This window comes from Oncorhynchus nerka, linkage group LG2 (assembly GCF_034236695.1).
Source record: "Oncorhynchus nerka isolate Pitt River linkage group LG2, Oner_Uvic_2.0, whole genome shotgun sequence".
Classification (NCBI taxonomy): domain Eukaryota; kingdom Metazoa; phylum Chordata; class Actinopteri; order Salmoniformes; family Salmonidae; genus Oncorhynchus; species Oncorhynchus nerka.
The window spans coordinates 75,465,560-75,609,738 of NC_088397.1; the positions used below are offsets into that span (position 1 = coordinate 75,465,560).

Sequence of the window (144,179 nt, forward strand, 5' to 3'; positions counted from 1 at the left end):
CAAAGCCTTGCTGTATCAAGGGGTTCAAAAGCAGGTAGGAGTCATAGGCTCTAGAATTGTGCACTATAAACGTGAAGTTTCTGTACTGGGGTTTTCTAAAGTGTTTTAGAAAGAGGAGAGCACAATTGGGCCCCTCTGCCGACCACATATCACCCTTGAAAGTCATGGTAGATACAAAAATAAACAAATGAACCTCTGCTTGCTGGTTAGTCTCAAAATCATAGAACACATATTTCTCTGAATGTTCATCTTCAGCCAAGGGCTGAATATAACACTCGTGTGGCACTTCCTGAACCAATTCAGCGTCTCTGCTTTTCAAAGGCCCTTTACAGATTGGGCAATGTATGATTCCACACACATGAGGTTTAGGGCTGTCTATTTTAAGGTTGTAATTGCAATGGCATTTTGGACATTTCTTGTTAATGTCACAACTGCTTACAGATGTACAGGCCTTGGGGTGCCATGTTTCAATTTTGTGTTTTTCGTAACAGTAGGCCGAACGACATGTGCGGTGACAGTCTGCATATTGTGTCAGGTTTAAGGGATGCATTGGACAATTTTCATCAAGACATACTGAACAGTTATAACGGCACCAGTGCCCCCCCCTTTCGGGTGTAGCCGGTATGACAGTGCTCATAAAAAAGCTGTGATGTTGGTAATAGCATAATAATGGTCGTTTTGCACATAAAAGTACAGAATCTGAGGATGAGGTTGTGGGTTGTTTTGGAATTTCAAGAGAGCTGCATTAGCTCTACTGTGGTACAAAACCACAATCTTGATGTTCAGAAAGTTTTCAACAGAACTGAGTTGACAGGCAAAAACCTGAGAAAAATCCATTCAGGAAGTAGGATTTTTTAGTTGTTGTTGTAGTTTCTAATTCAAGGCCATTACACTATCCATTGACTTAGGACACAAATTGCAATTCCTATACCTTCCACTAGATGTCAACAGTCTTTAGAAATGGTTTCAGGCTTGTATTCTGAAAAATGAGTGAGTAAGAGCAGTCTGAATGAGTGTACCCTGCCGTGTCACAGAGCTTTTTCATGCGTATGACCAGAGAGAGTGCCTTTGTTGTTTACCTTTTATATTGACGACGTTATTGTCCGGTTGAAATATTATAGATTTTTTTAGGCTAAAAACAACCTGAGGATTGAATATAAACATCGTTTGACATGTTTCTATGAACTTTACGGATACAATTTAGATTTTTTTGTCTGCCTGTTGTGACTGCGTTTGTGCCTGTGGATTACTGAAGAAAACACACGAACAAAACGGAGGTTTTCGGATATAAAGAGAGACTTTTATTGAATAAATGAATGTCTTCTGAGTGCAACCATATGAAGATCATCAAAGGTAAGGGATTAATTTTATCTCTATTTCTGACTTGTGTAATTCTTCTACTTGGCTGGTGTCACGAACCTCGCTGAAGAGGGTGCCTCTTCCTGTTCGGGCGGGGCTCGGCGGTCGTCGTCACCGGCCTATTAGCTGCCATCGATTCTTTTTCCGTTTGTGTTTGTTATTGGTTAATTGGGTACACCTGTTTTGTATTAGGGTTTGTTTGTAGGGTATTTAACCTCTTAAGTCGACCCTCTACTTTTTTGAACATTCTGTTAAAAATCGCGCAACATTTCAGCGCCCTGCTACTCATGCCAGGAATATAGTATATGCATTTGCTTAGTCTGTGTGGATAGAAAACACTCAGATGTTTAAAAAACTGGTTAAATCACTGCTGTGGCTTTACCAGAACGGCATTTACATCGAAAAGCACAGGAAAAACTGATCACTGAAAATTTGAAAATATATCCATGCGCTACTTGAACCCATTGATAAACGTGAACCACAATTAATTGACTGAGGTTGCAGTACCTACAGCTTCCACACGGTGTCTAGAGTCTTGTCATTTCCCTTCGAGTTTTTTCTTGGTCAAACACATGCAGGACACCGTATCTCCTCCGGTCTAGGACCGGATATTTTCGTTGAGTTTCTAGCCGGACATTTTTCCAGACGGACAGCTAATGATCTTTACATCGCCTCCTGGTGAATTTTATCGCTTATTAACGTTTACTAATACCTAAAGTTGCATTACAAACGTATTTCGAAGTGTTTTGTGAAAGTTTATCGTCGACTTTTTGAATTTTAAAAAATGACGTTACGTTTTGAAACAATGTTTTTTTCGTTTATCACACAGTCTACATATAACGATATCTAGGCTTTATATGGACCGATTTAATCGAAATAAAGACCCAAATAGTGTTTATGGGACATCTAGGAGTGCCAACAAAGAAGATGGTGAAAGGTAATGAATGTTTTCTATTTTATTGTGCGGTTTGTGTAACGCCGAAATGCTAATTATTTTGTTTACGTCCCCTGTGGGTCTTTTGGGGTGTTGCATGCTATCAGATAATAGCTTCTCATGCTTTCGCCGAAAAGCATTTTAAAAATCTGACTTGTTGCCATGATTCACAACGAGTGTAGCTTTAATTCGATACCCTGCATGTGTATTTTAATGAATTTTTGAGTTTTAACTAATACTATTAGCATTTAGCGTAGCGCATTTGCATTTCCAGAGCTCTAGCTGGGACGCAAGCGTCCCGAGTAGAAGCAACAGGTTAAGGGCACTAGGCCTGCTGGGTTTTTGTGCGGGCTTGTTTATTGTTACTCTGTGTTTGATGGTGTATTGCTTTTCGTGTTCTTTATTTATCCGGTCTATTTTTGTCCTGTTGTTTTTGGACTGGCAACTATTTACGCCTTGTGTGTTGGCGTCATTCATTTTTGGTTGCACCGGTGAATAAATTTGTGATAAACGACGGAACCCTGCTCTCTGCGCCTGATTCTACCCACCACTCATGGTTTATCGTAACAGAAGCCCGCACCGAAGAAATGGAATCAGCAGGAGCAGCGACCACCCCTCTCCCCACTATTGAGGAGCGCGTCCTTCACCACACAGCTGTCCTCCATCGGATTGGTACGGCGATGGATCAGATGATGGAGAGGATGGAACGATGGGAAAGGAGTGGTTTATCCCACTACCGACACCATCTACACCACCTACATCGTCCTCCCCGAGGGAGTACGAGGGAGCAGCGGCTGGGTGCCAGGGATTTTTGCTCCAGCTAGAGCTCTACCTGGCTACCGTGCGTCCGGCTCCCTCGGGTGAGGAGAGTGTGAGCCTCCTCGTCTCCTGTTTAACGGGCAGGGCCCTGGACTGGGCTAACGCGGTCTGGAACAGTCCAGACTCGGCTCGGGACAACTACCTGGAGTTCACCCGCCGTTTCAGAGCTGTGTTCGATCATCCACCAGAGGGGAAAGTGGCGGGTGAGCAACTGTTCCACCTCAGACAGGAGATGAGGAGTGCGCAGGACTTCGCGTTGGAGTTTAGGACCCTAGCTGCTGGTGCTGGGTGGAATGACAGGGCCCTGATGGATCATTACCGGTGTAGTCTTCGGGAGGACGTCCGCCGGGAGCTAGCTTGCAGAGACACAACTCTCTCCCTGGATGAACTTATAGACATGTCTATTCGATTGGACAACCTGCTGGCTGCCCGCGGGCGTTCGGAAGGGGTCCTGTTAATTCCACCCTCCAGCTCTCCCACTCCCACTCTGATGGAGTTGGGAGGAGCTGCATCTAGGGGAACCAGAGGGGGCTCCTCCTGCTCCTATTGTGGACGTAGAGGACACACTTCGGACCGGTGTTGGAGGAGTCCCTCTGGGAGTCGAGATGGTCGGCGGAACACTCCTCGGCCACCCCAGGTGAGTAAGCACCAAACTCACTCAGAGCTCCTTGTTGGTCACATGTTTTTGTTCATTTTTTCCCCCGCGTTTTTCCCCTCTCTTCAGCATAAGGCGCTAGTCGATTCAGGCGCAGCTGGGAGTTTTATGGATCATGGACTCGCCCGTAAATTGGGTATTCCATTAGTGCCGATAGACCCACCTGTCCCCGTGCACTCCTTAGATAGCCGACCGTTAGGGTCAGGGCTGGTCAGGGAGGCCACGATTACGCTGGACATGGTAACGCAGGGGAATCATAGGGAGAGGATCAGTTTCTACCTTATTGATTCACCTGGGTTCCCGGTGGTATTGGGGGTTCCCTGGCTGGCTATTCACAATCCCGTTATTTCCTGGAAACAGGGGGCTCTTAAGGGGTGGTCAGACGAGTGTTCGGAGAGGTGTATAGGAGTTTCCATCGGTGCCACGACGGTGGAGAGTCCAGACCAGGTTTCCACCGTGCGCATTCCCCCAGAATATGCCGATTTGGCTATCGCTTTTAGTAAGAAGAGAGCGACCAAATTACCACCTCATCGACGGTGGGATTGCGTGATAAACCTCCTGGAGAACGCTGCACTTCCCCGGAGTCATGTGTACCCACTGTCACAGGAGGAGACGTTGGCTATGGAAACATATGTCACGGAAGCTCTGAGACAGGGGTACATTCGGTCCTCCATGTCACCCGTCTCCTCGAGTTTCTTTTTTGTGAGGAAAAAGGAGGGAGGTCTGCGTCCGTGCATTGATTATCGAGGTCTCAATTCGATCACAGTGGGTTTTAGTTATCCGCTACCTCTCATCGCTACGGCGGTGGAATCATTCCACGGAGCGCGTTTCTTCACAAAACTGGACCTCAGGAGCGCGTATAATCTGGTGCGTATTCGGAAGAGAGACGAGTGGAAAACAGCGTTTAGTACCACATCAGGCCACTATGAGTACCGCGTCATGCCGTATGGGTTGAAGAATGCTCCAGCCGTCTTCCAATCCTTTGTAGATGAGATTCTCAGGGACTTGCACGGGCAGGGTGTGGTAGTCTATATTGATGACATCTTGATTTATTCTGCCACACGCGCCGCGCATGTTTCCTTGGTGCGCAAGGTTCTTGGGCGACTGCTGGAGCATGACCTATACGTCAAGGCTGAGAAATGTGTGTTCTCCAAACCAGCCGTTTCCTTCCTGGGTTATCGCATTTCCAGCTCAGGGATGATGATGGAGTGTGATCGCGTTAATGCCGTGCGTAATTGGCCGACTCCGACCACGGTAAAGGAGGTGCAGCGGTTTTTAGGGTTTGCCAATTACTACCGGAGGTTTATCCGGGGTTTTGGCCAAGTAGCGGCGCCCATTACCTCACTGCTGAAGGGGGGACCGGTGCGTCTGCGGTGGTCAGCTGAGGCTGATGGAGCCTTCAACCAGTTGAAGGTACTGTTCACTGGAGCTCCCGTGTTGGCGCATCCGGACCCTTCGTTAGCATTCATAGTGGAGGTGGATGCGTCCGAGGCTGGGGTTGGGGCCGTGCTGTCTCAGCGTTCGGGCAAGCCACCGAAGCTCCGTCCCTGCGCTTTCTTTTCTAAGAAGCTGGATCCGGCGGAGCGGCACTATGATGTGGGGGATCGGGAGTTACTAGCTATGGTAAAAGCCCTGAAGGTGTGGAGACACTGGCTAGAGGGGGCTAAACACCCTTTTCTCATCTGGACTGACCACCGTAATCTGGAGTATATTCGAGAAGCGAGGAGACTGAATCCGCGTCAGGCTAGGTGGGCCATGTTTTTTACACGTTTTAGATTTACAATCTCTTACAGACCAGGTTCCCTCAACACTAAGGCCGACGCACTGTCCCGTCTCTATGACACCGAGGACCGGTCCATCGAACCCACTCCCATCCTTCCAGCCTCTCGGCTGGTGGCCCCAGTGGTATGGGAGGTGGACGCGGACATCGAGCGGGCGTTGAGGGTTGAACCTGCGCCTATACAGTGTCCGACTGGTAAAAGTTACGTACCGCTTGGTGTCCGTGATAAATTGATTCGGTGGGCTCACACACTACCGTCTGCGGGTCATCCGGGGATTGATAGGACGGTGCGAGGTCTTAGGGGGAAATACTGGTGGCCTACTTTAGCTAGGGATGTGAGGATCTATGTCTCCTCCTGTTCGGTATGCGCCCAGAGTAAGGCTCCTAGGCACCTTCCTAGAGGGAAGTTACAGCCCCTCCCGGTTCCACAACGGCCATGGTCCCATCTCTCGGTGGATTTTCTTACTGATCTTCCTCCATCTCAGGGAAACACTACCGTTCTGGTCGTTGTGGATCGGTTCTCTAAGTCCTGCCGTCTCCTCCCATTGCCTGGTCTTCCCACGGCCCTACAGACTGCAGAGGCTCTATTTACCCACGTCTTCCGGCACTATGGGGTTCCAGAGGATATAGTCTCCGATCGGGGTCCCCAGTTCACGTCCCGGGTTTGGAAGGCGTTTATGGAGCGTCTGGGGATCTCGGTCAGCCTTACCTCTGGTTATCACCCCGAAAGTAATGGGCAGGTGGAGAGATTAAACCAGGAAGTGGGTAGGTTTCTGAGGTCGTATTGCCAGGATCGGCCAGGAGAATGGGCGAGGTACGTCCCGTGGGCAGAATTGGCCCAGAACTCTCTTCGGCATTCGTCCACAAATATGTCGCCATTTGAATGCGTACTGGGCTACCAGCCGGTCCTGGCTCCGTGGCATCAGAGTCAGACCGAGGCTCCTGCGGTGGAGGAGTGGGTACAGCGCTCTAGAGAGACCTGGCAGGCAGTCCAGGCTTCTCTCAGGCAGGCCAGTGAACGGCAGAAGAGTGTCGCTGACCGCCACCGCAGTGAGGCACCGGTGTTCGCACCAGGGGACAGGGTCTGGCTCTCGACCCGAAACCTGCCCCTCCGCCTGCCCTGCCGGAAGCTGGGGCCGCAGTGTGTGGGGCCATTTAAAGTCCTGAGGAGGATAAACGAGGTTTGTTATAGATTGCAACTTCCCTCTTATTATCGCATTAACCCCTCGTTTCATGTGTCTCTCCTCAGGCCGGTGGTAGCTGGTCCCCTACAAGACAATGAGGTGCCGGAGGTCCCTCCACTCCCTCTGGACATCGAGGGGTCCCCGGCGTACACAGTACGAGCTATTCTGGGCTCGAGACGCCGGGTGGGGGGCCTGCAGTACCTCGTGGACTGGGAGGGGTACGGTCCGGAGGAGAGGTGCTGGGTACCGGGGAGGGACATTTTAGATCCTTCCCTCTTGAGGGATTTCCACCGCCTTCACCCGGATCGCCCCGCGCCTCGTCCTCCGGGTCGTCCTCGAGGCCGGGGTCGGCGCGCTGCGGGTGCCGCGCGTCAGGGGGGGGGGTACTGTCACGAACCTCGCTGAAGAGGGTGCCTCTTCCTGTTCGTGCCATCGATTCTTTTTCCGTTTGTGTTTGTTATTGGTTAATTGGGTACACCTGTTTTGTATTAGGGTTTGTTTGTAGGGTATTTAAGGGCACTAGGCCTGCTGGGTTTTTGTGCGGGCTTGTTTATTGTTACTCTGTGTTTGATGGTGTATTGCTTTTCGTGTTCTTTATTTATCCGGTCTATTTTTGTCCTGTTGTTTTTGGACTGGCAACTATTTACGCCTTGTGTGTTGGCGTCATTCATTTTTGGTTGCACCGGTGAATAAATTTGTGATAAACGACGGAACCCTGCTCTCTGCGCCTGATTCTACCCACCACTCATGGTTTATCGTAACAGCTGGTTACTGTTTGTAATGATTTGTCTGCTGGGCTATGTTCTCAATAATCGTTACGGCGAAAGTTATGCTTTCGCCGTAAAGCATTTTTGAAATCTGACACCGTGGTTGGATTCACAAGAAGTTCATCTTTAAACTAATGCAAAATAGTTAGTGAGTATAGTGAGTTTTTATAATGAGTATTTCTGTATTTTAATTTGGCGCACTGCAATCTCACTGGATGTTGGCCAGGTGGGACGCTAGCGTCCCACATACCCTAGAGAGGTTAATGCAACCACTGTGTCAGATTTCAAAAAAAGCTTTACCGAAAAAGCACACCATGCAATAATCTGAGTACAGCGCCCAGGCAACAAAATAGCCAAACAGATATCTGCCATGTTGTGTAGTCAACAGAAGTCAGAAATAGCATTATAAATATTAACTTACCTTTGATGATCATCATCTGAATGCATTCCCAGGAATCCCAGTTCCACAATAAATGTTTTATTTGTTCGATAAAGTCCATAATTTATGTCCAAATACCTCCTTTTTATTTGTGCGTTTAGTACACAATCCAAACTCACGACGCACAGGCAAGTCCATGTGAAAGGTCAGACGAAAAGTTATATTACAGTTCGTAGAAACATGTCAAACGAAGTATAGAATCAATCTTTAGGATATTTTATCATAAATCTTCAATAATGTTCCAACCAGAGAATTCCTTTGTCTGTAGAATTGCAATGGAACTCAAGCTAACTCTCACGTGTACGCGCGTGGTCAGCTCAGGGCATTCTGCCAGAGCCCTGACTTAATCCCCTCTCATTCGCCCCCACTTCACAGTAGAATCCTCAAACAAGGTTCTAAAGACTGGTGACATCTATTGGAAGCCTTAGGAAGTGCAATATGAACCCATAGACACTGTATATTCGATAGGCAATGAGTTGAAAAACTACAATTCCCACTTCCTGGTGGATTTTTTTCTCAGGTTTTCGCCTGCCATATGAGTTCTGTTATACTCACAGACATCATTCAAACAGTTTTAGAAACTTCAGAGTGTTTCATGTCCAAATATACTAATAATATACATATATTAGCAACTGGGCCTGAGTAGCAAGCAGTTTATTTCGGGGCACCTTATTCATCCAAGCTAGTCAATACTGCCCCCCAGTCCCAAAGAAGTTAACAAACGTGGCATTGTTCAATGCCAGAAGGATAGATCCTGACTGTATTGCCGCTCGAGTAAAGCCACCATTCGTTTGTGTAGCAAAACCTTTCTGTATTTTAGAGCCCTGGAAAAGGCTGTGAGAAACCTAGCTTGTTCTATTTCAGGTTCGGGTGTTTCTACAAAATAATTGGAGGAATCAAGAAGGTTGGCCGCTTCACATAACATCACGTCGTCTACCTCTGAAATGTAATTTAAAACTTTGAAATCATCCGGTTTCTGTGTTTTATTCGGGATGTCCTGTGCGCCGAAATCCTCCGCGTGCTCTCGTTGTGTATGGTCTTCTATGCCGTTATACGCCGGGGAGGAGTCTGAAAGAAAATAATACATACAATATAATATAGATTATATATAGATATAGTACTATATATTAACAATACGTAATTAAATTACCTCAGCTTTTTTGAGAGGGCTGTTCTGACAAATCGCGGAAACCGGGGGCTCTAGACTTTTTTCACCAAGCATTCCAGATTCTGCCGGGCATGTCTCATTATTTGTCATTGTTTTAACATATTCAATCATAAAAATGTATAAATAATAATAAAATATGTATAACTAATAAAATATATATATAATGGCTTCCTTGTAGCGCTGTTTTTTCAAGCAGTAAGTTGCCGTCCCAGTAACACTTTTCGGGCTGGGGTAATTCTGCGCAATGCACTTGCGCCTGAGTTATGCGTTGCTTGTTTGGGTCTGGAATATGGAGCGAGCGGTTGGAGGTTCCTGGGGGAGTTGATGTGACAGTTAAAGCCTCGGTTCTTGGTGTGTTTGAATAAACATTCCTACAGGAGGAATAGCATATATGTCATCGTCTCCGCCGTAGTCGTTCAGTCCATAATGCAGCCGTGATCCTTCTTTGCGGTCTGTCAGCTGTTAACACAAAAATAGCTTTTAATATAGGGTGCATACTTTTTGTTTTTAAATGTATAAATATTCTTATGGATTTTATTATTGGACTTACGTCGAAAATAGTGTGATGGGGACTGGCTGCACTCGTTTTGCTCCGCTGAATCCACTTCTAATGAACGCTGTTCCAAATCATTTATTCCCCGGAGCAACTGGGTAAAGGATTGATATCCTGTGAAAACTTCACAGTTGAATCCTCAGGTTGGAATATGTAAGCCATATGTCCATCACTCGAATCCAAAACTCCTTTAAAACATTCAGGGGCCTCATATAAAATGTCCTCGATGCTTTTATCATTGGGTTTGTGACAAGAGACGCATAGCACCCCGTGAATTTAGGTGACATAATTTTCTGTTTAATGTTCTGGGTTTTATTTTTAAAATCTTGTTTAGTGTTCTGGGGCCGCATGTGTTGTTCTGGGCCTTATTTATAATGTGTCTGCCGCCAACACAATTCCCCCCCACCCCCCCGGACATTCCTGCTTCATAGACAACAACCCTAAGGGCAATAAAATAGGGTGGGTGTGGGGCCATCCTCTTTGAAATGTTCAAACACATCCCCCCCAGTTCAACCAGGTCCCTACACATCAATCATCATGACAACTTCAAAGGAATAGATGCAATATAGCCATAAAATAGCACACACTCTAACACATGACAACAGGAACAGGATGCACTTATATTGGCATAACCACGTGACACCTTCCTGCCAGGATGTCCTGACTTGATGCCCATATTTGGGCATGTACGCGTCATCCGGACAAAGGGTCATAAATCAGACATTTGACGCGCGCCGTCTACTTTATTCTCTCTCACACTGTCGTGCACATCGATCAAGAGTATCCCAAACATGCTCAATGGGTAACATGTCTGGTGAGTATGTAGACCATGGCGGAACTGGGACATTTTCAGCTTCCAGTAATTGGGTACAGATCCTGGTAACATGGGGCAGTACATTATCATGCTGAAACATGAGGTCATGACGGTGGATGAAAGGCATGATAATGGGCCTCAGGATCTCATCATGGTATCTCTTTGCAATCAAATTGCCATCGATAAAATGCAATTGTGTTCATTGTCCGTAGATTATGTCTGCCCATAACATAACCCTACTGACTACATGGGGCACTCTGTTCACAATGTTGACATCATCAAACCGCTCAACGCCATGATGTCTGCCATCTGCCTGGTACAGTTTAAACCAGGATTTATCCGTGAAAAGCACACTTCTCCAGGATGCCAGTGGCGTCGGTTACGACGCCAAACTGCAATGAGGTCAAGGCTCTGGTGAGGATTTCGAGCACACACATGAGCTTCCTTGAGACGGTGTCTGACAGTTTGTGCAGAAATTCTTCACTTCTGCAAACTCACAGTTTCATCAGCTGTCTGGGTGGCTGGTCTCAGACAATCCCACAGGTTAAGAAGCCAGATGAGGAGGTCCTGGGCTGGACATTCCTGCAGTCAGCATGCCAATTGCACGCTCCCTTAAAACTTGAGACAGTTGTGGCATTGTGCTGTGTGACAAAACTGCATATTTTAGTGGCCTTCTATTGTGCCCAGAACAAAGGTGCACCTGTGTAATGATCATACTGTTTAATATGCCACACCTGTCAGGTAGGCGGATTATCTTGGCAAAGGAGTAATGCTTACTAACAGGGATGTAAACAAATTTGTGGCCAAAATAAATAGGCTTTAAGTGTGTATGGAAAATGTTTGGGATATTTTACTTCAGCTCATTAAACCAACACTTTACATGTTGTATATCTATTTTAGTTCAGTATAAGTTTTAGACTGAAAATTAACGGCAAGATTTGCAGACTGAAAATTGACGGCAATAAGCCCAATACAGTGCATTCCAAACACTTGACTTTTTCCACATTTTGTTATGTTACAGCCTTATTTTAAAATTGATTAAATAAAATGTTTTACTCATTGATCTACACACATTAACCCATAATGACACAGCAAAAATAGGTTTTAGAATTTTTAGCAAATTTATGAAAAATTAAAACAGAAATACCTTACATGAGTATTCACACCCTTTGCTTTGAGACTCAAAATTGAGCTCAAGTGCATCCTGTTTCCATTGCTCATCGTTGAGATGTTTCTACAACTTGATTGGAGTCCACCCGTGGTAAATTCAATTGATTGACTGCGTGGCCATGCACGCTTCCAAAAATATTATTAAGGACAACAACCACCCGAGCAAATGCCTGTTTACCCCGCTATCATCCAGAAGGCGAGGTTGCAACAAAGCTGGGTACAGGTGCAACAAAGCTGGGACCGAGAGACTGAAAACAGCTTCTATGTCAAGGCCCCAGACTGTTAAACAGCCATCACTAATATAGAGAGGCTGCTGCCAACATACAGACTCAAATCTCTGGCCACTTTAATAAATGGACTTAATAAAGATATCACTAGTCACTTTAATAAATGGACTTAATAAAGATATCACTAGTCACTTTAATAAATGGACATAATAAAGATATCACTAGTCACTTTAATAAATGGACATAATAAAGATATCACTAGTCACTTTAATAAATGGACATAATAAAGATATCACTAGTCACTTTAATAAATGGACATAATAAAGATATCACTAGTCACTTTAATAAATGGACTTAATAAAGATATCACTAGTCACTTTAAATAACGCCAAGTGACAAAATGTTTTTTTTTGCACTGTAAACTGCCTAGTGGTTAGAGCGTTGGGCCAGTAACCGAAAGGTTGCTGGATTGAATCCCCGAGCTGACATAGTAAAAATCTGTTGTTCTGTCCCTGACCAAGGCAGTTAACCCACTGTTCATTGGGTAGGCAGTCATTATAAATAAGAATGTGTTCTTAACTGACTTGCCCCCACAAAAAATGCTTCAGCCTTCTATATTCCAGTTGAAACAGGTCTGTAAAACACTAACCATTAGTTAGCTACCATAAATTGTTTCTAGGACCACTTGAATCCTGTAAACAGGAATGGTGCTATATGTGTGGAGACAACAGAGAATTCTCAGCCCAGAGCTAAGTCTAATAATAATGCAACACTTTGGACAACAGCATGGAGTTTATTACTCTCCTGATAGCCATTATCTGAGGTTAAGTGTTGCCAGTCTAACCCATACACTATGGTGGGACTGCTAGACCTGGATGTTTACCAGAAAACATGATAAACTACTCCTGTAATGGTTGTCTTGGGTGGAAGAAGGATCGGACCAAATCGCAGCGTGGTAAGTGTTCATGATGATTTATTCCAAACGAACTGAACACTGAATAACAAAACAATAAACGATGTGAACAAAACGAAAACCGAAACAGTACCGTGTGGCCCAAACACTCAAATGGAAACAAACACCCACAATCCAAAAGTGAAACCCAGGCTACCTAAGTATGATTCTCAATCAGAGACAACTAACGACACCTGCCTCTGATTGAGAACAGGGAACAAAACAAAAATAGAGAACAAAAACCCAACATAGAAAAACAAACAGACTGCCAACCCCAACTCACGCCCTCACCATACTAAAACAAAGAATAAAATAACAAAACTATGGTCAGAACGTGACAACTCCCATGGTTATAGACTGCTCTACCTGGATGTTTACCAGAAAACATGATAAAGCACTCCCATGGTTATAGACTGCTCTACCTGGATGTTTACCAGAAAACATGATAAACCACTCCCATGGTTATAGACTGCTCTACCTGGATGTTTACCAGAAGACATGATAAACCACTCCCATGGTTGTAGACTGCTCTACCTGGATGTTTACTAGAAGACATGATAAACCACTCCCATGGTTGTAGACTGCTCTACCTGGATGTTTACCAGAAGACATGATAAACCACTTCCATGGTTATAGACTGCTCTACCTGGATGTTTACCAGAAAACATGATAAACCACTCCCATGGTTATAGACTGCTCTACCTGGATGTTTACCAGAAAACATGATAAACCACTCCCATGGTTGTAGACTGCTCTACCTGGATGTTTACCAGAAGACATGATAAACCACTCCCATGGTTATAGACTGCTCTACCTGGATGTTTACCAGAAAACATGATAAACCACTCCCATGGTTATAGACTGCTCTACCTGGATGTTTACCAGAAAACATGATAAACCACTCCCATGGTTATAGACTGCTCTACCTGGATGTTTACCAGAAAACATGATAAACCACCATGGGAGTGGTTTATCATGTTTTCTGGTAAACATCCAGGTTTGTAGGAAGGAAAATATAAAATGTTGCTTTATTTTTCAGTCCCCGATATTAACTTAGAAATGACTTGGTAAACTGGTAATAATATAACATTGGCTGTTATGTATAATATTGTGTGAGATGACACAAGGTAACCCCCTAACTTTGGGAAGTTCTTTGAGACCAAGAGAAAATTGCTAAACTATAGTAATGTTATTGATTATGACGCATTCTTATATGTTTGTGGTTATATTTGCAGAGAGGAGAGAGACCATTGACTAAATGCTTGATATATGCATTGTAGCTCTTTCCTGCAGTCAAACGAATCCAGGCTATATCACAACCGGCCGTGATTGGGAGTCCCATAGTGCGGCGCAAAATTGGACCAGCATCGTCCGGGTTTGGCTTGTGTAGGCGGTCATTGTAAATAAGAATTTGTTCATAAGCGACTTGCCTAGTTAAATAAAGGTTACATTTAAACAAATGTTAAAACATTTAAAATGACCAGATTGCCTTCTAGTGGCCTCATGGGTGGAACGTTGTTAATATTTTTCATAATTTCATAATCAATATACAGGATTGGAAAAAAACTCAGAAAATCCTGTGATTCTATGTCAAAAAAATTATACATTCACATTATATGTTTATTTTTTTATTGAGGAAGATTGTAGCCAGGCAAACAAGAAAGGACAAAATTAATTAATAATATATTTATTTTCATGACTAAGTTGCTAAGGTAGGTTATTGCCGTAACAGCATGTTGTCATTGAAGGTTGTTATGGCATTCTAACTAATTAGTCCTACAGTACATAGCTAGCAGTAATTCAGGGCCAGTTGCAGCACTTGCAGGCATCAACATAGACCAGGCCGGGCTGGCATTTGTGCAGGTAGGTGTTGCCACGGAAACACTGGAAGTAGGTGGTGTTGTCGAAGATGTTGACGTACAGGCCGTCTGGGCGTCCAGAGCAGAAGCTGAGGATGGGGTCTGGGGTGGTGGTGGGTGCCTGAGTGGTGGTGGGCTTGGGGGCGAAGCCTGGGAGAGGGTGGGAGAAAGGGAAGGAGGTATGGAGAAAGGGAGGAGAGTTTGAGATGATATATAGACCTACATACTGTATAGCTTTACTGTACTTGACATAGAGGTTTGTAAAGTCAACTGAATTCAATTGAACTGAATGTAAGTTCATTTACCCAGAGAGTTGCGGAGGTGGTTGACGAGAGGGAAGGGGCCATCAGCACAGAAAGCACCACTGAAGTCATCCATGTCCAGGGTCCACACAGAGGCTCCTCCCAGGTTCTTGGTCTTCAGCCACTGGACCTGATGAAGCAAAGAAGACACAGACAGATGTGCTAACATGGACATGGCTTTAGAGATAAATCAGTTGATTGCATGATTGATTGATATTGACTCAGATGTTCCTGGCATGTACCTTGGCAGCGTAGCTCTCCTTGCTGTCGTAGCCCACCCAGGAACTGCCTTTAACGGCGTAGGGGACCTTCTGCTCATCAATCCATTCGATAGTGGCACCGGAGGTGAAGGAGCAGACCTGGGAGGAGTGAAACATTCAGTTAGATAATGACAAACAAACAGATAAACAAACAAACTACACAAAATGGCGTATAGTGTTTTGAGATTCGTGGCCTGTGTGCTTTGAGTAAAAAAAAGAATATATATATATATATATTATATAGATCAGATGTATGATCATGAACATAGTTATTAAAGTTTTAGCGCACCTCGTAGTAGGACCAGTATCCTGCGTCCCGGGTGTAAGGGCCAGCGTCAGCCGGGCCGTTTGTGGGGGCTCCCAGGCCAGTGTTGGAGGTGGTGAGACGGTAGGTACGGCCGTAGGTGGGGAAACCCATCAGCAGCTTCTCAGCGGGAGCACCGTTGTCCAGCCAGTAGGTGATGGCAGAGTCCTAACACATAGGGACAGGTGGTTAAGACAAGGGAGCTACAATGGAGGACATCTATACCAATATTTCCTATATTTACATAATTTCTTCACAAGTTTCCTGGTGAAAAACTTGGTGTAGATGTTAAAAAAGAAAGTGTGTCTTACGACATTGAAGTGGTAGTGTGTCCCCGAGTCATGGCTGCTGCGGAACAGTGGGCTATTGTGTCCTGTGGCTCTCTCCCAGTGTCCGTGGAAGTCATAGGTCATCACGTTGATGAAGTCCAGAGAGCTGCAGAGACATGAATAGACAGGGGAATGAAGTATATAAAGTGTGTTTGTTTGAAAAGGAGAGCGAGGGAGAGAGATAAAAAAGAGAAAGAGAGAAAACAGAGACTTCAATTTATATCAAAGACTTATATCAGCTGAGTGGGTTTCTCCCAGACCCATGCTGTCTACAGTACCTGGCGATCTGGGCCACCTCGTAGCTGGAGTTGATAGTGGGCTGAAGAGCAGCCACGTTGGCAGACAGGAGCAACTGGGTCAGCCTGGTGTCTTTAGCGTCATTCTCAAAGGCCTTCTGCAGCTCCTGTTAAGCCATACATAGACATTAGGTACAGAAAATAGTCAAAACTATATGGCCCTTCAGGCTGAGCTGGATAGACAGAGCTACAACGATAACAAGCCACAGAAAATGACAGAAACACATTGAAAAATAAAGCTGCAAATAACCGTCAGTAAAAAAGTTTATGTGCAAGCTTACTCTGACGAGCTTGGTGAATCTCTCCCTGTCTCCATCGGGGCTGCCGTTTTGAGTGGGGAACTCCCAGGCCAGGTTGAGACCGTCAAAGCCATGGGAACGCAGGTAGCTGATTGCAGACTTGATGAAGGCCTGGCGGCCCTCAGGCTTGGACACCATGCCGATGAATCTAGAGGGGTGGAGGGAGACAATGTAAACCGTTTCTCTGGTCCTGAGTCTATTGATGTGCAGAAGTAGGGAAATTGAAAACACTATGATAAAACACTATGATAAAACACTATGATTAAACACTATGATAAAACACAATGATTAAACCTGATAAAAAAAAGGAGTGGAATGGGAAACAATAAAAACCTGCACCATTGAAATGGACTTTTTTAGATGCTGGGTACAAAAACACAAATCTGTTTAATGTGGTGTAGTGGAAAGAAGTGAAAGTTAAATTTTATCTTATCAAAAACCATGCTTTTGGAGAGCTGTGAAATCGCAATAAAATACTGTGAAGAACCAATAAGAGACTTACGGGCTAAGTCCATTGACTGTGCCTCCGACAGACAGCAGAGTCTTCATCATTGGGTTACTGCAGATCAGAGAGGTAAGATGAGGAGTCAAACCTAGTGTTCACCATGGAATTATTAACTAAGGCCCAACTCTCACTGATGTCAACCCAGAGTCACTCACACATTCTTCAGGTGGTTGAGGCTCGTGTAGAGGGTCTCGTCATTCCACTCGATAGGGGCGACCTGGTTGAAGCTGTTGATGGTGGCCAGGGCGTAGATCACGTGGGTGCAGAGAAATGGGTCGATGTTCTCGGGGGTGAACTTTCCAGTGGTTGGGCGATACTGGGACCAGTTGGTCATGTGACACACCAGTTTGGTGGAGGCAGCTGAAGGTAGAAGAGGAAATCTATCCAGAGACTGAATTTCACATTGACCCTTTGGGGTGCTCTAAAATAATGGGTTGGATTATTTTACTTTATGGGATTCCTAATTTTAAATGCTTATGTAGGATGCATGAATTTGAGTAGGATTACCGAGCCTCAGAGGTGTAATTGGGGCTCAGATAAGGAGATTTAAACCACAGAATTAGATTGAACACAATCTTAATCTCTATGGTTTAAAAATGTCAATTGAGAAATGTAAAAAAGTTGATGAGGGAAACACTTACCAATCTGCAACATCAGCAGAAGGCCCAGACCTGAGGAAAGATTACTGAGTTAACAGAGTAGACACTAGGGACTCGTTTGCCAGTGGGTCATGTTGAAGAATAAGATGAGGATGATGATAATGATAAGGAGGATGATGATAACGACAAGGACGATGGGGATGATGATAGTGATGGTAATGACTGAAGACGGCATAGGCATGTACCTGCAAGCACAGTAAGTCTGGCCATTGTGTTGTAAAACTAAAGTATGTTTTCCTTAGAAACAATGTACCTGAAAGAAAGGATAGATTATTAAAATAAATGAATACATACAAATAAACAAACAAATGTCTTAATAAATACATTCTTAAATATAAATATATAACGAAATCGTATAATCATGCAATTATAACATTTTATACATGAAATACTTTTTAAAAGCAGAGTGCAATTCTGTTGTTATGTTGTTCATTCAGGTCAACCAAGTTTGTAAATATTAGATATCACAAAGTATTGGATAGTGTTTGTATTTCACAATCTCTAACATTTAGTAACCCATGTAACTATTGTTCTTGATTAGCTGGATATTAAACAAAATCACATTCATGTATACCCAGACCTAGGTGAAACGTATAAACACTTTCAAATACTTGAAGTGCACTTCACATACTGTAACTTGACTGGTATAATGGAACCAATTAAAAAGTCCCCAAAAATGTAGTTTTGAAAAACATTTTGAAACGTTTGAAATGTAACCTTTATTTACGCCCTGGCCACCATAACCAAAAGGGTCAACTCCACCCACCCTGCAGTGTATTCAATCATGTATTTGAACCAAGTCTGATCTAAGCATACACACACTTATATCCATTGTTAACAAAACTAAATCTTTTCAAATGCTATTCACACGTTAATTAATAAACACACTGTTATCACCATGTCATGCATGATAAGTAAGTTGCAACATAGCGGTGATATTACATATGAAATTACAAGCTATGTTACATACATTAATATAACATTACATATTACATACAACACATGAATATGGATGTGATCGTATTACCTTTCTCCACCAGTGACAGAGGGCGAGTTTCTAGCTGTGCTTTGTTCTTGCTTATTTATACTTTTCACTTTCCTTAATAATAATTGGTATCAAAGTGCAAGTGATAAGTTTCCCGGCTATTCTGGGTAGTGGGAGATTGACTGATTAGGGGAGACCGGAGTTGGCTGTCACACTTTTTACTCTTGTGTATTTCTCAGCGCTAGTATATCTTACAAGACTCTTTTAAGCCTTAATAGAAATACCAAGGCCTTGGGTTGACATACAGTAGGGACCCTTTCTATCCTCATATCGTATTCCAACGTTGAGCTAAAAGCCATCCAACACATGCTCCATTCTGGGGTTGGTTGTCACAGTTTTTGCTAGTTGCTTATTCCTTTTGTAACAGGAACTACAGTCTTAGAAATAGCCAAGCCTTTCTTTGATCGAAAAATATTCCCAACAAAATTCTGCATTTTATGCCGTGAGAGCAACATATGACATTTTGAGTAAATTTGTTTGTGTATGCATGTCTTTGCATACACATGTGTACGTGTGTGTATTTCACAGTGTATGGATGGTGTATACCATGTGTATATTCTGTACATACGACTAATAAAAACGTGAAACATGTCATGCTGACATGAATTGACCAGATGGATGAGATCTTTCAAATAATTGACATATTTGAATATTACACAGCAATCTCTAGATTGGTAATAATAAGGACTGTGACAACCAACCCTTGAGACAATCAACCCAGGTCCCACCTCCCTAATAGATGAAATGACGCACACTAGGTAAAATGGCAAGTATTTAGGGGCTATTCATCCTGATATGTCACAACTGACATTATAAAGCAATCTTTGATCATGCTACATCATCCATGCAAATTCAACAGTGATAAGGGAATAAAAAACACAGTGGAACAGGAACGTTTTAAATACAACCCCAAGGTGTTTATTTAGTCACATTTACAAGTGCCATCCCCCCTTCACATTTCCATTCAATCACAGATTTAGATTGGCCAAACGGTATCCTAACATGTCAACATTTCAGCCCGACCAGCTGACAGGCAAGCACATCCTAGCAGAGAGGTTGCCCTTTTTAACCACTGATACAGGGACAGTGTTTTCACCCCCCTAATGCTTCAGGTTAGTATTAGGGGGAGAGTAACTGATCCTAGATCTGTGGTTACAGGCAACATCTACTTTGAGCACCATCATAGCTTCCACCATGAAGTGAGAGATGAACCGACCAATCAGACTTCCTGAAGTTGACACAACATTCCAACAGTTTTTGGACATGATGTCACCTTAGTATTACAGAGATATCTGATGGTAGTTTTAAATATGAAAAGCGTTGCGTTAACAAAAACATTTACACACACACACACAAATGAATATGCTAGCATTACGTACATAACCAAAAGGGCAACAACAGTCCATGGCTGAGGCAACCTTCCCGATTGGGGTGGAATAAGTAAGGGCAGATCACGTGTACTTGTGCATCTTCTCAGACCTATACCAGTGCTGGGTGAGGAAGGAACAACACTACCCACCAAACAGTAGGCTCTGAGTTGTGAGCTAAGTGTGTGCTAACAACTGTACTCTACCAGCACAGTACAGTACAGTATAGTATCTACAGACCGATGATAAGTGAGATCCAGTGTACAAATACATTGAGTGTATAAAACATTAGGAATATCTGCTCTTTCCAGACTGACCGGGTGAATCCATGTGAAAGCTATGATACCTTATTGATGTCACTTGTTAAATCAACTCCAATCAGTGTAGATGAAGGGGAGGAGACAGGTTAAAGAAGGATGTTTAAGCCTTGAGACAATGGATTGTGTATGTGTGCCATTCAAATGGTGAATGGGAAAGACCAAAGATTGAAGTACCTTTGAACGGGGTATGGTAGTAGGTGCCAGGCGCACAGGTTTAAGTGTGTCAAGAACTGCAGCACTGCTGGGTTTTACACACTCAACAGTTTCCCGTGTGTATCAAGAATGGTCAACCACCTAAAGGGTATCCAGCCAACTTGACACAACTGTGGGAAGCATTGGAATCAACATGGGCCAGCATCCCTGTGGAACGCTTTCAACACCTTGTAGAGTCCAGCCCCGTCGACTTGAGGCTATTCTGAGGGCAAAAAAAGGGTACAACTCAATATTAGGAAGGTGTTCCTTATGTTTTGTATGCTCAGTCTTTACCATAGTAACTCCTATCCTGTGCTTACGGGAACACAGGCTGCTTTCCCAGTTGGTGGCTGTATCAGTTTATCTTAAACATTATTGAACAGCTAGATGTGATACAGTGTACAGAGCTGAGTGGTCCAGTGGCTTTCAGCATGTCAGGCCTTAGTAACTGTTTGACCCTGCAGAAGCTGCTGAATGAGATATATGTTTGACTATAGTTTGACCGGCATGTTGAAAGAGAGTCAAATTGATGCCCTTGTTCTGCAGTTGTAACGACAGTATTACCATGCATTCATTGTCTTCAACTTCAAAGTGAGAGTTTGTGTTTGTAGTAACTCGTTACTATATTACTATAAGACGTAACAGACAGTCACGTCGTTTCTTTTTTAGCTGCCCTCTTTATTTTAAGGTACAGTGATCAACATACCAAAACAGTTTATAAAACGCAACACTCCCGATCCAATAGAAAATGACCTGAACACTGTCAGGCACAGGATTGGGTGGCTTCACACACTGGAATCAAAACACTACGGGTCTGAAACATCAAAACTGACAGGTGTTGAATACATCAATTTATTATGAAAACAAAATGACTGTCAACACTGGGAACTCTGGGTATAGTGGCGTTGTTGCTGTACTAACAGATTGTCATCAAAATGTCTCATGTCCAGAGTGTGTTTGTATCTCGCTCATTCTGATGTTGACAATCAGTCGATGTCTGTTTAAAACAAACAATAACTTCTATACAGCTTTGGCCCTAAAATGTGAGATGTAGCTTAGCAAACAGCACTGGAAAAAACAAGTGATCCATCATCCAACCATTTGCTCAACAAACCATTTTCAACTCCCAGAACTTTTACAAATAACAAAAAAAGACCCCTTGCAAACCATCAAAGGTATTGTTTGATTCCTACACTCCTGAGATGTTTTGAAATCATAGAATTTACAATTAGTGATGACTAAGAAACCCTGGAATGCCACAGGGCATCTTGGTTAATAGAACTGTTCTACTGCATAGAACAACATGTAGAAGCACAAACGTACTGCTACTGGCCAACCTGCCTTTATATGGTTCAGACCAACAGAAATTGAATAAAATGAGACAACATACAGTAGTTGCCATCTTGTTTCACGTTAAGATGTATCTAACAGTAGTTATATTGAGAACAGACACACTGTGTTGAAAGAGCAGTTTACCATTGAACTTCTTGGCTACGCCCAAAATCAATAGTTCAAGGTATTGTACTGAACATACGTTCCACAGACTTTCTAGGTGCAGGAGTTATCAGATGGGAAAATATAGGAGAAGACCCACTGTTCAAAAGCTGCCACGTACAGTGGCATAACACTTGACAAAGACAGTGGTTGTGTAAAGCTTGTCATCGGTGGAAGGAAGAGTGAACCAAAGTGCAGCGTGGAAAGTGTTCATGATGTTTATTTTCAAGAAACACTCAAACAAAAATAATAAATTCAAAAACGAAAGCCAAAGCGAACAGTTCCGTCAGGCACAGACACTAAACAGAAAACAACACCCCACAAAACCCAAACGGAAAATCACAACTTATATATGATCCCCAATCAGAAACAACGATAGACAGCTGCCTCTGATTGGGAACCACACGCGGCAAAAACAACAAAGAAATGGAAAACATAGATTTTCCCACCCGAGTCACACCCTGACCTAACCAAACATAGAGAATAAATAAGGATCTCTAAGGTCAGGGTGTGACAGTAACCCCCACAAAGGTGTGGACTCTGGCCGCAAACCTGAACCTATAGGGGAGGGTCCGGGTGGGCATCTACTCTCGGTGGGGGCTCTGGTCAGGGATCGTCGCCGGGACCTCCGGATCGTAGATCGTCGCTGCAAGCTCTTGACTGGGGACCGTCGCTGGAGGCTCCGGACTGGGGACCTTTACTGGAGACTCAGGACCGTCGCTGGAGGCTCCGGACTGGGGACCGTCACTGGAGGCTCCATGCCCTGGATTTTCACAGCAGGCTCCGGGCCATGGATCATACCTGGAGGCTCCGGGCCATGGATCATCACTGGAGGCTTTGTGCCATGGATCATCACTATAGGCTCCGGGCCATGGATCATCACTGGAGGCTCCGGGTCATGGATCATCACTGGAGGCTTCGTGCCATGGATCATCACTACAGGCTCCGGGCCATGGATTATCACTGGAGGCTCCGGGCCATGGATTATCACTGGAGGCTCCGGGCCATGGATTATCACTGGAGGCTTCGTGCCATGGATCATCACTACTGGCACCGGGCCATGGATCATCACTGGAGGCTTCATACGTGGAGCCGGAACAGGTCTCACCGGACTGAGGAGACGTACTGGAAACCTGGTGCGTGGAGCTGCCACAGGGCTTACCAGGCTGGGGAGACATACTGGAGGCCTGGTAAATGGAACCGGAACAGGTCTCACCGGACTGGGGAGATGCACTTGAAGCCTGGTGTGTGGAGCTGGCACCGGATACACTGGGGCGTGGAGGCGCACTGGAGGTCCCGAGCATAGAGCTGGCACAACGCTCGTCGTCGGTGGAAGGAAGAGTGGACCAAAGTGCAGCGTGGAAAGTGTTCATGATGTTTATTTTTGAAGAAAAAAATAAATAACAAATTCAAAAGCGAAAGCGAACCGTTCCGTCAGGCACAGACACTAAATATAAAATAACACCCCACAAAACCCAAACGGAAAATCACAACTTATACAGTATATGATCCCCAATCAGAGACAACGATAGACAGCTGCCTCTGATTGGGAACCACACATGGCAAAAACAACAAAGAAATAGAAAACATAGATTTTCCCACCCGAGTCACACCCTGACCTAACCAAACATAGAGAATAAATAAGGATCTCTAAGGTCAGGGCGTGACATGTTGACATGTTGCTTTTGTAACTCTGGAAACATCGGGAACATCTAAACAGCTTGCGGGAATTCTCTTTGCTTTACACCCAAATCAATATCACAGGGGCTTCATGATTAACTAGCATATGCAGTATGTTCCTTAGATGTCGTATCCTTGCCGTGAACCCTTCTCAGACAGACAGTATTTATGGCAGGTGTGTTGCATGATTAACAGTTAATGAACCACAGGACATGTTACATAAAAGTTCATGGATAAAGGGTGACAGAATAATGGTGGCATTAATAATAATACTAACGATAACTCTGTACTTTGGTGATCACACTTTCATCGTATTTTTGCTGTTGAAAGGACTGATGAAGCTCTTTATCAAGTTGAGTTCTCTCATCTAAACATAAACAATAAAAAAGGTAAACATTCATTTGGACCATTAAAGTTATTCATCCGGATGCTGCCATGGCAAACAAATAATAAAGCAACCAAACAAACACACAGGCAGACAATCCAAAGAGAAAAAGGGCCATTTTAAACAGAGACTGTGTCATAAGAAAGACCAGTAGGCTAAGATAGCGTTCTATTTACAGTGAGTTCCACTTGAAGTAGACTTTCTCAAAAATCATGACATTTATGACATCACTGTTTTATCCCCCTTCATCTTATTCTAGATACAAACGTTTGAGTTGGTCAGTGTCTGAGGGAACCAGAGATGTTGTCTACTGTTCTGTATGTGTGTACCATAGATAATTATAGAGGACTCATCATTTTACCTGTCCCATTATGGCGTCTGTGAGCGCACGGGCAGCGCCATTGAGACCATCTCCATTTTGAAGTAGTACATTTTCTTCTACTACTACTAGTATGAGTTGGTTAAAAACATGAAAGGGTGCATACTGCCACCTGGTAGTGTGTTGCTTAAACAGGTATAAAGTGAAGGTTGGCGATTTACTGCCACCTGCAGTTACGGAATGTTTGATCACAAGTATAATTCAGTGGCTGATCCCTCCTGAGGACCTGGATGGAATTATGTGATCCTTCCTTAACCCATAGGATGTCCCACCCATTTGACAACTTCAGAATGGTGAAAGTCCTCAATTGCGCAGCCATTGCTAAAACGTGCTTTTGGGCACTAGAGTCCTCATTCATTCTCAATGGTATGTACACATGATGCTCTACATACACAGGCTGATTTGGGTGACATACGCCAGTGAGCCTTGGGTTTATAGCAGAGTAGGGAAAGCCAGGAGACATGGAGAGAGTGACCTATTGCTGTGAAGCACAAAGGCCTCTCTTATCCCCATAAGGCATGGTTCTAACGACACCAATGTAACTGACAATCAGGTAGTCTTGACCCACTTGAAACCCCACAGACCCACACATAAAAAACTGACCCTCTTTGATTTTCTTATAAAAAGAATAAAATAACCATTAGTCATTTTGACAACTCCCACAATCCCCCTCGCTTCAAAATATTACCTCACACATCCCTCCCCATCTATTCAAATTCATCCCTTAACCCCACCCCAACAAAACTCCAGATAGGTGAATTTGACCAATCGGCTTAGACCATGAAACATAATGTCCAGGGATTGTTGTAGATCACAGGTCCAGTAAGCCAATGAGAGTGATGGAGAGTGTGGCTGTGAGCAGGAGAGGAGCATGATTGGACCATGGGGATCCCGCCTGGTTCTGCACCATCATTCCAGTTCCTGTTTGAGAAAGAGAGCGAGATAGAAAGCGAGAGAGAGAGAGAGAGAGAGAGAGAGAGAGAGAGAGAGAGAGAGAGAGAGAGAGAGAGAGAGAGAGAGAGAGAGAGAACATTGGGGACATGCTCTGGTACAGTATTATCATAACAGTTGCCTTCTTGTCTCCTTTGCTCATTGGAGGAGTCACAGTTCTAATACTGAGCTCAGTAAGCAAAAGCTAATTGACAGACACTGACTAACAACCACTGTCTCTCTGACTGGCTCACACAGCCCTCCCGGCTCTAGAGACTGGGACTGGAACACAGCTAGTCTTAAGCATACTCCAAATAGCAATGTGTGTGTGTGTGTGTATGTGTGTGTGTGTGTATGTGTGTGTGTGTGTGTGTGTGTGTGTGTGTGTGTGTGTGTGTCTGTGTGTGTGTGTGTCTGTGTGTGTGTGTGCGCGCGAGCGCATATGTGTTCAGTATGTGTGCATTCCTGCATGTGTGTGATAGACAGGCACTAATACAGAATCCAGTGAGGTAAACCCCCATTAACCCTCTCTACCTCTCATTAAACCCTGTCACTCACTGACGAACCTCAACTTCCCACAGCAGCCTAGCAACCTCACAGGCAGCAACGGGACTCCAGAAAGCTACCCAGATCCAATATTCCAATTCCCACTTGAGAAATTATAGGCTATCAGAAACAGGAAGGCCAAAAGGGTCAACAAGGACAACAATCACCCGAGCCACTGCCTGTTCACCCCCCTATCATCCAGAAGGCGAGGTTAGTACAGGTGCATCAAAGCAGGGACAGAGAGACTGAAAAACAACTTCTATCTCAAGGCCATCAGACTGTTAAACAGCCATCACTAACATTAGGTGGCTGCTGCCAACACACTGACTCAAATCTCTAGCCACTTTAATAATAGAAAATGGTATGTAATAAATGTATCACTAGTCACTTTAAACAATGCCACTTTATATAATGTTTACATACCCTACATTACTGATCTCATATGTATATACTGTACTCTATACCATCTACTGCATCTTGCCTATGCTGTTCGGCCATCGCTCATCCATATTTTTATATGTACATATTCTTATTCATTCCTTTACACTAGTGTGTATAAGGTAGTTGTGAAATTGTTAGGAATTGTTAGATTACTTGTTAGATATTACTGCACGGTCAGAACTAGAAACACAAGCATTTCGCTACACTCGCATTAACATCTGCTAACCATGTGTATGTGTAACCGATGTGAAATGGCTAGCTAGTTAGCGGTGGTGCACTCTAATAGCATTTCAATTGGTGACGTCACTTGCTCTGAGACCTTGAAGTAGTGGTTCCCCTTGCTCTGCAAAGGTCGTGGCTTTTGTGGCGTGATGGGTAACGATGCTTCGTGAGTGACTGTGGTTGATGTGTGCAGAGGGTCCATGGTTCGAGCCCAGGTTGGGGCGAGGAGAGGGACGGAAGCTATACTGTTACATATGTGACCAATAAAACTTGACTTGACATAGATTGCACAGAACAGTTTGACCTCATCCTCCCAGCTAATTATGACTGGGCTGCCGTGTATAGCCGCGTGGTTCCAATTACCACTTAAGCTCTTGTAACCTTCTTTGTGTGAAAGCTAGCTTATCCTGTTAGCCATGGGCTAGACTAGCTGTTGGGGCAGACTCATGCAGGTATTTTATATAGAGTAGTCCTAGGTGGGGTTGTGATTTAAACTTGGCACAAAACCTTGCCTGAAGAAGCTCTGGGGCTATGTGGTGTGTATAGAGTTGCAAAGCTATTGGTAATTTACCAAGGTTACTGGAATGTTGGTCATGAACAGGTCATCTATGGCAACGTTGGTAATTTATACTTGTATAACTTTTAAATGTATTCATATTTAACATGATTATTTTTTGTCCATGGGTTTCTAGTGGATAGACCATATGTGATTATGTGCGTCTAGGTGAGAGGTGTAGGAGTCAGGCGCAGGAGAGCAGGGATGTCTGAGAAGCGTGTTAAATCAGACAGTCTACCAACACAAAAATGGCGCAGTCGAAAATACAAACTACGCTCTCGATACTGAAAACTCGTGCAAACGCACAGAGGAACAAACACAGTTCCGACACTCAAACGCACAGAGGAACAAACACAGTTCGACACTCAAACGCACGGAGGAACAAACACAGTTCGACACTCAAACGCACAGAGGAACAAACACAGTTCGACACTCAAACGCACGGAGGAACAAACACAGTTCGACACTCAAACGCACAGAGGAACAAACACAGTTCCGACACTCAAACGCACAGAGGAACAAACACAGTTCCGACACTCAAACGCACAGAGGAACAAACACAGTTCCGACACTCAAACGCACAGAGGAACAAACACAGTTCCGACACTCAAACGCACGGAGGAACAAACACAGTTCCGACACTCAAATGCACGGAGGAACAAACACAGTTCCGACACTCAAACGCACAGAGGAACAAACACAGTTCCGACACTCAAATGCACGGAGGAACAAACACAGTTCCGACACTCAAACGCACGGAGGAACAAACACAGTTCCGACACTCAAACGCACGGAGGAACAAACACAGTTCGACACTCAAATACACGGAGGAACAAACACAGTTCCGACACTCAAACGCACGGAGGAACAAACACAGTTCCGACACTCAAATGCACGGAGGAACAAACACAGTTCCGACACTCAAATGCACGGAGGAACAAACACAGTTCCGACACTCAAACGCACGGAGGAACAAACACAGTTCCGACACTCAAACGCACGGAGGAACAAACACAGTTCCGACACTCAAATGCACGGAGGAACAAACACAGTTCCGACACTCAAACGCACGGAGGAACAAACACAGTTCCGACACTCAAATGCACGGAGGAACAAACACAGTTCCGACACGCAAATGCACGTGCGTAACCGTGAAAACAACAAACTTTAAATACAATCGAGCACAATACACAAAAGTCTAATCCCGCACAAACTAAGGCAGGCAACAGGTTACCCTTATACACACAGAAATAAACGCAAATGAAACCAGGTGTGAAAAAGAGTCACAGACAAAACAAACAGAAAAGGAAAAAGTGATCGGTGGTGGCTTGTAAACCGCCGACGCCGAGCGCCGCCCGAACAGGGAGAGGAGTTACCTTCGGTAGAAGTCGTGACACCATAAGAGTTCAAGATAATATAGACTAATTCATGAAAAAAGTATCTAATCAACAATGGCAACTCTGCAAATCTTCCAACAATTGTCTTTTATCACAACTGCCACCAGTTTGGCCCTAAAACATATACAACAAAGACATATTGACATCGTAAAATAAATTAAAATGGGTAAAAAAAAGACAAAGGCTATTTCATGCTGAAACCCTCAGTAGAAAAACCAATGGTATTATTTGATTATTTAACATGGTATACATGTGATAAGGCCACACGGAGGGACAGAGATAATTAGACACCTGTGATAATGTGAACTAGCCAAAAAGGCCCTAGATGCAATCTGATAGAATTCCACAAAATCCTTGAAAGTTACAAAAATTATGTTAGTGTGCACTTGTTCACTTCCCTTCACTGATATGAAAGGAAATGACTGGTATAAGAAATATGGTAGAAACAATCTATAGCCCATCCTTTCACCAATCCAATGCTTATAGATTTAGGGGAAGTAGTGAACGAGTGTACACTTTATGAGAAAAAATATATTATTGGGACACACACAGTCAGTCCAAGTCTCACCTGAGTCTCGGGAGACGATGGTCTCTTGTGCGGCTCCGTCGCCCCCCTCCCCCCAAGAGCGTATCTCCAGGACCACGTAGCCATTGTCTTTGGGTAGGGGCAGGGTCACAGACGTCTTCCCCTTGTCCAGAACCTTCAGAGCAGACTGGCCCTCGTGCTTGTACAGGACCTGAGCGAAGACAGAGGGAGGGAACCTATTCACACAACTTCTACAGAGGAAATACATTTGTTGGGTTATTGAATGTGTGTCCTTTCCCACTTGATGAACTATTATTTGTTTTATTAAGATAATGTTTTCAATACTTTTGTGTTTTCTCTCTGCACAGCATCACACTATAAAACCAGAATAGGATGGTTCATGTTCATCTACTGATGATATGTCATATCTTGAATGTTTTTCTATTGCCAGGCTGAGCCTTATCAAATGCTCTTTGATTCCTTTACATGACCTTTTTATTGCACTACATATCTGATTATTAACAGAAGGGTTTACAAGTAGCTTATGAGAACAACTTTATTCATTTTGACCACATATCCACTTTCACTTCACACATGTTAACATGATTTAATATATTTTGACAGTGCATTCGCAATATGACAATAACATACCTACCTGCACACACCTCTCCTACAAACAGACACCACTCACCTTGTAACCCAGTACGGCTGATTCATTGTCTAGGGTCTTGACATGATCCCACCTAACAGTTACCCATGAGCCATCAGTCTTCCAGGACACGTTGCCAGGGGGACGATTAGGAGCTTTAAAGGTAAACGAAGGAAAACAACTAGAGACACCAACTTATTGACCTGCCTCACCTTCCGGGAGTCACATGACCAAGACATTAATTAAACTTAGATACATGTACTTGATAATACAATGGTCTCACACACATTTTACGGACACAGAAACATTACGATCCAAACTGTTGCCAAAATGCAAACCAAAAGGCATGATATCATATAGAATATATTAATATAGGCATATTTTTGCCTAATGTTGACAGTGGATTAAGGTATCAGTATCAGTAGCTTAAGGAGAGGAGATCCTCTGTATCAGGATCAGCACAGACATGATTCCCTCTCACTCGAAATCCTCCACAAGAATCCCTTTACATCCTTAAGCCCAGTAGATACTGGTAGCCAGGTGCATATCCACCCTCCCAAAAACACTGGGGCCATACTTACGAACTTCAGACAAAGTTTAAATTCAAGTTTAAGCATCAGCCAATAAAAATGGATGGTGTATTGTCACGCGATAGAATGCTGCATTGCAGCTGGTCCCGTCAGATAACATGGCACACGTTAGCCCTATGCTAAGTTCACCAGGTGGCAGTGATTATTTCCTTTAACAACTTCCTCATCAGCCTATCAAAGATGTTAAACTTGTGGGCGACAAAAGTCAAGCGGCACAATCTGCTTTTGAAGTTACTAAAAAGCTTCTGATTTAAACTGGATGTTTAGACCACAGTGTAGTGATCCTGGCACCTGGTACTTTTCACGGTGTGCGGCAAGTTGGAATCCCAGGTAAGATAGATTTTCTTTCCTTTAAAATATAGAATGACATTTGTAGTGTTAGTGTGTTGCAGGGAATTGCAGACAAAACCTTGGAAATGAAGATTACCAATTGACTACTGCTACTACGCAGGCGTATAACATTAGTGCTGCTGGAGCGACGCTCCACCACTCCTCAGAATGGTGCATGTTTAATACAGTTTATATCAAAGCTGAATCAATGTCTTGCAAGACCACTTAATGATGAATTTGTATTCTACATAGGCCAAGCATACTGAATATAATAGCACAGTATAACAGTAGTGTTAGACCAAAAACGTCCTTTAATTTCTGATGTAGGCTACACTTACATGTACAACGTTTTGTATGCATTGTTAGAATCATCCACTTCATCATTTAAGCCTTATTTGATTTGAGCATTGAGGACCAGCAGTGAACAGTTTTGTTCTCAACAAAAAAGCTTGACTTCACAGGGACTCAAACCCACAATTACTGTGCCCCAGAGATGACATGTTAAACCCCTTAGTGCTATATGCCATCTGGCAGGGATATCAATTGTGGTAAATGACAGCTTTTTGACAAGGCCACAAGGCTCTTCGTCTTTTTTTTTTATACAAAAGACTTTGTCTGACTTTAGTAGCTAGTAGCCAAGGCAAGGATGCATCATGCTACATATTGATCTTTGTGACAGACCAAGTGGAACAAAAGTAAACCTTGACTTTGGATGTTTACCAACTCCATCTGGAGGCCAAGTTGACCTATTTCATAGAAATACCGTTGGTTTGTGGAGAAAAAGTTGAACATCTTTGATACACTGATGACGAAGTTGTCACAGGAAATAGTCAGTGCCACCTGGTAAAGTTAGCATAGGGCTAACGTGTGCCAGGTTATCTGATGGGACAGCTACAATGTAGTGTTTTATCACGTGACACTACGTCAGCGATTTAAACGGTCTGATGCTTAACTTCTTGGTGGGGGCAGTATTTTCACGTCCGGATGAAATGCATGCCCAAATTCAACTGCCTGCTATACTCATCCCCAGAAGATAAGATATGCATATTATTATTAGATTTGGATAGAAAACAGTCTGAAGTTTCTAAAACTGTTTGAAACATGTCTGTGAGTATAACAGAACTTCAGATTCTATTTTTTAGAGGTCACTCTCTTTTCAATGAGTTTTGATTGGGAATCCAGATTTCTAATGGACCTTCTTGCAGTTCCTATCACTTCCACTGGATGTCAACAGACTTTAGAAAATGGTTGAGGTTATTCCTTTGTGTAATGAAGAAGTACGGCCATCTTGAACGAGGGTAACTTGAAGTGTACTGTTAGATAGAGGCGCGAGACCAGAAAGCTAGCTACAGTTTGTTTTCCTCCTGTATTGAAAACAGATCATCCCATTTTAAATTTTTATCGATTATTTACCTAAAAAAATACCTAAAGTTGTATTACAAAAGTAGTTTGAAATGTTTTGGCAAAGTTTACAGGTAACTTTTGAGATATTTTGTAGTCACGTTGCGCAAGTTGGAACCAGTGTTTTTCTGGAACAAACGCGCCAAATAAATGGACATTTTGTAAATATATTGACAGAATTAATCGAACAAAAGGACGATTTGTGATGTTTATGGGACTTATTGGAGTGCCAACAAAAGAAACTCGGTGAAGGTATGGTATGATTTATATTTTTATTTCAGGGTTTTGTGTCGCGCCTGCAGGGTTGTTATCCTCAGATCATATCATCGTTTGCTTTCGCTGAAAAGCCTTTTTTGAAATCTGACACAATCTGGATTCACAACAAGTGTTTCTTTAATTTGCTATCTTGCATGTGTGATTTAATGATAGTTTGATTTTTATAGTAATTTATTTGAATTTGGCGCTCTGCATTTTCCCTGGCTTTTGGCCAGGTGGGACGCGTCCCACATATCCCAGAGAGGTTAAACTTAACCTTGAACTTAAACTTGTGTGTGTGTGTGTGTGTGTGTGTGTGTGTGTGTGTGTACACATGTTAGGTATCCTACATACGTGGTCTCTTGGTAGTAACAGTGGTTCTGGGCGAGGCTGGTCCTGTGCCAGCGCTGTTGTAGGCCATTACGGTAACATGGTACCGGGTGCTGGGTCTCAATCCCACCACGCGAGCTGTGGTCTCAAGCCCAGCTGTTCGCACACGGTCTGCAGATGCCTCCCGCTCATGCTGACGCCAGTACCGGATCTGTAAACACACACATACACAGCATTGTCAAACAATTAGTTACGTGACCGTGGGTACATCTCTTAAAGGAATGAGATGCCTAATACTGGAATTGTTTCTTCTACTGAAAAAACACACAAACTTTGTCAAATCATTAGGAATGTTAGATACCTGTACTCTTCCTCACAATATACTGTGTGGTTCTATCAATTTGAGCATATTTTCTGGTGAGCCTTGTATCTAAGCCCTTTGCTGTTTTATGCTTCACCTGAAGGCACTGTGTATTCTGTATTTTTTATTCTCTTAAACTCTGTTTCCTTTCAAATATGTACAATAAAAAATATGAAAGTGTGACACCTGTTGAACCATGATAATATGAATGACTCTGCCATTGTTTCCCCACAGGGCCATCGTGATAACCAACCATCAGACCTAATCTGCCTGTCGACAGGCTGAACATGCTGATCCCAACCACACACAGCCCATCTAATAAATTAGTACCATCTTTATTGGTGTGAGAAGATAAGATGAGGTGAGGTCAACTCCAGGACGGTCTCTCACTGGCGTCAGGGGACTGATGGCACCATAGATGGTACTGACTGGTTTTGAGCAAAAGTCCAGAGATGGGTCCCAAATGGCACCCTATTCCATTCATAGTGCACTACTTTTGACCAGGGCTCATAGAATAGCTTGTCACATATGTTATATGCTGGTGTTGTGCAGGTCCTGACCTCATATCCTTGGAGGATACCGTTGGTGCTGAGATGTTGGATGGGGTCCCACAACACCTGCATCTCGAATGCTGTCAGAGCCGTGGCATTGATCCTCGAGGGCGCCACCGTGGGCTCTGCATGGAGGGTCATGGGTAAAATAAGGGTTGGGGAGTCGGATCATATCTAACACACATAAGTACGATAAACACAATGAATTTACATAATGTGGTTGTTTGGTAAATATCTGCATTTTTGTGTTTTTGTTCGCCCTCTTGTGGCAAACAAGCATAATGCTCCTAATCCTTCCTGCATGCCCCAGACCTGTTCTGACTCAGCCTCCTCTGCAGAGTGCACCAGGGTGATCTGACTGAAGGGTTAAGGCTAGGGTTAGAGTTAGAGTTTGGGTTGCTCAACCTCTTCTGCAGAGTGCACCAGGGTGATCTGACTGAAGGGTTGAGGTTAGGGTTAGAGTTAGGGTTGCTCACCCTCTTCTGCAGAGTGCACCAGGGTGATCTGACTGAAGGGTTAAGGCTAGGGTTGAGGTTAGGGTTAGAGTTAGAGTTTGGGTTGCTCACCCTCTTCTGCAGAGTGCACCAGGGTGATCTGACTGAAGGGTTAAGGCTAGGGTTGAGGTTAGGGTTAGAGTTAGAGTTTGGGTTGCTCACCCTCTTCTGCAGAGTGCACCAGGGTGATCTGACTGAAGGGTTAAGGCTAGGGTTGAGGTTAGGGTTAGAGTTAGAGTTTGGGTTGCTCACCCTCTTCTGCAGAGTGCACCAGGGTGATCTGACTGAAGGGTTAAGGCTAGGGTTGAGGTTAGGGTTAGAGTTAGAGTTTGGGTTGCTCACCCTCTTCTGCAGAGTGCACCACAGCGATCTGGCTGAAGGGTTAAGGCTAGGGTTGGGTTTAGGGTTGGGTTAGGGTTGAGGTTAGGGTTAGAGTTTGGGTTGCTCACCCTCTTCTGCAGAGTGCACCAGGGTGATCTGACTGAAGGGTTAAGGCTAGGATTGAGGTTAGGGTTAGAGTTAGAGTTTGGGTTGCTCACCATCTTCTGCAGAGTGCACCACAGCGATCTGGCTGAAGGGTTAAGGCTAGGGTTGAGGTTAGGGTTGGGTTAGGGTTGAGGTTAGGGTTAGAGTTTGGGTTGCTCACCCTCTTCTGCAGAGTGCACCAGGGTGATCTGACTGAAGGGTTAAGGCTAGGGTTGAGGTTAGGGTTAGAGTTAGAGTTTGGGTTGCTCACCCTCTTCTGCAGAGTGCACCACAGCGATCTGGCTGAAGGGACCCTCTCCTTTACGGTTGTAGGCTTTGATCTTCACCTCAAAGAGGCAATAGGGAGACAGGCTCTGGTTGGAATAAACGTAGCGAGACGACTCCACGTTGGAAACACGCTCCACCACCCACGTTGGAGAGTTTTGCTTCCGGAATGCCAGGATGTAGCCGAAGCCATCTCCGTTCTGGTACTCTCTGGCCATGGGCTGGGATCAGATTCAAACAAAACTTTATGGACTTTTTCACAACTTTATGGACCCCCCCCCACACACACACACACACGCACACACTGACCGTCCAGGTGATGATGAGTTCGTTGCGGTCTCCTCCTCCTCCACCTAGTCCACTAGGGGCCACTGTGGGAGCTGCTTGCTGGGTGCGTATAGTGTGAGAGGACATACTAGGCTCTCCACTGCCCAGGATGTTACTGGCAATGACCTGGAATTCATAGTCCATCCATGGCAACAGGCCAACCACACGAATCGACTCAGCATTGCCTTCAATATTAGATGGGTCTGTGGGAGAAGAGCGGAGGAGAATGCGGAGGAAGGAAAGAAGGAGAAGTCAGGGACTAATTGATTGACACAAAAACACACAGGTACACAGATAAGCACACACACAGACAGTGGTGGTCCTCTTACCTGTCCTCATCCTCTTCCAACCAGGAGACAGTGGAGAATGACCCATGATAACATACTTCCCGATGGGGCTGTGGTTGTCATAGCCACGACTCCAACGCAACTCCACCGACGTCGCGGCAACGTTCTTCACCACCAAACCACCTGGAGGTCCCGGGGGACCTGAGGAGAGACAGTTGGAGAATGCCTAGTCAGGTCTTTTAGCTAACTTCCTTCATGTACATGCAAGTACAAATTCTCACCCAGAAAGTAGTGGACGTAGCTCATTGTGTCCTGGGGATAAGGATGATTATGTAAGTAATTAACTCAAAAATCCTCATAAAATGTTACAATTAAGTTCTGCAATGCTGTAAAACAAACATTTTATAATGATGACCATCATAGAAAAGGTCAGGTGAGTTGTTGTGATATGATCGGGGTCTTACCTCTGACCACCAGTTTAGCGGAGGCTGAGGCGCTGTCCACCACAGTCTGAGCTGTACAGCTGTATGTACCTGCCTGACTCAGATGACCACTCACTATCAACAGGTCACCTACGGTCTCCTTCTGTTAGAGAGAGATAGATGGGTGGAGAGGGAGAGAGAATGGGAGGGTGGAGAGAGAGAATGAGAGAGAGTGAGAGATTAAAAAGAAAGAGGGCGAGAGATTAGAGATTAAAGAGATTAAAGAGAAAGAGAGCAAGAGATGAAAGAGATGAGGGATTAAAGAGATTAAAGAGAAAGAGGGCAAGAGATGAGATGAAAGAGATTAAAGAGAAAGAGGGCAAGAGATAAAAGAGATGAAGGAGATTAAAGAGATTAAAGAGAAAGAGGGCATGAGAGAAATTAAAGATAAAGAGTGCGAGAGATTAAAGAGAACGGGGGCAAGAGATTAAATGGAAAGGGGGCAGAGATTAAAGAGAGAGTGCGAGAGAGATTAAAGAGAAAGAGGGCGAGAGAAAGACAGAGAGAAAGGGAGGCAGATATATATAGAGAGAGAGACCGAGACAGAGAGGAAAGAGAGAACAAGTGACAGTGGAGAGAGAAAGAGAGAAAGAACTTGTTTAGTAATTGGAGACATGGTCTGTCTGCTACAGAGAAACAAGTCAGATATTCAGTATTCATATCATCACCATTTCACAGCAGTATTGAAGGTAACTTTAATTAAAATTCAATTCAATTATATCCAACACTCGGATTTAAAAGTATATACCATTATAAAGATGACTCCAGTGACAGTGAAATCTCGGTGCTGACCGAAACTTGTTTGGGTCAACATTCTAAACTCTAATCCCCAGTACACCCAGAGGCATGGAAAATGGCAGTCACATCATCAACCTAGAAGTGTTAGGTCAGCAAGACGTGAACGGTAGGGAGGGAGACACATTACACGGATGGTCTCCTTGATATGGTCTGCAGCATAGATCTTTAGTGATTCAATTAAGTGTATAATAGCTGTCTCTAATAAAATGTTTGTTGTTTAAATAAACCCTGCTGAATGGTTCTTATTTCCATTAATCACACTGGGAATCATATTCATTTCAAGCTGTTTGATTCCAAAATCAGTTAAGCAGTTTCATTAAATTTCGAACTCTTTGATTCAAAATAACCCCAAGAGAACCCGTGGAGTTTTTTTGTGTGTCATTCATCATGACGCACCCCCATTCCTGCAATGGTTTGCTCTGCTGTGGCCTGACTAACTCACCCCCTCCACGCGATGGTACGGTCCGGCGGGGTCCTCCAGGTCCAGCAGAGCTCCGTTGAGAGCCCAGGTGAAGGTGAGGTCCATGGTGGGGTCATGTGAAGCGTGACACTGCAGCGTGACGTTCTCCCCCTGGTTGATGTCAGCGTTAGAGGGAGCCAAGGTGATCTTAGTAGCATCTGGAGGGAAGGAGGGAAAGGACAAAGGGGAGAGTAGGAGGGGAGGATAGTGAGGGAGTTCAGTTACCTCTGACAGATTCAGTGTGTGTGTGTGTGTGTGTGTGTGTGTGTGTGTGTGTGTGTGTGTGTGTGTGTGTGTGTGTGTGTGTGTATGTACCTCTAACAGACAGGTGTCCAGTGCTGTTGGCCTTGCCCAGGTAGTTCTCAGCAAAGCAGGTATACTTCCCCTCATCGGCCCTGCTGATGTTGTGGATCCGCAGCATCCCGTCTGGAGTCACTGTCACCCTGGAAGAAGAAGCAGGAAGCTCAAGTTACCTTCATTCATCTTCTTGGGCTTTTTAAATGTTTGGGCCTTTTAAGTGTTTGCAGTTTGTTGCTAGACGGGAGTTAAGGACGAAATCAAATCTAAAACATGACAAGACTTTCCTTCAGATCACGTTTCTCTTCTAATCTCCATTTGACCTTAACTTCTACCTTTTATGTTTAATTCCCTCTGGAGATGTATCAAGTGAACATTCATACACGTACACACATGCGCATAGACACACAGGTTAATTAATTATGTTTTTCATCTAGACACACAGACCTAACAAAGCACCCAAATGTGATGAAATCCGAAGAAATAGGTTCCTTTGATACACACATAACAGGGGAATGCTATTTTGATCTTACCTTCTACTACATTCCTATTGCACATTTTGGTTTCTCAATCAAGCCTCAGGGTTGAGACGTGTGTGTGTGTGTGTGTGTGTGTGTGTGTGTGTGTGTGTGTGTGTGTGTGTGTGTGTGTGTGTGAGTGTGTGAAAGGGGAAAGGAAAAGGGGGATACCTAGACAGTTGTCCAACTGAATGTATTCAACTGAAATGTGTCTTCCGCATGAATGAGTGTTTGTGTGTGAGTTAGTGTGTGTGTTTACCTGCTGCTGTTGGTAAGGAGCTCAGTACCGCGGCTCCAGAACAGGGTGGGTTTGGGGGCGGCTCGCGGCCGACACTCCATCATCACCTGCCCCCCTCGGGCTGCTGGGACAAGCCTCCTCACCGGGTTGGAGCGGAAGTCTGGGACTTGGACTGGAGACCACAACATAGGGTGGAGGAGAGGGGGAGAGAAGTTACAACAGAGTTCCAGTTCTCTTGGACTGCAGTGTTTACAGGGTTTGATTTTAACCCTTGAACCCTGACCTCTCACCTTGCACCCTCAGCTCGGCGTTGGAGTAAATGGTGCCGTGTTTGTTCTCAGCCACACACTGATACATCCCAGAATCCTCCAGGGCCAGGTTGATGACCTTCAGACGACCCCCATTGACCTCCACCCGGTCCTGAGAGAGAGCAAGGGATGGATTGAGAGATAAAGGGAGGGAGAGATAGTGGGAGAGATAGAGAGAGGGATGGATTGAGCGTTAAAGGGAGGGAGAGATGATGGGAGAGATAGAGAGAGGGATGGATTGAGAGATAATGGGAGGGAGACATGATGGGAGAGATAGAGAGAGGGATGTATTGAGAGATAAAGGAAGGGAGAGATGATGGGAGATAGAGGATTGTATGTATGTATGTATGTATGTATGTATGTATGTATGTATGTATGTATGTATGTATGTATGTGTGTATGTATGTATGTATGTATGTATGTGTGTGTGTGTGTGTGTGTGTGTGTGTGTGTGTGTGTGTGTGTGTGTATACACCTGTGTGCTGAGGGGCTGTCCATTGCGTAGCCAGCGTATGGAGGGTCTTGGTTTGCCTGCTGCAACACAAGTCCAGTGCAGCTCAGAGCTGATCTCCACCTCAGAGTCACTCATCACTTGCAGCCACTCTGGCTGTGCTAGAAGGGACCAGATAAACACAGGGACAATAAAGTGCAGGTCAACACACATGGTTTTGATGGTCATATTGTGTGTGTGTATGTGTGGGGGTGTCTCTACCCTACCTTGCACAGTGATGCGTCCTTGTTGTGTGTCACGGCCCTCAGAGTTGTAGGCCTCACACTCATACACCCCCTCTTCATGGAAAGTCATCTCAGGCAGTGTGAGGATGGGTCCCTCTGCACTAGCCCCGGCCTTAGACGGCAACAGACCATCCACCTTCCTCCAACGGAGTTTTGGGACAGGACTGGGGAGGGAAGGAGTAGGAGAGGAGGAGGGGGAGGAGAGAGAGAGAGGGGAAATGGGTGGAGAGAGGAGGAGAAGGAGGGAGAGGCAGGAAGGGACATGTAGGGAGAGAGTGTGTGAAAACAAAAGAAATACAACAAATCAAGAGATATCCTAACATGGGACAAGAAAATGGATCAGGGACTTACTTTCCGTAGGCGAAGCATTCCAGCTGGGTGGTGTGCCCTGTCAGGGCGTACGTCTCTGCTGGGAAACCCACTGTGATAGCAGGAGCTGACTTCCTGGCGTTGGCTGTGGTGAATAGAGAGGACATGTCAACAACAGAGAAAATGGCTGATGTGGTTCAAATCTTCCCTTTTACAGGAGAAACACACTTTATCCTTCCACTTTATTTCACTGTCCTGAAATTGTCAATTGAAATGTCAAAACTTTTCAAAGCTGTACAATTACTGTGTAAGAGTAACAGAGTCTTGAATAGGCCTTTTTCTCACTCAGCTACATGCACAAACACACACACAGAGAGTCCTGTACCATCTGGCTGCACGGTGAGCTGGTTAGCCTTGCTGAAGGTACTCTTGGTGCTAATGTCCATGTTGATGGTGGTGAAGCAGAAGTAACTTGCTGTATCGTTAGGCTCCGCCTTGGCCAGGTACAAGTTGCCCGTTACCTGGGAAACGAACCACCGACCTCCGTCAGGCTTCATGAAGCTAGGAAACTCGCTAACGAACCAGCGGTAGGAAAGAGCTAATGAGAGATGAGAGGGAGGAGAGGAGAGTGAGACTCGCGTGTGTGAGTGTGCATGTGTGTGTGCATGTGCATGTGCATGTGTGTGTGCATGTGTGTGTGTGTGTGTGTGTGTGTGTGTGTGTGTGTGTGTGTGTGCACCTGGGTAGTGGGCGGGGGGCTGGCAGGCTAGGAAGGCACCTGCTCCCTCGTAAGCCGTCTGTGGGCTCCTCCCTTCCCCAGGGAAGTCATGGAGGTCTGGAAAAGGAGGACAGAAGGATATCACAAGAATAAGGAAAGATCAATGAAATCCACTCAATCAAGACAAAAATGTACTTCTCACTGAGAAATGTATTCTTTTCACTATGTAAACCAATCAATGGAATGAGATGAGATCCAAATAAGGTTTGATGAACAACAACTGGGATCCAGTAAATGTTGATGATTATGCATTGTCCCCATAAACACTGAGAGAATGGAAAATAATACCTGAATAAATAAATCAATGTACTCACAACCGAATTTGAGGTTGGCGGCCCGGCTGAGTATGGTGCCACAGCGGTTGATGGCCAGACACTGGTAGGAGCCTCCATCACGGCCGAACTGGGGACCACTGATCACCAGGTTACCGGCTACCAGTGTGTACCGGGGGTCACCTACAGGGACGTCTGTACCATTGACGCGCCAGCTACCGGACAGGGAGGGGTTAGATGACAGACCTGTCCGATGCATACTCTGGCTGTACCCTTCTCTCTCGTATGTGACCAATTCATTTGATTTGATTTGTTTTCTGTCTGTATGTCTGTGTGAGTACTTACCTGTACGTAGCAGCAGGACTGGCTCTAGCCTGGCAGTTGAGAGTGACTTTGCCCTCACTGAGTCCCTCTGGGTAGACCACACTGCTAGGCTGCTCTTCAAACACTGGTCCACTGTCATGACCCGTTATGCACACGTCCCCGCCTGTGAACACACACAGCCAATCAGAATCCCCCATCACCCAATGAGGGAGTTCTATTAACCTGAGACATGGTGCACCGGTCTATAGCCCGTGGAGTAAACGGGCAAAATAGATGAGGGAGGTGCCCCCGTCTCAAATGGATTAGTAATCTGTGCTGTTAGGTCATGTAATCAACAAGGTAGGATGGTGCATCGTCCACAAACATATAACATCCCTTTTACATAAAATATATGTTCATATTTTCAAGCAAATTTTCATTGGGAAGGCAGATAAAGTGTTTTTTAAATCAAAAGCAATCACTTTTGCATGTGAAAACACAGAATTCTAGTCATTACTCCACGTGCTTAATCTAGCCTAGGCTACGGCACTTTGTTTTGAGCCGACTTTGCCTTGGGCTTGGAACAGGGAACATGGTCCACGCCAGGGAGGCAGCCCAAGGAGGCAGCCCAGGGAGGCAGCCCAGGGAGGCAGCCCAGGGAGGCAGCCCAGGGAGGCAGCCCAGGGAGGCAGTCCAGGGAGGCAGCCCAGGGAGGCAGCCCAGGGAGGCAGCCCAGGGAGGCAGCCCAGTTACAAAATGATTGCAATCACTTTTCACCCAGTGCAAACTCCTCCCACCGAGGTAACCCGGGCCAGATAATCGAATCCCCTCAATGTCCTACTACCAGCCCCTTCCAACCAATCAGGAGTCAAAACTGATTCCAGTGACTTTCCCTTTTCAAACAAGTTGTTTTGTATCACTTTAACATATTTTTGCTTAATTAAATGAAAATGTTTCATCACCAAAACATCCTGAATCCCATTCAGTTCACTAGAGGTAAGTCAGAGGTTAATCTGTGCTTTGGGAAGCCAAGGTAAGAAACATTTGAATTGTCTAATTGAATGATACATTTTTACAAACAGAAGAATTTTCTTAAATGTAATCTAATCCAATTTTATCTGGTACTCTGGGAGAGTGTTTTGATTTGGCCTGTTGTCCCCTATTCCCTCTTCCCCTGACAGAAACCCATACTTAGTTTTGCATGGCTCAGAGATGGTAACAGAAAATATTAAAATCAAATCAAAATAAATCAAAAAGTATTTGTGGCGTACACAGATTAGCGAATGTTAAAGCAAGTGTAGTGAAATGGTCATGTTTCTAGCTCCAGCAGTGTTGTACATTTCTAACAGTACAATATGAATACACAAATACCCCCCCCCCCCAAAAAAAAAACCCAACTAAAATGAAGAAATATCAGATTTGGTTTGTGAAGTAAATGTGTATGCAAGTGTGTGTGTGTGAGTGAGTAAGTGTGTGTGTGTGTGTGTGTGTGCGTGTGCATGTGTGTGTGTGTGTGTGTGTGAAGCAGGAGTTGTGCAGGCAAACAGAGTACAGGATCCATCTGCACTCGAGGTGGGAGTGAGTCTGGAGGGGCTACAGGCTGTCAGGGATAATACTGTTGCTACAGTGAAGAGGAGAGAGAGGGAGAGGAGGAGATGGGTAGAGGGAGAAGAGGAGGGCCTGAGAGGGGGAGAGGAAGGAGGGGACATAGTTTAAAAAGAGGGGAAGATAGTGTTGGGGTGGAGGTGGAGGGGAGAAGATAAACAAGTGTAGGGGTGGAGAGAGTGAAGAGAGGCGCGGATAGAGGTCGAGGGGAGGAGAGTAAAGGGTGTAGGGGTGGAGAGAGTGAAGAGAGGTGTGGGTAGAGGTGGAGGGGAAGAGAGTAAAGGGTGTAGGCGTGGAGAGGGGAGGAGAGGAGCGGGTAGAGGTGGAGGGGAAGAGAGTAAAGGGTGTAGGGGTGGAGAGGGAGGAGAGGCGCGGGTAGAGGTGGAGGGAAGAGAGTAAAGGGTGTAGGGGTGGAGAGAGGGAGGAGATGAGCGGGTAGAGGTGGAGGAAGAGAGTAAAGGGTGTGGGGGTGGAGAGAGGGAGGAGAGGAGCGGGTAGAGGTGGAGGGAAGAGAGTAAAGGGTGTAGGGGTGGAGAGAGGGAGGAGAGGAGCGGGTAGAGGTGGAGGGGAAGAGAGTAAAGGGTGTAGGGGTGGAGAGAGGGAGGAGAGGCGCGGGTAGAGGTGGAGGGGAAGAGAGTAAAGGGTGTAGGGGTGGAGAGAGGGAGGAGAGGAGCGGGTAGAGGTGGAGGAAGAGAGTAAAGGTGTAGGGGTGGAGAGAGGGGAGAGGCGCGGGTAGAGGTGGAGGGGAAGAGAGTAAAGGGTGTAGGGGTGGAGAGAGGGAGGAGAGGCGCGGGTAGAGGTGGAGGGGAAGAGAATAAATGGTGTAGGGGTGGAGAGAGGGAGGAGAGGAGCGGGTAGAGGTGGAGGGGAAGAGAGTAAAGGGTGTAGGGGTGGAGAGAGGGGAGGAGAGGCGCGGGTAGAGGTGGAGGGGAAGAGAGTAAAGGGTGTAGGGGTGGAGAGAGGGAGGAGAGGCGCGGGTAGAGGTGGAGGGGAAGAGAGTAAAGGGTGTAGGGGTGGAGAGAGGGAGGAGAGGAGCGGGTAGAGGTGGAGGGAAGAGAGTAAAGGTGTAGGGGTGGAGAGAGGGAGGAGAGGAGCGGGTAGAGGTGGAGGAAGAGAGTAAAGGGTGTAGGGGTGGAGAGAGGGAGGAGAGGCGCGGGTAGAGGTGGAGGGAAGAGAGTAAAGGGTGTAGGGGTGGAGAGAGGGAGGAGAGCGCGGGTAGAGGTGGAGGGGAAGAGAGTAAAGGGTATAGGGGTGGAGAGAGGGAGGAGAGGCGCGGGTAGAGGTGGAGGGAAGAGAGTAAAGGGTGTAGGGGTGGAGAGAGGGAGGAGAGGAGCGGGTAGAGGTGGAGGGGAAGAGAGTAAAGGGTGTAGGGGTGGAGAGAGGGAGGAGAGGCGCGGGTAGAGGTGGAGGGGAAGAGAGTAAAGGGTGTAGGGGTGGAGAGAGGGAGGAGAGGAGCGGGTAGAGGTGGAGGAAGAGAGTAAAGGGTGTAGGGGTGGAGAGAGGGAGGAGAGGCGCGGGTAGAGGTGGAGGGGAAGAGAGTAAAGGGTGTAGGGGTGGAGAGAGGGAGGAGAGGCGCGGGTAGAGGTGGAGGGGAAGAGAGTAAAGGGTGTAGGGGTGGAGAGAGGGAGGAGAGGAGCGGGTAGAGGTGGAGGAAGAGAGTAAAGGGTGTAGGGGTGGAGAGAGGGAGGAGAGGAGCGGGTAGAGGTGGAGGGAAGAGAGTAAAGGTGTAGGGGTGGAGAGAGGGAGGAGAGGCGCGGGTAGAGGTGGAGGGGAAGAGAGTAAAGGGTGTAGGGGTGGAGAGAGGGAGGAGAGGCGCGGGTAGAGGTGGAGGGGAAGAGAGTAAAGGGTGTAGGGCTGGAGAGAGGGAGGAGAGGCGCGGGTAGAGGTGGAGGGAAGAGAGTAAAGGGTGTAGGGGTGGAGAGAGGGTGGAGAGGAGCGGGTAGAGGTGGAGGGAAGAGAGTAAAGGGTGTAGGGGGAGAGAGGGAGGAGAGGCGTGGGTAGAGGTGGAGGGGAAGAGAGTAAAGGGTGTAGGGGTGGAGAGAGGGAGGAGAGGAGCGGGTAGAGGTGGAGGGGAAGAGAGTAAATGGTGTAGGGGTGGAGAGAGGGAGGAGAGGGAGCGGGTAGAGGTGGAGGGGAAGAGAGTAAAGGGTGTAGGGGTGGAGAGAGGGAGGAGAGGCGCGGGTAGAGGTGGAGGGGAAGAGAGTAAAGTGTGTAGGGGTGGAGAGAGGGAGGAGAGGCGGGTAGAGGTGGAGGGGAAGAGAGTAAAGGGTGTAGGGGTGGAGAGAGGGAGGAGAGGAGCGGGTAGAGGTGGAGGGAAGAGAGTAAAGGGTGTAGGGGTGGAGAGAGGGAGGAGAGGCGCAGGTAGAGGTGGAGGAAGAGAGTAAAGGGTGTAGGGGTGGAGAGAGGGAGGAGAGGCGCGGGTAAAGGTGGAGGGAAGAGAGTAAAGGGTGTAGGGGTGGAGAGAGGAGGAGAGGAGCGGGTAGAGGTGGAGGGGAAGAGAGTAAAGGGTGTAGGGGTGGAGAGAGGGAGGAGAGGTGCGGGTAGAGGTGGAGGGAAGAGAGTAAAGGGTGTAGGGGTGGAGAGAGGGAGGAGAGGCGCGGGTAGAGGTGGAGGGGAAGAGAGTAAAGGGTGTAGGGGTGGAGAGAGGGAGGAGAGGAGCGGGTAGAGGTGGAGGGGAAGAGAGTAAAGGGTGTAGGGGTGGAGAGAGGGAGGAGAGGCGCGGGTAAAGGTGGAGGGGAAGAGAGTAAAGGGTGTAGGGGTGGAGAGAGGGAGGAGAGGAGCGGGTAGAGGTGGAGGGGAAGAGAGTAAAGGGTGTAGGGGTGGAGAGAGGGAGGAGAGGAGCGGGTAAAGGTGGAGGGGGAAGAGAAAGTAAAGGGTGTAGGGTGGAGAGAGGAGGAGAGGAGCGGGTAAAGGTGGAGGGGAAGAGAGTAAAGGGTGTAGGGGTGGAGAGAGGAGGAGAGGAGCGGGTAGAGGTGGAGGGGAAGAGAGTAAAGGGTGTAGGGGTGGAGAGAGGGAGGAGAGCGCGGGTAGAGGTGGAGGAAAGAGAGTAAAGGGTGTAGGGGTGGAGAGAGGGAGGAGAGGCGCGGGTAGAGGTGGAGGGAAGAGAGTAAAGGGTGTAGGGGTGGAGAGAGGAGGAGGAGAGGCGCGGGTAGAGGTGGAGGGAAGAGAGTAAAGGGTGTAGGGGTGGAGAGAGGGAGGAGGAGAGCGCGGGTAGAGGTGGAGGGGAAGAGAGTAAAGGGTGTAGGGGTGGAGAGAGGGAGGAGAGGAGCGGGTAGAGGTGGAGGGAAGAGAGTAAAGGGTGTAGGGGTGGAGAGAGGGAGGAGGGCGCGGGTAGAGGTGGAGGGGAAGAGAGTAAAGGGTGTAGGGGTGGGTGGAGAGAGGGAGGAGGAGGCGCGGGTAGAGGTGGAGGGGAAGAGAGTAAAGGGTGTAGGGGTGGAGAGGGAGGGGAGGCGTGGGTAGAGGTGGAGGAAGAGAGTAAAGGGTGTAGGGGTGGAGAGAGGGAGGAGAGGCGCGGGTAGAGGTGGAGGGGAAGAGAAAGCGATAAATGAGGAGAGTAGAAGGTGCAGGTGAAACAGCAGGCTGGAGCAGACAGCTATTCTCAGGGTACACAGAGAATCCATGTTACACAGCACAAACTGGGTTAGAGATGCCTCATGACCATATGGGAATCCTCATGGCACAGAGCGTGTGTGAGAGAGAGAGGGAAAGAGGGATGGTGTTTTTGTGCGTGGTGTGTGTATGTATGTATGTGTATGTGTGTATGTGTGTGCGTGTCTATCGTGTCTATCTTTTTCAGCCATCTATTTTCTGTGTTTGGGGGCTGCGAAATCCACTGGTCACTTACTGTAAATCTCGCTGGATTGATTGCTTTCATTTTACACCTGCAACCCTTTCATACTCTTGCTTGTGCCTGTCATTTTTACCCGCTAACGTTACGACCGGGGAAATGTTTGTAATGACCTGTCAAACACATCCTGGTAATGGCTGACATGGGCTCAATGGGATACCTTCGCTTTCTGTGGAATCAATAAGAAAGCTTTGCCTGGGATTTTACACACCATCTCCACATCACAAGAAAGAGAAGAAACAAAACTTTATTTTGATGGGTGTTCATTTTTGTGGAATTTAAAAAAAAGTTATAATTTAATACAGTTGAAATTTTACAAAATAGAATAGTTGAAATGAAAGCAACTTCCGAAAATGAAAACTCGGATTAGTGATATTAGTGATATTATGCCTAATCTCACAAACAATGTAAAGTATGTTGAGATAGGTGTAATCTAGAGCTAAGCATGTTGATTTTTAATCCCAGGGTATCCTGCTATTGACACCCTTGTTGAATTACGCAAGAGAACATCACAACAAACGTAATTAATGAGGCAGTCTAGACAGCACAGGTGAGTGCAGGTAGGCCAAGACAGCAGTACAGGCTGGTGGGAGGAGCTATAGGAGGACAGGCTCATTGTAATAGATGGAATGGAATAAATTGAACGGTATCAAACACATTAAACATTGGGAAACCAAATGCTTGACTCTGTTCCATTAATTCCATTCCAGCCATTACAATGAGCCTGTCCTCCTATAGCTCCTCCTACTAGCCTCCACTGCTTGACAGAGCAAGTCTTTGGTGGTTGCAGCCTTTTTCCTCTCCTTTATGTTATTTTATTCATATATGCAAATACACCAAGTGTATTTATGCAAATTAGAAGCATATAAAATAAATAAAAAATACCTGATACAATAAGAACATGTATATATGAGTGCATCTAAGATTTAAAAATAAATACCTGATACAATAAGAACATGTATATATGAGTGCATCTAAGATTTTAAAATAAATACCTGATACAATAAGAACATGTATATATGAGTGCATCTAAGATTTAAAAATAAATACCTGATACAATAAGAACATGTATATATGAGTGCATCTAAGATTTAAAAGAAATACCTGATACAATAAGAACATGTATATATGAGTGCATCTAAGATTTAAAAGAAATACCTGATACAATAAGAACATGTATATATGAGTGCATCTAAGATTTAAAATAAATACCTGATACAATAAGAACATGTATATATGAGTGCATCTAAGATTTAAAATAAATACCTGATACAATAAGAACATGTATATATGAGTGCATCTAAGATTTAAAAATAAATACCTGATACAATAAGAACATGTATATATGAGTGCATCTAAGATTTAAAATAAATACCTGATACAATAAGAACATGTATATATGAGTGCATCTAAGATTTAAAAAGAAATACCTGATACAATAAGAACATGTATATATGAGTGCATCTAAAATAAATAAATAAATACCTGATACAATAAGAACATGTATATATGTGTGCATCTAAGATTTAAAATAAATACCTGATACAATAAGAACATGTATATATGAGTGCATCTAAGATTTAAAATAAATACCTGATACAACAAGAACATGTATATATGAGTGCATCTAAGATTTAAAATAAATACCTGATACAATAAGAACATGTATATATGAGTGCATCTAAGATTTAAAATAAATACCTGATACAACAAGAACATGTATATATGAGTGCATCTAAGATTTAAAATAAATACCTGATACAATAAGAACATGTATATATGAGTGCATCTAAGATTTAAAATAAATACCTGATACAATAAGAACATGTATATATGAGTGCATCTAAGATTTAAAATAAATACCTGATACAATAAGAACATGTATATATGAGTGCATCTAAGATTTAAAATAAATACCTGATACAATAAGAACATGTATATATGAGTGCATCTAAGATTTAAAAATAAATACCTGATACAATAAGAACATGTATATATGAGTGCATCTAAGATTTAAAAATAAATACCTGATACAATAAGAACATGTATATATGAGTGCATCTAAGATTTTAAAATAAATACCTGATACAATAAGAACATGTATATATGAGTGCATCTAAGATTTAAAAATAAATACCTGATACAATAAGAACATGTATATATGAGTGCATCTAAGATTTAAAAGAAATACCTGATACAATAAGAACATGTATATATGAGTGCATCTAAGATTTAAAATAAATACCTGATACAATAAGAACATGTATATATGAGTGCATCTAAGATTTAAAATAAATACCTGATACAATAAGAACATGTATATATGAGTGCATCTAAGATTTAAAAAGAAATACCTGATACAATAAGAACATGTATATATGAGTGCATCTAAAATAAATAAATAAATACCTGATACAATAAGAACATGTATATATGTGTGCATCTAAGATTTAAAATAAATACCTGATACAATAAGAACATGTATATATGAGTGCATCTAAGATTTAAAATAAATACCTGATACAATAAGAACATGTATATATGAGAGCATCTAAGATTTAAAATAAATACCTGATACAATAAGAACATGTATATATGAGTGCATCTAAGATTTAAAATAAATACCTGATACAACAAGAACATGTATATATGAGTGCATCTAAGATTTAAAATAAATACCTGATACAATAAGAACATGTATATATGAGTGCATCTAAGATTTAAAATAAATACCTGATACAACAAGAACATGTATATATGAGTGCATCTAAGATTTAAAATAAATACCTGATACAATAAGAACATGTATATATGAGTGCATCTAAGATTTAAAATAAATACCTGATACAATAAGAACATGTATATATGAGTGCATCTAAGATTTAAAAATAAATACCTGATACAATAAGAACATGTATATATGAGTGCATCTAAGATTTAAAATAAATACCTGATACAATAAGAACATGTATATATGAGTGCATCTAAGATTTGGCGTTCTGCATTAGCATCGAACAGCCCCCGTGATATGCAGCTGTTCAGGGAAGCTAGAAACCGTTATACACAGGCAGTTAGAAAAGCCAAGGCTAGCTTTTTCAAGCAGAAATTTGCTTCCTGCAACACTAACTCAAAAAAGTTCTGGGACACTGTAAAGTCCATGGAGAATAAGAACACCTCCTCCCAGCTGCCCACTGCACTGAAGATAGGAAACACTGTCACCACTGATAAATCCACCATAATTGAGAATTTCAATAAGCATTTTTCTACGGCTGGCCATGCTTTCCACCTGGCAACTCCTACCCCGGTCAACAGCACTGCACCCCCAACAGCAACTCGCCCAAGCCTTCCCCATTTCTCCTTCTCCCAAATCCATTCAGCTGAAGTTCTGAAAGAGCTGAAAAATCTGGACCCCTACAAATCAGCCGGGCTAGACAATCTGGACCCTTTCTTTCTAAAATTATCTGCCGAAATTGTTGCCACCCCTATTACTAGCCTGTTCAACCTCTCTTTCGTGTCATCTGAGATTCCCAAAGATTGGAAAGCAGCTGCGGTCATCCCCTCTTCAAAGGGGGGACACTCTTGACCCAAACTGCTACAGACCTATATCTATCCTACCATGCCTTTCTAAGGTCTTCGAAAGCCAAGTCAACAAACAGATTACCGACCATTTCGAATCTCACCATACCTTCTCTGCTATGCAATCTGGTTTCAGAGCTGGTCATGGGTGCACCTCAGCCACGCTCAAGGTCCTAAACGATATCTTAACCGCCATCGATAAGAAACATTACTGTGCAGCCGTATTCATTGATCTGGCCAAGGCTTTCGACTCTGTCAACCACCACATCCTCATTGGCAGACTCGACAGCCTTGGTTTCTCAAATGATTGCCTCGCCTGGTTCACCAACTACTTCTCTGATAGAGTTCAGTGTGTCAAATCGGAGGGTCTGCTGTCCGGACCTCTGGCAGTCTCTATGGGGGTGCCACAGGGTTCAATTCTTGGACCGACTCTCTTCTCTGTATACATCAATGAGGTCGCTCTTGCTGCTGGTGAGTCTCTGATCCACCTCTTCGCAGACGACACCATTCTGTATACTTCCGGCCCTTCTTTGGACACTGTGTTAACAACCCTCCAGGCAAGCTTCAATGCCATACAACTCTCCTTCCGTGGCCTCCAATTGCTCTTAAATACAAGTAAAACTAAATGCATGCTCTTCAACCGATCGCTACCTGCACCTACCCGCCTGTCCAACATCACTACTCTGGACGGCTCTGACTTAGAATACGTGGACAACTACAAATACTTAGGTGTCTGGTTAGACTGTAAACTCTCCTTCCAGACCCATATCAAACATCTCCAATCCAAAGTTAAATCTAGAATTGGCTTCCTATTTCGCAACAAAGCATCCTTCACTCATGCTGCCAAACATACCCTTGTAAAATTGACCATCCTACCAATCCTCGACTTTGGCGATGTCATTTACAAAATAGCCTCCAATACCCTACTCAACAAATTGGATGCAGTCTATCACAGTGCAATCCGTTTTGTCACCAAAGCCCCATATACTACCCACCATTGCGACCTGTACGCTCTCGTTGGCTGGCCCTCGCTTCATACTCGTCGCCAAACCCACTGGCTCCATGTCATCTACAAGACCCTGCTAGGTAAAGTCCCCCTTATCTCAGCTCGCTGGTCACCATAGCATCTCCCACCTGTAGCACACGCTCCAGCAGGTATATCTCTCTAGTCACCCCCAAAACCAATTCTTTCTTTGGCCGCCTCTCCTTCCAGTTCTCTGCTGCCAATGACTGGAACGAACTACAAAAATCTCTTAAATCGGAAACACTTATCTCCCTCACTAGCTTTAAGCACCAACTGTCAGAGCATCTTACAGATTACTGCACCTGTACATAGCCCACCTATAATTTAGCCCAAACAACTACCTCTTTCCCAACTGTATTTAATTTATTTATTTATTTTGCTCCTTTGCACTCCATTATTTTTATTTCTACTTTGCACATTCTTCCATTGCAAAACTACCATTCCAGTGTTTTACTTGCTATATTGTATTTACTTTGCCACCATGGCCTTTTTTGCCTTTACCTCCCTTCTCACCTAATTTGCTCACATTGTATATAGACTTGTTTTTTTTTACTCTATTATTGACTGTATGTTTGTTTTACTCCATGTGTAACTCTGTGTCGTTGTATGTGTCGAACTGCTTTGCTTTATCTTGGCCAGGTCGCAATTGTAAATGAGAACTTGTTCTCAACTTGCTTACCTGGTTAAATAAAGGTGAAATAAAAATAAAAATAAAATAAAAATTTTAAAATAAATACCTGATACAATAAGAACATGTATATATGAGTGCATCTAAGATTTAAAATAAATACCTGATACAATAAGAACATGTATATATGAGTGCATCTAAGATTTAAAATAAATACCTGATACAATAAGAACATGTATATATGAGTGCATCTAAGATTTAAAAAGAAATACCTGATACAATAAGAACATGTATATATGAGTGCATCTAAAATAAATAAATAAATACCTGATACAATAAGAACATGTATATATGAGTGCATCTAAGATTTAAAAGAAATACCTGATACAATAAGAACATGTATATATGAGTGCATCTAAGATTTAAAAGAAATACCTGATACAATAAGAAAATGTATATATGAGTGCATCTAAGATTTAAAAGAAATACCTGATAAAATAAGAACATGTATATATGAGTGCATCTAAGATTTAAAATAAATACCTGATACAATAAGAACATGTATATATGAGTGCATCTAAGATTTAAAATAAATACCTGATACAATAAGAACATGTATATATGAGTGCATCTAAGATTTAAAATAAATACCTGATACAATAAGAACATGTATATATGAGTGCATCTAAGATTTAAAATAAATACCTGATACAATAAGAACATGTATATATGAGTGCATCTAAGATTTAAAAAGAAATACCTGATACAATAAGAACATGTATATATGAGTGCATCTAAAATAAATAAATAAATACCTGATACAATAAGAACATGTATATATGAGTGCATCTAAGATTTAAAAGAAATACCTGATACAATAAGAACATGTATATATGAGTGCATCTAAGATTTAAAAGAAATACCTGATACAATAAGAAAATGTATATATGAGTGCATCTAAGATTTAAAAGAAATACCTGATAAAATAAGAACATGTATATATGAGTGCATCTAAGATTTAAAATAAATACCTGATACAATAAGAACATGTATATATGAGTGCATCTAAGATTTAAAAAGAAATACCTGATACAATAAGAACATGTATATATGAGTGCATCTAAGATTTAAAATAAATACCTGATACAATAAGAACATGTATATATGAGTGCATCTAAGATTTAAAATAAATACCTGATACAATAAGAACATGTATATATGAGTGCATCTAAGATTTAAAAAGAAATACCTGATACAATAAGAACATGTATATATGAGTGCATCTAAAATAAATAAATAAATACCTGATACAATAAGAACATGTATATATGTGTGCATCTAAGATTTAAAATAAATACCTGATACAATAAGAACATGTATATATGAGTGCATCTAAGATTTAAAAGAAATACCTGATACAATAAGAACATGTATATATGAGTGCATCTAAGATTTAAAAGAAATACCTGATACAATAAGAACATGTATATATGAGTGCATCTAAGATTTAAAATAAATACCTGATACAATAAGAACATGTATATATGAGTGCATCTAAGATTTAAAAATAAATACCAGATACAATAAGAACATGTATATATGAGTGCATCTAAAATAAATAAATAAATACCTGATACAATAAGAACATGTATATATGTGTGCATCTAAGATTTAAAATAAATACCTGATACAATAAGAACATGTATATATGAGTGCATCTAAGATTTAAAAGAAATACCTGATACAATAAGAACATGTATATATGAGTGCATCTAAGATTTAAAAGAAATACCTGATACAATAAGAACATGTATATATGAGTGCATCTAAGATTTAAAAGAAATACCTGATACAATAAGAACATGTATATATGAGTGCATCTAAGATTTAAAATAAATACCTGATACAATAAGAACATGTATATATGAGTGCATCTAAGATTTAAAAAGAAATACCTGATACAATAAAAACATGTATATATGAGTGCATCTAAAATAAATAAATAAATACCTGATACAATAAAAACATGTATATATGAGTGCATCTAAAATAAATAAATAAATACCTGATACAATAAGAACATGTATATATGTGTGCATCTAAGATTTAAAATAAATACCTGATACAATAAGAACATGTATATATGAGTGCATCTAAGATTTAAAAAGAAATACCTGATACAATAAGAACATGTATATATGAGTGCATCTAAGATTTAAAATAAATACCTGATACAATAAGAACATGTATATATGAGTGCATCTAAGATTTAAAATAAATACCTGATACAATAAGAACATGTATATATGAGTGCATCTAAGATTTAAAAATAAATACCTGATACAATAAGAACATGTATATATGAGTGCATCTAAGATTTAAAAGAAATACCTGATACAATAAGAACATGTATATATGAGTGCATCTAAGATTTAAAATAAATACCTGATACAATAAGAACATGTATATATGAGTGCATCTAAGATTTAAAAAGAAATACCTGATACAATAAGAACATGTATATATGAGTGCATCTAAAATAAATAAATAAATACCTGATACAATAAGAACATGTATATATGAGTGCATCTAAGATTTAAAAGAAATACCTGATACAATAAGAACATGTATATATGAGTGCATCTAAGATTTAAAAGAAATACCTGATACAATAAGAAAATGTATATATGAGTGCATCTAAGATTTAAAAGAAATACCTGATAAAATAAGAACATGTATATATGAGTGCATCTAAGATTTAAAATAAATACCTGATACAATAAGAACATGTATATATGAGTGCATCTAAGATTTAAAAAGAAATACCTGATACAATAAGAACATGTATATATGAGTGCATCTAAGATTTAAAAGAAATACCTGATACAATAAGAACATGTATATATGAGTGCATCTAAGATTTAAAATAAATACCTGATACAATAAGAACATGTATATATGAGTGCATCTAAGATTTAAAATAAATACCTGATACAATAAGAACATGTATATATGAGTGCATCTAAGATTTAAAAGAAATACCTGATACAATAAGAACATGTATATATGAGTGCATCTAAGATTTAAAAGAAATACCTGATACAATAAGAACATGTATATATGAGTGCATCTAAGATTTAAAATAAATACCTGATACAATAAGAACATGTATATATGAGTGCATCTAAGATTTAAAAAGAAATACCTGATACAATAAGAACATGTATATATGAGTGCATCTAAAATAAATAAATAAATACCTGATACAATAAGAACATGTATATATGTGTGCATCTAAGATTTAAAATAAATACCTGATACAATAAGAACATGTATATATGAGTGCATCTAAGATTTAAAAAGAAATACCTGATACAATAAGAACATGTATATATGAGTGCATCTAAGATTTAAAAGAAATACCTGATACAATAAGAACATGTATATATGAGTGCATCTAAGATTTAAAATAAATACCTGATACAATAAGAACATGTATATATGAGTGCATCTAAGATTTAAAAATAAATACCAGATACAATAAGAACATGTATATATGAGTGCATCTAAGATTTAAAAGAAATACCTGATACAATAAGAACATGTATATATGAGTGCATCTAAGATTTAAAAGAAATACCTGATACAATAAGAACATGTATATATGAGTGCATCTAAGATTTAAAATAAATACCTGATACAATAAGAACATGTATATATGAGTGCATCTAAGATTTAAAAAGAAATACCTGATACAATAAGAACATGTATATATGAGTGCATCTAAAATAAATAAATAAATACCTGATACAATAAGAACATGTATATATGTGTGCATCTAAGATTTAAAATAAATACCTGATACAATAAGAACATGTATATATGAGTGCATCTAAGATTTAAAAGAAATACCTGATACAATAAGAACATGTATATATGAGTGCATCTAAGATTTAAAAGAAATACCTGATACAATAAGAACATGTATATATGAGTGCATCTAAGATTTAAAATAAATACCTGATACAATAAGAACATGTATATATGAGTGCATCTAAGATTTAAAAAGAAATACCTGATACAATAAGAACATGTATATATGAGTGCATCTAAAATAAATAAATAAATACCTGATACAATAAGAACATGTATATATGTGTGCATCTAAGATTTAAAATAAATACCTGATACAATAAGAACATGTATATATGAGTGCATCTAAGATTTAAAAGAAATACCTGATACAATAAGAACATGTATATATGAGTGCATCTAAGATTTAAAATAAATACCTGATACAATAAGAACATGTATATATGAGTGCATCTAAGATTTAAAAGAAATACCTGATACAATAAGAACATGTATATATGAGTGCATCTAAGATTTAAAATAAATACCTGATACAATAAGAACATGTATATATGAGTGCATCTAAGATTTAAAAAGAAATACCTGATACAATAAAAACATGTATATATGAGTGCATCTAAAATAAATAAATAAATACCTGATACAATAAAAACATGTATATATGAGTGCATCTAAAATAAATAAATAAATACCTGATACAATAAGAACATGTATATATGTGTGCATCTAAGATTTAAAATAAATACCTGATACAATAAGAACATGTATATATGAGTGCATCTAAGATTTAAAAAGAAATACCTGATACAATAAGAACATGTATATATGAGTGCATCTAAGATTTAAAATAAATACCTGATACAATAAGAACATGTATATATGAGTGCATCTAAGATTTAAAATAAATACCTGATACAATAAGAACATGTATATATGAGTGCATCTAAGATTTAAAAATAAATACCTGATACAATAAGAACATGTATATATGAGTGCATCTAAGATTTAAAAATAAATACCTGATACAATAAGAACATGTATATATGAGTGCATCTAAGATTTAAAATAAATACCTGATACAATAAGAACATGTATATATGAGTGCATCTAAGATTTAAAATAAATACCTGATACAATAAGAACATGTATATATGAGTGCATCTAAGATTTAAAAATAAATACCTGATACAATAAGAACATGTATATATGAGTGCATCTAAGATTTAAAATAAATACCTGATACAATAAGAACATGTATATATGAGTGCATCTAAGATTTAAAAGAAATACCTGATACAATAAGAACATGTATATATGAGTGCATCTAAGATTTAAAAATAAATACCTGATACAATAAGAACATGTATATATGAGTGCATCTAAGATTTAAAAATAAATACCTGATACAATAAGAACATGTATATATGAGTGCATCTAAGATTTAAAATAAATACCTGATACAATAAGAACATGTATATATGAGTGCATCTAAGATTTAAAATAAATACCTGATACAATAAGAACATGTATATATGAGTGCATCTAAGATTTAAAATAAATACCTGATACAATAAGAACATGTATATATGAGTGCATCTAAGATTTAAAAGAAATACCTGATACAATAAGAACATGTATATATGAGTGCATCTAAAATAAATAAATAAATACCTGATACAATAAGAACATGTATATATGAGTGCATCTAAGATTTAAAATAATACCTGATACAATAAGAACATGTATATATGAGTGCATCTAAGATTTAAAAGAAATACCTGATACAATAAGAACATGTATATATGAGTGCATCTAAGATTTAAAAGAAATACCTGATACAATAAGAACATGTATATATGAGTGCATCTAAGATTTAAAAGAAATACCTGATACAATAAGAACATGTATATATGAGTGCATCTAAAATAAATAAATAAATACCTGATACAATAAGAACATGTATATATGAGTGCATCTAAGATTTAAAAGAAATACCTGATACAATAAGAACATGTATATATGAGTGCATCTAAGATTTAAAAGAAATACCTGATACAATAAGAACATGTATATATGAGTGCATCTAAGATTTAAAAGAAATACCTGATACAATAAGAACATGTATATATGAGTGCATCTAAGATTTTAAATAAATACCTGATACAATAAGAACATGTATATATGAGTGCATCTAAGATTTAAAATAAATACCTGATACAATAAGAACATGTATATATGAGTGCATCTAAGATTTAAAATAAATACCTGATACAATAAGAACATGTATATATGAGTGCATCTAAGATTTAAAATAAATACCTGATACCATAAGAACATGTATATATGAGTGCATCTAAGATTTAAAATAAATACCTGATACAATAAGAACATGTATATATGAGTGCATCTAAGATTTAAAAAGAAATAAATGGACAATACATTGAATACCTGAATTCCCACCAAAATCACTGAACATTCAATATTTGTCCGTACCAGTAACATGTTTCTTGTGCTATAATTAAGTCAATATCTGATGGATGTTGTGTGTGTATTTTTATGTGTATGTGTGTGTGTGTCAGAGCAAGTCTCAAGTCACAAGGTTCGAGCCTCAAGCCGAGTCCCAAGTAGAATGGGTCGAGTCGAGTTAAATCCAAGTCGTGCATTCTAAGAGCAAGTTACATTTTTTCAAGTCGTCTCATGTCAAGAAAAAATAATCTATGCAGGCAATGACTTCAACTACACACCTTTGTCTAATTATTGAGGCTACCAGACAGCCCTTTTCCTTATTTTGTATACAACACATTTTGATTATGTAATAATACATTTTTACAACAAATTCCAAATGTAAACTTCATAAGTAAATTATCAATTTCAAGGCGTGTACCTTTTTCTTCTGAAGCACAGATTAGATGTTTTTGAAACAAATAATTTGGTGCAATGCCTTAGGCCTATGTTAGTGACCAGCATGAATAAGCAAATATTTGCATATAAAATATGGTAGGCTTTATGTAGCCTATTAAAATATGGTAGGCTTTATGTAGCCTATTAAAATATGGTAGGCTATATGTAGCCTATTAAAATATGGTAGGCTATATGTAGCCTATTAAAATATGGTAGGCTTTATGTAGCCTATTAAAATATGGTAGGCTATATGTAGCCTACTAAAATATGGTAGGCTATATGTAGCCTATTAAAATATGGTAGGCTATATGTAGCCTATTAAAATATGGTAGGCTATATGTAGCCTATTAAAATATGGTAGGCTTTATGTAGCCTATTAAAATATGGTAGGCTATATGTAGCCTATTAAAATATGGTAGGCTATATGTAGCCTATTAAAATATGGTAGGCTATATGTAGCCTATTAAAATATGGTAGGCTATATGTAGCCTATTAAAATATGGTAGGCTATATGTAGCCTATTAAAATATGGTAGGCTATATGTAGCCTACTAAAATATGGTAGGCTATATGTAGCCTATTAAAATATGGTAGGCTATATGTAGCCTATTAAAATATGGTAGGCTATATGTAGCCTATTAAAATATGGTAGGCTATATGTAGCCTATTAAAATATGGTAGGCTATATGTAGCCTATTAAAATATGGTAGGCTATATGTAGCCTATTAAAATATGCATGAATTCGTTTTTATTTTTCCATTCAGTTTCACTCTCATAACCCTCCAAAACCTTCTCACTATGTTAGCTCTCCTGACCTGTGTTGATTTACAGTGTGCTGGTCTATTCAGAGGACTGAGTGTGTGTTTCACTAGCCAATTCGTTTTTTGCAACTGCCACACTGTCTCTATACTGTCTCTGGCTGCGTGGACAGTAATCCACGGGGAATCTGTGCCACAAAATGAGTGACAAAACCTTGCCAGATCATTTCAAGTCATCAGTCTTAAGTCAAAGTCGAGTCCCAAGTCTTGAGGATCCAAGTCAAGTCTCAAGTTGTTTGATTTTCTATCAAGTCGAGTCTCAAGAAATCAAATTTGTGACTCGAGTCAGACTCCACACCGCTGGTGTGTATACAGTATGTGTGTGTGTGTGTGTGTGCATGCGTGTGTGTGTGTGTATGAGTGTGTGTGTGTGTGTGTGTGTGTGTGTGTGTGTGTGTGTGTGTGTGTGTGTGTGTGTGTGTGTGTGTGTGTGTGTGTGATTCACTTCATCAACAGACCAATGGAGCATTGACGGAGCTAGTAATTACAATTTCATGGACTGCGTGCTGTCCACAGGGATCGACTATGCGTGACTGCACGCTTGGCTACAGTGGAAAAGCTTTTTTAATTTCAACAAAGGAACGCTACAACACATCTTCATTTATCATTCATGAGATCCCTGAATTATTTCAACTCTGTCGTCAAAAGAAAAGAAAGAAGAAAAAGACATCTCAAGAAAATCGAATCCCTTCCGCCTGCTGGTAAAAAGAAACAGCATTTAATCTGGCCTGAAGCCCCCAAGATCTGCAGACCCCCTACTTTTGGATCTCCAGACACACACTCTCACACCCAACCATCAGTCTGATAGCACGCATGGACATGTTGAGTGTGTGTCTGGTGTGAGAGGCAGTGACTGGCTAGGGAAGCACCATAACAGAAATAGGTTGCATTGCAGGGGAGAGGTGAATGAAGGGGAGGGGAGAGGTGAATGAAGGGGAGGGGAGAGGTGAATGAAGGGGAGGGTAGAGGTGAATGAAGGGGAGGGGAGAGGTGAAGGGGGGTGAAGGAAGGGGAGGGGAGAGGTGAATGAAGGGAGGGGAGAGCTGAATGAAGGGGAGGGGAGAGGTGAATGAAGGGGAGGGGAGAGGTGAATGAAGGGGAGGGGAGAGGTGAATGAAGGGGAGGGGAGAGGTGAAGGAAGGGGAGGGAAGGGGAGGGGGAGGTGAATGAAGGGGAGGGGAGAGGTGAATGAAGGGGAGGGAGAGGTGAATGAAGGGGAGGGGAGAGGTGAATGAAGGGGAGGGGAGAGGTGAATGAAGGGGAGGGGAGAGGTGAATGAAGGGGAGGGGAGAGGTGAATGAAGGGGAGGGAGAGGTGAATGAAGGGGAGGGGAGAGGTGAAGGAAGGGGAGGGGGAGGTGAAGGAAGGGGAGGGAGAGGTGAATGAAGGGAGGGGAGAGGTGAATGAAGGGGAGGGGAGAGGTGAATGAAGGGGGAGAGGGAGGAGAGGTGAAGGAAGGGGAGGGGAGAGGTGAAGGGGAGGGGAGGGAGAGGTGAAGGAAGGGGAGGGGAGAGGTGAATGAAGGGGAGGGGAGAGGTGAAGGGGAGGGGAGGGGAGAGGTGAAGGAAGGGGAGGGAGAGGTGAATGAAGGGGAGGGGAGAGGTGAATGAAGGGGAGGGGAGAGGTGAATGAAGGGGAGGAGAGATGAATGAAGGGGAGGGGAGAGGTGAATGAAGGGGAGGGGAGAGGTGAATGAAGGGAGGGGAGAGGTGGATGAAGGGGAGGGGAGAGGTGAATGAAGGGGAGGGGAGAGGTGAATGAAGGGAGGGAGAGGTGAAGGGGGGGAAGGAAGGGAGGGGAGAGGTGAATGAAGGGGAGGGAGAGGTGAATGAAGGGGAGGGGAGAGGTGAATGAAGGGGAGGGGAGAGGTGAATGAAGGGGAGGGTAGAGGTGAATGAAGGGGAGGGGAGAGGGAAGGAGGGGTGAAGGAAGGGGGGGAGAGGTGAATGAAGGGGAGGGGAGAGCTGAATGAAGGGGAGGGGAGAGGTGAATGAAGGGGAGGGGAGAGGTGAATGAAGGGGAGGGGAGAGGTGAAGGGGGGGTGAAGGAAGGGGAGGGAGAGGTGAATGAAGGGGGGAGAGCTGAATGAAGGGGAGGGAGAGGTGAATGAAGGGGGGGAGAGGTGAATGAAGGGGAGGGAGAGGTGAATGAAGGGGAGGGAGAGGTGAATGAAGGGGAGGGAGAGGTGAATGAAGGGGAGGGGAGAGGTGAATGAAGGGGAGGGGAGGTGAATGAAGGGGAGGGGAGAGGTGAATGAAGGGGAGGGGAGAGGTGAATGAAGGGGAGGGGGAGGTGAATGAAGGGGAGGGAGAGGTGAATGAAGGGGAGGGGAGAGGTGAATGAAGGGGAGGGAGAGGTGAAGGAAGGGGAGGGGAGGTGAAGGAAGGGGAGGGGAGAGGTGAAGGGGAGGGGAGAGGTGAAGGAAGGGGAGGGGAGAGGTGAATGAAGGGGAGGGGAGGGGAGAGGTGAAGGAAGGGGAGGGGAGAGGTGAAGGGGAGGGGAGAGGTGAAGGAAGGGGAGGGGAGAGGTGAATGAAGGGGAGGGGAGAGGTGAAGGGGAGGGGAGGGGAGAGGTGAAGGAAGGGGGGGAGAGGTGAATGAAGGGGAGGGGAGAGGTGAATGAAGGGGAGGGGAGAGGTGAATGAAGGGGAGGGAGAGATGAATGAAGGGGAGGGGAGAGGTGAATGAAGGGGAGGGGAGAGGTGAATGAAGGGAAGGGGAGAGGTGGATGAAGGGGAGGGAGAGGTGAATGAAGGGGAGGGGGAGGTGAAGGAAGGGGAGGGGAGAGGTGAAGGGGGGTTGAAGGAAGGGGAGGGGAGAGGTGAATGAAGGGGAGGGGAGAGCTGAATGAAGGGGAGGGGAGAGGTGAATGAAGGGGAGGGGAGAGGTGAAGGAAGGGGAGGGGAGAGGTGAATGAAGGGGAGGGGAGAGGTGAATGAAGGGGAGGGGAGAGGTGAATGAAGGGGAGGGGAGAGATGAATGAAGGGGAGGGGAGAGGTGAATGAAGGGAGGGGAGAGGTGAATGAAGGGGAGGGGGGGAGAGGGTGAATGAAGGGGAGGGAGAGGTGAATGAAGGGGAGGGAGAGGTGAAGGAAGGGGAGGGGAGAGGTGAATGAAGGGGAGGGGGAGAGGTGAATGAAGGGGAGGGAGAGGTGAAGGAAGGGAAGGGGAGGTGATGGAAGGAGGGGAGAGGTGAAGGGGAGGGAGAGGTGAAGGAAGGGGAGGGGAGAGGTGAATGAAGGGGAGGGGAGAGGTGAAGGAAGGAAGGAGGAGAGGTGAAGGGGAGGGGAGAGGTGAAGGAAGGGGAGGGGAGAGGAGAGGTGAATGAAGGGGGGAGAGGTGAAGGGGAGGGGAGGGGAGAGGTGAAGGAAGGGGAGGGAGAGGTGAATGAAGGGGAGGGGAGAGGTGAATGAAGGGGAGGGGAGAGGTGAAGGAAGGGGAGGGAGAGGAGAAGGAAGAGGAGGGGGAGAGGTGAATGAAGGGGAGGGGAGAGGTGAATGAAGGGGAGGGAGAGGTGAATGAAGGGGAGGGGAGAGCCGAAGGAAGGGGAGGGAGAGGTGAAGGAAGGGGAGAGGAGAAGGAAGAGGAGGGGAGAGGTGAATGAAGGGGAGGGAGAGGTGAAGGAAGGGGAGGGGAGAGGTGAAGGAAGGGGAGGGAGAGGTGAAGGAAGGGGGGGGAGAGGTGAAGGAAGAGGAGGGAGAGGTGAATGAAGGGGAGGGGACAGGTGAATGAAGGGGAGGGAGAGGGGAATAAAGAGGAGGGAGGTGAAGGAACGGGAGGGGAGAGGTGAATGAAGGGGAGGGAAAGGTGAAGGAAGAGGAGGGGAGAGGTGAAGGTAGGGGAGGGGAGAGGTGAATGAAGTGGAGGGGAGAGGTGAATGAAGGGGAGGGGGAGAGGTGAAGGAACGGGAGGGGAGAGGGTGATTTTAATAACGAAGACTGACATAATGGATGTGTTCATTTTGATGGGGAACGAGCATGGAACTGAAGTCCATCTTAAAACTTCTTGGATATAGGGGGCGCTATTTAAATTTTTGGTTGAAAAACGTTACCGTTTTAAACAAGATATTTTGTCACGAAAAGATGCTCGACTATGCATATAATTGACAGCTTTGGAAAGAAAGATATTGTCTATGTATGCCACAGAACGGATGTTACAGGCGAACCCCAGATAAAAATCCAATCAGGAAGTGCCGTATTTTTTGAAACCGCCTCATGCCAATGACTCCTTATATGGCTGTGGCACGAATGAGCTTAGGCTTTCTGTCGCTTCCCCAAGGTGTCGACAGCATTGTGAAGTATTTGTAGGCATATGATTGGAAGATTGACCATAAGAGACTACATCTACCAGATGGTCGCTTGGTGTCCTCCGTTGCAATTATTGCGTAATCTCCAGCTGCAGTATTTTTCCGTTTGCTTCTGATGAGAAACCAACTGTCACCACTGATTTATTATCGAATAGATATGTGAAAAACACCTTGAGGATTGATTCTAAACAACGTTTGCCATGTTTCTGTCGATATTATGGAGCTAATTTGGAAACAAATTTGGCGTTGTAGTGACTGCATTTTCTGGTCTTTTTCTTAGCCAAACGTGATGAACAAAATGGAGCTATTTCGCCAACACAAATAATATTTTGGGAAAAAATGAACATTTGCTATCTAACTGAGAGTCTCGTCATTGAAATCATCCGAAGTTCTTCAAAGGTAAATTATTTTATTTGAATGATTTTCTTGTTTTTGTGAAAATGTTGCCTGCTAGGCTTAATGCTATGCTAGGCTATCAATACAAATGCTTGTGTAGCTTTGGTTGAAAAGCATATTGTGAAAATCTGAGATGACAGTGTTGTTAACAAACGGCTAAGCTTGTGTTTCAATATATTTATTTCATTTCATTTGCGATTTTCATGAATAGAAAAAGTTGCGTTATGCTAATGCAATATAGTTGAAGTATTTTTCTGTCGATTTCTCAGCCAAGCAGGATGAACAAACGTGACGTTTTTCGCCTACAAAAATATTATTTTTGGAAAAAAGGAACATTTGCTATCTAACTGGGAGTCTCCTGAGTGAAAGCATCTGAAGTTCTTCAAAGGTAAATGATTTAATTTGGTTGCTTTTCTTATTTTTGTGAAAATGTTGCCTGCTGCCAGCACAGCCTAGCATAGCATTATGCCATGCTAAACTTACACAAATGCTTGTCTAGCGTTGGCTGTAACGCATATTTTGAAAATCTGAGATGACAGTGTTGTTAACAAAAGGCTCAGCTTGTGTTTGAATATATTTATTTAATTTCATTTGCGATTTTCATGAATAGGAAACGTTGTGTTATGGTAATGAGGCTATGATTACGCTCCCGGATACGGGATTGCTCGTCGCTAGAGGTTAATTTACTAGTCAATTCAGGCATTGAATACCACTCCTACGGAAAATGTCATTTTATTCAATTCACAGGCCAGGACTGACAGGAGACACATTCATTGGTAGTATTGAACGTTTGAGGAGGAAAGGTTCTGACTGATGGAGTGGGTGTGAGAGGAGAACTGACAGTGAAGGGGATGTGAGGAGGAAAGGTTCTGACTGATGGAGTGGGCGTGAGAGGAGAACTGACAGTGAAAGGGATGTGAGGAGGAAAGGTTCTGACTGATGGAGTGGGCGTGAGAGGAGAACTGACAGTGAAGGAGATGTGAGGAGGAAAGGTTCTGACTGATGGAGTGGGCGTGAGAGGAGAACTGACAGTGAAAGGGATGTGAGGAGGAAAGGTTCTGACTGATGGAGTGGGCGTGAGAGGAGAACTGACAGTGAAGGAGATGTGAGGAGGAAAGGTTCTGACTGATGGAGTGGGCGTGAGAGGAGAACTGACAGTGAAGGGGATGTGAGGAGGAAAGGTTCTGACCGATGGAGTGGGTGTGAGAGGAGAACTGACAGTGAAAGGGATGTGAGGAGGAAAGGTTCTGACTGATGGAGTGGGCGTGAGAGGAGAACTGACAGTGAAAGGGATGTGAGGAGGAAAGGTTCTGACATTGGAACACAGGAGAAAGAGAATAGATGAGAATGCTGGAGGAGAGGAGAGGAGGGAGAGAGAGAGGAGAGGAGAGGAGAGGAGAGGAGAGGAGAGAGGAGAGGAGAGAGGGAGAGGAGAGGAGAGGAGAGGAGAGGAGGAGAGAGAGGAGAGGAGAGGAGAATGAGAAGAGAAGAGAAGAGGAGAGGAGAGAAGAGAGGAGAGGAGAGGAGAGAGGAGCAGAGAAGAGGAGAGGAGGAGGAGAGGAGAGGAGAGGAGAGGAGAGGAGAGGAGAGGAGAGGACATGAGAGAATAAGAGAGAACATGAGAGGAGAGGAGAAGGAGAGGAGAGGAGAGGAGCAGACATGGAGGAGAGGAGAGGAGCAGACATGGAGGAGAGGAGCAGACATGAGAGAAGAGGAGAGGACATGCGAGAAGAAGAGAGAACATGAGAGAAGAGGAGAGGACAGGTGTGGAGAGGAGAGGACAGGAGCAGACATGAGAGAATAGGAGAGGAAAGGAGTGGAGAGGAGAGGAGTGGAGAGGACAGGTAATAGAATATAGAAGAGCTTCTGGTCAGCGGGGTGGTGGCACCGGGATCCTCATCTCTCCCAAGTGGTCATTCTCTCTTTCTCCCCTTACCCATCTGTCTATCGCCTCCTTTGAATTCCATGCTGTCACAGTTACCAGCCCTTTCAAGCTTAACATCCTTATCATTTATCGCCCTCCAGGTTCCCTCGGAGAGTTCATCAATGAGCTTGATGCCTTGATAAGCTCCTTTCCTGAGGACGGCTCACCTCTCACAGTTCTGGGCGACTTTAACCTCCCCACGTCTACCTTTGACTCATTCCTCTCTGCCTCCTTCTTTCCACTCCTCTCCTCTTTTGACCTCACCCTCTCACCTTCCCCCTACTCACAAGGCAGGAAATACGCTCGACCTCATCTTTACTAGATGCTGTTCTTCCACTAACCTCATTGCAACTCCCCTCCAAGTCTCCGACCACTACCTTGTATCCTTCTCCCTCTCGCTCTCATCCAACACTTCCCACACTGCCCCTACTCGGATGGTATCGCGCCGTCCCAACCTTCGCTCTCTCTCCCCCGCTACTCTCTCCTCTTCCATCCTATCATCTCTTCCCTCTGCTCAAACCTTCTCCAACCTATCTCCTGATTCTACCTCCTCAACCCTCCTCTCCCCTTTCTGCATCCTTTGACTCTCTATGTCCCCTATCCTCCAGGCCGGCTCGGTCCTCCCCTCCCGCTCCGTGGCTCAACGACTCATTGCGAGCTCACAGAACAGGGCTCCGGGCAGCCGAGCGGAAATGGAGGAAAACTCGCCTCCCTGCGGACCTGACATCCTTTCACTCCCTCCTCTCTACATTTTCCTCTTCTCTCTCTGCTGCTAAAGCCACTTTCTACCACTCTAAATTCCAAGCATCTGCCTCTAACCCTAGGAAGCTCTTTGCAACCTTCTCCTCCCTCCTGAATCCTCCTCCCCCTCCCCCCTCCTCCCTCTCTGCAGATGACTTCGTCAACCATTTTGAAAAGAAGGTCGACGACATCCGATCCTCGTTTGCTAAGTCAAACGACACCGCTGGTTCTGCTCACACTGCCCTACCCTGTGCTCTGACCTCTTTCTCCCCCCTCTCTCCAGATGAAATCTCGCGTCTTGTGACGGCCGGCCACCCAACAACCTGCCCACTTGACCCTATCCCCTCCTCTCTTCTCCAGACCATTTCCGGAGACCTTCTCCCTTACCTCACCTCGCTCATCAACTCATCCCTGACCGCTGGCTACGTCCCTTCCGTCTTCAAGAGAGCGAGAGTTGCACCCCTTCTGAAAAAACCTACACTCGATCCCTCCGATGTCAACAACTACAGACCAGTATCCCTTCTTTCTTTTCTCTCCAAAACTCTTGAACGTGCCGTCCTTGGCCAGCTCTCCCGCTATCTCTCTCAGAATGACCTTCTTGATCCAAATCAGTCAGGTTTCAAGACTAGTCATTCAACTGAGACTGCTCTTCTCTGTATCACGGAGGCGCTCCGCACTGCTAAAGCTAACTCTCTCTCCTCTGCTCTCATCCTTCTAGACCTATCGGCTGCCTTCGATACTGTGAACCATCAGATCCTCCTCTCCACCCTCTCCGAGTTGGGCATCTCCGGCGCGGCCCACGCTTGGTTGCGTCCTACCTGACAGGTCGCTCCTACCAGGTGGCGTGGCGAGAATCCGTCTCCACACCACGTGCTCTCACCACTGGTGTCCCCCAGGGCTCTGTTCTAGGCCCTCTCCTATTCTCGCTATACACCAAGTCACTTGGCTCTGTCATAACCTCACATGGTCTCTCCTATCATTGCTATGCAGACGACACACAATTAATCTTCTCCTTTCCCCCTTCTGATGATCAGGTGGCGAATCGCATCTCTGCATGTCTGGCAGACATATCAGTGTGGATGACGGATCACCACCTCAAGCTGAACCTCGGCAAGACGGAGCTGCTCTTCCTCCCGGGGAAGGACTGCCCGTTCCATGATCTCGCCATCACAGTTGACAACTCCATTGTGTCCTCCTCCCAGAGCGCTAAGAACCTTGGCGTGATCCTGGACAACACCCTGTCGTTCTCAACTAACATCAAGGCGGTGGCCCGTTCCTATAGGTTCATGCTCTACAACATCCGCAGAGTACGACCCTGCCTCACACAGGAAGCGGCGCAGGTCCTAATCCAGGCACTCGTCATCTCCCGTCTGGATTACTGCAACTCGCTGTTGGCTGGGCTCCCTGCCTGTGCCATTAAACCCCTACAACTCATCCAGAACGCCGCAGCCCGTCTGGTGTTCAACCTTCCCAAGTTCTCTCACGTCACCCCGCTCCTCCGCTCTCTCCACTGGCTTCCAGTTGAAGCTCGCATCCGCTACAAGTCCATGGTGCTTGCCTACGGAGCTGTGAGGGGAACGGCACCTCAGTACCTCCAGGCTCTGAACAGGCCCTACACCCAAACAAGGGCACTGCGTTCATCCACCTCTGGCCTGCTCGCCTCCCTACCACTGAGGAAGTACAGTTCCCGCTCAGCCCAGTCAAAACTGTTCGCTGCTCTGGCCCCCCAATGGTGGAACAAACTCCCTCACGACGCCAGGACAGCGGAGTCAATCACCACCTTCCGGAGACACCTGAAACCCCACCTCTTTAAGGAATACCTAGGATAGGATAAAGTAATCCCTCTCACCCCTTAAAAAGATTTAGATGCACTACTGTTCCACTGGATGTCATAAGGTGAATGCACCAATTTGTAAGTCGCTCTGGATAAGAGCGTCTGCTAAATGACTTAAATGTAAATGTAAATGTAGAAGGAAAAAGTGAGAAACCTTACCGACAGCGTAGCTCAGAGCTAAGGAGCTGAGGCTCAACAGAAACAGCAAAAGCCCCATTCTCACACTCTGATCAGAACTGGACCAAACAGTATCAGATCCAGATCTGCACCACACCAGGAGGAAATTAGAAGTGGCTTATCAGTGCCTGTGGAGAACAAAAAGAAAGACAGATTTACTCCTGGTTAAACTACACGGCTAGCACTCTTACACGTGGCCTACAAGCAGAACGTATCTATTCTTCTGAACATCCTAACAGTACAATGTCTCTGGACTGAAGCATTGTGGAACAACACTAGAGCTGGGGTGTGTCCCAAATGGCACCTTACTACTACATCATTTTTTTGGGACCAGAGCCTTATGGGCCTTGGTCAAAGGTAGTGCATTTATATAGGGAATAGGGTGCAATTTGGGACTCGACCCTGGCTAGTATGCTCCAGTGGCCTTATCTCTTTAGTAGCTATCTCTCCTGCTGCCTCTCACACACCCAGGAGACTGTCTCCCCATGCAGTGTGCACTCTGCTTCATGTTACATTACGGAATAAATACTAGCCCAAGGTAGAGGAGAGAGAGAGAAACAGAACAAACATAACAAACCTTTAACAATGTCGTCTCTTACCTTCTTATATTCCCTCCGTCCCCGCTCTCTATCTCCTTCGCTGTCTCTCTATCTCCTTCCCTTTCTCTACCTCCATCCTTTTCTCTCTATCCCCTTCCCTTTCTCTCTATCGCCATCCTTTTCTCTCTATCTCCTTCCTTTCTCTCTATCGCCATCCCTTTCTCTCTATCTCCTTCTTCTCTCTATCACCATCCTTTTCTCTCTATCTCCTTCCCTTTCTCTCTATCTCCTTCCCTTTCTCTCTATCTCCTTCCCTTTCTCTCTATCGCCATCCCTTTCTCTCTATCTCCTTCCTTTCTCTCTATCTCCTTCCCTTTCTCTCTATCTCATTCCCTTTCTCTCTATCTCCTTCCCTTTCTCTCTATCTCCTTCCCTTTCTCTCTATCGCCATCCCTTTCTCTCTATCTCCTTCCTTTCTCTCTATCGCCATCCCTTTCTCTCTATCTCCTTCCCTTTCTCTCTATCGCCATCCCTTTCTCTCTATCTCCTTCCTTTCTCTCTATCTCCTTCCCTTTCTTTCTATCTCCTTCCCTTTCTCTCTATCTCCTTCCCTTTCTCTCTATCGCCATCCCTTTCTCTCTATCGCCATCCCTTTCTCTCTATCTCCTTCCCTTTCTCTCTATCTCCATCCCTTTCTCTCTATCTCCTTCCCTCTCTCTCTATCTCCATCCCTTTCTCTCTATCTCCTTCCCTTTCTCTCTATCTCCTTCCCTTTCTCTCTATCTCCTTCCCTTTCTCTCTATCTCCTTCCCCTTCTCTCTATCTCCTTCCCTTCTCTCTATCTCCTTCCCTTTCTCTCTATCTCCTTCCCTTTCTCTCTATCTCCTTCCCTTTCTCTCTATCTCCTTCCCTTTCTATCTATCGCCATCCCTTTCTCTCTATCTCCTTCCTTTCTCTCTATCTCCTTCCCCTTCTCTCTATCTCATTCCCTTTCTCTCTATCTCCTTCCCTTTCTCTCTATCTCCTTCCCTTTCTCTCTATCTCATTCCCTTTCTCTCTATCTCCTTCCTTTCTCTCTATCGCCATCCCTTTCTCTCTATCTCCTTCCCTTTCTCTCTATCTCCATCCCTTTCTCTCTATCTCCTTCCCTCTCTCTCTATCTCCATCCCTTTCTCTATCTCCTTCCCTTTCTCTCTATCTCCTTCCCTTTCTCTCTATCTCCTTCCCTTTCTCTCTATCTCCTTCCCTTTCTCTCTATCGCCATCCCTTTCTCTCTATCTCCTTCCCCTTCTCTCTATCTCCTTCCCTTTCTCTCTATCTCCTTCCCTTTCTCTCTATCTCCTTCCCTTTCTCTCTATCTCCTTCCCCTTCTCTCTATCTCCTTCCCTTTCTCTCTATCTCCTTCCCTTTCTCTCTATCTCCTTCCCTTTCTCTCTATCTCCTTCCCCTTCTCTCTATCTCCTTCCCTTTCTCTCTATCTCCTTCCCTTTCCGTCTAGCTCTCTCTCAGTTGAAACCGCTGGCCAAACACGCAGACTCACTAAACACATTTCCACCTAATATAAATTCAGCATTGTATGGCAAAAAATAACTCTAAATAATATTGTCCAATCCAAACGTAGAAAGCAATGAGAGGGTATTAATTGATCAAGTGTATTATACTCTTCAAATCCAATAAAGGTCCAAGGACCTTAGAAACATCAATAGAACAGGAAGCTTCAAGCTTTTTTTCACAGAAGCTGGCACATAAGGTACAATTAGATCTAGCACATCTGTCGGAATGTCGTCTAGACAGCTCACAGCCTAGTAGACTCGCTTACAGACCAGGAACAAGTTACTCCATGGCAGAATTCCCCACGACAGACCCTGGCTAACATAATCTACTCTGTCAGTCTGTGTTCTCGCACAGTGTTCTCCCTCTGTGTGCTCCCTCTCTCCCCAAACTGTCACCTTCTGACATTTCACTGGATACTACTGTTATTAAACACACAGCAGAAATAGAGGGGGGGGGAGATTGGGAGGAAGGAAGAAAGATGGAGAGAGAGCTATGACGAGAGAGAGGGGGGACTGAGAGAGGCAGAGGGAGAGGGAGAAGGAGAGAGAAAGAGAGGGGGGACTGGGAGAGGCAGAGGGAGAGGGAGAAGGAGAGAGAAAGAGAGGGGGACTGGGAGAGGCAGGGGAGAGGGAGAAGGAGAGAGAAAGAGAGGGGGACTGGGAGAGGCAGAGGGAAAGGGAGAAGGAGAGAGAAAGAGAGGGGGACTGGGAGAGGCAGAGGGAAAGGGAGAAGGAGAGAGAAAGAGATGGGGGACTGGGAGAGGCAGAGGGAGAGGGAGAAGGAGAGAGAAAGAGAGGGGGGACTGGGAGAGGCAGAGGGAAAGGGAGAAGGAGAGAGAAAGAGAGGGGGGACTGGGAGAGGCAGAGGGAGAGGGAGAAGGAGAGAGAAAGAGATGGGGGACTGGGAGAGGCAGAGGGAGAGGGAGAAGGAGAGAGAAAGAGAGGGGGCAGACAGAGAGCGAAAGATAGCAATAAATAATTATATTTTGAGGGTGTTTATATTTGCTCTGTTAACACAAGTGTATAATGGAAATGCCCAATGCTCTAACCTTGCGGCTACCTGCCATCCTGAAGACAGCAGAGACAGCAGAGAAACAGACAGAAACCGAGCCGGGCAGAGACAGAGAGATATAGCTCATCAAATCAGCTCACAGCTTAATGGACTGTGGAAGGAGCAGAGGAGAGGGGAGCAGCATATCACATTGCTCTCACGTCTCCATTGCACCACAGCCAAACATCTGAGGCTGGTTCAACAGTTAGCTCAAAGCAGATAGAACCATTCTGTATGACATTCTTTATGTCCAGTCTATGCTTCAATAAGGCTTGGATACACTGAGTTCGCAATGGTGCTGGAATGTATAGCAGACGTTTTACATGCTCCTGACCAATTCTGTTATTTTGTGGATTTTTGTGTTGATCGTAACTTTTTTTATACATAATGTTCCTGCCATCATTTGCTATGACCGAAAAGAGCTTCACTAACCTCGATCTGGATTAAGATTTCTACTTCAGTGAGTCTTCGGTGCAGGACATACTGCTCACCCCAGACCAGGCCCTAATCCCTGACACTTGGAAAAGAAAGTGACAGCGATATAGAGGCCGACGTGTGGGCAACCTGATGAAACTACAGACGCGAGAAAATAACCCCCCTCTACCCTCTGTTCTAGTGACGAATATACAATCACTGGAGAACAAACTGGACAAGCTCCGTTCAAGATGATCCTATCAACAGAAACTTGACTGAACAAGGACATGGATAATACACATCTAGCTGTTTTTTCTATGCTTTGGCAGGACAGAATGGCAACGTCGGGTAAACTCAAGGGGGGGGGGTAGTTAGTTAGAATACCTCACGATAGGCTGTAGATCATACTACTCCACACACAGAGATGCATACAAAGCTCTCTCTCGCCATCCATTTGGCAAATCTGACTATAACGCTACCCTCCTGATTCTTGCTTACAAGCAAAAACTTAAACAGGCGCTCAATACGTAAGTGGTCGGAAGCGGATGCAAAGCTACAGGACTGTTTTGCTAGCACAGACTGGCACATGTTCCGGGACTCATCCGATGGCACTAAGGAATTTACCACATCAGTCACCGGCTTCATTAGTAAGTGAATCAACGACTACATCCCCACAGTGACCGTACGTACATAACCGAACCGGAAGCCACAGGCAACATCCACACTGAGCTAAAAGGCTAGTGCTGCCGCTTTCAAGGAGCGGGACACTAACCCGGATGCTTATAAGAAATCCTGCTATGCCCTCTGACAAACAAACAAACAGGCAACGCGTCAATACAGGACTAAGACTGAATCCTACTGCACCGGCTCTGATGCTCGTCGAATGTGGCAGTGTTTGCAAACTAGCACGGATTACAAACTAGCACGGATTACAAAGGGAGCCATGAGCTGCACAGTGACATAAACTGACCAGATGAACTAAATGCATTCTATGCTCATCGAGTAAAGCAACACTGAACCATGAGTGAGAGCACCAGCTGTTCCAGACAACTGTGATCACACTCTCCATTGTCAATGAGAATAAGACCTTTAAACAGTTTAACATTCACAAGGCCGCAGGGCCAGATGGATTGCCAGACGTGTACTCAGAGCATGCCCTGACTAGCTGGCCAGTGTCTTCAATGATATTTTCAACCTCTCTGTGACCCACTCTGTGTTACTTACATGGTTCAAGCAGATCACCATAGGCCCTGTGTCCAGGAATGCCAAGGTAACCTGTCTAAATAACTATCGCACCGTAACACTCACATCTGTAGCCATGAAAGGCTGGCTCACATCAACACCATCATCCCACTCCAATTCGCATTTCTCCCCAACAGATCCAAAGATGATGCAATCTCCATTGCACTCCACACTGTGACTTTCCCACTTGTACAAAAGGAACACCTACATGAGAATGCTGTTCAGTGACTACAGCTCAGTGTTCAACACCATAGTGCCTTCCAATCTCATCACTAAGCTAGGACCCTGGGACTGAACACCTCCCTCTGCAACTGGATCCTGGACTTCCTGATGGAACGCCCCCAGGTGGTGAGGGTACTGTAGGCAACAACACATCAGTCACGCTGACCCTCAAGACGGGGGCCCCTCAGAGGTGCGTGCCTAGTCCCCTCCTATACTCCCTGTTCACCAATGACTGTGTGGCCGCGCACATCTCAAACACCATCAATAAGTTTGCCGACAACATGACGGGGATAGACCTGATCATCGATGACAATGAGACAGCCCATTGAGAGGTCAGAGACTTGGCAGTGTGATGCCAGGACAACAACCTCTAACTCAATGTCAGGAAGATAACGGAGCTGATCATGGAATACAGGAAATGGGGGGCTGAGCACGCCCCATTCACATTGACGGTGCTGTAGTGGAGCGGATCGAGAGCTTCAAGTTCCTTGGTGTCCACATCACTAACGGTTTATAATGGTCCAAACACACCAACACAGTTATGAAAAGGGCACTACAATGCCTCTTCCCCCTCAAGAGGTTGAAAAGATTTGTCATGGGCCCTCAGATCCTCAAAAAGTACAACAGCTGCACCATTGAGAGCATCTTGACTGGCTGTATCACCACTTGGTTTGACAATTGCTTGGCATCCAACCGCAAGTTGATACAGAAGGTAGTGCATACAGCCATGTACATCACATCCAGGACCTCCATAGCTGGCGGTGTCAGAGGAAGGCATTAAAAATGGTCAGACTCCAGCCACCCATCATATACTGTTCTCTCTGCTACCGCATGGAAAGTGGTACTGATACACCAAGTCTGCAACCAACAGGACCCTGAACATCTTCTACCCCAAGCCATAACACCCATTTTGCACACATTGTTTTTTGACTCATCACATGACACTGCTGCTACTGTTTACTATCTGTCACTTTATATCAACCTCAATGACCTCATACCCCTGCACCCCTGCACAGACTCAGTACTGGTACCCCTGGTATATAACCAAGTTATTGTTACTCATTGTGTGTCTACTGTTACTTTTATTATTATGTGTTTTACTTTTCTATTATTTCTCTATTGTCTTTCTCACTGCATTGTTGGGAAGGGCCTGTAAAGTAAGCATCTCACTGTTAGTCCACACCTGTTGTTCACAAAGCATGTGACAAATACAATTTGATTGATTTGATTTAGATGAAGAGAAAGACAATTAGTCAAATAAAATAAAAAGGTTGTTGCAATGGAAACACGACTCCTGCAGATGCAGGTGCATCACTTTAAAGATCAGTGCAGACATTTTGTTGAACCAGATGGTTTCCTTATGGTATTTCATTACTAAATGAGGAGCTACAACCAGGTGTTGTGCATTTAGCAATCAACCGAACCACAAATGAACAAGACACGTCTGTCTCACAGAATGAGAGTTCTGTCAATCGCGCGGGACTAATTGACGTATTAGAGTGAAATCTGTCCAATGTGTGAAGTCAGTGCAGACCCTTCCATTTCTGTGTGCAGCGCTGTGGAACATTGTGGCCCATTGTGGATCCTCGGGTGAGTTACCCATCAGTGCACACCTCTTCCACTCTATTCCCCCTCTCTCTTTCTCTCTCCTCTCTCTGCTCCTGTAATTGGAACTCAGAACTCTGACACATTCTGACAGATAACAGTAATGGAACCAGCACTCTAGAAGGGAGAGGTTCCTCCCTTGAGCACTGATCTAGAACCTGTTATATAGCCTCTCCATATCCTAACCATTATCATAAGAGGGGGGAAACACAACTGACCCTAGATCAGTGTCTGGTAGTGGCAACTTCATTGTTATCTGTTTTCTGCTCTTAGCTTAATCATTCTGGGCACACACACAAACAAGGAGAACTGATGCGGCGTTTTTAATGAGTGGTTTGAAGAGGAGAGGGCCCAGAGTGGGGATTCTACAGAGTGGGGATTCTACAGAGTGGGTATTCTACAGAGTGGGTATTCTACAGAGTGGTGATTCCGCGCACACACACACACACACACACACACACACACACACACACACACACACACACACACACAAACCATTTACATTACATTACATTTAAGTCATTTAGCAGACGCTCTTATCCAGAGCGACTTACAAATTGGTGCGTTCACCTTAAGACATCCAGTGGAACAGCCACTTTACAATAGTGCATCTAAATCTTTTAAGGGGGTGAGAAGGATTACTTTATCCTATCCTAGGTATTCCTGAAAGAGGTGGGGTTTCAGGTGTCTCCGGAAGGTGGTGATTGACTCCGCTGTCCTGGCGTCGTGAGGGAGTTTGTTCCACCATTGGGGGCCAGAGCAGCGAACAGTTTTGACTGGGCTGCGCTGGAACTGTACTTCCTCAGTGGTAGGGAGGCGAGCAGGCCAGAGGTGGATGAACGCAGTGCCCTTGTTTGGGTGTAGGGCCTGATCAGAGCCTGGAGGTACTGAGGTGCCGTTCCCCTCACAGCTCCGTAGGCAAGCACCATGGTCTTGTAGCGGATGGGAGCTTCAACTGGAAGCCAGTGGAGAGAGCGGAGGAGCGGGGTGACGTGAGAGAACTTGGGAAGGTTGAACACCAGACGGGCTGCGGCGTTCTGGATGAGTTGTAGGGGTTTAATGGCACAGGCAGGGAGCCCAGCCAACAGCGAGTTGCAGTAATCCAGACGGGAGATGACAAGTGCCTGGATTAGGACCTGCGCTGCTTCCTGTGTGAGGCAGGGTCGTACTCTGCGGATGTTGTAGAGCATGAACCTACAAGAACGGGCCACCGCCTTGATGTTAGTTGAGAACGACAGGGTGTTGTCCAGGATCACGCCAAGGTTCTTAGCGCTCTGGGAGGAGGACACAATGGAGTTGTCAACCGTGATGGCGAGATCATGGAATGGGCAGTCCTTCCCGGGAGGAAGAGCAGCTCCGTCTTGCCGAGGTTCAGCTTGAGGTGGTGATCCGTCATCCACACTGATATGTCTGCCAGACATGCAGAGATGCGATTTGCCACCTGGTCATCAGAAGGGGGAAAGGAGAAGATTAATTGTGTGTCGTCTGCATAGCAATGATAGGAGAGACCATGTGAGGTTATGACAGAGCCAAGTGACTTGGTGTATAGCGAGAATAGGAGAGGGCCTAGAACAGAGCCCTGGGGACGCCAGTGGTGAGAGCGCGTGGTGAGGAGACAGATTCTCGCCACGCCACCTGGTAGGAGCGACCTGTCAGGTAGGACGCAATCCAAGCGTGGGCCGCGCCGGAGATGCCCAACTCGGAGAGGGTGGAGAGGAGAATCTGATGGTTCACAGTATCGAAGGCAGCCGATAGGTCTAGAAGGATGAGAGCAGAGGAGAGAGAGTTAGCTTTAGCAGTGCGGAGGGCCTCCGTGATACAGAGAAGAGCAGTCTCAGTTGAATGACTAGTCTTGAAACCTGACTGATTTGGATCAAGAAGGTCATTCTGAGAGAGATAGCGGGAGAGCTGGCCAAGGACGGCACGTTCGAGAGTTTTGGAGAGAAAAGAAAGAAGGGATACTGGTCTGTAGTTGTTGACATCGGAGGGATCGAGTGTAGGTTTTTTCAGAAGGGGTGCAACTCTCGCTCTCTTGAAGACAGAAGGGACGTAGCCAGCGGTCAGGGATGAGTTGATGAGCGAGGTGAGGTAAGGGAGAAGGTCTCCGGAAATGGTCTGGAGAAGAGAGGAGGGAATAGGGTCAAGCGGGCAGGTTGTTGGGCGGCCGGCCGTCACAAAACCCTATGGATGACTGGGTCTAGACTAGAATAAAGGGTGGCTGGATGCGGTAGTCCATCTTGGTAGTACGCGCCGTGTGTGTGTGTGTGAGGGTGTCCGTGCATGTTTGTGTGTGTGCTTTAGATGAGGGGTTGAGTTAACACTGACTCCACTTGTGTGGAGCGGAGTGTAGGTTTGATTGCTGAAGAAATCTCTGCTGCTCACTCTTCTCTTCCCTCATTGTCACAGTTTTCTCCTATGTGCTCCTCTCCTCTCCATCAGACTGAGTAGGAGTGCTGGTTGATGGTACTTTTTGGGAGGTGGACAATTTTGCCAATTGACATTCAGATCCTCGTCCTTCACAGTGCTTCCAAACCACATCCCACAGACAGACACCACAAAATCTCCCTTTCCTTCTTTTACCACTATCTCTCATTGTCTACCTTCTCCTCCCTACATCCCTCCATCCCTTCGTCCCTCTGAAGTCGTCACGCTCCGTTAAGGAGGGAAGGACTGCCTGAGGCCATGGAGCTTTTAACTCAGCCTAGACATCTGTCGACGGGACACACACAAGGACCACACGTGCACGCATGCACACACACACACGCGCACGCACGCACACACACACGCACGCACGCACACACACACACACACGCACACACACACGCACACACACACACACACACGCACGCACGCACGCACACACACACACACACACACATTCCACACACACACACACACACACACACACACACACACACACACACACACACACACACACACAGGGACAACAAAGGACACTGTCAAAATGCACTACACACCCCAGTTGGCTGTTTGGGATACCACTCAGGGCAGGGGGAGGGGTAGAGGGGAAGAGAAGGAAGGAGTGAGGAATAGAGGATGAGAAGGAGGAGGGAAGGGAGGTGACCCACAGGGTCCCCAGAAGAAAACACCTTTATTTATTGATCAGCTAAGATCCCCACAGTACTGCCCTATCCTCTGGGGTGACAACTAATATCCTGTCTGCGCTTGCCTTAGGTGCGGGTGATACACACACACACACACGTACACACACACGCACAGGCTGCTCTGAAATCTCCTGTCTTCTTGGCGATAACCATCTCTTTAGCAGGTGTTTGATGAGAAAGCAGAGGGAGTTAGCTGTCCCTGCCAGTCCCCCTGAGAACATCAAACAAAACACTGATCTGCTCCCTAAATCCATCTCTGGGATGAACTGTGGAGATTGTGAGCTCTAGATGGCTTCTACATCATACACCTCTCTGAATATCACACACACACACACCTGCATACACAGTCAGTCAGTCAGTCAGTCAGTCAGTCAGTCAGTCAGTCAGTCAGTCAGTCAGTCACTCACTCACTCACTCACTCACTCACTCACTCACACTCACTCACTCACTCACTCACTCACTCACTCACTCACTCACTCACTCACTCACTCACTCACACTCACACTCACTCACTCACTCACTCACTCACTCACTCACTCACACACACACACACACACACACACACACACACACACACACACACACACACACACACACACTGATCCCTCCCTGTTGATTCAGAGCTAGAGAGGCTTGAAGATGGAGACGGCTGATATTGCAGCGTGAGACGACAGACACTGGCAGCGTGACTGGAATCATATAACGGAGTCATCACATCACATCACACACACACACACACACACACGCACACACACAGAGATTAAAGGTAAAGAGATCATTACCACAATTAGTCAGGAAGACCAAGGACTGTTAAGTTACGATTTCACAAGGAAATCTGAATGCTCCTGATTTTAACACCTAATGATATAATGCATGACATGTCAATTCCACAGCTGTAAGATGTAGCACCTCAGACAGATGGAACTGTGACAGTCACAGTAGCAGTATTCTGCACACGCATATTCTATCTCCTCCAGGGTAATTGGAATTCAGACTCAAACTCACTTGATACACACTTTAAATGGTTAGACTGTCATTCACATACTATTGGGCTTGTATATCTGACTTACGAAGAGTACTCTACACACATACAATGCTGGCAGGCAGGCAAGCATAGACACACACATACTTTCTCAAATACTCACTGTCCTTACCTGGCTCTACCCCCCATCTCTCTCTCTCTCACTCTCTCTCTCTCTCTGTCCTTCTCCAGTCATGACCAAGTCTGAGCAAATACAAACACACAATACAATACAACCGCACACACACACACACACACACACACACACACACACACACACACACACACACACACACACACACACACACACACACACACACACACACACACACACACACACACACACACACACTGTGCTGGTCATACATTATGTATTGAATCACCACATTGGCTGTCAGTCAGTCGCTGGGGAAGAACCAACCAGATTACACTATAAAATAAGATTAGAGGGTTTTCCACATTCAAACTGATGGAAACAGACATACACACTGTCAAAAACAAACACGATTATACGACACACACACACACACACACACACACACACACACACACACGATAACCTCCCCCACACACACACACCGTTTCTAAGGGTGACGTTTGACCATGTGACTATTGTAGTCCTATTGTTGAACAAACATTAGTACACATCAATAACAGCATTATAATCACACCTCTATATTCTACAGACCTCAATATCCTAGAGTTTAGAATTGGAATTTAGAGTTTAGTTTACTGTTGGGATTTAGAGTGTAGTTTACAGTTTAGATTTGACAGAGTTACGAGTTCAGGACTCTGCAGACAACCATGGCAATATTTGGACAGGGATGAGTGTGTTTGAGCCGGGTTCATCAGGATTTGGATTGAACCAACCATGACCTTGTTTGACTGGGCCGTTGCTTGTTCACACACTCTCCTTTCTGAATGTGGTGTGAAGAAATATCTTCACATAAAAACCTTTATCAACAATACAGTATATGCAGCAAATGGATGGTAGGAGGGATTGCTATATTGTACACCGTGTGTCTGTGTGTGTGTGTGTGTGTGTGTGTGTGTGAGAGATATAGACTGAAAGTGTGTGTGTGTGTGTGTGTGAGTGAGAGAGAGAGAGAGAGAGAGAGAGAGAGAGAGAGAGAGAGAGAGAGAGAGAGAGAGAGAGAGAGAGAGAGTATGGGCTGAGCAGGAGCCTACAGAACTTGCTCTAAACATTGTAAATCAATCTGGGGGTTCATATTTCACCCAAACTGTCTTATAGGTGCTTCTTCTACATGGAACTAGGTTAGAAGCAAGAGGTGTTTTAAGCTTTAATGATGAGATACCATTCCTCTGTGTGTATTTGAACAGTGCTCTGCTGAGGAACAAGGGTTAGAGGGCTGACAATCATTCTGATACAGAGACAGAGTCTAATGGAGTCTGATAGAGTCTGGAATATTGCAATTTAAAGTCTGATTTAGAAGGTTTGGCAGTATCACCAAATGTTCCAGAATACTCGAGTGCAAATCTAAATGCTATGCTTCATCGCCTGGTATTTACTAGAAAACATATGAAAAGGTTAATGACATCACTACACTGAACAAAAATATAAACACAACATGCAATCATTTCAAAGATTTTACTGAGTTGCAGTTCATAAGGAATTCTATGAAATCTATGGGATGCAGCACTGCACATCGCATAGAGTTGCCTCATGTATAGCACTGCACATCACATAGAGTTGCCTCATGTATAGCACTGCACATCACATAGAGTTGCCTCATGTATAGCACTGCACATCACATAGAGTTGATCAGGCAGTTGATTGTTGCCTGTGGAATGTTGTCCCACTCCTCTTTAATGAGGCACTCTGCTCACAAAGTTGACATCAGCAAACCGCTCACCAACACAACGCCATACAACACTGTCTGCCATCTGCCCGGGTACAGTTGAAACCGGGATTCATCTGTGAAGAGCACACTTCTCCAGCATGCCAATGGCCATCAAAGGTGAATTAGATTACGATGCCAACCTGCAGTCAGGTCAAGACCCTGGTGAGGATGACGAACACACAGATGAGCTATCATGAGACAGTTTCTGACAGTTTGTGCAGAAATTCTTCGGAATGTGCAAACCTACAGTTTCATCAGCTGTTGAGTGGCTGGTCTCAGATGATCCCGCAGGTGAAGAAGCCGGATGTGGAGGTCCTGGACTGGTGCGGTTACACGTGGTCTGCAGTTGTGAGGCCAAATTCACGAAAATGACTTTGGAAGTAGTAGAGAAATGAACATTCAATTCTCAGGCAACAGCTCCGGTTGACATTCTTGCATTCAGCATGCCAATTGTACGCGCCATGAAATTTGAGACATCTGTTGCATTGTGTTGTGTGACAAAACTGCACATTTTAGAGTGGACTTTTATTGTCCCCAGCACAAGGTGCACCTGTGTAATGATCATGCTTTTTAATCAGCTTCTTGATATGCCACACCTGTCAAGTGGATGGATTATCTCGGGAAAGGAGAAATGCTCACTAACAGAGATGTAAACACATTAGTGCACCAAATTTGATAGAAATAAGCTTTTTGTGCACCTGAATCTTTTAGTTCAGCTTATGAAACATGGGACCAATGCTTTGGGTTTATATTTCTGGCAGTGTATTTCTTTACATACGTGTGTGTATGTATCTAAGCATGTAGCCTACAGCATGTGGACATTGAGTGAAGAGAGCAGGACTAAAACAGTCTCCCTGAGACACTGACCATCACCTTCCCTGAGTTGCGGTCCGCAGGTATGTGTATGTGTGTGTTTGTGTGTGTGTGTGCATATGTGCGTGCGTGTGTGCGTACATACGTCTGTCTGTGTGTGTGTTATAAACTGATATTGGTTGAGATAGGACTTCAGAGTGTTCTGCCTCTCATGAATGGTGATTGTGCACATTTGCCCTTTCCAGAAACTGGAAGAAAACACGTCTATAGCTCTGACCTTTCAAGAAGACGACAAGAAGGATTATTTTGCATTCAGATTAAATGTCTGGAAGTTTAGCAGCCCACAGAATGAGCTGAGTTTTGCTGGGGGCCATTTTCATCCATGATTTAAAATCTACCTCCGTACTGTAGAGTGCTGGGAAGAGTTGATACCAATAGTGACTTAATCTGTGGATGGAACTTCTCAGCATCTATGCATGTGTGTGTGTTCATAAATCAGCAGATGTGGAATGACCTGACAAATGAACCCCGGATGTAGCCAATTGATCTCTGGCCCCTGATATGAGTGGTCCTCTAGAGCAGGTATTCCCAAACTGGGGTACATGTCACCTGAGTAGCCTCGATTCACTGTCAAAAATAAAATGAAACCATCTAGTGTTTAGTGATATAACAATGCAATGTCAAATACAGGTAACCTAGTCAAATAACTAACTGTAATGGGGTGCGTAACTGGTGGCAGTGAAGTCAGACGCAGGAAAGCAGAACTAGCAAATAGCCGGAGCAGTTTAATTTCAAAACCAACAGCATAAAGAATAAACCAACTTGGGTACAAAACCAGACGCACACCAGTCAACATGTGCACAAGCACTAACAACAAACAATACCACGCAAAGACATGGGGGGAACAGAGGGTTAAATACACAACACTTAATGAGGGAAATGAGAACCAGATGTGTAGGAAAACAAGACAAAACAAATGGAAAATGAAAAGTGGATCGACAATGGCTAGAAGACCGGTGATGCTGACCGCCGAACGCCGCCCGAACAAGAAGAGGAACCGACTTCGGTGGAAGTCGTGACACTAACATCCAATTACATTAACCGTTACTCTCTCGCAAGAATTCCACTAACCAAATGTAGCTGCTGCTCATTCCGTTTACTCGTAAATGGATAAATGGTTAAAAAAAGTAAGCATGCATAGAGACACATACCAGCTCTACTGGTAGTACTATTATTACCAGCAGTACTACACCTGCACCTGTTGAAGACACAAGTTGTTGTGTTTCCACAAGCACATCCAATGCTAGCATCAGTAATTCTACATTTGTTGTTAGCCCAGCTAGCATGGACACTGACAGTTGTGAATCTGATGCAGCCGAAGAGCTACTGCCCCCTTACCTGGGAAGCATCAAACAACAGCAGACAGGGATGTTGGACCATCGAAGAGGCGCAAATATGATGAGAACTACATTGATTTGGGGTTCACTTATATTGGGTGTAGTGCCTTTCCTCAGCCACAGTGTGTTAAATGCGCAAAAGTCCTATCTCACAACTCGATGAAACCTTCACTCTTGTGCAGCCATTTAGAAACAAAACATGAGCAGTTGAAAAATAAGCAGCGGGAGGTTTTTGAGCGAGAATTAAGACATGAGTAGTAAGACATGTATAAAAGCAACAGATTCATTAATAACAAGGGGCTAGAAGCGTTTTATATGGTGAGCTACCGAGTGGCTAGGACCGGCAAGTCCCTATACTATTGTGGAGGACTTAATTCTTCCTGCTGCCGCGGATATGGCTGGGACAATGCTAGGGGAAAAGGCCAAAAAAACTATACAGACAATGCCTCCATCAAACAACACTGTTTTGCAACGCATCAGTGACATGGCAAGCAATGTTTTGAAACAATTACTGCTTCGCATACAAGCCAGTGAATTCTATGCGTTACAGCTGGATGAGTCAACAGACCTGGCACATCTCCTGGTATATGTCTGTTACGTTTATGGGGGTCAATTAAGGAAGACATCCTCTTCTGCAAACCACTGGAAACCAGGACAACAGGAGAGGATATTTTTAAAGTACTGGACAGCTTTGTGACATCAAATGGACTTTGGTGGTCAAGATGTGTTGGTATCTGTACTGATGGCACAAAAGCCATGACAGGGAGACATAGTGGAGTGGTAACACACCTGCAAGTAGTTGTTCCCGGTGCCACTTGGGTACACAGCAGCATCCACCGAGAGGCTCTTGCTGCCAAGGGAATGACTGACAGCTTGAAAGACATTCTGGACACTACAGTGAAAATGGTTAACTTTGTTAAAGCAAGGACCCTGAACTCTCGTGTATTTTCTGCACTATGCTTTTACAACATACAGAAAGAAGTGCGCTGGTTATCAAGGGGCAATTGAGAGACGAGCTGAAAGTTTTCTTTACTGACCATAATTTTCACTTGTCTAATCGCTTGCATAATGACGAGTTTCTCACACGACTGGTCTATCTGGGTGAGGTTTTTTCTCGCCTGAATAATCTGAATCTAGGATTACAGTGACTCTGCGCAACTATATTCAATGTGCAGGACAAAATTGAGGCTGATTAAGAAGTTGGAGCTCTTCTCTGTCTGCATTAACAAGGACAACACACAGGTTGGAGCTCTTCTCTGTCTGCATTAACAAGGACAACACACAGGTTGGAGCTCTTCTCTGTCTGCATGAACAAGGACAACACACAGGTTGGAGCTCTTCTCTGTCTGCATTAACAAGGACAACACACAGGTTGGAGCTCTTCTCTGTCTGCATGAACAAGGACAACACACAGGTTGGAGCTCTTCTCTGTCTGCATTAACAAGGACAACACACAGGTTGGAGCTCTTCTCTGTCTGCAATAACAAGGACAACACACAGGTCTTTCCATCATGGTATGATTTTTTGTGTGATAATGAACTCAAGCTGACAGACAATGTCAAATGTGATATAGAGAAGCACATGAGTGAGTTGGGTGTGCAGTTACGCAGGAACTTTCCCGAAAAAGGTGACACCAACAACTGGATCGATTATCCCGTTCATGCCCTGACTCCAGTCCACTTACCGATATCTGAACAAGAGAGCCTCATCGAAATTGCAACAAGCGGTTCTGTGAAAATGAGATTTAATCAGAAGCCACCGCCAGATTTCACAATATCTTGCCTTGGCAAATCGGGCTGTTAAAAGACACTGATGCTCTTTGTAACCACATACCTATGTGAGAGTGGATTCTCAGCCCTCACTAGTATGAAAACTAAATACAGGCACAGACTGTGTGTGGGAAATTATTTAAGACTGAGACTCTCCAATACAACCCAACATTGCAGAGTTATGTGCACCCTTTCAAGCACACCCTTCTCATTAACCTGTGGTGAGTTATTCACAATTTTCGATTAACAAATAAGGTTTTATATGTAAGATGGTTAAATAAAGACCAAAATGATTGATTATTATAATATTATTATTTGTGCCCTGGTCCTATAAGAGCTCTTTGTCACTTCCCACGAGCCGGGTTGTGACAAAAACAAATGTATCGTATAGCGTGTGTGTAGCAGGCTTACAATGATGGCAAAAGACAACATTACGCTGACCCTGGTACTAGAGGGGGTACGCAGCTGGAGGATGAATGTTTGAAGGGGTAAGGGACTACAAAAAGTTTAGGAACCACTGCTCTAGAGTACATCATTCTGCTGCACAAATTATAGATCCAACAGCAGAAAGCTTCTCACACAACGCCAACGGCAGGTATATGTGCTGCTCAGGGTGAAATAAGTTCATGATCTCATCTTGGGGGACAAATTAGTGATTTTTGTAACGAAATACCTAAGATTCCAAGAACACAGGATGAGATGTTACTATCCTTTGTGCAAGCACTTCCAAGAATTCATGAACAGTGAGCCTGGTGAAATTTGGGGAGCGCATCTTCAGTAGTGTACCTTTGGTTCCTAGGGTGTTTCGGCCTTTCACACTATACACCATCCACAAAGGTGGCCAGCGACAGGGTGATCAATCCTACGCTTGCGTCATAGGAGTTGCCTTGTTGTTGATAGCCAACATCCCATGGGACTATGCATGGCAGGGGTGTCCTCCTCCCTGAGTCAAGCATTGTTGACCGCATACCTCCTGGCCCTCTCACTTCGGGTCTTTCCTCTTCATCCAGAGCCACTGACTGCTGCCTTCTGCCGCCTCCGATACAGCTTTGATTACCGAACGCTGGTCTCTAAGCAGTCTGGTTGTAGATGTTGCCACAAAACCTCTGCAGCCCACCTCCACTGGTCGGACTTCTGTGTTCCAGCCATGATGCCGTGCTTCGGCAGCTAGATCGGCATAGCGCAGATGTTTTCGCTCATAAGCCTAACATATTATCTCATGACAAACCAATGGTTTTTAACATCTGTTTTTTTTACAGCTAGAATAAAATACAAAGGAAAATAATAAAATACTGCAAACTCCACAGTTATCGCATTAAAAATATTAGGAGTGGATCTCTTTTATTGACATGTATTAAAGCTAAATCAGAGAGCCAGGCTGTAAAACAACATACAGTATATATAATACATAGTTAAGGTAACACTCTCTTAACCTTGAAACAGCATGCCACCAGCTAATAATACTCAGCCTTTGTCTTGCCCAGCAGGGCTGAAATGGAGACGTGTGTTGCGCCTAGTTACTCTCTGTCTTCGTTCACCCTGTCCAGAATCTTTCTCGCCCTCCCTCCCTCTCTCTGTTTAACCTTCTGTCTCACTCCCCAGAGAGGGGGAGTGTGTCACAAGCACAGGAAATGAAGCACTTTGAATAACCTGGCGATGTTAAGAGGTGTTACATGTGTCTGGCTGAGCTTGAACGTTTTTATAAGTGCTGTAGAAAAATGTGTTGGCGTGGTGGGCATAGTGTTGGTGAAAGTGTTGTGTGGATCGACCTTGAAAGAATTAGAAATGTACTCTTGAATGTAGAGATGGCCATCTCTGAAGGAGGTAGGAGGAACTAGCTACCGTAACTAACAATCACTACTCAACTTCAGTTATATCTGAAGTAGGCAGTTTTACATCTGCATCGAGTGTTCTATAGGGCCTCCAGTGTTCTAGAGGGCCTCTCAGCTCTCACAGACACACATGAGAGGAGAAACTGCTGCTTTGAGATATAATATATTAAGTCTGATTGAAGTGAGCTGATGCTAAGTGCGTTGTTACGGCAATCAGAAGCACAGGCTGGTTGGGTTAGGAGAAGAGATCCTTCAAAAGAACAAAGCTCATGGCTTAGCAAGGAGAAAGAGGGGCAGTCAGAGATTTAGACATCAGTGTCAGTATGGAAGACTAACAGGCAGAGATTTAGACATCAGTGTTCAGGGTGGAAGAATAACAGGCAGAGATTTAGACTTCAGTGTTCAGGGTAGAAGACTAACAGGCAGGTATTTAGACATCAGTGCTCATGGCAGAAGACTAACAGGCTTAGGGAAGAATGCACACTGTGTTTTGGGTGATTGATTGATCATCAGCCACTCTGAAAATAAACATCTGGCCTGACTTAGGCTCCTGTAGATTTGACAAAGGAGCATCTCCACAAACTATACTGGCCATACCTCATATTCAGAATGCATGTTTCTTTCAGGATCATGTTTTCTCATCTAGAGAGATCTTACTTTCTCCCCATGATAGTTTAATAGTTATGTTCCAAGACCCCCAAAGCCGAACTCAGCACAATGTTCTTTAGAAATGAGTACATCTTATTTCTGCCCAATAACTTGAAAAGCCTTAGCTGTATCCATTATTCAAAAGGCCTTCCTTGGTTTTAGGGAAACCCCAGTTGGATTCCGTGAGGCAAAAGTTGTGTCAAATAAATTAATTTCTAAATGTTACTCACTCCCAAGAAAAGCTTTTGGAGGTACAGCCTAACTTTGCTGCCGTAGCAGAAGCCAACTCTCTGAATTTATCTGAAACAGTTCAAGTTCAAGTTTAAGGAGATTGTGTGTGTCCAGTCTGCTGCCGTTGACCTGCACTTAACAGGTAAGCTGACTGAGAACACATTCTCATTACAGCAATGATCTAGGGAAGAGTTACAGGGAAGAGGAGAGGAGCTGGGCATTATTATGTTACCATGGCACCATGAGCTGCCAGTTTAGGAAATGCTCCAGCCAGGACACTGAGTCACATCTGCTCCTGCTACGCCCTCTTGTGTTCATCCGATGTCTTCTTGAACTGCAGTTACATCCCCAGTACACACTCTCTCTCTCCCTCTCCCTCTCTGTGTGATTGTGTGGTTGGAGACAGGTGGGCTGGAGTCAGAGCAGATCCCTACCAGCTGCAACTCGTTCCATAATCAAGACCTCTGCAAATACTCAGTCCTGCCACTTCCACTCTGCCAGATCGTAATGCTCAGTGAGTTCATGCTTCTAGCTATTTATGATTATTCAAGATCCTGTTATTCTGCTGTGCCTGTTTCCCTGCCTGATGCTATTTATCCTCTCATTGCAGTTTACCTCTCTGGCTCCTGTCTCCCGTTCCACATCTCACCACCCTACTATCCTGTTCTGGATTTAGCTCACCACCACTACTTTGGATTCCCCTCCGGACCTGTTTACCTGGTTCTACCCAGCTCACTCCAACCTCAGTCTCCACATCTGGTTTTCTACAAATAATCTGAGCTTCCCCTGATCTGCACTCCATATCTCCCTGTGTTACAACAAATATCTTGGTTAATTCATCCCTGTTTCTTCATCTGAGTCTGCTCTTGGGTTCCCCTGTGTCGATCCACCTAACACATTGGGGTTTAGTGTGGGTACTGCTACTCGTGTGACAGGTTAATGACAGGTTACAAATCATTAAAATCCAGACAGATAATATTTACACAAGAAGCAATCTAATATCACACAGTCAAACTCTCAGTCGTTTAGTAAGTTCACCATTCTGCGATTCTCACTGTTAATAAACATCGCACGGTCAGGACCCTGGTTCAACATTTAATCCATTGTCTGAACAAATAGATTGGTTTTTAATGTGCCCAGATCTATGATCAGTTTACCCTCACACTAGTGCTGGGTGATATGGCAAATTCACAATATTTATTTTCAATCAATGATTATCACGATAAACTAGGGGGCACTATTTTCATTTTTGGAAAAATAATGTCCCCAAAGTAAACGGGCTATTCTGTCAGGACAATATGCTAGAATATGCATATAATTGACAGCTTAGGATGGAAAACACTCTAAAGTTTCCAAAACTGTAAAAATATTGTCTGTGAGTATAACAGAACTGATATTGCAGGCGAAAGCCTGAGACAAGTCAAATCCCAAAATCCAACCTTGACTCTTATTTAGAAAGCTCTGCGTTCCTATGCGTCCCTATTGAGAAGTGAATGGGATATGAACCAGATTCCTTTTTCTATGGCTTCCCTAATGTGTCTAGTGTCACAATTCATAGTTTCAGGCTTTTATTTTAAAAAATGAGCCTGAACGACAACATTGCGTCAGTGGTCAGCTGGAGGCTCTCAGAGTGATTTGTGCGTAAAAGACAAATGCAACCATTGTTTCTCTCTTTCCTACTAAGAAGCCACCTGTCCCCGTTGATATATTATCGAATAGATATTTGAAAAACACCTTGAGGATTGATTATAAAAAACGTTTGCCATGTTTCTGTCGATATTATGGATCTAATTCGGAATATTTTTCGGCGTTGTCGTGACTGCAGTTATCGGTGGATTTCTCAACCAAACGTGAAGTACTAACAGAGGTATTTCGGCTATAAAAATAATCTTTATGGGACCAAATGAACATTTGCTGTCTAACTGGGAGTCTCGTGAGTGAAAACATCCAAAGCTCATCAAAGGTAAACGATTTAATTTGATTGCTTTTCTGATTTTCGTGACCAAGCTGCCTGCTGCTAGCTAGGCATACTGCTATGCTAGGCTATCGATAAACTTACACAAATGCTTGTCCTGCTTTGGCTGTAAAGCATAATTTCAAAAGCTGTGATGACAGGGTCATTAATAAAAGGCTAAGCTGTGTTTCAATATATTTCACTTGTGATTTCATGAATATGAATATTTTCTAGTAATATTTTTTGTCCGTTGCGTTATGCTAATTAGTGTCAGTTGATGACAATTCTCCCGGATCCGGGAGAGGGAGGTCCAAGATTAATCAATGTTTAAAAGTTGCATATCTGCTTCAGACTCAAGAATGCCTGAACAAACAAGGCTTTAATGTTTGTTATTGTCAGAAGTAGAACTCACATTTTAACTCCACATTTTTCAAAGCTATAAACCCTTAAGTTATGAACAAGAAATAAATAAAAAAATAGTCAAAGTCAATATGCATTATAACTGTTAGACTAATGGTACATCACAGTTGGGGTAGTTGTCTTACAAGTTACAAGCAAAAAAGACAAGTCTGTCTACAGTCTCTGGCTTTAAAGATGCCCTATGGCAGGTCACTGTGATGCCACCTGTGCTTAAAAACATGCTCTGAGGGGGAGCTGGTCGCAGGAATGCACAGGTGGCATTTTGCCAGGTGGTTGACTTTGGGAAAGTGTTTTTGGTGGACCTTCCACCAGTCCAGTGGATTGGTTTCACTGTCAGCATCAGGAGACTGAAGTTAGCAGCTGAGTTCCTTTTCTACCAGCTGGATATCAGTAAGACCTGTGGTGGTGGAGCATGGCTTTTTGAAAAAACTACCCAGTGACTTTCTCTTTTTAGCTGACAGTTGTGGTGAAGCAGCAACAACATCTCCCTGTGCTGGGCTTGGGTTTTCATGTCCCTCATTGACCATCTCTGAGACAGCTCTTGCTTTTATGTGACCCACTTTCTCCTCTTTGATGTAATGTGTTATAAACCGCGGGTCAACTAACGAGGCTATGTCCAGGAGGTCATCTGTGGCTAGGTCATCATATGTCTCATTCAGATAGTCCATGACTATCATTTTGATGGTTTGGGTGAGCTCTGTTTCACCATCATCAGGTTTCATTACATCTGTATAGAACAGGTGTATTACTGTCTTCAGGTAAGACACAGTGACATAAGACTCACCAGACAGAGCATCTGTGAATTCTAGTGGGGTCAATGCCTGGTTGATGGAATCAAGAACATCTATATCTGTATAGGTGGGAGCTCAGTGTCAGGTCTTCTTGTCTCTGGACAAGATGTGTGAAATGGTTTTCTTCTGCTCCAGTACTCTTTGCACCATCTTTTGACTTGATCCCCACTTTGTCACCAACTTGTTCTGGGGTAGGTTGTGTTCTTTTTGAGCAACTGCCAGGTCTCTTTTCTTTTTCCACCAATAGGAAAAGGCACCTACCACTTTCTTACACACTCCAATTGCTCGATTTACCCGTTTGTCTGAACCACTCTAAGAGAAGTCAAGAGATTTTAATAAAATGTTAAAATCACAATAATCCCTTTAGTTAAGTTCGAATGTAATAGTTAACTTAATCAGCTGATGAAAAAAAATCACATTTAGTTTAATCTAACTAATCACTTCAATATACACAATTGACAAGGTTACTTACCAATGGCCAAGTGCAGACGATGTCTAAAACATTGCAGTCGGGTCCATTTGTTGATTTGAGCGGCCTTCACCACGTTCGCACCGCTATCCGTTGTAATGCAGACCTGTCTGTCTTGACTGAGTCCCCAGGAGGCGAGAGCGTCAATGAGCCCCTCTGATATAGCTTCACCCGTGTGGTCTTCGGGAAAGCATGATGTTGAAGGCATTTATTTCAAAGATTCCACTCTTTGTCAATATAGTGGATCGTGAGGCTAATATAAGGCCCTGACGTGCGACTAGACCACAGATCGGTAGCAGTAGCAAAATACGTCAAATCTGTCTTCAGCTGTTCCTCAACATTTTCCCTACACTCAGCGTAGAGTTTAGGCAGTACGGTGTGAGAGAAATGTGCAGCCAGGGAGCACGTACATGGGGTCAATTAAATTGATAAGCCTCTTGAAACCTTCCTTTTCGACTGTGCTAATTCGCTACATGTCCTTAGCATTTGCATTTGTGATGTCTTTGTGTCTTTTCGATGTTTGCTCGTAGGGCATAAACGCTGTCAGTGTTGACTGCTTCGAGCGAACATCCCTAGGTTGGCTGGTGCTTGAAGGGCGTTTATCAATACCGAGGTGCAAACTCAAACTACCTGCATGTTCCAAAGAGTGATTTTGCTTCAGATGGTGAAACAGGTTTGTCGTATTACCAGACTTGGTAGCCATCTGTCTACGGCACAATTTGCACCGAACATTGCTCTGCTCTTTGTTGGACTTCAAAAAGCCAAACCACTTCCAAATGACTGAAACAGTTGAACCCTTTTCATCAATCATTTCTTCATTGGAAGCTGCTCCTTCTCCATGGCTATCACTGCCACTGGTTTCGCCTAAAACACACATGTTTTGTGTTTAATAGTGGCTACTCCATCACTCAAGGTGCTAAGTGGTTTTTAGTGGGCGTATACCTCTCCACGTGCATATTGTCACTTCTCTGCATGTTCCTGCTGCGTCACAGAGGTGAAATGGACTGCTGGACCTAATTATTCTATATCAACATTATCGAAAATGTTTCTAAATGTTTTAATATTGTTATTGAGGGAAGTAATTACCTGTAACTATAGACATTGATTTATCGCCCAGCCCTACCTCACACAATGTTAACCTTAACATTAGGAGTGGGGGGAACACAAAACTGACCTTGGATCAACATCTAATTGTCAGTTTCCACTTACTGTGTGTGAATGCAGCATGCTGCCTGTGTGGATGTGGTCTGCTGCCTGCCTGGCTCCCTCAGTGCTGTTTGGGGGCTATATTTACATGATTTATTTTTATAAATGATTCCAGCTCAGCCAGTCCTGGGCAAGACCGTGATTAGAGCATTAAGGTTATGAGACGACACTGACTGTACCAACATAACTATATCTCCATAAAAGTCACAGTAAAAAAGTCCTCCTTGAGTCTCTATCGCTCTCGCTCTCATATATATATATATATAGATATATATATATATATATACAGTTGAAGTCGGAAGTTTACATACACCTTAGCCAAATACATTTGAGAAACAGACGCCTCACAAGTCCTCAACTGGCAGCTTCATTAAATAGTACCCGCAAAACACCAGTCTCAATGTCAACAGTGAAGAGGTAACTCCGGGATGCTGGCCATCTAGGCAGAGTTCCTCTGTCCAGTGTCTGTGCTCTTTGCCCATCTTAATCTTTATTTGTATTGGCCAGTCTGAGATATGGCTTTTTCTTTGCATCTCTGCCTAGAAGGCCAGCATCATCGCCTCTTCACGGTTGACATTGAGACTGGTGTTTTGCTGGCACTATTTAATGAAGCTGCCAGTTGAGGACTTGTGAGGCGTCTGTTTCTCAAAGTAGACACACTAATGTACTTGTCCTCTTGTTCAGTTGTGCACCGGGGCCTCCCACTCCTCTTTCTATTCTGGTTAGAGCCAGTTTGCGCTGTTCTGTGAAGGAAGTAGTACACAGCGCTGTACAAGATCTTCAGTTTCTTGCCAATTTCTCGCATGGAATAGCCTTCATTTCTCAGAACATGAATAGACTGACAAGTTTCAGAAGAAAGTGCTTTGTTTCTGGCCATTTTGAGCCTGTAATCAAACCTACAAATGCTGATGCTCCAGATACTCAACTAGTCTAAAACAAAAGGCAAATTTTATTGCTTCTTTAATCAGAACAACAGTTTTCAGGGGTGCTAACATAATTACAAAGGGGTTTTCTAATGATCAATTAGCCTTTTATAATGATAAACTTGGATTAGCTAACCTAACGTGCCATTGGAACACAGGAGTGATGGTTGATGATAATGGGCCTCTGTATGCCTATGTAGATATTCCATGTAAAAATCTGCCGTTTCCAGCTACAATAGTAATTTACAACATTAATAACAATGTCTACAGTATATTTCTGATCAATTTGATGTAATTTTAATGGACACATTTTTTTGCTTTTCTTTAAACACAAAGACATTTCTAAGTGATCCCAAACTTTTGAATGGTAATGTATATACACAGTACCAGTCAAAAGTTTGGACACATCTAATCATTCAAGGGTTTTTCTTTATTTGTACTATTTTCTACATTGTAGAATAATATTGAAGACATAAAAACTATCAAATAACAAAAAAAAAGTGCTAAACAAATCAAAATATATTTTAGATTCTTCAAAGAAGCCACCCTTTTGCCTTGATGACAGCTTTGCACATCCTTGGCATTCTCTCAACCAGCTTCCCCTGAAATGCTGTTCCAACAGTCAAGTTCCCACATATGCTGAGCACTTGTTGGCTGCTTTACCTTCACTCGGTCCAACTCATCCCAAACCATCTGAATTGGGTTGAGGTCGGTGATTGTGTAGGCCAGGTCATCTGATGCAGCACTCCACCACTCTCCTTCTTAGTCAAATAGCCCTTACACAGCCTTTTGACTGGTACTGTATATATACTGTATATATATATAATGTATATGTAACGATTGTCGTTGATGGAAGGAGTAGACCAAAGCGCAGAGTGGTACGTGTTCATATTTCCTTTAATAAACTCAACACTAAATACAAAAGAACAAGAGAATAAATTAAAACCGAAACAGTCCCGTATGGTGCAAACACTAAAACGGAAAATAACCACCCACAAACAAAAGTGGGAAAACAGGCTACCTAATTATGGTTCTCAATCACAGACAATGATTGACAGCTGCCTCTGATTGGGAACCATACCAGGCCTAAACATAGAAAACAACACCTAGACATACAACATAGAATACCCACCCACATCACACCCTGACCAAACAAAAAGTAGAAACATACAAAGTAATCTACGGTCAGGGTGTGACAGTATATCCTTATAGTTCTATGTCTTGCGCTTTTTCAGTCTCTTCTTCCTCTCTCGCCCTCTTTTCCCCAAACTCATGTTCTTCTCCTTGTTACCCCCCAGTGCTCTGTCCTGCCATGACTCAGTGTTAGCTGGCTAGCACTGCCCTGATATTGCCAATGTAGTAGTTGGCTAACGCTGCCCTAACATTATCAGTGTGATAGCAGGCTAGCTGTGCAGGGCCCCAGCATTAGCAGTCTGCATCGTGTTCCCCTATAGCGCTTCACTGACTTTTAATTTGCACCTCTGCTGCTCGGCTTGTATCTGCTGCCCTGACAGTCCCTGGACTCCCACACCGCTCCAGCCAGCCAGTCTGTACTCAGACAGACACACACATTACCCAGCAAACTGGGAACATCCCCAGAACATTAGCTAAGATTCCCATACATTCATTGATAGGGTTTGATCTTTTTTTGTTTTAAATGAAATATCCTTGGAAAGTTCTAACATTCACTAAAATGACGTGCACAACATCTGTAGCAACCACCACAGATCATTGCCTAAAAGTTCTCATTAGGTTTTCAGGTAATGTAATTACACAATGTACCAGTAATGTTTTCTCAGTAACCCAAATTGGTTATGTGCAAATTCCCAGAACATTACCTAGGTTGTGGAAAATGTTCTCATAACACAAATACTGTCTCATCATGCTGATGAATGTTTGTATAAAAAGTCATTTAATCTTGCAAGAAGGTTTACAGAACAGCCTTTCTGAGTTCTTTAAAGTTTCCCAAAACATTTATTTAGGTTGTGGGAACGGTGTGGGTACATTACAAGAGATAGGTTCCCAAAACACACTCAGTTTGGTGAAATGTATACAATGTTTAAGTTAGGTTGCACAGTAACTAGCCTTGCACAAGCGAGCCAGAACAGCTCATAGGGCAGAAGCCTATCTTCTGATTCTGTAGCATAAGGCAGCTTGATGTACAAGTACACTGCAGATCCTCTCAAGCTCTGTCTTGTTGGATTGGGAGCATCGCAGCACAACTATTTTCAGGTCTCTCCAGAGATGTTCGATCGGGCTGGGCCGCTCAAGGACATTCAGAGACTTGTCCTGAAGCCACTCCTGTGTTTTCTTGGCTGTGTGACGAGGGTCGTTGTCCTGTTGAAAGGTGTACGTTAAGCCCAGAGGTCCTGAGCAGGTTTTCATCAAGAATCTCTCTGTACTTTGCTCCGTTCATCTTTCCCTCGATCCTGACTAGTCTCCCAGTCCCTGACACTTAAAAACATTCCCACAGCATGATGCTGCCACCACCGTGCTTCACAGTAGGGATGGTGCCAGGTTTCCTCCAGACGTGATGCTTGGCATTCAGGCCAAATAGTTCAATCTTGGTTTCATCAGATCAGAGAATCTTGTTTCTCATGGTCTGAGTCTTTAGGTGCCTTTTGGCAAACTCCAAGCGGGCTGTCATGTGCCTTTTACTGAGGAGTGGCTTCTGTCTAGCCACTCTACCATAAAGGCATGATTGGTGGAGTGCTGCAGAGATGGTTGGCTTTCTGGAAGTTTCACCCATCTCCACAGAGGAACTCCGGGGCTCTGTCAGACTGACCATCCGGTTCTTGGTTCCCTCCGACCAACTCTATTCTTCCCCGGTTGCTCAGTTTGGCCTGGCGGCCAGCTCTAGGACGAGTATTGGTGGTTCCAAAATTCTTCCATTTATGAATGATGGAGGCCACTGTGTTCTTTGGGACCTTCACAGCTGCAGATATTTTATGGTACCCTTCCACAGATCTTTGCCTCGACAATTCCTTTGACCTCATGGCTTGGTTTTTGCTCTGACATGCATTGTCAACTGGGGGACCTTACATAGACAGGTGTGTGCCTTTCCAAATCATGTCCAATAAATTGAATTTACTACAGTTTTGAATTTAACCTGTTTCATTTTTATCATACGGTATTGTGCGTAAATTGATGAGAAAAATATTTATTTGAATCAATTTTAGAATAAGGCTGTAACGTAACAAAATATGGAAATAGTCAAGGGGTCTGAATACTTTCCAAATGCACTGCATATGGAAATCAGTCAATTGAAATAAATTAATTAGGTCCTAATCTATGGATTTCACATGACTGGGAATAAAGATATGCATCTTTTGATCACAGATACATTAAAAAAAGGGAGGGGCCTGGATCAGAAAACCGGGCAGTATCTGGTGTGACCACCATTGGCCTCATTCAGCGCGATACATCTCCTTCGCATAGAGTTGATCAGGCTGATTGTGGCCTGTAGCATGTTGTCGTCATTCCTCTTCCATGGCTGTGCGAAGTTGCTGGATAATGGTGGGAACTGGAACACGCTGTCGTAAATATTCATCCAGAGCATCCCGAACAAGATCAATGGTTGACATATTTCGTGAGTATGCAGGTCATGGAAGAACTGGGACATTTTCAGCTTCCAGGAATTCTGTACAGATCATTGTGACATGGGGCTGTGCCTTATCATGCTGAAACATGAGGTGATGAGGGCAGTTCAAATTGCCATAGATAAAATGCATTTGTGTTCATTGTCTGTAGCTTATGCCTGCCCATACCATTACCCCACCGCCACCATGGGGCACTCTGTTCACAACGTTGACATCAGCAAACCGCTCGCCCACACGACGCCATACACATGGTCTGCAGTTGTGAGGCTGGTTGGACGTACAGCCAAATTCTTGATAACAACATTGGAGGTGGCTTATGGTCGAGATATTAACATTAAATTCTCTGGCAACAGCTTTGGTGGTTAAAATGCCAATTGCATGCTCCCTCAAAACCTGAGACATCTGTATAATTGTGTTGTGTGATAAAACTACCATTTTTTTGGCCTTTAAATGTCCCCAGCACAAGGTGCTGTAATGATCACGCTTACTAAGCTTCTTGATATATCACACCTGTCAGGTGGACGGATTATCTTGGCAAAAGAGAAATGCTCACTAACAGGGATTTGTACACAACATTTGAGAAAAATAAGCTTTTTCTGGGATCTTTTATTTCAGCTAATGAAACATTGGACCAACACTTTACATGTTACGTTTACATTTTGTTTTCAGTCTGGTTTGAAGGTTCTGAGCCTGTATTTAAGAAGCAGGTGAATAAATAAGTATACATGTTATTTAAATGAAGCTCTATCCAACTAAAATCACATTTCATAAGACACATTTCATCACATGGGATGAAGAACGAACATCGTAAAATACAGCGTTACAAGTACAAAGCATATGAAAAGGATGAGAACATTTTAATGACTCAGAAATGTTGTTCTGTGTCCTAAATAGACTGGGGGGAAAATGAACTACCACAGAAATCCCCTGCTGGTGCAGAGGTTTAATGATTTGGCTGCAAAGCTGAAGATGTTAGGTTTCCTTTGAAAACATTGAGTCTCAGATATAATCTACTTAAATAGAGGATGCATTTTGTTTGTCCAGATTTATAAATCCAGTCTTAAAATTATGTAAAACTATAGAAATGAAATGTGTAAAAATTGACTGTTCAGCTTTTTAAAAAGCACACAATTTAATTCCTGCTTTAAGACGCTTCCTATGGTCCCCCTTGTCTTATTTTTCATTATCTGAAAAGCAAAAGTGATCCTAGACCAGCACTCATAGTCTTGTAAATATGGGCCCAGAAGCACATGAGGGAAGGTGAACAACCCATGTATTTTTATTAAACTAGGCAGGTCAGTTAAGAATAAATTCTTATTTACAATGACAGCCACAGAACAGCGGGTTAACTGCCTTATTCAGGGGCAGAACGACAGATTTTTACCTTGTCAGCTCAGGGATTTGATCTTGGTAACCTTACGGTTACTGGCCCAACAAGCTAACCACTAGGCTACTTGCCACCCCATTTACCAGTATTTCCCTGGGTTATGTCTAAGAAGCATGGAATTCATGATTGAACATACTTCCATCGCTATATATGGAAAAAATAAGACATAAGGGCGATTCTCTGGTGGCGCAGATGGTAAATGACTTGGCTTAAAAAGTCAATATTGCAGGTTTTAACCCGATGTGTGCAAATTGTCATCATATGAAGAAAACCATTTTTTGTTGTGTTTGAATGAGTAAATGCTGGTAAATGTACTATGAATGAAATCAAAATGCTATGTTGCTATATCACCTACAATACATTTCTGAAATTGAATTTGCATTCAATCTGGAGAAAAACAATTGGGATCTGTTGTTCTGTGTTTTAAGGAATTACATGAGTGTTATGGCAATATAATGTCAAACGTTTTAAATGTTTCAGGGACCTCTAAGACAAAGGAAAATGTATTTTGTGTGAACATAAATGCAATATTATGTGAAACCTAAAACAAATGGTGGAACATTGTGGGAATGTTCTCTGTGAAAATCAACAAGAATATTCTTGCAACATAACTTAATTTGACCTTTAGTCATATCAGTTAAGAACAAATTCTTATTTTCAATGATGGCCTAGGACAGTGGGTTAACTCAGGGGCAGAATGACAGATTTGACAACCTTTTGGTTACAAGTCCACCGCTCTAACCACTAGGCTACGCTGCCACCCCAAATGCTCTGGGAACATTTAAAGAACAGACCAGGTGTTCTGGTAAGATTCTTAAAACATTATAGAAATGTCCTATGCAACTTAAACATTGCATGAATGTCATCACAACTGATTATATTTTGTGTTTTAGGAACCTATCTTGTAATGTAACCACACTGTTTCCTAAACTAAATGTAATGTTCTAGTAACTTTTAAAGAACTCAGAAAGGCTGTTCTGTCAACATTCGTGCAACATGAAAGGAGTGTTTTGTGCACTCTGACACAAACATTATCTGAATGTCAACGCAACTGGACAGTTTGTGTTTTGGGAACCTACAATGGATTTGGAAAGTATTCAGGCCCCTTTACTTTTTGCATAAAATGTAGTTACAATACAGCCTTAATCTAAAAATGATTAAATACAAAATATATACACAATACATCAGGCAAATGTTTTATACAAAGATCAGCAAGACTGGACAGTTTTTGTGCTATGAGAACATTTGCAGCGACCTAACTAATGTTCTTGGACCTTTCACAGAACAAATGTAGGTTTTCTGGATGGAATACGCATGTAACGGTTTTCTGGATGGAATACGCATGCACGCGCATGCACGTGAAACAGATCACACACACATAAAATGTATAGTGACATCAGAAAAAGCACATACATGACTCTTCACTTGACACGTCTCAAACACATTTCATATGTGTGGTTGCGGACACACACACACACACACACACACACACAGCTCACTGTCTCCCACTCAGTTCTCAATTTACAGAGTGCTTTAGGAGGCTAATTCATGGGGATGTGTGTGGACTCCTCAGCAGTGTGAGACCAGATCAGAACTCTTTTAGACAGGTCACATCTAATCACCCATGGCCATAACAAGTGTCACAGTCTCAACAGTCCCTACTGCACTAAGCCAGAGAGAACAAGTGTCACAGTCTCAACAGTCCCTACTGCACTAAGCCAGAGAGAACAAGTGTCACAAGCTCAACAATCTAGCCATTCAAACTATTAATTACACACATTATCACACTGACCAAGCTGAAAGAAGTGTGTCTCACTCACAGGATACTGTGTGTGTGTGTTAGTGTGTGAGTGGGAATCAGTGCGAATCAGACCCATTGAACTCCTTCATCTCTGCAGGAGAGATACAATGACTGGGAGGGATGACGTGTAGCTGGGATAGAACACCAAACCACTGTTCCTTGGTGGGGGGTTGGGAGTTCAGAACCAGAGTGTTACGACTGAGACTTCAGCAGAGAGAGAGAGTGAGAGAGAAGAGGTTCTGAACAAATGTATGTTCTCATTGGACAAGAACTAGCTCCTCCATTTGATAAGATGTTCTTCAGCTTCTTGCCTTCTGAACACAACCCAGCACAATGCTTCAAAATATTCACTCCAAAGCAGTGGTCATCAACCTTTTCTGAGTCAAGATCACGTTCGCAGTTAAAAAGCAAGCCGAGATCTACTGCTCAGATTTTTTTTAAACATGACTTTATTAAAATAAAAATCTAATTAAAACAGTTCTGTAGGAATGACGATTGTGCAGTACATTATCACAGCATATTGGTTATATGTCTGGCCTGCAAATATTGTTCTTCTCAGACCTTATTATATTTCAAAACTCAAGCTTTGAAAACAAAATAGATCAGTTGGTGTAGCACTTGCGAGAAACAGCTGAACATAAATTTAAATAATTTGCAAATAATTAGCTTTTTTATTTTATTGGACTGATGGTACCTGCATCTGATGGTCATGGTGCTTTCATGACAACTGGGAACTTGGGAACAAAAGGAGTTCCCCAGTGATCATCAGGTCAATAATTCAGAGCTCCAGAAAGATGCCAGAGTTTCTGACTTGGAATTCTGAGTTGCATGACCTATTTTTCCCAGTGGGATCTAGTGTCACACCCTGATCTGTTTCACCTGTCGCCCACCTTCCCCATTATCCCCTGTGTATTTATACCTGTGATTGCCAGTTTGTCTTGTTTGTCAAGTCAACCAGCATTTTTCTCAGCTCTTGCATTTTCCAAGTCTCTCTTTTGCTCGCCCCCCTGGTTTTGACCCTTGCCTGTCCTGTCTCTGGGCCTTCGTGTCCGACTGTCCATTCTTCTTCTCCTCCCGCCGGCACAGGGTTCTTCTTTGTGGAGTAGAAGGACAAGACCCTGTGCCCTTCATCGACTACCGGGTTCTCAACGACATAACGGTGAAGAGCCGCTACCCGCAACCACTCATCTCCTCGGCCTTCGAGCTGCTCCAGGGGGCCACCGTGTTTTCCAAGCTGGATCTATGGAACGACTACCACCTGGTGCGGAAACGGGAAGGGGATGAGTTGAAGACCGCCTTCAACACGGCCAGCAGTCACGATGAGTATGTGGTCATGCCATTTGTCCTTACCATCGCCCCTGCTGTGTTCCAGGCTCTGGTCAATGATGTTCTCCGCAACATGAACCAGTTTGTCTTTGTCTTCCTAGATGACATCCTCATCTTCTCCCGTTCCACCCAAGAACATGTGCTCCACGTCCAGTAGGTTCTCCAATGCCTCCTGGAGAACCAGCTGTTTGAAAAGCGGAGAACTGCGAGTTCCATTGTTCCACCATTTCTTTTCTGGGTTTCATCATCGCAGCAGGGAGTGTGCAAATGGATCCTGGGAAGGTGAAAGCAGTGGTGGATTGGCCCCAGCCTACTCCCAGGGTGCAGCTACAACGCGTCCTTGGGTTTGGCAACATCTAGGCTACGCGGCAACGTTGGACTAGTAACCGAAAATAAGAATTTGTTCTTAACTGACTTTCCTAGTTAAATAAAGGTAAAATAAAAACATAACATCTATTGCTGCTTTATCCGGGGTTACAGCACCCTGGCTTCCCCTCACCGTGCCCAAGGTTCCATTCACGTGGTCTCCAGCTGCTGACCAAGCGTTCCGGGATCTCAAACATCACTTCACCACAGCTCCCATCTTGGTTCATCCGGACCCTTCCATTAGTTCGTGGTGGAGGCCGACGCTTCGGATGTCGGAGTGGGGGCAGTCCTGTCTCAGCTTTCTGCCCTGGACCTCAACCTACATCCCTGTGCCTTCTTCTCCCATCGCCTCAACGCCACGGAAAATAAAGATGGCGTTGAGGGAATAGAGGCACTGGCTGTAGTGGGCGGAACATCCATTAATCGTGTGGACCGACCACAAGAACCTGGAGTATCTCCGCACTGCCAAGCACCTCAACTCCAGGAAAGCCAGATGGGCCCTGCTGTTCACATGGTTCAACTTCTCCAACTCGTACCGGCCGGACCCAAGAATGTCAAGCCGGATGCACTGTCCCGCCGCTATAGCCCCACGGGTACCACCCCTGAGCCCGAGACCATCCTTCCCACCTCGTGCCTGGTGATGACACTCAACTGGGGTATAGGGAAACAGATCCGGGAGGCGCAGTGGTCCCAGCCCGAACCCTGGGGGGGGGCATGATAATTGGATGTTTGTGCCTGACGCTGTCCGATCTGCGGTCCTAGAGTGGGCCCATTCCTCCAGGCTTGCCTGCCACCCGTCCTGTCGGACCCTGGCCTTCGTGCGACAACGTCTTTGGTGGCCTATGATGGTTCCAGATGTCGCCACGTTTGTCTCCGCCTGCATGGTCTGTACTCAGAATAAGACTCCTCGGCAAGCTTCGGCTGGTCTTCTGCAACCACTGCCTGTCCTGCACCGTCCCTGGTCCCACATATCCCTGGATTTCATCATGGGTCTCCCCCCGTCTGAGGGTAACACTGCCATCCTGACTGTGGTCGACCAGTTTTCCAAGGCGGCTCACTTCATTCCTCTTCCCAAACTACCCTCGGCCAAGGAGACGGCCCAGTTCATGGTGCAGCATGTCTTCCCGATCCATGGACTGCCCGTGCACATAGTCTCCGACCGGGGGCCTCAGTTCTCGTCCCGGTTCTGGACGGCATTCTGATCCCTCATTGGGACATTCGCCAGCCTGTCCTCTTGGTTGCACCCCCAGTCCAATGGGGGTGGAAAATAAAAAATAAAGTACTGCGAGTCTTTATCATTGGATTTTCTACAGAAATGTTGATCGGCTAGGAATGCCTTGAAGATCGACCAGTTGATCGTAATCAACCGGTTGGTACCCACTGCTGTAGTTAGAGATTAGAAGGTCAGAGCAGAGATGGTCCAGAGGAATCAACAGTAACAACAGTATATGTAATAACTTTCTATTTGTAAAAAAAAAAAAAAAGATTGAATAAACTTTTAACTTGCTGGTAAACGTAATAAAATGTTGACCTGTAAATGTAATAACTTTTTATGCTAAATGTAATAAGTTATTACATTAACAAGTGTTGAGTAACCACTGTTTGTATGAATAATGTAATCATTTCAACCAGTCATGTAATAACATTTCAAAATCAATGCTTTTATATACTACTTTGCTCAATTTGATGCACATACAGTGCCTTCAGAAAGTATTCATGCCCCTTGACTTATTCCACATTTTGTTGTGCTACAGCCTGAATTATAAATGTATTAAATATGTTTTCTTCCACCCATCTACACACAATCTACACACAATACCCCATATTAATAAAGAAAAACATGTTATGAGACATTTTTGCAAATGCATTGAAAATGAAATACAGTAATGTCTCATTTATATAAGTATTCACACCCCTGAGTCACTACTTTGTAAAAACACCTTTGGCAGTAATTACAGCTGTGTGTCTTTCTGGGTAATTCTCCAAGAGCTTTCCACACCTGGATTGTGCAACATTTGCCCATAATTATTTTCAAAATTCTTCAAGCTCTGTCAGATTGGTTGTTGGTCATTACTAAACAACCATTTTCAGATCTTGCCATAGATTTTCAAGTACATTTAAGTCAAAACTGTAACTTGGCCACTCAGGAACATTCACTGTCTTCGTTGTAAGAAACTCATGTGTAGATTTGGTTTTAGATTAAAGTCCTGCTGAAAGGTGAATTAATCTCCCAGCTTCTGGTGGAAAGCAGAATGAACCAGGTTTTCCTCTAGGATTTTGCTTGCGCTTAGCTCCATTCCATTATATCCTGAATAACTCCCCAGCATAACAATTACAAGCATACCCATTAAATTGTGCAGCTATCACTATGCTTGAAAATATGGAGAGTGGTTCTCAGTAATGTGTTGTATTGGATTTGCCACAAACACTTTGTATTCAGGACAAAATGTTAATAGCTTTGCCAACTTTTTTGCAGTATTACTTTAGTGCCTAATATTTTTATTCTGTACAGGCTGTCACACCCTGATCTGTTTCACCTGTCCTCATTATTGTATCCACCCCCTCCAGGTGTCGCTTGTTTTCCCCAGTGTATTTATCCCTGTGTTTCCTGTCTCTCTGTGCCAGTTCGTCTTGTATTTTTCAAGTCAACCAGTGGTTTCCTGTTCTCTTTTTCTAGTCCTCCCGGTTTAGACCCCTATTCAACTCTGTAACTATTTCAAAGTCACCATTTGCCTCATGGTGAAATCCCTGAGTGGTTTCCTTCCTCTCTGGCAACTGAGTTATGAAGACACCTGTCTGGGTGTATTGTAATTAATAACTTCACCATGCTCAAAGGCATATTCAATGTCTGATTTTTATTATCCATCTACAGTGCCTTGCGAAAGTATTCGGCCCCCTTGAACTTTGCGACCTTTTGCCACATTTCAGGCTTCAAACATAAAGATATAAAACTGTGGGACACAATCATGAAGTGGAACGACATTTATTGGATATTTCAAACTTTTTTAACAAATCAAAAACTGAAAAATTGGGCGTTTAAAATTATTCAGCCCCTTTACTTTCAGTGCAGCAAACTCTCTCCAGAAGTTCAGTGAGGATCTCTGAATGATCCAATGTTGACCTAAATGACTAATGATGATAAATACAATCCACCTGTGTGTAATCAAGTCTCCGTATAAATGCACCTGCACTGTGATAGTCTCAGAGGTCCGTTAAAAGCGCAGAGAGCATCATGAAGAACAAGGAACACACCAGGCAGGTCCGAGATACTGTTGTGAAGAAGTTTAAAGCCGGATTTGGATACAAAAAGATTTCCCAAGCTTTAAACATCCCAAGGAACACTGTGCAAGCGATAATATTGAAATGGAAGGAGTATCAGACCACTGCAAATCTACCAAGACCTGGCCGTCCCTCTAAGCTCATACAAGGAGAAGACTGATCAGAAATGCAGCCAAGAGGCCCATGATCACTCTGGATGAACTGCAGAGATCTACAGCTGAGGTGGGAGACTCTGTCCATAGGACAACAATCAGTCGTATATTGCACAAATCTGGCCTTTATGGAAGAGTGGCAAGAAGAAAGCCATTTCTTAAAGATATCCATAAAAAGTGTTGTTTAAAGTTTGCCACAAGCCACCTGGGAGACACACCAAACATGTGGAAGAAGGTGCTCTGGTCAGATGAAACCAAAATTGAACTTTTTGGCAACAATGCAAAACGTTATGTTTGGCGTAAAAGCAACACAGCTCATCACCCTGAACACACCATCCACACTGTCAAACATGGTGGTGGCAGCATCATGGTTTGGGCCTGCTTTTCTTCAGCAGGGACAGGGAAGATGGTTAAAATTGATGGGAAGATGGATGGAGCCAAATACAGGACCATTCTGGAAGAAAACCTGATGGAGTCTGCAAAAGACCTGAGACTGGGACGGAGATTTGTCTTCCAACAAGACAATGATCCAAAACATAACGCAAAATCTACAATGGAATGGTTCAAAAATAAACATATCCAGGTGTTAGAATGGCCAAGTCAAAGTCCAGACCTGAATCCAATCGAGAATCTGTGGAAAGAACTGAAAACTGCTGTTCACAAATGCTCTCCATCCAACCTCACTGAGCTCGAGCTGTTTTGCAAGGAGGAATGGGAAAAAAATTCAGTCTCTCCATGTGCAAAACTGATAGAGACATACCCCAAGCGACTTACAGCTGTAATCGCAGCAAAAGGTGGCGCTACAAAGTATTAACTTAAGGGGGCTGAATAATTTTGCACGCCCAATTTTTCAGTTTTTGATTTGTTAAAAAAGTTTGAAATATCCAATAAATGTCGTTCCACTTCATGATTGTGTCCCACTTGTTGTTGATTCTTCACAAAAAAATACAGTTTTATATCTTTATGTTTGAAGCCTGAAATGTGGCAAAAGGTCGCAAAGTTCAAGGGGGCCGGATACTTTCGCAAGGCACTGTACCAATACATCTGCATTGCTTGCTGTTTGGGGTTTAGGCCGGGTTTCTCTACAGAACTTTGTGCCATCGGCTGATGTAAAAAGGGCTTTATAAATACATTTGATTGATTGCATAGATGCCTTTCTTTGCGAGGCATTGGAAAACCTTCCTGGTCTTTGTGGTTGAATATGTCTGAAATTCCCTGCACGACTGAGGGACCTTACAGATAATTGTGTGTGTGGGATACAGACATAAGGTAGTCATTCAAAAATCAAGTTAACCTGTTCAACCTATGGGGGCGCTATGACATTATTGGATAAAAAGACGTGCCCGTTTTAAGAGCAATATTTTGTCACGAAAAGATGCTCGACTATGCATGGAATTGACAGCCTTGGAAAGACAAAACTCTGACGTCTCCAAAACTGCAAAGATATTATCTGTGAGTGCCCCAGAACTAATGCAACAGGCGAAACCAAGATGAAGTTTCATACAGGAAATGCCCCCCTTCTGAAGGCGCTGTGTTCCAATGTCTCCTTATATGGCTGTGAATGCGCCAGGAATGAGCCTGCGGTTTCTGTCTATTCCCCGAGGTGTCTGCAGCATTGTGACGTGTTTGTAGGCATATCATTGGAAGATTGACCATAAGAGACTACATTTACCTGGTGTCCCGCCCGGTGTCCTGTGTGCGTAATCTGTAGGTCCATGCGCGTTCCATTTCTTCAGAAGAGAATGTAAAATGCCACGATGGATTTTATCGTCGATAGATATGTGAAAAACACCTTGAGGATTGATTCTAAACATCGGTTTGCCATGTTTCTGTCGATATTATGGAGTTTTAATGACTTAATATATATATTTTTTTTTTCCCTCCCCAAATGTGATGAACAAAACGGAGCGATTAGTCGACACAAATAATATTTTTTGTAAAAACGGAACATTTGCTATCTAACAGAGTCTCCTCATTGAAAACATCTGAAGTTCTTCAAAGGTAAATGATTTTATTTGAATGCTTTTCTGGTTTTTGTGGAAAATGTTGCATGCTGAATGCTAACGCTAAATGCTACGTTAGCCATCAATACTGTTACACAAATGCTTGTTTTGCAATGGTTGAGAAGCATATTTTGAAAATCTGAGATGACAGTGTTGTTAACAAAAGGCTAAGCGTGAGAGCAAACAGATTCATTTAATTTCATTTGCGATTTTCATGAATAGTTAAGGTTGCGTTATGGTAATGAGCTTGAGGCTGTATTCACGATCCCGGATCCGGGATAGCTCGACGCAAGAAGTTAAACACTATCATTGCACAGAGTGAGTCCATGCAACTTATTATGTGACTTAGTAAGCACATTTTTACTCCTGAATTTATTTAGCCTTGCCATAACATAGGGGTTGAATACTTATTGTCTCAATAAATGTCAGCTTTTCCTTCTTGATGAATTGGTTTTTAAAAAATTGAAAAACATATTCCCACTTTAACATTATGGTGTATTGTGTGTATGCCAGTGACAAACCAATCTCAATGTAATCCATTTTAAATGCAGGCTGTAACAACAAAATGTGGAAAAAGTCATGGGGTGTGAATACTTTCTGAAGGGACTGTTACCACCCCCACTGCCAATTATAACACAAATAAACTCATGCACATCATATAGGAATAGTCATACATAGACACTCACAAGCACACATTGACACAGTTTGTCCCAAGGACATTGCGTCATGGTCTCCTGGAGGTTTACACTTGTTGGTGTACTATTTTTGTGAGGACTTCTGGTATACACACACATATTTTAACATAGTGTAGTTTTAACTTACATGTTTTACATTTCATACAATAATTATTGATTAACAAGTCCTTACTTGGGATTTGAACTCACAACCTCTTGATTCACAGGGTTTCAATCTTCCTGCTATGCCACCATGTCTGTATGACTGATTTCACCTGTATGCCTATTGTATTTCAAAGTAAATATAATCTCTGTTAAAAACACACTCAAGAAAAACTATTATATTTATCATAGTGATTCAGGAGTAAAATTAAAACAGATTATACCACAGCGTGGGTGAATAGTAATTTTTGATTGGCTAGAAAGGCACTCTAGAATGGACATTAAAACCAGATAAGGGGACAATTGTGAAAAGATATCGGGACACCTTGCAATCATGACTTAATAAGCGCTTACACATACAGACTGTTCTTGCCACAAAGTTACAGAAAGGTAAACCAACAACCACACAAACTGTAATTGGATACATTGTAAACACAGGTCCAACGTGCCCCAACACTTATACTTAGCTAGTTGGCTAGCTAGCATGTATTTGTTTATGCACAGACATATGTTTGGGGAGGATTTGATGACCTAGCGTGTTGAATGATGAACATGAAATTCTCTGGTCCCCACTGTTGCAGTCATGACGCACTATGCTGCCAAATCCTCACACATGTTTGGAGTTACACCAGCTGTTTTCAGCAACTGGTATTTTTAAATTCAGTTGTCATATTGCCAGGTTTGCTAGCAACAAACTATTTAGCTAGCTTCTGCCCTAGCAATTGATATGCAATGTGATCTCCTCCTAATGAACAGTGTTGAGTGTTCTGACAAGAAGGCAAACTTTTCAAGCATAATCGGGTATTATCAGCTCATTGTTATGGATGTATTCAAATAAATGTCAATAGAGAACAGCTACTTTTCTGTTATACTGGTTTAGTATTTAAGTTTAGTCTTAAAATACCTTTTAGCCTCAGTCACATTTGAATCATTTCATCCTTCATTAACTGTAGTATTTCACAGTCGACTAAAACGCTGGACAACGTATGTCTAGCTTTAGTCACAGACACTTTAGTCACATAATAGTCAGTGCATTTTCTTCTATTAAATAATTAATATTTAGACTACCTTCCATCACGTTTACAGTGCATTCGGAAAGAATTCAGACCCCTTGAATTTTTTCACATTTTGTTAAGTTACATCCTTATTCTAAAATGTATTACATTGTTTTTCCCCAAATCATTCTACACACAACACCCCATAATGACAAAGCAAAAAAAAATATTTTTAGACATTTTTGCAAATGTATTATCAGTTAAAAAAGTGAATATCACATTTAATAAATATTCAGACTCTTTACTCAGTACTTTGTTGAAGCACCTTTGGCAGTGATTACAGCCTCAAGTCTTCTTGGGTATGACACTACAAACTTGGCACACCTGTACAGGTATTTAGGGAGTTTCTCCCATTCTTGTCTGCAGATCCTCTCAAGCTCTGTCAGGTTGGATGGGGAGCGTCGCTGCACAGCTATTTCCAGGTCTCTCCAGAGATGTTAGATCGGGTTCAAGTCCGGGCTCTGAATGGGCCACTCAAGGACATTCAGAGACTTGTCCCAAAGCCACTCCTGCATTGTCTTGGCTGTGTGCTTAAGGTTGTTGTCCTGTTGGAAGGTGAACCTTTGCCACAGTCTGAGGTCCGGGGGTGCTCTGTAGCAGGTTTTCATCAAGGATCTCTCTATACTTTGCTCCGTTCATCTTTCCCTCGATTCTGACTAGTCTCCCAGTCCCTGCCACTGAAAAACATCCCCACAGCATTATGCTGCCACCACCATGCTGGACCGTAAGAATGGTGCCAGGTTTCCTTCAGACGTGACACTTGGCATTCAGGCCAAAGAGTTCTATCTTGGTTTCATCAGACCAGAGAATCTTGTTTCTCTTGGTCTGAGTCCTTTAGGTGCCTTTTGGCAAGAGTTAATAACAGTGCTTCCTATGAAAAGGGGACAATTTGCGCTTTCCAAAAATATTACTGTACTCCTAATATTCAACAAATAGCATTACTTTTCCCCAAAGGAATAAGCAGCCACAACTCACATTTGCGGACCGCGGTGCAAGAGAGGCAAAACAGATGAATAAATTACAGAGCACATGGGAAAAGTTTCTGATATGATCAAAGAAAAAATAGCCTACATGAAAGTAAGGGAGAGAGAAAACATTGCTGTTTTTAGTTGAAGTTAGTTACAAGTGAAGTGTCCTGGCTTTACATCAGTTCAAACAATGTACTTGTGACTGGAGCGAATGCCTGGGAGCTACTGTATGTGGGAGAGCCGGGCAGATCAGCTCAATCAGACCACGCAACTGAAAGACCTCAACTCTGCCAATGAGAGGATTGTATGAAATATTCTGAATGAGTGCATTCTTGTGATTGGACAAAACAGATGAAAAGGAGCTTCATGTCAAATCAAATTTCCATTAGTCTCAAGTGGAATTCTTGTCTCGTCACATTTTCGTAGACTAAAATTAAAATTAAATTGTAATAGTTATAGATTTTTTTAAAGGGCATCCCATCATAGTTTTAGTCAGGAAAAATAGGTTGCTGACAAAAAAAATTCATAGTTATTGTTGACAAAAATTAACACTGCAGCGTAAACAATAACCTTAAAAACCCCACACCATTTCATGACTTTATTTATAATGGTTTGGGCCACCTGGGACCATCATGTGACAAATACCTTCAAGAACTTCCAGGGAAGCTTCAGGGGACCGTGACACAATGTTGCATGAACGTCCTAAAAACATTCTCGGGGACGTCCTGGGACCAACCGGGAACTAGAAAAAACCTCCAGGGGACCATGACACAACGTCCCAAGAACGTCCTAAAAACGTCCTTGAGTATGTCCCCGGGACAAACTGGGGACTAAAGAAAATCATCAGGGGACCATGACACAAAAAATGTACTGACATGGTCCTCAGTGACATCCTGGGAACTTACAGGGAAATAGGTCCCCAGAGAACATTCCCTTACGACCATCACACAATGTCCTAAGGACTAGTAAAATGAACGTCCTGAGAATGTCTAAAAAGGTCTTGACATGGTCCTCAGTGACGTCCTGGGAACTTACATGGAACTAGAAAAAGGTCTCTCAGAGAATGTTCCCCTGGGACCATCACGGGATGTCCTAAGGACTAGTAAAATGAAAGTCCTGAGAAAATTCTACAAAGGCCCTGACATGGTCCTCTGTGATGTCCTAAAACTAGACAAATGTCCCCAGAGAACATTCCCTTGGGACCATCACGCAATGTTCTTAGAACGCTCTCAGAACATCAGAGAGATAACGTTGTGCCGAAACCCTTAAGGGGCCTAATGGGAACGTTGCAGAATGTCCTCAGGACCTTCACTGTTTGCTGGGTTACTGCTGTTCAGTCTTCATGTCAATTAAATCATGTATGTATGTGCATTTATTGTGTTTTTTGCTGTTTATAGTGTGTGAAGTCGTAAATTCTTTGTCAATATATTCTGTCTGTATACAATCTTTATCGCCTATATTCACAATTTCACTGAATCGAATTCTGGGTATATGTAAATGTCCTTTGCGATTAAAGGTGATTCTGATTCTGAATGTTACATACTGTAGCTATCTCAATCGTTATTTGAAATCATTTCGGTGACTTAACAGCAATTGCTAGCTAGCTAAAATGTAGCTAGCTAGATACAAATCCCCCTAGATACAACCATGTCTCATAGTCAAGGCCTGAGATTTGTAAATGAAAGAGGAATATAATAATATGAATTGAATGGAGTTTCCCATTTTCCCATTTAGAGTTTCTGGCACAGCACAGAAATGTCCTTAACCAGACGGTGTGACAAAGGCATTTCCTAACAGACCTGCTAACTTTCTTTGTTGTTACTTTAAGGTTGGAACCAACATGCAGTACCTCCATTACATTTTACATTTAAGTCATTTAGCAGACGCTCTTATCCAGAGCGACTTACAAATTGGTGCATTCACCTTATGACCTCCAGTGGAACAGTAGTGCATCTAAATCTTTTCAGGGGGAGGGGGAAGAGATGACCTCCAGCAGGAAGAGAGGCAAAAACCATTATTCCTCCAGCTCAGGGACAAGCTACACAAATCACAGCCCTGTGTAATGTTCAATGTAACTGCATTGCTGGACTTCATGTATTTGTATTGTTTAAAAAAAAAAGTACAAATAAAAATAAATGTATGGTTTAAACATGTCTTTAAATGTTTATTTGTTTAGCTGTTAGTGATAATTCCCCAAGTGTTAATACATTTGTGTTTACATCAATAAGCCATTATGTATGTTATGAATGACCAAAGGTGTCTGACCTTATAGTAAGTACAGTGTCATATGATACAAGGCATTTATGTATGTGTTATAAATTATCAAATGGGCCCAGCACCGCGTGGTATGACTCGTTTTTGTAATGTGCACGTTTGTGTACTGAGGAACATGTCACTTGGTTCCAGAAGAAATACACTTTCAATTTCTTTAGGTTGGGGGCTTTCATCAAGGTAAGTGGTTCTTGGGGTAACATCGTCCCCAGGCTATTGCATACATAGCACATATAAGTGTGGGATATCAATCATTCAAGTTGGCCTTAGTGGGAGTAACCATAGAATTCTATAGGAGTGGCCTTACTGATGTCGTAACATTTGCTGTTCATTAATGTGAAGACTGTTATATCATCAAATCAATTCTCTATGTGATTAAACTAATCATGGAATAGTAATTAACTAGGAAGTTGGGGCACCATGAGAAAATGTTGTTTAAAGAGTTGCAATTTCACAAATTTAACTCTCTTCACATATTTTCATATCTTATCGATTACAGTCACATCATAATGTATTATTACCTCATCAATCATATTCTGAATGTCACAATCCCTTGGATATCTGCACGAACCCTAGCATAAATTAGCGATATACAAATTGGCTTAAGTATTTATTTACTAACTAACGAAATAATCACACAGAATTATATAAATACACTCACAAGAAAAAGTCCCTAGTGGAAGAAACCGATATGACGGCTTGGTAGACAAATGAAAGGGGTGGGGACAACTCAAGAGTGGGAAAGCCAGAGAAAAAACACGAATATACAGTTGATAACTACACCCATGGAAATGCTAATACTTTACAAAGAGCTATATAAAGACATTGAATTTGATATGATTTGAACATGCACAGCCGCTTATTCGAAAAGAAATTGCAATTTACATATTTACAAGTGTATGCCGTTGTTGTCTCTCGCCGGTCCGTCTGCTGGAGGGAGTCGACAAAAAAGTCTATGGTTGCGTTCCCCAGAAGTCCCAAGGACTTGTAGTTTTCTCAGCGAGCTCTGGATGTTGTAATGGATACTTCAGACGTACCCCTGGTCGCTTGATAAGGAAATGTTCTCCAGAATGGATCTTTCAGAGTACCATTCGGTCATTCGATCGGTTGCATTTATCAGACTAAAATACTTAAACAGCTGCAGACTGAATAATTGGTCTTTGGTTTGTAGATTTCTTAACCATTTCAGCGTGGGGATGATGCCCACGTTCTCTGGTCTTGTCCTTTGGTAGAGTTGTAGTTTAAACCATTTTGCAACATCCGGCTCATGCCTTGGTCTGCTTGGTCTATATAGTGGTAGATTTCTCAACCATTTGTAACGTATTCAGCTGGCGCTGCACGTGATTGGTCTCATGTCACTATTTCTATTTAAATTGCCAACCATTTCCATGCTTTCTGGTCTCATATACATTTTGTCGGAAGTGGGTTTTATACTGGAGTAGAAAAGGGGGCGTTCCATGACGCCGATGTAAATGTCTGTGCTCACAGGGGCATGGCCACTGACTGATCATAAGTTTCTATGAAAAACATAAGTTTACCATTCAACATTTTATTATGTTTAAGGGCAAGTTATTACAAATAGAAACGTATTACATTTACCGATGTTATTACATTTACCGTTGTTACAGAGCCTATCAAAGAGGAGCTTTAGAGCATCAAATGGAGAAGGATGCGAATCACTGAGCTCTTCCATAACTAATCAGGGCACCCCCAGAACCTTCAAAACATTGACATGGTCACCCCCATAATGTGTTAGTTGGTCTAGTCCTTCCCATAACCTTAACCATAACCCTTTAACCTAACTCCAAAGCTTAACCCTAACCTTAACCCTAACCCCATTGTGATGGACATCCACAAAATGATTCATACCATACAAAAAGTAACATATCATACTAAATGGAGTTTCTCAGATTTACGTACAGAATTATATGAAATGCTCTGAGACAAGGTTGTTGCACCATGCAGCCAAATACTCTGTCAAGTTCAATTGTAGCCTTGTAGTTCCCAATCTGAGAGGGTTCCATACAGAACAAAGCATTCCACCAATATTCTGCTCTATTTGCCCATGTAAGACAAAGCATTCCTCTCCCTTCTATCGGTTCTAGATCTAAGATTCTAAGACACTCTGCAGTGGTGCCATGAGTCACTGAGCAAAACATGCATACGTACACGCACGCATGCATGCGCGCACGCACACACACACACACACACACACACGCACGAACACACACACACGCAATACAGACACACAGAGCTCTGAGGGAGGATTGACCCCTGTGGTCAGCCCCTCGTTAGAGGGAGCAGAAGGAGTCTTTGAGCTAGTGGTGGGTCACCGAGACACAGAGACACAGCCAACGGGGGAAAGGCAGATGCTCCGGCTAAAGGAGCTAAGCATGCTTAAGCATGGGAGGGCTAACCTTGCCAAGTTTAAAACGGGAGGAACCCCAGTACATCATCAGCAACATGAGAAGAAAGTGAATGTGCACAGCGGACACACAGTGTCCAGGCCTCAGACTGATCATTGCTGAGGTGGTGGTGATACAGCCTTGCTGGCTTTCACATAGGAAGACAGTGCTGCTGCAGCAACACAGAGATACAAAACTAGAGGGATTCTCAAGGCTCCTCAAGACTGAGTAGCCTATTCACGCTGTAACAACACTATAGCTAACATCTCAATTTGAGGATTAGCATGGGTCTTCTCACCACAATGCAACACTGTCACAGGCCCACAATGCCTAGATGATAGAGCAATATCCATCTCTACTACCTCTATCTTTGCCTCTTACTGGCCTTCCCAGTAAGTAGGCTACTATCACATCATCCTAAAGTAGCAGGTGTAGAAGAAATGCCTGGAACCAAACCCCTACATTCTGGTCTTGATGAGAATTTTTAAAAACTGTTGGGGAGGTTATTTTCTGCACTGTTCAACCAATCCAGTAAATATGAAGTAGGAGTTAAGACATACTGTCGCATTGTTAACGTTCAAAAGTGGAAGTCAGGCGCTATCTTAAATTTCCCCTGGAAACCTGAATTTATGGTAGTTGTTGGCAACTCTGCTAAGGTTACTATCACACCAACGCAAGCGTGGATGCTTGACTGTTTCTGCACTGAACATTCAAAACATGCTACAGTGTTGCTTTGCCAAATAGACCAGAGCAAAAAAAAGCATAAACATGCACATTCACGCTCCACTCGCAACTTGTGTACTAACTTCGTAGTACTACAAATTTAATACAACGTACTTTAGAGGTGTTCTGTTGATAGCATGAAGACGCATTGATTTATTATACACTGACTGTGCTGTCGCTCGAGATAAAGAGAAACCCGAATAGGCTATTATGTGAAAAGGTTCATATTAACATTCAACACGAACTGTCTGGAGTGGTGCTCTACAACCTGGGCGCAATGCAGCGAGATACTGTTCTGAATCCTGTATGTTCTTCAACATTATATGAGTCATTTATATGTACAGTATTAATATATTGCATGTGCCCTTTCCCTTCAGCACTATTAGCCTACTCTCTTGATTACGTTCATATTAACTGTGGACTGTTTCCTTCTCCACCTTTCCTCAGTCTACTCTACTTGACACCGCTGCTGGGTGAGTCGGATGTGTGTGCGCGCGCGTGAGCGACAGTGTGCGCCGGTGGCATCAACTATAGGTCATACACCTGCCCGCCAGCCGTTCTCCTAGGCATCGTAGGATGAAGGTAGGCTGTGGGTACCCTATATTCAGCGGGAGAAGCCGTGGGGTTTCTCCACCTAAAGGTTGAACTAAACTGAGTTTCCCGTCACTTTAGCTGAGATAAAACCAAAACACAAGCTAGCGTTTTACTGTTCACCAATCAGGGTGCTGTCAATGGAGCATGAACCATGCCCCTGTTTGATCCGGTAAACTATGGGAATAATCCATGAGATGTCTCAAAACGAGATGGGGGGGGGGGTAACTCTAGAAGTATAATCATGCTAAATGGCATATCAGTGGGTATCTCCATCCCACACACAGTTAGTTCGTCTAATGAGGTAAAAACGGAAAACCAAACCTAAACAACCGCTCAAGCGATATCATGCATTTTGAAGCCCCTTCAACGACAGGTAAACACAAGGTTTAATCCGCCCAATTTTTAGGTCAGACAACAAACACATCTCATCTGATAGTGCGACAGATAAATACAAATGCGCATTTACCTACCTCAATTAGCGGAGGAGAGCGAGCGTTTTTATTTCTTTCTCTCTGCTGGCGGAGAGATGCTGAGATGGGTTCACTCCGGCCAGAAGGGATGTGTAGACGGCTGATCATGCGCAAGAGACACACTGATGCAGCCCGCTCAGAACGCCCTGTAATAAAGGAGACCACACGGGATTTTCAGATAATAGAAGCGTCTCTAGCCTCATCTGACAGATCTTTGTTGTCCCTCCCTCTCTCTCTACACCGCTCTCTCTTTCCCCCCTCTCTCCCTCTCTATCTCCGTTTGTCTTCGCTCACGCTCTGTTTCCTGTCTCCCCCCCTTCTGCGCTACTCAATTTAGTCAAGCTGCAGCCCCTGTCGCATTAGGATGTCCTCTCTCTCTATCTCCCTCTCATTTTCTAAAAGCAGCCCGCTTCTTTTTATTTCGCTGCTATACCCCTTTCCCACCTTTCTCTCCTCCTTCTCTCACCTTCTGTTCTCTTCTCCTCTAGAATGAAACGAAGAAAAACAAAACGCGCCTGCCTCGCTTTTGTTGCCTGCCTCTCATACGCAGCAGCTACTCATTTTAGAATAGGAGCATCGGTGATTCCCTCCCCTTTCTCCCCCTCGCTGTTTCTCGACCGTGTGTGCTGCGCACCCGCCCCCCATCCCCCATCCCTCCCTTCACACCTCACTAATGAACATCTCATGCCCCAATATGCACACAATGTCATCACGGAGTGGGACCGGCTGTCGCACTGGGTGCTCAAGCGCTCTCCTTAAAATGATTTCCTCCGACTTTATTACACCAGTCTCATCTAGGATTCTAGGCCTACACACACCTGAGCCCCGCTCCCAGCCTATGGGCCACATTAGGCCGCTGACACTCACAGCACTAATGACAAAAGAACAGGCACAATATGAATTAGAGCCATATATAGCCTAGGCTACATATGACTTCACAAGGAATAGTAACACGCAAAAATACAGTAATAAGACATGCAAGTTTAATTTGAGCACTATTACAAAGCACATCCACACAGGCCTATTGTAGAGATTAACCATATGTTAAGACAATTAGCGCATACAAGACACTATTAGACATGCCTAGACTAGACAGACTAGACAGAGAACTGCAACATAACATATACTGTATATCTTCACGGTTAAGATAACTCATAATACACCCATGTAGATCAGTGGTAGGTGAATGACTTACATGAGTGACACTGTATATGGGACAATTCCTTCATAGGCAAGTAATGGGTCCGTTACTGTGACAACATTCAAATCACCATTGTCACAGAAAGTCAACATCAAATAATGTGCCAACATGAGTGTAGTTGACATGAACATGTCCACATTTTTACTTCATCTAATTAACTCTAATAAAAAGACAGGTCATGCATTAAATGTGGTCTGAAATGAGAAAGAAATGAATTCAACCCAATGTCATTTGCAGAATGGGAAAGTGTTGTAGGTGGCGGTAGCAGCTGTAGCAAGCATAGTGAGTGAAATGGAGTCAAACTAATTCAGTATGCACACTCATAGAGTGTATCTACAGTATCAAACAGTGCAGGCCTGAGTCCAAGACTGTCATCTTGGCTGCATTTGAATCTCAGGGAGAGGTCAGAGTGGGTGCTGTATTATTGTGATATGCTGGAGCTGAAAGAGCGAGAGAGAGAGAAAACACCACCAACAATTTCTTTAAAAAATATATTGATTATTTCTCTCTTTATACAAATGAAACTACATAATGTGTGAACAATCCACGTTTCAATTGGATGCTGAGAAGATGAAATAACAGACAATGTGGGCCAGGCTGTAAAACTCTGTGGGCTATCCATTCATTTTCAGACAAATCATTTAGTTGTTAGAAGTTTTTCATTGGAGAAGTTTATTAAGATACCTAGAAAAATCTTATTGTTCTGTTTTACTGCATGGGGAAATTACTCAATAAATTAAAAGTTGTACATATACAAATTGTTTTAGTTGTAATATTTGGTCCACTCAAAAGGGGCCTAAAGCATGAACGCTGTGCAACTATATAAGCCAATTCCTAACAACCCATTGGGATATAATCCATAGGAATTAAATCAACACTCAACACAAAAACAGCAGACAATCATATTCATATGGTTGTTACTTTATTAAATTGAAAAAATAAAGAAGCATCCACCACATTTAAATCTACCCAAATGTGTTTAGGTCATCTTACTTGCAGCATACACATGATATACAAAAGTATAAATTCAAATGAGTAGATTCAACTTTTTCAGCCACGCCTGTTGCTGACAAGTGTATAAAATCGAGCACACAGCCATCCAATAATCTCCATAGACAAACATTGACAGTAGAATGGCCTTACTGGGGAACTCTGTGACTTTCAACATGGCACCGTCTTAGGATGCCACCAATCCAACAAGTCAGTTCGTCAAATTTCTGCCCGGCTAGATCTGCCCCGATCAACTGTTAGGGCTGTTATTGTGAAATGGAAACGTCTAGGACCAACAACGACTAATTTGCGAAGTGGTAGGCCACACAAGCTAAAAGAACGGGATAGCCGAGTGCAGATACATGTAGCTCGCAAAAATCGTCTGTCCTCGGTTGCAACACTCACTACCAAGTTCCAAACAACCTTTGGAAGGATAGTCAGCACAATAACTGTTCGTCGAGAGGTTCATGAAATGGTTTCCATGGCCGAGCAGCTGCACACAAGCCTAAGATCAGCATGCGCAATGCCAAGAAGTGCTAAAGTGGTATTAAACCCTCCGCCATTGGACTCTGGAGCAGTGGAAACGCGTTCTCCGGAGTGATGAATCATGCTTCACTATCTCGTAGTACGGCGTACGAATCTGGGTTTGGCAGATGCCAGGAGAATGCTACTTGCCCGAATGAATAGTGCTAACTGCACATTTTGGTGGAGGAGGATTAACCGTCTGGGGCTGTTTTTCATGGTTCGGGTTTGGTGCCTTAGTTCCAGTGAAGGGAAATCTTAACACTACAGCATACATGACATTCTAGACGATTCTGTGCTTCCAACTTTCTGGCAATAGTTAGGGGGAGGCCCTTTCCTGTTTCAGCATGACAATGCCCCCGTGCACAAAGTGAGGTCCATACAGATATAGGTGTGGAAGTACTTGATCGGTGTGGAAGAACTTGAATGGCTGGCACAGAGCCCTGTCCTCAACCCCATCAAACACCTTTGGGATGAATTGGAACGCTGACTGCGAGCCAGGCCTAATCATCCAACATCAGTGCTTGAGCTCACTAATGCTCTTGTGACTGAATAGAACAAGTGCCTGCAGCAATGATACAACATGATACAACAATGATACAACAACTAGTGGAAAGCCTTCCCAGAAGAGTGGAGGCTGTTACAGCAGCAAAAGGGGGTCCAACTCCATGATTTTGGAATGAGATGTACAACAAGTACTTTTGGTCATGTAGTGTAGATCATTTTGTCTTCATCTGCTTTTTATATTATATTAAGCCATGACTTGCTTAATGAAATAAGCCGTGCACCCATGTCAGACGACATGTGTGTTTGTGGTAAAAGGGTTTCAAATTCATTTATTTGGCCCTGTTCTGGGAAGTAAACATTTTTCCCCATCGTTCCCGTCTCTTTTTACATGGCTGATGGATGTGTTCATTTTTCAGACCTAATACCCCTGAGCCTCCCTCGTCACCCATCCCTCACCCGCTCCTCATCTCCTCTCTTTTCCCTCAGTGCTGAGCCTTCAAAGCTTCTCATCCCAAAAACTCTACCCCAAACTGTCTCCCTTCACCACCCAAACACAACTCCAGCCCCTCTCCTAAATCCATTTTGAGAGCTTAGCCCAAAAAACCTAACCCCCTCTCCCCTCCTTCTCCTCCCCACCCGCCCCTTGATGTCCAAGCCTTGAACCTTCAAAGATTTGCGCAAAACCTCTCATCCCGTCCACTTTCCTTCCACACCCCCTTCACCCCCTCAAACCCAACCTCACCCCCTTTGCTCAGTCTTGATAACTTGGACCGAAGCCCCTCAGTCTGCTACCTAACCCCCCACTTCTCCCTCACCCCTCCCTCCCTCCCTCCTCATCCCTCCTGTTGAGAGCTCCCCCCATCCACGCCCTATCCCCCCCTCCCCCCACACGCACGCACCCTGCCTGTCTCCCTGCTGTCGTATTAATTTTCATTCTGACTGCTTGGGCCTCGCGATCCTCCACAAATCACCTCCGGCCTGTCACATGTCAGACGCCACCATGGTGTGTCCGCACACAAGCATGTGTGTGTGGGCTGTCTGGGCTGAGATGGGTTAGACAGGGTGACGTGATACAGTAGTCTACATGGTATTTCAGTCATTTAGCAGATGGAGCATCCTGGGCTGATATGGGTTAGACAGGGTGACGTAATACAGTAGCCTACATAGTATTTCAGTCATTTAGCAGATGGAGCATCCTGGGCTGGGATGCAAAGGGATGAATGAGACACGGTGACGTGAAGTAGGACATTCATGAGATTCACTACATTCATTTAGCAGATGCTCTTACTTAGAGTGATTTACATTAAGTGTGAATTTATTATAGGCTCTATATTGCAGGGTTTCCCAAAATCTTTAATTCAGGCACTCCTTCCAGCATTGGGGAACATTGGGCGGCCCCTCTTACAATTCTATACATTTTTCCATGTCTAATGTGTATTAATTCATGTGATATTTGATTGACTCTAACATTACTACAAAATCTATGGGCTAAAAAACTTGATCTGGACATTTCTGACAAGTTATAAACAGCTCTCTAAGGTATGCAATGACTGACATGACCAGAGGACAACTGATGACACGCCACCCAATTTCCAAATTGCACTGTGTGCATTCTACGATTAACACTTTCAAGAGTACGTTTTTTTTTTGTGGGGGGACCCCCATGCCCACACTGCTTTGTTCTACACAGATTAAAAGGTTCATATTGTCAGTGTTTTTTCTTGGTAATGCCAACATTACATCTAGTTTTCAAAGTATGTTTTGCTATCCTTTTGTCATGACTGTCCTGTGAGGATCCAAATGGGTCAGGTCAGGGGGGAGAAGGGAGCTGCTGTGTGGGTTGACATCTCACACCCTGTTGTAAATTAACTTCTTCGAGATAGGGGGCGCTCTTTTAATTTTTGGATAAAAAACGTTCCCGTTTTAAACAAGATATTTTGTCACGAAAAGATGCTCGACTATGCATGTAATTGACAGCTTTGGAAAGAAAAAACTCGGACGTTTCCAAAACTGCAAAGATATTATCTGTGAGTGCCACCAATACTACAGGCGAAACCAAGATGAAATTTCATACAGGAAATGGTCCAGATTTTGAGAGCGCTGTGTTCCAATGTCTCCTTATATGGCTGTGAATGTGCCAGGAATGAGCCTGCACTTTCTGTCGTTTCCCCAAGGTGTCTGCAGCATTGTGACGTATTTGTAGGCATATCATTGGAAGATTGACCATAAGAGACTACATTTACCAGGTGTCCGCAAGGTGTCCTCCGTCGAAATTATTGCGTAATCTCCAGCTCCATGCGCGTTTCCATTTTCTTCAGAGGAGAAAGTCAACTGCTACGAATGATTTACCATCGATAGATATGTGAAAAACACATTGAGGTTTGATTCTAAACAACGTTTGCCATGTTTCTGTCGATATTATGGAGTTAATTTGGAAAAAAGTTTGCGTTGTAATGACTTAATTTTCGGGGTTTTTTCTTACCCAAACGTGATGAACAAAACAGAGCAATTTGTCCTACACAAATAATCTTTTTGGAAAAACTGAACATTTGCTATCTAACTGAGAGTCTCCTCATTGAAAACATCTGAAGTTCTTCAAAGGTAAATGATTTTATTTGAATGCTTTTCTTGTTTTTGTGAAAATGTTGCATGCTGAATGCTAGGCTTAATGCTATGCTAGCTATCAATACTGTTACACAAATGCTTGTTTAGCTATGGTTCAAAAGCATATTTTTTAAATCTGAGATGACAGTGTTGTTAACAAAAGGCTAAGCTTGAGAGCTAATATATTTATTTCATTTCATTTGCGATTTTCATGAATAGTTAACGTTGCGTTATGCTAATGAGCTTGCAGCTATAATTACACTCCTGGATACAGGTTTTTTTCGTAGCCAAACGTGATGAACAAAATGGAGCGATTTGTCCTACACAAATAATATTTTTGGAAAAACTGAACATTTGCTATCTAACTAAGAGTCTCCTCATTGAAAACATCTGAAGTTCTTCAAAGGTAAATGATTTTATTTGAATGCTTTTCTTGTTTTTGTGAAAATGTTGCATGCTGAATGCTAGGCTTAATGCTATGCTAGCTATCAATACTCTTACACAAATGCTTGTTTAGCTATGGTTCAAAAGCATATTTTTTAAATCTGAGATGACAGTGTTGTTAACAAAAGGCTAAGCTTGAGAGCTAATATATTTATTTCATTTCATTTGCGATTTTCATGAATAGTTAACGTTGTGTTATGGTAATGAGCTTGAGGCTATAAATAGGATCCCGGATACGGGATTGCTCGTCGCAAGAGGTTAAAGGAGAGGAGATCTAGGGTCTCCCTCTCCAAATTCACAAAGGAATGTGCTTTGTCTCCAGAGACGTTTTCCCGCCGGAACTCTAACACGCTCTAAAGCGAATACAGGAACAATATTTCTAACATAGAACATGGGGAACTAATGTCATATTGTTGGTTATTTTGTGATGTCATAAAACATGCTATAGAGGAAATGCTGTAACTTGAGAAGTATAGACACTACATGTACGAAGTCTCCATCCTTGAGTATGAAATATGAAAAATTATGAAAGTATTGTTGTTACGATAGGGATGTGATTTTAGGACTTAAGAGATTATTTGTTTTCTACAAACTTCGCACAGTAAGTAGCCACGCCCCGAGTGAGGTCAGAAAGCGTGTCAGCCTGACGGAGCCGTCCCTTTCGAACAGAGTGTATAAAAGGATTGATAAAAAAATGTACATTGAGACCAGAGAGGCGTGTAGCTACAGCTCACGTCCAAAGTGGTTTGAACTCTGAATATCACCACGAGGTAGAGGTGGGAAGCTCACCTCCTGGACAATCATTGGTACGGCTGATTAGCTGTCCTAAGTAAAATATCTAGAAAAGCTCATTTAAGTGGGACATTTCAACCACTCTTCAAACCATCCTATTGTACTACTCTTCTCAAATCACTGTGTTCTACTACTGTCATCACTAATGGGAACCGTCGACATGGCTGGCTAGCCTATCTTCAAAGGAGCATCTTCCAGAGTTTAACAACAGTAGAAGACTGGGGGGGAGGGGGCCTTTTGAACAATCAGAGCCTTACAAGTGTGCTACGGAAAGGCCCTACACACTTCCTAAGAAGGCCTGGTACCAACAGAGACACGGCGAACAAAGGCATTTACACGTAAATACATTCATGATTTCTTACTCCAAATGGGCGGCGGTTTGTGTTCAATGTATATGATTACTGTGAGAGTAGTTCCTAAAATGTATCAAAGATAAGTCTCTCTCTCTCTCTCTCTCTTCTGCAAGGGACATTTTTCTGATGTATTAACTGTGTATGTTTATCTGTGTTACCATTTAGTTAGCTAGTAAATAAATAATTAAAACAATTTGTGTAGTACAGAATCATAAGTAACGCTGGGGATTTTGCAGATGCAAGGAGGTTACAACTGTTCAGAATGATGATATGATATGAGGTTATCATTAATATGTTGCCTGTTTAATGGATGTGATAGGTAAAGACCTTTAGAGTTTAATTCGGGAGATGGTAACTCTTTAAGCAACTGCTCTCGTGGTGCCCCACATTCCTAATGAGTTCATTGTTACATTATTTATTTAATTGGGTAACAATTAAACATAGTTAGTTGATTAGACAAATAACAGTAATCCGATTATTGAAAGCAAAGTCACTACACTTTCTAGGGCAGTTTCTGCCAGCGTTTCAGTCCAACAGCACCTCTGCATCTTTTTCAGCACCTGTGACAAATCAGCATCCCTGTAACGGGTTTCTTCCTGGGAAGGAGAGGCGGACCAAAATGCAGCGTGGTTATCTTTATACATCTTTAATCAAGATGATAACGAACAATTACAAAAACAATAAACGTAACGTGAAAAACCGAAACAGCCCTATCTGGTGCAAACAAACACAGAGACAGGAACAATCACCCACAAAACCCAACACAAAACAGGCTACCTAAATATGGTTCCCAATCAGAGACAATGACTAACACCTGCCTCTGATTGAGAACCATATCAGGCCAAACACAGAAACAGACAAACTAGACACACAACATAGACTGCTAAATTCCCTAAAATGACGTTGGAAGTGACTTATGGTGGAGACATGACCATGCAATTCTCTGTCAACAGCTCTGGTGGACATTCCTGCAGTCAACATGCCAATTGCACGCTCCCTCAAAACTTGAGACATATGTGGCATTGTGTTTTGTAACAAAACTGCACAATAGAGTGGCCTTTTATTGTCCCCAGCACAAGTGCACCTGTGTAATTGTCATACTGTTTAATCAGCTTCTTGATATGCCACTACTGTCAGGTGGATGGATTATCTTGGGAATGGAGAAATGCTTATTACTAACAGGGATGTAAACAACTTTGTGCAAAATATTATTTTAGTGCATTTGGACATTTTCTGGGATCTTTTATTTCAGCTCATGAAACATGTGACCAACACTTTAGATGTTGCGTTTATATTTTTGTTCAGTGTATTTGACCAGAAAAATGGTTGTCAAAGGTTGAATAATTGTCCTCATGGTGTGCCCATGCATGTTGTCCTTGTTGTAGGGTGGGTCTACCCAATATAATTGCATATATAATCACTCATTTATTGGATCTCTATGGACTTTACTTTGTCTATAGATGGCCATTTACTTGCTATTTCTGCACATAGATTATTATTCATTTGTAGCTCTCCTGAATCCTCATATCTCCTAATATGGTAGTGCCTGATTTGAGTGTGCTGTGTCCCTCTTCAGAATCCCTCTCCCCCTCCTCGGAGTATTGATCCTCTCAGTGAGTGTCATCATCATTCATGGCCTCCAGTTTAGAAAGTCTATGAGTCAGCCTGTTGATAGACAGACAGACACACCCTCACTCTGGGCCCCAGTCACTCAGCTCTCCCCTAGGGCTGCTTGGGGCTATCTGTTGCTGTAGGGGATCAATAGTTGTGATTTCTAATGATGTCTAAAAGCCCAGCAGAAACCTGAGAGGTCTCTGATCCCAGGGCCCAGGGCTACGCTGTCCTGTCATACACAAGGCTATCATTCAGTTTGATGACCACTGAGCTGACCACTGAGCTGACCACTACTGAGAGGGTCAGGCCCAGCCAGGTCAACCTTCAAACTGCTGTGGACCTACTGGATCAACCTATGGCCCAACATGAACGTTTGCAGTGCGCAGAAGATCACCTACTGGTAATGCAACATCTAGAATTGTCTGGAAATCACAGCCAATGTTCTGTGGTCAGAGGCAGTAGGAGGGTCACCCAATGGGCACGGATGACGTTGGAGTTGGTCCGACCCACCCTTCAGGCTTCATTTGATCTGCTCTTCTGAGCTGTTCACTGTCCTCACTCAAGCCTGTCAATGTCTCAACCCGCCCTAAACTCTCCCAAACCAAATCTTGCTCTGCTCATTACACTCATACCATTTATCACCGTTTCAACACAGTATTGTACAGTACAAGTGAACATGTTTTCTTGCTGTTGTAGACCCAGTGGTGGAAAAAGTACTCAATCATCATACTTGAGTAAAAGTAAAGATACTGAAGTGAAAGTGAAAGTATTCCAATAAAAATGTACTTGAGTATAAGTCTTAAAGTATCTGGTTTTAAATGTGCTCAAAGGAAAAACTATCTTTTGGAATTTATTTAATTAGTCCATTGTTGATATAGTCCCAAAATGTTTTGCATGTCAGCAATCAAGTTTAAGATATATAACTTTCAATATATAGAAATATAGCCGGTATGATGCATTTGCGTCATAGGTTGCAAAACGCAGCATCGTATGATGCTAAATGCATCATACTGGATGTATTTCTGTATTTTGAAATGATAGTAAAGTAAAAAGTAGATGCTATCCATTATTACTACATTTTTAATTACAGACAGTAAAAAAAAAACATTTGATCATATTATTCCAGTGCTAGCCTCCCTACACTGGCTTCCTGTCAAGGCAAGGGCTGATTTCAAGGTTTTACTGCTAACCCACAAAGCACTACATGGGCTTGCTCCTACCTATCTCTCTGATTTGGTCCTGCCGTACATACCTACACGTACGCAATGGTCACAAGACGCAGGCCTCCTAATTGTCCCTAGAATTTCAGCTGGAGGCAGGGCTTTCTTCATTTTAATGGAATGGTCTGCCTACCCATGTGAAAGACGCAAACTCAGTATCAACCTTTAAGTCTTTACTGAAGACTCATCTCTTCAGTGGGTCATATGATTGAGTGTAGTCTGGCCCAGGAGTGTGAAGGTGAACAGAAAGGCTCTGGAGCAACGAACCGCCCTTCCTGTCTCTGCCTGGCCGGTTCCCCTCTTTCCACTGGGATTCTCTGCCTCTAACCCTATTCCAGGGGCTGAGTCACTGGCTTACTGGTGCTCTTTCATGTCGTCCCTAGGAGGGGTGCGTCACTTGAGTGGGTTGAGTCACTGATGTGATCTTCCTGTCTGGGTTGGCACCTTCCCTTGGGTTGTGCCGTGGCGGAGATCTTTGTGGGCTATACTCGGCCTTGTCTCAGGATGGTAAGTTGGTAGTTGAAGATATCCCTCTAGTGGTGTGGGGGCTATGCTTTGGAAAAGTGGGTGGGATTATATCCTTCCTGTTTGGCCCTGTCCGGGGGTATCATCGGATGGGGCCACAGTGTCTCCTGACCCTTCCTGTCTCAGCATCCAGTATTTATGCTGCAGTCGCTTATGTGTCGGGGGGCTAGGGTCAGTTTGTTATATTTGGAGTACTTCTCCGGTCTTATTCGGTGTCCTGTGTGAATTTAAGTATGTTCTCTCTAATTCTCTCTCTTTCTTTTTCTCTCTCGGAGGACCTGAGCTCTAGGACCATGCCTCAGGACTACCTGGCATGATGACTCCTTGCTGTCCCCAGTCCACTTGGCCGTGCTGCTGCTCCAGTTTCAACTGTTCTGCTTGCGGCTATGGAATCCTGACCTGTTCACCGGGCGTGCTACCTGTCCCAGACCTATTATTTGACCATGCTGGTCATTTATGAACATTTGAACATCTTGGCCATGTTCTGTTATAATCTTCACCCGGGACAGCCAGAAGAGGACTGGCCACCCCTCATAGCCTGGTTCCTCTCTAGGTTTCTTCCTAGGTTTTGGCCTTTCTCCTAGCCAACGTGCTTCAACACCTGCATTGCTTGCTATTTGAGGTTTTAGGCTGGGTTTCTGTACAGCACTTTGAGATATCAGCTGATGTACGAAGGGCTATATAAATACATTTGATTTGATTTGATTCAAGGGCACACTCCATCACTCAGACATAATTTACAAACACACTATGTGTTTAGTGAGTCCGCCAGATCTGAGGCAGTTGGAATTACAACGTGTTATATTGATAGGTGTGTGAATTGGATCATATTTCTGTCCTGCCTGAGCATTCGAAATGTAACGAGTACTTTAGGGTCTCAGGGTAAATGTATGGAGTAAAGTCAATATTTTCTTTAGGCATGTAGTGGAGTAAAAGTAAAATTTGTCCAAAATATAAATAATCAAGTACAGATACCCCCAAAAACTACTTAAGTAGTACTTCCACTGGGTAGACCTACCTTGGTTTGATCTGGCCTCTCTTCTGATGATATATGTACTACCTGGGAGTCCATACCAGGGTGATGTTGTCATACATGTACTACCTGGGAGTCCATACCAGGGTGATGTTGTCATACATGTACTACCTGGGAGTCCATACCATGCTGATGTTGTCATACATGTACTACCTGGGAATCCATACCATGCTGATGTTGTCATACATGTACTACCTGGGAGTCCATACCATGCTGATGTTGTCATACATGTACTACCTGGGAGTCCATACCATGCTGATGTTGTCATACATGTACTACCTGGGAGTCCATACCATGCTGATGTTGTCATACATGTACTACCTGGGAGTCCATACCATGCTGATGTTGTCATACATGTACTACCTGGGAGTCCATACCATGCTGATGTTGTCATACATGTACTACCTGGGAGTCCATACCATGCTGCTCACAGCAGCACTCAGAATTCTAATCCAACTGTTGGTACAAACCTCTGGTCTATCAAGGCACAAGCCGAGACCCAGATGCAGACACAGGAGGCAGATGGTTGGAGTCTTACAATGTATATTAAACCAAAGGGGAAGGCAAGAGAATGGTCGTGGACAGGCAAAAAGGTCAAAACCAGATCTGAGTCCAATAGTTACTGAAGGGCAGGCAGAATCAAGGTCAGGGCAGGCAGGATGATCAGGCAGGCAAGAAAGTAGTCCAAAGTCAGGAAGGGGTCAGAACCAGGAGGACTAGCAAAAGAGAATCGAAAAGGAGTACGGGAAAAAACACTCTGGTTGACTTGACCAAACATACAAGACAAACTGGCACAGAGAGACAGGAAACACAAGGATAAATACACTGGGGAAAACAAGCGACACCTGGAGGGGGTGGAGACAATCACAGGAACAGGTGAAACAGATCAGGGCGTGACACTAGTCTACAGCACTAGCATTGATCCAGTCTAGGCTACACTCTTAGATAAAGGGTTACAAAGGGGTTCTTGGCTGTCCCCATAGGAGAAACCTTTTTGGTTCCAGGTAGAACCATTTTGCATTCCATGTAGAACCCTTTCAACAGAGGGTTCTACATGGAACCCAAAACAATTCTACTTGGAACCAAAAGGGTTCAACCTGGAACCAATAATGGTTCTTCAAAGGGTTCTCCTATTAGGTTCTAGATAGTACCTTTTTTTCTAAGCGTGTACCCATCCCTCTGAACTAACCATCTCATTACTGAACTGATGAACACCAAACACACTCAGACAGACTGGCACCAGACCCACTCACACATTCACAATACTCATCTGTTTTTACATGACTTGAAAACTGCTTGTTATTTTCAAAGTCTTCCAATTCATGGACTGAATTACCACTCACTTCCCCGCCCGTCAGAAGATTGAATTGACCCAAACCTCTGTCAACAACAACCTATTCACCCAAAAAAACCTATTCGACCCTCCACTCTCCACCCTCACACCACCACCACAACAGACTGACCAGCCCACCCAGGCCTTTCCAGGCCAGGAGATATGGACTCCCTCTGGGCTTAAAGAGAGACCAATCTGGCCCGGTTTGTTCTACAAACTGATGTTGTTGTAGCGCTACAGTAGATTGCTCCTACAGCCTCCACCTGAGAGAGAGAGCAGTTATTCCATCACTGAGCCCCAGTAAAGCTGCTTCGCCTGGCTGCCAGATTGGAAAAAGAAAACATGTCATCTTCGCTGCAGGACAAAGACAGAGGCTGGGGGATTGTGTTGAGAAAGAGAGTAAGATCTGCGGGAAATTACCATAGTGTCGAGTAAATGTGTAATATGATTAAGGTGGAGGTGTGGGAGAAATATATTTTGTTTCGTCACTTTCAAAGGATGTAATACGTGTAGCCAGCACATCCACACAGGCACCCACACACACGTCACACACCAACATGATAGAGAGTGCTCCTGGTCACTGAAACTTCAGCCATCCCTGGCCCTGCCATCCGGGGTGGTGTATGTGTGTGTGTGTGTGGTTTAGAGAGGTCTCCAGAGCTCCAGATGTTACCTCTCTTGCGAGTTCTCATCATCTCTCTCCTCCCATCAGGGTTCTGTCTGAAACTGGATGTGAGACACAACACTGATTATAACCTGCTTGCCAGCATCTCAAGTCTCACACCAGTTCCCCGGGCATCACACCCTCATACCGTTTTCTCCTCTCAAAAGGAAAGCACTGTTCTTCATTTAACAATGGTGACAAAGTTTCACATATAGGGAAAGCACAAGGGGGTGTTTAAGAACGGCTCAGCATAGGTGTCAGAAACAGCACACACTATATGCCATAATAACACTTAAAGCAGTCTTTGTAACAAGGCCTATGGCAGAGAATATTTTTCATTGTGTGTTCAGTTGAAACCTTCCTTTAACTCTTGTTAACCAGACAGGAGGACCAGTGGGGGTGGAACCACAGTCCCAAGTCCCATTCTCAGCATCCTTACGTTTACAAACTGTCCAAGCAGTCAACCTGATAATAGAATCCCCCACAGTGGAATTCATCAACAGCCACGTTGGCACTGCGTGCCATCTGCCTATAAGGCATATGGTGGCCGCGCACTTGGGAGTCTGTGTCTGTGTGAGAGAGAGAGAGAGAGAGAGAGAGAGAGAGAGCGCATCAGGGGCGCATGATTGGTGTTATCGAGTCAGCACACACCTGTGCCCGGCCAGGCAGAACAACAATACCAACACCTCAGCTTCCCACTGTGAGGACTGTCTAACTCACTTACAGATTAACATGCACCTCACCCCCACCCACACATGGAGGCACACACACACACACACACACACACACACACACACTCATGTAAAGGACGTCACGCTGCATGCGTAGCGGATACCACTTCCTCCTGATTCGACACACTGAAGCTCAAACCCAGGACTTCTGCCTTGCATACGTACCCATCCTCCTGAAGTGTCTTACCAGTCGGCGCCATGTGAAAAGCTAGCAATTCGGTGGTGCAAGTGGCGACACTTCAGACTGAGGAGAAAGTTTCTACATTCACCCCTCAAATGGATTTTTTCAAAACTTTTATTTCGGCAGGGAGTCATGCTGAGACCAAAGTCTCTTTCACAGATGAGCCATGGATACACAACAATACACATCAATATACACTACACACATCACAATACACTACACACATCCCAATACACACCAATATGCACATCAATATTCACATCAATACATGAAAAGCTAAACACAATCATAGAAAACAAACACATTCTTTATTTAAAAGGTCCTCAATCAGCCTGTTGAATTCCCCTAGAGGCACCAATTCATCCAGCTTTAGAGAGCCTTGGAGACCATTCATCAAGCAAAGTGCAATATATCTACAGGCAGATCTCCAGAGTTAGCCATCCCTGAGACCGCGTCTGGTATTTTGTACGTCTGTAACTTAACAATAAGGAAGTTTATTCAGGAGGGCTTTATAAACAAAAAGGGTATCAACTTATGAAGACTTTAAATTGCATACATAAAGGCTTCATAAGCCCTAAATAAATGCTTCAGAAATCATCTTTCAGGATATGTCATACTTGATAAATGCTGTGTGAAGGGTAACATAATAATTCCAACTGTAGGGTGAATTGCCAAATGTGAAATAACACACTTGTGTATGTTTATATACCATTTATAGAGTATAACATACGCTCATGGATGATTTGTGAAGCATTCATGTAGTGTGTATGAAGCCTTATGTATACTATATAAAGCCGCTATAAGTTGTACTTTGTTTGGGACTACAAAAAGAGTGCAATGCATCAATCTAAAGAGAGGGTCAGCCTACTTTCTGATACAGAATGCAGTGATCTTGGTTAGGGTTGAATATTTTCCCTGTATTTTTACAAATGTTCCATCCCAAGAATGAATCACTTTTCTCCTTGGTAACCCAGGATTTTTGCACCAAAACCGGAAGTGTCATTCAAAGGCATTATAAACCATATACATAGGCCTATGTCTGGATTTGATGGAAAATTCAAGCATGAATTTTGAGTCTGATTTATATATATATATTTATTTTTTTATTAACCTTTATTTAACTAGTCAGTTAAGAACAAATTCTTATTTACAATGACAGCCAACCAATTGGCAAAAGGCCTCCTTCGGGGACGGAGGCTGGGATCAAAATAAACATTAATTCAATAAAAATATAGGACAAAACACACATCACGACAAGAGAGACAACACAACACTACATACAGAGAGACCTGTCCATGGCAGCAACACATGACAACACAGCATGGTAGCAACACAACATGGTAGCAGCACAATATGGTAGCAGCACAAAACAGGGTACAAACATTATTGGCCAAAGACAACAACATAAAGGGCAAGAATATAGAGACAACAATACATCACACAAAGCAGCCACAACTGTCAGTAAGAGTGTCTATGAATAATGAGCCATACATTAAATACATTTTATGAACCCTACATTAAAGACATTTAATGAGCCCAAGCCCAAAAAAGCCCAAATGATTGTGCCTTTATCCAATACACATATGATATAGACTACTGCACATTACACATGACAGAAAAACATAAAAGCCTGTAGATGTAGCTAGCTACAGTATATGCTCTGTTGGGTAAATAAATGAAACTAGCTCCGGTAGTCTAATCTTTTTGAGTGTGAACTGCATTACTGCACTTCTTTGTATTATACTGTATTATATGGACTGGAATTATGCACCTCATTCAGTCTGTCCTGAGCTGCCAGAGTCGCCCGTCTGTCCTGAGCTGCCAGAGTCGCCCGTCTGTCCTGAGCTGCCAGAGTCGCCCGTCTGTCCTGAGCTGCAAGAATCGCCCGTCTGTCCTGAGCTGCCAGAGACACCCATCTGTCCTGAGCTGCCAGAGTCGCCCGTCTGTCCTGAGCTGCCAGAGTCGCCCGCCTGTCCAGCACTGCCAGAGTCTTCCTCCTGCCCAGCGCTGTCAGAGTCACCCGTCTGTCCTGAGCTGCCAGAGTCGCCCGTCTGCCCTGAGCTGCCAGAGTCGCCCGCCTGTTCAGCACTGCCAGAGTCTTCCTCCTGCCCAGCGCTGTCAGAGACACCCGTCTGTCCTGAGCTGCCAGAGTCGCCCGTCTGTCCTGAGCTGCCAGTGTCGCCCGTCTGTCCTGAGCTGCCAGAGTCGCCCGTCTGTCCTGAGCTGCCAGAGTCGCCCGTCTGTCCTGAGCTGCCAGAGTCGCCCGTCTGTCCTGAGCTGCCAGAGTCACCCGTCTGTCCTGAGTTGCCAGAGCCGCCAGTCAGCCAGGAGCTGCCAGAGCCGGCAATCAGCCAGGAGCTGCCAGAGCCGCCAGTCAGCCAGGAGCTGCCAAAGCCACCAATCAGCCAGGAGATGCCAGAGCCGCCAGTCAGCCAGGAGCTGCCAGAGCCGTCAGCCAGCCAGGAGCTGCCAGAGCCGTCAGTCAGCCAGGAGCTGCCAGAATCGCCTGTTATGCCGGCGCTGCCAGAATCGCCCTTCACTCTGGAGCTGCCGGGGTCTCCCGCCTGTCCGGTGCTGCCGGAATCTCCCGTCCGTCCGGTGCTGCCGAAATCTCCCGTCCATTCGGGACCCGTGGCTTGGGTCCCCAGGTCCGAGGTCGGCGGCGAGGGTCGCCGCGTTAAAGAGGCCACAGAGGTGGGTAAAGAGGCAGAGAAGGACTATGGTGGAGTGGGGTCCACGTCCCGCGCCAGAGCCGCCACCTCGGACAGACACCCACCCAGACCCTCCCCTATAGGTTTAGGTTTTGCGGCCGGAGTCCACACCTTTGGGGGGCGTATAACGGGACATTAAAAACTGTTATATCTTATGCTTCACAGAGTCATGGCTGAACGATGACATTATCAACATACAGCTGGCCTGTTATACGCTGTATCGGCAGGATAGAACAGCGGTGTCTGGTAAGACAAGGGGGAGCAGACAACGCATATATGTAAACAACAGCTGGTTCACAATATCTAAGGAAGTCTCTAGGTTTTGCTCGCCTGAGGTAGAGTATTTCATGATAAACTGTAGACCACACTATCTACCTAGAGAGTTTTCATCTGTATTTTTCGTAGCTGTCTACATACCACCACAGACCAATACTGGGACATAACACCGCACTCAATGAGCTGTATTCCACAATAAGCAAACAGGAAAACGTTTATCCAGAGGCGGCACTTCTAGTGGCCGGGAACTTTAATGCAGGGAAACAAATCTGTTTTACCAAATTTCTATCCACATGTTAATTTGGGCTAGGCCCCTTTTTTCTCCATTTCTGCCTGAATGACGTGCGTGCCCAAAGTAAACTGCCTGTTGCTCAGGCCCTGAAGCCAGGATATGCATATAATTGGTACCATTGGAAATAAAAACACTTTGAAGTTTGTTTAAATGTTAAAATAATGTAGGAGAATATAACACAATAGATATGGTAGGAGAAAATCCAAAGAAAAACCAACCAGAATAAAAAAAATTGAGAGACCATCCCCTTAGAATTGCAAGTAAAAGGTCATATTGAAAATCAGCGGGGGCGAAGCTAGCATGTTGGAGTGAACGGCTGTGTGTGAGAGAGTCTCCTGGAACTTTTTTGTGAAACAATCTAACTTAACCTACTTTAAGGTACTTTTTTTACAACAAACGTCTCTTTCTAATACAATATTGTAACTTTCTATGTGAAAATGCAGAGTAAAGGACAATAAATCCACATTGGAGGCCTACTCCCCACCAAACAATGAGACAGACATGGCGGAAGGCACAGGTAACAACGTGACACTTACAGAACTTACCCTGGCTCTGGGAGAACTATGTGTTGCTATAGCTGAGGATTATAAGGCTACTATTGCTGATCTGGACACCAAAATCGAAAGCATCATTGGAAAGGTTGCTTCGCAGGGCCAGATTCTTGTGGACCTAGAGAAAGCTTCTGAATTCAACGCTGGCAGGATCGACGAGTTAAAGAAGCTATGCACGTCCTTGCAGGACAGTGTGCAGAGGCTTTCTGTGAAAGTGGCCGACCTATAGGGCCGATCTAGACGTCATAACCTTCGCGTTGTTGGTCTGGCAGAGGGGGTGGAGGCTGGCACTCGCCCCACCGACTTCTTCGCCAAGCTATTGAGGGATGCAACGGGATGGGACGTCTTGGCTTCGGATCCCCAGCTGGACCGTGCACATCACGCTCTTGTCCCAGTGCCTGGTCCAGGCCAACGTCCTCGCCCAGTAATCATCTGTTGTCACAGTTTCAAGACCAAGGATCTTATCCTGCGCACAGCTCGAATGAGGGGTAATCTGTTACATAAAGGACACCCCTTCCGTGTCTATCCAGCTACGGAGATGTCATGACCAAACTCTACAAACTCCATCTTCGCCCAGCCTTGCTCTTCCCTGCAAGACTCAGAATTATCCCTCCTACCGGTGAGAAGATTTGTCTCTCCTCGGTTTTGGATACAGAGAAGTTTATCCGGGAATATACACCAATTCCCTTGTCATTGTGTGTTAGGGTCTGCTCATGGACTGCTCATGAAACCTTATTAAACTGGGCTACCGAACATGTAAGACGCTGAGCCGACCAATGGAGGGTGGTCAGAGCTCTCATTTAACGTTCATTTTACTTTCATTCCAGCTGGATGACTGACCTGTCGTTGGAGTTCAGAGCGATGCCTGTTTGGGGGTCTTCCAGGTTTGATCATTGACACTTTCGGATGGATATACTTATATTCCCCCATTTTTGTTTTGTTTTGTTATTTATTTTTCAATTCTTGCATTATTCTTATTACCATACCATTTATTTATTGCTTGCAGGGGACTGGGGGTGATGGTTGGGGTGGGGCAGACGTAGACACCTAGATAGCAAGTTGGTGTTTTGTGCCGTTCTGATTCTGTCATAGCCGTGGTCCGCTCTCCCAATTAGATTCCCACCAGCCTTCTATGGTGCTTTTGTCTATGTGTAGGTGTGCGTACATATAATTATTATTATTATTATTATTATTTTTTAAATGATCTTAGCATTTTATTATTGTTATGTATGTGTATATTTTAAATTAGTGTATATTATTATTATGGGGTATGAATGTTTGTGTATGTATGTATGTATGTATGTATGTATGTATGTATGTATGTATGTATGTATGTATGTATGTATGTATGTATGTATGTATGTATGTATGTATGTGTGTATGTATGTATGTGTGTGTGTGTGTGTGTGTGTGTGTGTGTGTGTGTGTGTGTGTGTGTGTGTGTGTGTGTGTCCCTGATGTCTGTCCCTGATGTCCTTAAACAGCTCTCTGGTATTGGCCATTGTGCAGAGGTTGGAGTCTGTTTGATTGAGTGTGTGGACAGGTGTCTTTTATTCAGGTAACGAGTTCAAACAGGTGCAGTTAATACAGGTAATGAGTGGAGAACAGAAGGGCTTCTTAAAGAAAAACTCTGTGTCTGTGAGAGCCGGAATTCTTACTGGTTGGTAGGTGATCAAATACTTATGTCATGCAATAAAATGCAAATGAATTACTTAAAAACCATACAATGTGATTTTCTGGATTTTTGTTTTAGATTCCGTCTCTCACAGTTGAAGTGTACCTATGATTAAAAAAATACAGACCTCTACATGCTTTGTAAGTAGGAAAACCTGCAAAATCAGCAGTGTATCACATACTTGTCCTTCCCACTGTATACAGTATGTATATGTTTGTATATATATGTATGTATGTAATTGTGTATATATGTGTATATATGAGTATGTATATACAGTATGTATGTACAGTGGGGCAAAAAAGTATTTAGTCAGCCACCAATTGTGCAAGTTCTCCCACTTAAAAAGATGAGAGAGGCCTGTCATTTTCATCATAGGTACACTTCAACTATGACATACAAAATGAGAAAAAGAAATCCAGAAAATCTCATTGTAGGATTTGTAATGAATTTATTTGCAAATTATGGTGGAAAATAAGTATTTGGTCACCTACAAACAAGCAAGCTTTCTGGCTCTCACAGACCTGTAACTTCTTCTTTAAGAGGCTCCTCTGTCCTCGTTACCTGTATTAATGGCACCTGTTTGAACTTGTTATCAGTATAAAAGACACCTGTCCACAACCTCAAACAGTCACACTCCAAACTCCACTATGGCCAAGACCAAAGAGCTGTCAAAGGACACCAGAAACAAAATTGTAGACCTGCACCAGGCTGGGAAGACTGCAGCTTGGTTTGAAGAAATCAACTGTGGGAGCAATTATTAGGAAATGGAAGACATACAAGACCACTGATAATCTCCCTCGATCTGGGGCTCCACTCAAGATCTCACCCCGTCGGGTCAAAATGATCACAAGAACGGTGAGCAAAAATCCCAGAACCACACGGGGGGACCTAGTGAATGACCTGCAGAGAGCTGGGACCAAAGTAACAAAGCCTACCATCGGTAACACACTACGCCGCCAGGGACTCAAATCCTGCAGTGCCAGACGTGTCCCCCTGCTTAAGCCAGTACATGTCCAGGCCCGTCTGAAGTTTGCTAGAGAGCATTTGGATGATCCAAAAGAAAATTGGGAGAATGTCATATGGTCAGATGAAAACTCAACTCGTCGTGTTTGGAGGACAAAGAATGCTGAGTTGCATCCAAAGAACACCATACCTACTGTGAAGCATGGGGGTGGAAACATCATGCTTTGGGGCTGTTTTTCTGCAAAGGGACCAGGACGACTGATCCGTGTAAAGGAAAGAATGAATGGGGCCATGTATCGTGAGATTTTGAGTGAAAACCTCCTTCCATCAGCAAGGGCATTGAAGATGAAACGTGGCTGGGTCTTTCAGCATGACAATGATCCCAAACACACCGCCCGGGCAACGAATGAGTGGCTTCATAAGAAGCATTTCAAGGTCCTGGAGTGGCCTAGCCAGTCTCCAGATATCAACCCCATAGAAAATCTTTGGAGGGAGTTGAAATTCCGTGTTGCCCAGCAACAGCCCCAAAACATCAATGCTCTAGAGGAGATCTGCATGGAGGAATGGGCCAAAATACCAGCATCAGTGTGTGAAAACCTTGTGAAGACTTACAGAAAATGTTTGACCTCTGTCATTGCCAACAAAGGGTATATAACAAAGTATTGAGATAAACTTTTGTTATTGACCAAATACTTATTTTCCACCATAATTTGCAAATAAATTCATTAAAAATCCTACAATATGATTTGTCATAGTGTACCTATGATGAAAATGACAGGCCTCTCTCGTCTTTTTAAGTGGGAGAACTTGCACAATTGGTGGCTGACTAAATACTTTTTTGCCCCACTGTATGTATGGGTGTATGTATGTATGTTTGTATGTATATATATATATGTATGTATATGTATGTGTATGTATATATGTATATGTGTATGTGTGTATATATATATATATATGTGTGTGTATGTATGTATGTATGTATGTATATATACATATATATATGTATGTGTATACACATATATATATATATATATATATGTAAGTGTGTGTGTATATGTATATATACTTATATATGTGTGCGTACATGTATGTGTGTGTATGTATATATGTATATGTGTATGTGTGTATATATATATATATATATATGTGTGTGTATGTATGTATGTATGTATATATACATATATATATGTATGTGTATACACATATATATATATATATATATATATATATATATATATATATATGTAAGTGTGTGTGTATATGTATATCTACTTATATATGTGTGTGTACATGTATGTGTGTGTATGTGTACTTTTTTAAATATTTTTTTTTATTGGGGGGGATACGTTTAATTTAGCAAAATGCTTGTTCCGATCTCTTAACCCACAATATGTAAATGTACTGCTGTCTATGTCAGTTGCTGATGGTTTATGTTTTGACCGGCATTGCTTAGCAATATAATCTTGCGGTCCTATATCTTGCTTATCTCTGGGATTGACCCAAGACGACGATTAAGTGATCAATATCTTTAAGTTGCAACTTATTCTGTTTAGGTTTATTAAATGCTAATTGAACACTTTATTTGTGGGAGCCTCCTCAGGAGGCTTAGTAGAAGTTCTAGGATAGTGAGAGGTGAACGTGTAGTTGGGATTTTATTTTTGTTTTACCTCTTGTTCGAGGTCACGCCGTGCATTTTTGGCATCGGCCAGACAATGTGTTTATTATTTTTATATATGTTTCGCTCCTATTTGTGTTTAACTGTTAAAGATTGGCTGATGTGTGGGGGTAAATGTTGGGGAAAGTGGATAAGAGCGTCTGCTAAATGACTTAAATGTAAATGTAAATGACAGGGTATATCTTGGAGAACCTCGAGAAACAATTCAATCTCTAAAGAGTGGCAAGACCCCGGCCCCAGATGGATACCCTGGTGAATTCTATAAAACATTCAGCAACATGCTCTCTCCCTACCTGCACAAAATGTTGGTTCAGGCCAATGAGGATGGAGCTCTCCCTTCTACTTTGGGTAAAGATCCAGAAGAGGTAGGGTCATACAGACCAATATCTCTCCTTAATACAGACCAAAAGATTTTTAGCAAAAACTCTGGATAGCAGGCTTAGCACTTTAATTGGCAAATTGGTCCATTTGGACCAGACAGGCTTTATCCCTAACAGAAACTTTTTCTTCAATCTCAGGCACCTCTTCAACATGATGTATTCTCAGAGGTTACCTAACGTGGACCTTGCCGTTATATCTCTTGATGCCGAAAAGGCCTTTGGCTAAGTTGAGTGGTCCTATCTATTCAAGGTCCTACAGAAATGTAATATTGGAGATGGGTTCATAAATTGGATCCAGATATTATATAGGAACCTCTGTGTGAGAATACTCACTAACCAATCATTGTCACCCTGATTGAACCTTTATAGAGGGACAAGGCAGGGTTGTGCGCTGTCGCTCTTCGCTCTAATTATTGAACCCCTCACTCAGGCGATCAGATCTCATGCAGCAATACACGGCTATAATACTATACACTAAATAATATTTCCCTATTCACAGATGACATTCTCCTCTATGTAACAGAACCCCAAGCTAGTATCCCAGCTATTCTTGATGTGATTAATTGGAATCAATTGGAACAAGAGTGAATTAATGCCCACACGGTTGTAAAACACCTCCTGGCTAGAACATCTTCGAGTTAAGTTATCTTCAGAAAAATGTCCCTACCTAGGAATTGTAGTTTCCAAACAATACTCCTCACTATTTAAAGAGAATTTCCCCTCTCTGATGCAAAAACTCAAGGCAAACATACAATTTTGGAGAACTCTCTCAATGTCTCTGCTCGGGAAGAATTAATGCCATTAAAATGATTTTCCTCCCACAGCTGCTCTACCTATACCAGAACATCCCAGTATTCATACCGAAGTCCTTTCATAAACAACTGGACTCAATTATCAATCCTTTCATCTGGGATTATAAAACACACAGGATAGGTAAAAAAAAACTCTGTAAATCAAAGATGGAAGGTGGATTGTCTCTCCCAAATGTTATATTTTATTACTGGGCCGCTAACCTCTGTGCTGTTACGTTTCTGCTGGATGACGCACTTCCGTCATCCAGCTGGCTTAGTATGAAGCTTGAGGAGTGTCACCCCTTCTCTAAATCAAATCAAATCAAATCAAATCAAATTTTATTTGTCACATACACATGGTTAGCAGATGTTAATGCGAGTGTAGCGAAATGCTTGTGCTTCTAGTTCCGACAATGCAGTGATAACCAACAAGTAATCTAACTAACAATTCCAAAACTACTGTCTTATACACAGTGTAAGGGGATAAGGAATATGTACATAAGGATATATGAATGAGTGATGGTACAGAGCAGCATACAGTAGATGGTATCGAGTACAGTATATACATATGAGATGAGTATGTAGACAAAGTAAACAAAGTGGCATAGTTAAAGTGGCTAGTGACATAAGAATGCAGTCGATGATCTAGAGTACAGTATTTACATATGCATATGAGATGAATAATGTAGGGTAAGTAACATTATATAAGGTAGCATTGTTTAAAGTGGCTAGTGATATATTTACATCATTTCCCATCAATTCCCATTATTAAAGTGGCTGGAGTTGGGTCAGTGTCAATGACAGTGTGTTGGCAGCAGCCACTCAATGTTAGTGATTGCTGTTTAACAGTCTGATGGCCTTGAGATAGAAGCTGTTTTTCAGTCTCTCGGTCCCAGCTTTGATGCACCTGTACTGACCTCGCCTTCTGGATGATAGCGGGGTGAACAGGCAGTGGTTCGGGTGGTTGATGTCCTTGATGATCTTTATGGCCTTCCTGTAACATCGGGTGGTGTAGGTGTCCTGGAGGGCAGGTAGTTTGCCCCGGTGATGCGTTGTGCAGACCTCACTACCCTCTGGAGAGCCTTACGGTTGAGGGCGGAGCAGTTGCCGTACCAGGCGGTGATACAGCCCGCCAGGATGCTCTCGATTGTGCATCTGTAGAAGTTTGTGAGTGCTTTTGGTGACAAGCCGAATTTCTTCAGCCTCCTGAGGTTGAAGAGGCGCTGCTGCGCCTTCTTCACGACGCTGTCAGTGTGAGTGGACCAATTCAGTTTGTCTGTGATGTGTATGCCGAGGAACTTAAAACTTGCTACCCTCTCCACTACTGATCCATCGATGTGGATAGGGGGTGTTCCCTCTGCTGTTTCCTGAAGTCCACAATCATCTCCTTAGTTTTGTTGACGTTGAGTGTGAGGTTATTTTCCTGACACCACACTCCGAGGGCCCTCACCTCCTCCCTGTAGGCCGTCTCGTCGTTGTTGGTAATCAAGCCTACCACTGTTGTGTCGTCCGCAAACTTGATGATTGAGTTGGAGGCGTGCATGGCCACGCAGTCGTGGGTGAACAGGGAGTACAGGAGAGGGCTCAGAACGCACCCTTGTGGGGCCCCGTGTTGAGGATCAGCGGGGAGGAGATGTTGTTGCCTACCCTCACCACCTGTGGGCGGCCCGTCAGGAAGTCCAGTACCCAGTTGCACAGGGCGGGGTCGAGACCCAGGGTCTCGAGCTTGATGACGAGCTTGGAGGGTACTATGGTATTGAATGCCGAGCTGTAGTCGATGAACAGCATTCTCACATAGGTATTCCTCTTGTCCAGGTGGGTTAGGGCAGTGTGCAGTGTGGTTGAGATTGCATCGTCTGTGGACCTATTTGGGCGGTAAGCAAATTGGAGTGGGTCTAGGGTGTCAGGTAGGGTGGAGGTGATATGGTCCTTGACTAGTCTCTCAAAGCACTTCATGATGACGGAAGTGAGTGCTATGGGGCGGTAGTCGTTTAGCTCAGTTACCTTAGCTTTCTTGGGAACAGGAACAATGGTGGCCCTCTTGAAGCATGTGGGAACAGCAGACTGGTATAGGGATTGATTGAATATGTCCGTAAACACACCGGCCAGCTGGTCTGCGCATGCTCTGAGGGCGCGGCTGGGGATGCCGTCTGGGCCTGCAGCCTTGCGAGGGTTAACACGTTTAAATGTCTTACTCACCTCGGCTGCAGTGAAGGAGAGACCGCATGTTTTCGTTGCAGGCCGTGTCAGTGGCACTGTATTGTCCTCAAAGCGGGCAAAAAGTGATTTAGTCTGCCTGGGAGCAAGACATCCTGGTCCGTGACTGGGCTGGGTTTCTTCTTGTAGTCCGTGATTGACTGTAGACCCTGCCACATGCCTCTTGTGTCTGAGCCATTGAATTGAGATTCCACTTTGTCTCTGTACTGACGCTTAGCTTGTTTAATAGCCTTGCGGAGGGAATAGCTGCATTGTTTATATTCGGACATATTACCAGACACCTTGCCCTGATTAAAAGCAGTGGTTCGCGCTTTCAGTTTCACGCGAATGCTGCCATCAATCCACGCTTTCTGGTTTGGGAATGTTTTTATCGTTGCTATGGGAACGACATCTTCGACGCACGTTCTAATGAACTCGCACACCGAATCAGCGTATTCGTCAATATTTCCATCTGACGCAATACGAAACATGTCCCAATCCACGTGATGGAAGCAGTCTTGGAGTGTGGAGTCAGCTTGGTCTGACTTCTATTGGCGCTGTGATTTAATGCATTTAATGTATTACCTGAAAGAGGTAGGCTAGGACATATATACAGTGCATTCGGAAAGTATTCAGACCCCTTCCCTTTTAAAAAATTGTGTTCGGTTACAGCCTTATTATAAAATGGATTAAATCATTTCCCCCCCTCATCAATCTACACACAATACCCCATAATGACAACGAAAAAAAGGGTTTTTATAATTTTTTGCAAATGCATATATATAAAAGGAATACCTTATTTACATAAGCATTCAGACCCTTTGCTGTAAGACTTGAAATTGAGCTCAGGTGCATCCTCTTTCCATTGATCATCCTGGAGATGTTTCTACAATTTGATTGGAGTCCACCTGTGGTAAATTCAATTGATTGGACATGATTTGGATGATTTGGAAAGGCACACAACTGTCTATTTAAGGTCCCACAGTTGACAGGACATCAACCACCCGAGCGACGGCCTGTTCACTCCGACACCATCCAGAAAGCGATG

At 43.5% G+C, this 144,179-nt stretch overlaps 2 protein-coding genes across 2 annotated transcripts; both read right to left on the reverse strand.

Annotated features, from left to right (window-relative positions):
- Positions 1 to 14,433: 14,433 nt before the first annotated feature.
- On the reverse strand, positions 14,434 to 18,710 carry chia.1 (chitinase, acidic.1). The gene is made up of 12 exons (XM_029682116.2): positions 18,662 to 18,710; positions 17,820 to 17,887; positions 17,617 to 17,646; positions 17,131 to 17,335; positions 16,973 to 17,029; positions 16,453 to 16,618; positions 16,154 to 16,278; positions 15,858 to 15,981; positions 15,532 to 15,714; positions 15,225 to 15,341; positions 14,986 to 15,112; positions 14,434 to 14,830 (listed from the first exon to the last, which is right to left on the reverse strand). The coding sequence occupies exons 2-12, from the start codon at positions 17,842 to 17,844 to the stop codon at positions 14,622 to 14,624; spliced, it is 1,368 nt and encodes a 455-aa protein (XP_029537976.1). The 5' UTR covers positions 17,845 to 17,887; positions 18,662 to 18,710; the 3' UTR covers positions 14,434 to 14,621.
- Positions 18,711 to 22,256: 3,546 nt separating this feature from the next.
- Positions 22,257 to 117,116, reverse strand: cntn2 (contactin 2). The gene is made up of 22 exons (XM_029682136.2): positions 116,908 to 117,116; positions 68,568 to 68,713; positions 40,980 to 41,121; positions 40,677 to 40,849; positions 40,324 to 40,419; positions 39,970 to 40,182; positions 39,627 to 39,729; positions 39,258 to 39,439; positions 39,016 to 39,152; positions 38,523 to 38,652; positions 38,254 to 38,404; positions 37,495 to 37,622; positions 37,162 to 37,337; positions 35,904 to 36,024; positions 35,482 to 35,640; positions 35,135 to 35,355; positions 34,812 to 35,046; positions 33,591 to 33,706; positions 32,694 to 32,880; positions 29,806 to 29,918; positions 29,157 to 29,325; positions 22,257 to 25,417 (listed from the first exon to the last, which is right to left on the reverse strand). The coding sequence occupies exons 2-22, from the start codon at positions 68,623 to 68,625 to the stop codon at positions 25,308 to 25,310; spliced, it is 3,120 nt and encodes a 1,039-aa protein (XP_029537996.1). The 5' UTR covers positions 68,626 to 68,713; positions 116,908 to 117,116; the 3' UTR covers positions 22,257 to 25,307.
- Between the last annotated feature and the right edge of the window lie 27,063 nt (positions 117,117 to 144,179).

Bases quoted from the DNA above. Each gene is read 5' to 3' on its own strand.
- chia.1 (XM_029682116.2), bottom strand. From the start codon at position 17,844: ATGGCCAGACTTACTGTGCTTGCAG. The intron at 17,647-17,819 runs GTACATGCCTAT...ATCTTTCCTCAG, and splicing joins CAGACTTACTGTGCTTGCAG to GTCTGGGCCTTCTGCTGATG. The intron at 15,982-16,153 runs GTACTGTAGACA...ATGTCTCTGCAG, and splicing joins GAGGTGGCCCAGATCGCCAG to CTCTCTGGACTTCATCAACG.
- cntn2 (XM_029682136.2), bottom strand. From the start codon at position 68,625: ATGGGGCTTTTGCTGTTTCTGTTGAGCCTCAGCTCCTTAGCTCTGAGC. The intron at 37,338-37,494 runs GTACATACACAC...CCTTCCCTCCAG, and splicing joins TGGACACCTGTCTGTTAGAG to ATGCTACTAAGATCACCTTG. The intron at 36,025-37,161 runs GTGAGTTAGTCA...TCTCTCTAACAG, and splicing joins CGTACCATCGCGTGGAGGGG to AAGGAGACCGTAGGTGACCT.